Below are 144179 nucleotides of genomic sequence, written 5' to 3' on the forward strand. Positions count from 1 at the left end.
CCTTAAGTCTTCAGCAAAGGGAGTTGTGAGCCAAGCAGTCCCAACCCCCAACCATGCCCCAATTTGGCCTGTTCTAGTGTCTAACACCCACCCTTCAACCACTGTTAAAGACCCGTCCACATTTGTATGCATCCTGTCCTTCCAGGGAGGAAGGCAGAGTTAATAGAGAACAGGACCCAGGAAATCACCACACAGAGTACATTAACATCTATTTGGGAGGGTGTGGACAGAACCAAGGATGAATCAGTAAGGACGTTAAGGAGGAGAACCCGGAGAAGGACTGGTGTAAGGTAGGATGAATCACGCTCAGCTTGTATGCACCAAGGTAAAAAGCGACCCAAGTTTGAGGTGAATAATGTCTATCACTAATCGTTGTGCTATCTCTTGCACACAGCATTCTCAATTTTAATTACTTGAGTGAACAAGGAATGAACAAATGAAACTAGAGTGCTAGTTCTGAAGTCAGGGATACAGGCCCTTGGATGTGTCACTGCGTAAATGACTTCAAAGGTAATCTTATTCTAGAAAGTTATAAACAGCTGGCTCATTAACTCTGTGGCCGGGGAGATCAGCGACTGAATTTCTAGAGAAATGGCCTTATTAAAAAATACATACAAGTTTTTCTCTGTAGAGGTACTCTCGCAACTAAAAAATGTGTATTATAAAGACACAAAAGTAAAATATCTAGAATTGTGTCACCATTATTGTTATTGATTTATACAGGTATCTATAAGCATATGTGTGACTACAATGTTTCTCTCTTATCTTGCCTATGAGTTGTTATAGTACAGAATACTGTGAAAGTAAGGTGAATATTCTGGTAAATACTAAAACCATTGCTTGGCTGTGAAATTATTTTGTGTATGGAATTTAGCTGTTCTCTTGAAATATGCGTTTTGGCTTTCCACACCAATGTCCTTTGGATACGAAGATGTACCATAAGCAGACTGTCATAGCACCATGGTGTCTCAGACACCAGCTAGGGTCAATATCTTATCACATTTTGTTGACCCTTGGACTTCTATAGCTGTTTTGTGCTATGACTTTCTGCATCTTTCTTAAGTGTTGGAAGTCATGGTTCCCTGGACTTCCCTTATTTCCTGGTAGCTCTGCAAGGCTTCCCTACTACCAGAGTCACACACTCTCAAAATAACAGCAGTCAGAACAAGGTCCAAGTTTCACGGGTGCTCTCAGCAAGTCCTTTCAGGGGCACCTCCCTGGGCTCTGTCCAGGCCTGGATCTAGCCAAGATAATCACCATTACCAGGACTCTGACCATCTCATATGCACATTAATCTGTTACACACTGTGTTCCTTTTGCCTGTGTTAATCACATTTGCCCTTCACCTAATTTAGTCCATCATAAATGTGTAAAACATCAGCTCCAAATCGTCATGGAAACGTAGTTTGGTGCAACTGAAAACAACTGGGGGACAATGTGCTTACGAAAGGCTCACATTGGTGAGCGTGCTGATATGTGCTATTAATCTTACTTTTGTTTATCTGTCATTTAAAAAATCCCAAATGCAAATATCATTTATGGAAGAAGTTTTCACAGTGAGTTACATGGTGGCTCTGCTGGTTCTGTCTGGGCTGTGGAGTCTTTGCTGCGGGACCTCCCACAAAAGCTCAGGGAGCCAGACACACAGCAAGCCTATCTAGTGTTCCTTTCACAGTAGTGGCTGACATCGGAGACGTGGTGATGCTCTAGAAAACATCTTCTATAGTCACTTGAAATATTACCAAAGAAGCAACTGTCAGACCCCAAGAGGCTGTAGATGATTTAACAAGTCAAGCTTTAGAACCTGGGAAACAGCTATTCTGTGTTTATAGTTGAGGAGAGACTGTGAGGAAGTTCCCTGTATCATTTTTCCACAGCATAGACGTTAAAGGCAGAGTTATGATGGGGAGATGACCCAAAAATGGAGGAAAGGCTCTCTAGATAACCCAAAGTCTCTCCTCAGAGATTCGCCTGGGGAGTGTGGGGAGGAAGGTCTTCAAGATGTTAGATTTTGTCTGAATAAGAGGATGAGGGAGAAAGGCATGGCCACAGATCTGAACACCAGCCACAGCAAGACTTCAGAAATGGGAACTGTGGTATGAGGTGGCAAAATGGAAGATGGTTTAGAGAGCTTGAGAAACCTGCTGAACTCTGCAAACCTACAGTAGGAAGCAGGATACCATACCATTGTTATAGAGCTAATGAGTTCTTGGATATAGCTATGCGTGTTTGTTTATATTCTTGAAATATATACATATATGTGTATGTATACCCTGTTTTCAGTGGATAATGAGGGCATAATAAATACCAAGAACATACTACAACATCAAACCGAACTGTGTGGGAACTAAAGCACAGAATGAAACAACGCTGGAGTCAATGTAATATCGCCTTACTGCTGTGTTCAAAGGAAAAAACAGTGAATACAAGGGCGGTTGGTCCTGAAGTGGTGGTCTTCAGCTCCAGACAGGGGACCCGCTCAGTCCCGACCAGCAGCCAGCAGAATCACTACGTCTCACCTCAAACTGACAGAAGCATCACTGCCTTCTGTTCCTTCTGTGGGGAAAAGACTGTTTTAGAATGAAAATACAGACCCAAACGCATACGTGAGGGCACTGCAGCGATGCTGTTCACCTGACTGGAAGATGAGTCACTGTAAGCCTGTGATCACTAATAGACCAGAAAGCCTTGAGGGTGAAAGAGATCTTTAGAGGCAGCCAATGCTATTGCCAAACTTATTAATGAAGTTTTCCTCAACTCTTTCTGGGACATACACACACACACACACATACACACACACATCCACTTTGGATCAATACAATGGTATTATCCTATACAATTTTTATATATCTGATTAGGAAATAAAATTTCCATTTTTGTATGCAAAATTATATTGACAAGTTTATGATTCAAAGTATTTTGTATATGGACTGTTTAAAATGGAAATTAAAATGTCATTTTCTCCCTTGCACATCTCCCCAAACAAGGTAGTTTCTTCAGATACTCACCAAAGTATTTTCTTAAAGCAGATATTAGGTCAAGGGAAACCAACACACTAGACAGAGAAGATGTGAATTCTCAGTCCTGAAATTCTCAGGATTCATGGCTTGAGATATACCGTGTATATGGATAAGAGTTTGTAAACAGAATATCAGAGTTTGAAAATAATAGTACTCTATATCTTAGCAGGGAAAGACATTAGAGAAAACAAACTGTGGAAAGACAAACACATTCTTATAATTATGAACTTTATTTTTTATTTACTAAGCCAACACGTTCAGGAAAGAGACTTTACATCTGGTTTCCATAATTCCTTTACAGGCAAATTCTAATATACAGTATGTACTCTAAACCGGATTGTAAAATCAGTGGGGAAAACGACATTGCAGACACTGTTTCCGGTTTTAGTCGTGACTAAGTTCTCGAGGCCAGCATTACTCATCACGGCAATGCACTACCAAGAAGAAAGGGGGTGCCTTTTACTCCACAAAGTGAAGACACAATCTTTAACAAGTTACATAATTATAGAAACCTCATTATCATCTGTCCAAATGTATCCTCTCAAACTGCTGCAGCAAAAAGTTAAAGAAACCTGTGGAAAGACCAACAGAAAATAGAACTCAAGCATCAGAATCAAGAAAACAGCAAGGCCATCATCTCCAAGGGAAACCTTACATATTTATATTACGGCTATACTTCATTTTCAAATGTGTGCATATGCATGCAGAAGTAACTACCCAAGTTAACTCAGCAACATGGAAGCTACAGTGTAGGATGGAGGGTGTGAGAATGGAGCTGCTGTCTTCCTGGCCTTCAGCACAAGCACAGTTGACCCCAAAGTGCATCCTCAGGAAGCTGCTCAGACTACTCTGGTGGCAAACAAGAACACCCGTGTCTGGAACACCATCGGTGGCCCGGAACCTTTCCGAAATGACAGTTATGGGGATGAAGTTGCCTTTGATACACTGAGTAAAATACTAAAAGGGACAATGGACATTCAAAAAAAACTTAGTGCTATCATGGGCAAAGTGGCATGCTGGGATACAGTTCAGTGAAAGGCTCTACAGCTTCCTTCCCACAGCAACATTTACATAGAAATTCATTTCACTAAACAAAGCCACACCCACAGGAGGCAATTTGATATTTCAGGCACAACTATAAGCAATTAAGCTCATTTAAAGTGCGTATCTGTTATTTTCTTTCATACTCAAATTTTTACTTACTAAAATGCTTAGTAAGTTCCCTAACATCTATATAAATACAGTGAACAGTAGTTGATATGCCTGAAAATACAGTACAAATGAAAAATGAGACTCCAAAAGAAAAACAACTGGTAGATGGTCTAAGATTAGAAATCATCTATAATCCTTTGTTGCAAACCTTGGAATCACCTGTACCTATACAAATAAACATCTCAGCCCAAACTTTCTTTGAACAAACTCAGGGCCACATAGCAAAACTCTAGCTCAAAAATCAATCGTCTGAAACGCATCCTGTTGAAAGACAAATGAACAATTCTATATATTTTCTTCCCACACATGTAAAAACTGCCCAACTTCCCCTTGGCACTTGGAACTCGCCCACTCCCACTAGCCTCACCAAAAGAACAAAGTGAGCTACATTTCTGTGAAAGACAGTTGGCGAAGTGCTGGTTACAGATGCACTCAAGAGATCAAGGCAGATGTGAGAGTGTGGCCTCTGTTTACACAGCAGTGCTGTGCCCTCATCTCCACTTCTCAGTATTAATAAGAGCAGACAAGATATTCTTACAGCTTTTACAGAAAACTGCAGGCAAATATTCTATGTTCTTTGCAAATGCATCGTAGATGTCTTCTCTAGATAATGTATTTGAAGCATACATTGTGTTTTAAAAGTATACTGATGAGGGATGGGGATGGAGCTCACTTGACAGAGTGCTTGCCTACCACACGAGGCTCTGGATTTGACCTCCAGTGCCACATAACATCAGGTGTGGTCGTGCACTCTTGTAATCCCAGCACTCTGGAAGTGGAGGCAGGCGATAAAATATCCAAGGTTATCTTTGGCTATACAATGAGTTAGTGCCCAGTGTGGAATATGTGAGGCTCTTGTCTCAACCAAAAACAAAGAAGAAGAAAAAAGTATATAATAATGAGCCTACCTATGTTCTATCAAGACTGAGGCCCAACAACAGTATAGAGGATAAACTGGTGGATGCATATTTCTGCAAATTCATCAGGGAGAAAAAAATTAAAGGGGCCAAAGAATAAAATAAACAAATTACTGGAGTCAACATTTTCATCTAATAGACAATGAAGACATTTCCCTCAAACCAGAGGGTTATAAATAAATTTAAAAACTGAAACTTTCCCCTAAGGATAAGGCCAACTTGCAAAAGCACTTCACAAAAGTCTATACAAACTTCCAATTTAAGAAACAGACACTAGTATGTTCTACTGCAGGAGCTAGAGTATGATTGTAGCCGATACGCAATGATGAGATTAGCTTCTCTTCCCCACAAGGGGAAAGCACATGTGCTCACATACAGCTGCAAAGAGCCCGGCACTCTTTCATGAACAAAGAGGTGCTTTCTGCCCACAGCAGTGATGACTCCATAGCATCCGGCCTACGTCAGGGTGTCCTGAGCTTCAGTTCTACTCTGACTAAAGTGCTGTGGTGTGAGACTATGCTCATCCACTCCCAAACCCAAGAAAGGTTGGCATCTCAGAATGGCAAACTGACTAGATCGAGGGATCACAACACACGAGGTGAAGACTGCCCCTAGATGACTGAAGCTTTCTACTAACCAACTGGATACCACGGTTCTCTTTGTAACCTAGTGACATTTAAAAAAGAAGCCTAGCAGCTTAACTGTTTTGGCTACAATTACTTTTGATACATTTTTTTGGTCAGCTAATCAGATACTGATCCTGTAAGGTTATTTGTCTGAAAAATCTTAATTTGAATTAAATGACCAGCCTAAAGACGACATGACTTGGACAAACGTAAGGTAAATTTACTCAACTGCTTGAGAAATGGTCAGCAGCATGGGTGGGTTTCCGTAGCCCCCACAGCTACCTTCTGCAGCAATCCTTCAGGAAGAACAGCTTCCTAGCTACAGTTTCATCCTCCCCCACCAAAAAATCTACTTTTCAAGAAACCTTCATTCAAAATAGAAAAGGGAAACTCAGGAAACCCAGAAAAGCAACTTATCATGATATTCTTAAATTTATATATATATTTTCTCAAAGTGTTTTAACTCATTTTTATAGAAAATAAGCTTTAAATTCCTCTTATATCGCATCAAAATTTTGTGCAAATATTTCAAGTCCATTATTCCAGTCTTCAGATATTAGCAAATAGTCAAAAATCAATACATTACAATAAAAACTTAACTTTAAATTTTCCATGTATGTTGTGGAAACTTAAAGTAATATGATGGATCCATAAGTTAATAGGGTTTAAAACTCAATTACCAGCAAAACTCTAGCACCAACAGAGGTTACAACTAATATACCCTTAGGCATCTCAAGCTCTCCAAATTTACCCAGTAGCAATGTAAGCATGTAGTACATGTGTGTATGAAATAAGGTGTTATAACAACATCTATTTGGTTTACATAAAATAATGAAAACTGTCAGCCTGGGAAATATGTCTGAAAAAAGGGAGAAACAGTAGGACTGTATTATTGATCCTAGAAAGCAGAGATAAAACCTATAAGGATTCCCCCAGTAAAAGCCTGGTCTTTATTCATTGTGGAGATTTTGCATAGACCACATAAATATACAGAACACTGGCCAGAACCCTGCTTATGGACAATCATCTTCCATCATCACTATGGATCTTTAGTTCAAATAGTAACCATATTCACAGTAAGAGTAAGCAAAGGGTGAGATTTTAATAACCAGTTATGGGCCACAACAGGACTAAATTAGTAAAGTACATGTGTTGCCTGGTAAATGGAATATTGACTTTTCTGGTGTGCAGAGAGGGGGCTGGATAGTATGACTCAGCCTCTGAGATGGAGAAGTAAACTTGTCTTTACCTGAGACAAGAATGTGCAAATGGTATAAAGTTCAACTAGAATAGAAAATGGAAGAGCCAAACTAGTAGAAGCTTCTGAGTTTTAATTTTAAGATTTGCTGTAATGGAACCTCCAACATAGTAATAAACTGCACATAAAGCTATCACAGAGCAGACCGTTTTCGAAAGACAAATTGGCAGGTGATGGCTATGCACTTAATGTATCTTTGGTTTAGGAAGACGAGAATATCGATTAGAGGCCACACAGTCCCCAGAATGCAAACTGCTGTGTAGATTCTGCAGTTCTTTTGATCGTGCTAATGGCCTTGGGATGCTTGTCTTGGCCTGGAAGTTTTGAGGCTCTAGTTGGGAATTGCTGATTTGTTTTTGTTTCAAAGTGCCAGAAGGGGGACGGAGTTTAGATGTTTTCAGATTCAAATTGTTTGTGAGATTGTTTTGATTAGATGTTGGCTGATGCTTTGAATTACATGGTGCGATTACTGGTGACTTCTTAAATGTGGAAGTCCTACGTGGTGATGAATCAGAATCTGGAGGTGCCAAAGAACTCAAGGTGGATGGCTTTAAATGCTTGGACTTGGGCTGAGGAGACTGGTTTCTTCCAACCGTCTTAGTCTGGTCCACTGTACTTGACTGGGAAGGTGTCTGAGGAGGAGTAGGTACAAACTGCATGTCACTAGTTTGATTCTTTGCCAAATGATGTGGCTCTTGAGCATTCACAGTCATGCTCAGGCTCGTTTCAGAAGGTATGTCCTTCACCACATCCACTGTGAACTGTGGGCTTGGCGACAAAGGACGCTCTTCCAAATCATAGCTGTTTTCTTGTTGCAAGCCATGTGTAAAGCTTCCATCTGGATGTACACCATCCTGGCACATGCCCTGGACTCTGTGTTCACTGTGGGCCTCGGTATGTTGTGGCTTTATTAGTTTTCCCTGGGCGTGGTCTGTAGATCTGGGATGGCTGCTGGAAGGCTGTAGTACTTGAGGCTGTTAAAATAAAAAAAAAAATCAATAATTTATATTAGAAATTTACTCAGAATGAATGCAAGTACAAATGCACTTACGCAAATTGACATCTATTATATTTTAATATGGAAAACATGATTTTTTTAAAGTAAAGAATGAATTGCAGGATCCAAGCAAACTCATGATACATATCAAATGAAAAGGCAAACAAGAATGATACAGGCAGCAAACACCGAACAAAATCCAAAATTAAATGGGACAAAAGAAAGTATTTAAATATTTAATGAAGAAAAAAATCCCTGCATCATTAGATTTATCATCTTCAACATTATCTACAAGGGCTACAGAAGAAAATTTCATTAGTGCTTTGGTTTAATGTCTTTAAGTGGCGCTTACATTTAATGGTAAACTTCAAGATATTGTCTGCTTTATTTTATGCACATCATTGTTTTGTATGCATGTGTATATGTACACCAAGTGTCCCTGGTGTCCTTGGAGGCTAGAATGGGGTATCACTTCCCCGGAACTAAAGTTACACATGGTTGTAAGGTGATTGCTGGGAACTGAACCCTGGTCCTGTGCAAGAGCAGTCAGAGCTTTTAACCACTCAATCATTTCTCCAGCTATTATGCATTTTAAAGTTCATTTTTATGCATGTTGCCAAACGCTGTATCTCTTTTACCAAGAGATACACAAGGTTTAGGAAAGACTACTATATTAATTTATGTGAAATTCTAAAGATTTACACAAAAGTGTCCAATACACTTAATCCAGTACATGCACAGCACTAAATTCAACCCTTGGAGGCCCCAGTCACTCAACAATTTTCTCAGGGACAGCTGAGAAAGCATAAACATGCAACCACCTGGAACTGAAGTTCTCAAGTCCTTGCAGCTTTGCATGGCCTCAACAGCTTAATATGATACTATCTATACAAACTCGAAAAAACATGTGACTCCCTTTTTTGGGTTATCCAGTAAAAAAAAGTACAAAGTGACATAGGAGTCAGTTAAAACAAATTAATAACAATCATTTCCTCGCCCATATACCTACTTTCTATTTAATATTTTGGACTAAAATGTCAAAAACTTTGGGTGTGAAATGTGGATTTTTAGCAGATCCTTTTCACTAATAAAAATACTTTTTAACTATGCTAACCTACACAGTATCTCTCACATTTCTGCTGAAAGGACAGACCTAATCGACTGCATCTTTGTGTTCTTTTACCCCTTGACTAGCAGTACAAGTGGCTGCCCAGGGTCAGCAGTGAGAGACTGAAGTGGCATAGCTGGGAGTCACTGGGAACAGGATCACCACTCAGCAGAGATGACTGAGGGCTGACCAGGGCTCTAAAGTGGGCAGGAGGATTTATAAGATATCTTGCCAGTCAACATTCCAGCATGGAGGAAGGAGGAGCTAGCAAGTCCCAACTCCTGAGGAGCTAGCTCTGCACAGCTGATGGCTTTGGGAGAGCACTATCTGTATTCTTTAAGGGGTATCGCCTCTGACAGTTAGCTAAGCTCCAGTGGAAAACCCTACACCAGGGAGAACATGGGCGACAAAAACTGGATGAGGTTATTTTATTTTTAGTCTTTAAAAAGAATACAATGTTGGGAGGGGGTGAAGAGGTAAAAGTAGATCTCGGAGTGCTTAGTGGAATAAATGAGGAGGTGAGAATGATCAAACCACATTGTATGCAAATAAAAAATTCTTTAAAAATAAAAATACTATATTTAAAAGGCAGAACAATAATCAAAACTAAACTGTACAGAAAAATGAATGTTAACATTAACTCTAGCTCTAGAATGTTTAAAAGAATGCTAGCCCAATTGCTGCCTAATGCTAACTATCCAGACTTCAAAGACAGTGGGCATTTTTCAATACATTACCACGGAGAAGGATGAACTGTCCTTAAAATTGAAAGGCACTAAAATATCATTAGTAACTAGTTCAGTAGATTCTACTGAAGGTTTCCCAGTGAGCATGTAAAAGCAATCACAAACATCAAAAATACTGAATGAAAGATCGAGCAGGGCCTTATTAAGGCAGCAGTCTGAAGAAGAGCAGCACTACCGGTCAAGGGCACCGTACTTTTTCTCTCCTTTCACCTACAAACAGAATAGTTTTCCCACATCAGTTTAAAAGATCTTAAAGCAATCTAAGAACTGAAAATATCAGTGACAATTTTAAAAGACAATTATTATTATTATTAATTTTGGTATTTTGAGACAAGGTTTCTCTGTGTATGTAACAGTCCTAGCTGTCTTGGAACTAGCTCTTGTAGACCAGGCTGGCCTCCAACTCACAGAGATCCACCTGCCTCTGTCTCCCAAGTGCTGGCTGTTTCCCGAGTGTTGGGATTAAAGGTATGTTCCATCATTGCCCGGCTAAAGATGACTTTTCTGCAGTATGTCTATGGCCCTAGAAATAAAAAGATGCTACTAGCCTGCAAAAACATTTTTTTCTTATTAAGGCAAAGTAACCAGAGCACCAACCTTCCAGAAAAGGCTCACTGTGACCTGAAGGTGACACAGCCATTTGCCCTGCTAATTATTCACATTCCCCACTTCTCATGGAGAAACACAGAATTGGAAAGACCTGCTGCATGTATTCAACATAACAAACTCCATTCACAAGACTGACAATCGGAAAATGGCAAAGCTGCTAAGAATATACAATGTTCAGTCTTCTAGCTGAGAAAACAAGATTAAATAGCTATACATAGAAAAGTCTAAACTATCATCTGTGGTAATTTGAATGTAATTGGTCTCATAATCTCATAGGGAATTAGGATCTATTAGGAGATATGGCTTTGTTGCAGAGGGTAAGGCCTTGCTGGAGGAAGTATGTCACTATGTGGTGGTGGGGGGGGTTGAGGTTTCTTTTGCTCAAGCTTCCCTCAGTGTGACTTTCAGTTGACTTCCAGTTGCCAGCAAGATGTAGCAATCTCAGCTCCAGCACAGTATCTGCCTACATGCCGTCATGCTCCATGTCATGATAATAGACTGAACCTCTAAACTTCAAATGAGTCACCCCAATTAAATGTTTTCCTTATAAGAGTTGTTGTGGTCATGGTCTCTCTTGACAGCAATAAAACCCTAACTAAGACAGAAATTAAGACCAGGGACCGGGGTATTTCTGTGATAGGCCTGATCGTGGTTTTGTTTAGAATAACATAGACTTTGTGTTAGGAAACCAGTGGAGCGCTTTAAGCACTAATTAATGGGCCATACTAGTAGGAGCATGGAAGACAAAGGTGCTAAGAGTTATTTGAATTGCCAGGGGCTCACTCAAGATGTTTCAAAGGAGAAGAATTTTAGTATGTTGCCTATAGCTCTTTCTTGTGATATTTGGTGAAGAAAGTGGTTGCCTTTTGCCCTTATCCAAAGAGTCTGCCTGAGGCTAAAATGAAGAATTTTGGATTAATTCTCTTGGCAAAAAAAATTCTCAAAACAATCCAGTGCAGACTCTATCATGGGGATATTAGTGGCAACTCTAATGAAGATTTAAAATGAAAAGAAGCAAGTTGAGTAGGGGTAAACTACAAAATGTAAATTTTAAGAAGAAGAAGAGCACTAGAACATGGACTAGGGCTAACTCCTGTGTTCAAGGAGATAAATGATAAATGTATTAAGAAATGGAATCAAGGGAGTGGTAATATCAGGGCTAGATCCCACACAGCTAAGATTCCAATTTGAGAAAAAAGAAACTAAAGTAGAGTGTGGGGTTTGTCCAGTTGATTTTTGTTCTTGCTTTGGTCAAGTATTTCCTTGGTATGCTCACTTTCCTGCATTTTGGAATGGTAATGTATATCCTATGTCATTATATGTGAGAAGTATATGATCTGCTTTTTGATTGATTTTTTTTTTACAGGTGATTAGAGTTAGATTGCATGAATCTCAGAAGAGACTTTGAACTGTGGTCTTTAAAACATGGTTTAGACTGTGACAGATTATGGGGACTTTTGAAGTTGGACTAAATGCATTTTTCCTTATGGCATTATTACAAACTTATGGGAGCCAGGGGGTGGGATGTAGTAGTTTGGATGTAACTGGCCCCACAGTCTCATAGGAGGTGTCACTATTAGGAGGTATGGCTTTGTTGGAGTAGGAATGGCCATGTTAGAGGAAGTGTGTCACTGTGGGGGTGGGTTTTGAGGTTTCCTATGCTCAGGATACCACCCAGTGAGTTGGTCAACTTCCTGTTACCTCTGAGTCAAGATGTAGGACTCTCAGCTTCAGCACCACATCTGCCTGCATGATGCCATGCTCCCTGCCAAGATGATAATGGACTGAACCTCTGAAACTATAAGTGGGCCCCCTCAATGAAAGGTTTTCATTTATAAGAGTTGCTATAGTCATGATGTCTCTTCATAGCAATAAAACACCTAACAAAGACGTCATCTAATTGAAAAATAATCAGTTATTTCTATAAGATAAATAATGTAAATTTTATACTTCATGCAAAATTATTTTTAATAATATAATTTTCCTATTCTAAAATGAATTCCCTATGTTTGAAAACTGTGATTTGGAAAATTCGACTGTTATGAAGAGAAAAAGTCTCTTTTAAGGAGAATAAGAAGTTGCTACACTGTGAGGTCTAAGGCAACAGCAGTGGAGGACAACAGGAGAGGCATCCTTCCATGGTCTAGATTGCCACAAGCAGACAAACTACCCAGTAACTGTTACAAAGCAATTATGTCCATCAAATCACAGGACTAGCAGTGAGAAGACCTGGAAGTGAACACAAAGCTGTCCCTGTGCTTTATGGAGCTTGTAAATAAATTACAAAACCACTTCCAACAACATGGAATCAAAAAGAAAACAAAACCCTGACTGGAGCACAAACATAAATTGTACAAACAATCTGGACTAAAGTTTTAAATCGAGCAGGAGATGCCAGGTAGATAGGAAGGAGGGAACTCTAAGATGTGAGCTGGGACAAGGCCATGGCTAACAAAGAACATGATGTTCTGTCATTTAGATGCCATGAGAATGTGGAGAGAACACTGCTGGCAGAACAGGCAAGGCTGGTGCCTACAGGAACTTGCCAAGCTATGTAATGCTAGATTATGAGAGCTACTGAGGAATGCTAAGCAGGTCAGAGGATACAGAGTGCTTCAGGAGCTCACTCTGATGGAACCAGTGAGAAATTCAATAAGGGGAAGAAACTCTAAGGAAATGTAATAAGCTACCATCAGCCCAAGTGAGCAATCACCAACAGCTCAAATAAAGCTTTAAGTGCAAAATGAACATATTTTGGGGGAAGAAGACAGGACAAATAGATATGAGGAGAGGAAAATTCACAGTATTTCCTGTCATCTGGGCAAGGTATCTGGAAAAGTACCTGCTAGTCCATGTATTTCATGGCCTTAGCAGCTTACACGACTCATAACATACGGTAACAAACATCCAAGAACCATTAGGGGATTCAGGAAGCCTCCTGTAGTCACTAATTAGTGAGGCTTAGTACCTTGGAACTTGTGGAGGGTCTGTTAGGACAGTTCTGAAATGCAGACCGGTGTCCAGTGTTCTAATGGGACTCAGCAACTGCAAGTCTCACATAGGAGTTTTGGATAAATACACGTCACCATACCATTCTACATATTTCCAGGTCACATGGTGAAATGTGAGCAATAGGCACTACTCAGGGACTGCAAAGGCATGATGTTCATCATCAGTGATAACCTCAGATACTTATCTAGACTGCTTACAAGGATAACCCGGACCATGGAGCTCCTCATGCGAGCACACTCACACTTCATTTTCCATTGTAGAATTTGTCACACAGTGGTGATTAAATACACGCTTGCTATAAAAATGAGCAAGTGAATATTAGCTGTGTATACAAGAATGATCCAACTGGACATAAACTAGCAAAGAAGACTGGTTAGATCATTAACAGATAATTAATGATTAAATAAAAATCAACCTCTAAAAGTTAATGAACAAATAATTATAGATAATAGGAAATAAACCTTTTCTTAAAATGTTTGATTTTATTACATATTAACTTCAACAGAAATATCTTTCATAATGACCTATAAGCTTAGCCATCAAGTGCTTTTTCTACTTGAATAGGCATTTCTGGCTCAGGACACTGGGAAAACTATCTCAACAGGTATTTAGCTGTTTCCCTATTCCAGTAGCAACAGTATAACTATGCATGCAAACCTCTTAAGCACCGGACTTTTTGACACACATCACCTATGATAATTAGAAAGTTAAGCATGAAAAGTCCAAGGTATGGCTCTTTCACAACTGGGCCTGGTAGAATAGTCAAGATATCTATCATATGAAAATAAATTAGTTGCTATAGAACATGAGGTTTCTAGGTTCAAATGCATAGTTAAATAACGTTTATCACGGTATGTGTTTTAAATCAACAGCAGGCATATATGGCTGTTACGGCGAAGTGAAGATTCCTTCAATTTCCTCCTGGACAGAGGAACTGGATTTAGAACATAAAAAGTATTAAAACTTTCCAAAGAACTACCAGATGGCTCCATGATAGAGTTAGTCAAACACAGTGTTAGATTACCTAGCATCTATAATCAGACTGATCTAAGTCTGAGTTCTGGATCTAATCCTTACAATCAGTGAGATACTAAGCAAATGATCACAGTGCCCTGAAGTGGAATTTCATAAATAATAGCAAGTCTACTAGGTTTAGCTAGGCTCAGCAACTGCAAGTCTCACATAGAGTTCTGGCACTTACAAATATTGGAAAAATCACAGACAGGGAGGCAGAGGCTCCCTTATGTCGAAGGGCAGAAACCACAATTCTAAGTTTGAACACAGGTGGACTACTTTTCCTGAGACTCTGAGTGGAAGGCTTTAGCCTCTTCTTTTGCTAAATGAGGGCACAGACACTTAATGAAGTAAAGTTCAAATTTCACACACTTCAGCAAGTGGCAAAGGTCCCTTTTTAAACCATCAAAAAATTGAAAATGCAGCACTAAAATGTATTATTGTTGTATTACTTAGGTATTAGTTATAAATTCCTGGGCTTTCAAAATATGCAGTTTAATAGATGATTATCTTAACATTTGATAAGCAAGAAATCCACACATAGTTCCTATGTGGTTCTTAGTTGACTCCCCAACCAGACACCAAGCCCAAGCCTGTTGGTGGAGCAGTCTCTCTGGACAGAGGTGGCTCCACAGTGACCACTAGAGGGAACCCTCTCTCATTCCACCCCAGAGGTCTCTAGAATTATCATGTTGGGTTTCATAAGCATCCTTCCCTTCTAGTCACTAGCAAAAAAGATGGCAGCAAAAATACCAAGTCCTCAGTAAAATGTTTCATAGTCTGTAAAGTAGAAAACAGAAAATATTCAAGTATAAAAATGCTACTGTTTAACACACATGAAATATCTAAAATTATTTTTTACCTACATATAGGCTTACTATTATTATTAAATACACTTTAATACTTCAAAGGAAGATGGAAATGGAGCTACCTGTAACATGCCTGTACAGATCTCATGCATGCACGCTGACATGCATCATGCAAACTGGGAGAAAACAGAAAAGCAAAAAGTGACCATGAGGAAGGTGGTAGGAAAAAATCTGAAATTGTACTGTACCACGCTTTGTCAGAGAAGTAATGGACTAACTTCTCAACTCCTTGCCAAAGGCACAATGGGAGAGCAGAGACAAGAAAGAGACAGGACAAGGGTATCAGAGACCAGACAAAACACCAAGGATTGCCATGACTAGGTGGCAGCCAAAGGTATCTGCTCTGCTTGTGTTTTCCTAGGCATTACTCATTTCTGAACACGGTATATTGCAAATGGTAAAGCATATTTAATAAGTTTATATGCCTTTTATTTGTTAAAGTGGCTTACACCCATAGAAAAGTATGTTTAACACTTCTTACACTCTTACCAAACACTATACTGAAAAGAACTTTGACCCAATTTAATTCTAAAATTCCAAAGACCTAAGGAGATTAGCTCCATATAAATCCCTATGAAGAAAGGAAAAAGAAAATAATTTTTAGTAATTAAAAAAACTTCTAGCACATTATAAAGGCAAATAAATTTAGTATTTGCTAGCTTTATTGTTACAATGGCATTAAAGACCTCTTAAAGGTATAATTGGACCTTAATTTAGAAATATTAAAAATTATACATGAAGTTCCACACATCACTGTAAAGACAAATTCTTTAAATAAGCCCCTCTGTGACTAGCAATCATGGTTCCCAGTGATTTTTTGGAAATCAGGAATACTCTTTTGTCCTTTAGATTTCAAAGCTTAAGGGGACATATGATTTATATGTATGTGTGTGTGTGTGTGTGTGTGTGTGTGTGTGTGTATGTATATATATATATATATATATATATATATATATATATATATATATATACTACAGAAACATGGAATTCATAGATCCTCTGAGCTTACAGCCAATAAACTGCTTTTAAATTATCACCATGCTTAGGAGTGACTGCCCCGAGGCATAGTCAGTGAGACACAGCTGAATCCATGCAACTATCCCCTAATGACAGAATCTGTCCCGACCTAGCAGGAGCAGACAGAGCACTCTGGAAAAAAACTCCTAAACTGCTTAACAATAATACAATTCCACTGGGGCAACCAATAGGATAGGGCATGCGAGTGCAATGCCTCAGCAGCAGCAGCTGGCTTAAGAAACACTCCCACCATCTGCAGAGCAGGCGCCACAAAACGCTTCAGACTGCAAACACTAATTGCTGCACCTGCCACAACTGTAGGTGCTGACAGAAACTAACACGTGTCTAGGCTTCTGGAAAGTCATACTAGACCATGAGTTAGGTGCACATTTCTCATTAACCAAACAATAACTATGCTAGATAGCATCTGAAATTGACTGCAAAATATATGTATGTATAATATTACAGAAAAATGGCTTAATATACAATTGACTTAGTTCAGTTTCTACAAATTATCCTAGTTTCCACGGCAATCAAAATATTTTATTTTTATGAAAAGTCACTCCCAAAGCAAATTGCTCATAAGAACACAACAGATGAAGCAACAATGCATATACAATTGATCGAAGTCACATCTTGGAGTCAGTCAGATTGGGCTATGTAAATCAAACCCAGCAGCATGTCTGGAATAGTAATTGCTCCTAGTGAGTGCAGAGGCTTTAGTAAATGATGTCCTTCCAGAGCGCTGCCTGAGGAAGTGCTGGCATGGGTTATACACAAGGATAAGCTGCACTGCAGTACTTTACAAGAACTAGAAGACAAACATTTCATCAGAAACTGCATCCAAGTGATAGATAATACATTGCCACAAAAAGAGTGGTTTCAAGTTATAGCAACTATGGGAAAAATGTTTACATGATTCAAAAATGTCTAGAACTACAAAAGATCCTTATTTTATGAAAGACTTGAAGGAAACACATAAAATTATTTTAGTTCTTTTAGCTTCTCTATAATGTGTCACTATATTGTATGTCAGAGGAAATTTTAAATTTTAAAGGAAAGGTCATCTCCAATAAACTGCAAGATGTAGGCTCTGCCTGGGCAAATTACTACATCTCTCTGATTTATTGATTTGTTTGTTTTTCAAGACAGAGTTTCTCTGATTTAGTGATTTATATCTTTGACTATAAAATTAGGATAATAGCTCTGGAGATCAAGTGATAATTCAAGAAAAATGCTTACATATTCAATTCTATCTTTATCTTTTTCTTAAATATATGGATATATTTATAAACTATACATAAAATTTTCAAAATATTTTTAGACATACTTTCCAAAGTGCAATGTTTAATTATTAGATAGTAATTCCTGAGTCAAATGACAACGACAACTCAAATAGTGAGCAGGCTGGTGAAAATAAGCAAGTTAACAGCAGGTGAGGTGGGGAAGCCGAATGATCATTATCTGGTTGAACTTAGGAATGGCTCTTGCCCAAGTCTCAGCATCTTCAACAGAAAGCATTCCTGGCAAATGGGTGTAATCTTTAGGGGAAAACACTTAAAATGATAAAGATATTTCTGTAAAAAATGTTTTCTATGATGACATAAAATTTATACAAAGCTGTCCAAGCTCTGTTTTTCTTTTTATTTTTCACATGTGGTGTGTACATATTTGTATATACATGGTTTTGCCTGTGCATATGATGCTCAAGGTTGATGCCAGGAATCATTCCTGGTCATTTTTCCACGTAATTCATTGAGGCAAAGTCACTCAACCAAATCCCAAACTCATTTATATTGCTAGTCTGTTAAGTAGGTTGCTCTGTGGACCCCTGTGTACTCTTTCTGAGGCTGGAATTGAAGGAGGACCAGCAGATCCACCAATATTTACAAGGGTTTCTCAGTATCAGAACTAAGGTCCTCATGCTTAAGTGTCTTAGCTGCTGAATCGTGTTCCCAGCTCCTGTCGCAGGTTTTTAGTCTCCATATTTAAAGTTGGTATATTAACCCTATATTCACTCAGACTTATATGGAAGACATATTTAGGGACTTCCCTATCGCAAGCTGCTAACATTTTTAGAAAAAAAAAATTAAGTCACTAGAGAAAAAAATGATTATACTATCTATGTTCTAAAAGAAAGTACTATTTAAGAATCTTCTGACTAAATATGTGCTTGTATCCAATAAATATACACTGGGCTGGGCTGCAAAATAAATTTATCATCACTTGTCAAAATTATGTTAAGTGTTACCTGAAGGTTACACAATAAAAGGAAAAAACAAAATCTATAAATTCTGTGATTTCAATGTAATTCAGGTAAATATAATTATTATTAGAATATAAATTTAGATATCAAGCAACACATCCAGAAATTGCTAGATGGATAGGACAGATGAAGATGTACTTCATATAGTCTGTTTCCTTTCCTTCCCATCTAAGTTGTTTCATAGAGAAGTCAGAGACACAGAGAATTTCTAAGTTCTTTCACGTGACATAACCAAGAGAAAATTCTGAAGGGGATGTTAGGCATAGCAACAAATGGACGTTGTTCTTAAATATGATTTTGAGGCACCAAGTGTGGCAGTAGACTCCTCTATTTGCAAGAAGCAATTCTTACTGTGCCTCAGGTCACTCATCACTCAATCCACTGTAGGTGGACATGAGAGTAGAAGCAGTGACCACTGCCAGTGAACCAAGTCTCCACTGAAAACAGGAAGGTCTCCATATACCTAAACAGAAACTATTTTCTGCTAGCCTGTAAAAATTTTCCTTGAAATCAGAAGAAAAACAGCACAAAATAAACATCAGTATTCATTTTTATAATAAAAATTTTCACAAAAATATAAATATTTCAAAAGAAAATCGTGTAAAAGTCAAGAACTTGTATACTTACCACCATTTCCTAAAGTTATTTTTAAATTTAGCAAGGTGATTTCTGGCCAGTGCAGCTTTGTGAAATGGCCTGGGTACACTCTACGCTTAGGACAGGCTATCTTTGCACACTAGACTTTCTACTCTTACAATCAAACCAGACCGCCATTACTGACAGCTCAGCCACAACTCCTGACCTTTGCACTGATGATCAACACAGTGCACTCTAGTCAACGCTCGCGTAGGCATCATTTAAGAACTTTTTAAATGAAACATTATAATGAAAGAGAAACTTCTTAACTACCTTCTATTATTTATAATCAACTCTATAAAAATTGAGTGCTGGGAACCACACACTACTTAAATGTATAAACAGGCATTATCTGGTGGAATGCTCATTTAGTATACCAAAAAAAAAAAAAAAAAAAAAAAAAAAAACTATTTTTGTTGTTGTTTTGGCTTTTTAAGACAGGATTTTTCTGTATGGGTTTGGATCTTGTCCTGGAACTCATTTAATTGACCAGGCTGACCTCAAACTCACAGAGATCTGCCAGCTTCTGCTTCCTGAGTGCTGGGATTGTGAGTCACTATGGCCCAGCCACTCCCCCCCCCCCCAAAAAAAAAGCGCTATTCTTACACTCTCTGTAAAATCACTGGATTCATTCCTATGATTTGATGGCCTTACTTCATCACACAAATAAGGGAGGGGTATAAAAATAAGCTTTGTTACCACACTGCATTATCTATCCACAGGGCGACTCTCAAAGACAGTGTATTGTTAAAACACATTTTTCTTCCAGAAGAACCTCTTAAACTCAGTGAGGGTTGTTGAAGGATGTGGAACGACCCTGGAGCTCTGATTCAACAAGACTCCTATGAGCATCTCTAGAGAAAGACACATCTACCCATCCCTGAGTGGCTAGCAGGATTAAGGCATACTACTGATCCCTACTTTTTTCCTAATCTGGAGATGCAGAAAGAGGTTTGACCTAGAAAAATCAAAGATCAGTTTTGATCACAACACTGCAGCACACAATCAGAACCTAACAGCACTGAATCCACGAGGAAGAAGAGAAACTGCCAACAGAAGGCCATGGCCAGAGGAAAGGTTAAGACTCTAAAATTATTTCAGTTAAATTAGCAAGAGGGATAATTCCAGATACATGATTTAAAAATATACTTTTTAAAAAAGCTCCATTTGCAATACAGGATACTTAACCTTACTTCAATTTCATATTGCAGCAGTGGAGAGATGACAAGGGAACAAGTGGTAGGGGAGAAGGAGGAGAAAAAGGGGCCTTCAGTGGGCACAGAGGCAGGTGGGCACATGGTAGGGGAGAAGGAGGAGATAAAGGGGCCTTCAGTGGGCACAGAGGCAGGTGGGCACATGGTAGGGGAGAAGGAGGGATAAAGGGGCCTTCAGTGGGCACAGAGACAGGTGAGCACATGGTATGGGGAGAAGGAGGAGATAAAGGGGCCTTCAGTGGGCACAGAGGCAGGTGGGCACATGGTAGGGGAGAAGGAGGAGATAAAGGGGCCTTCAGTGGGCACAGAGGCAGGTGGGCACATGGTAGGGGAGAAGGAGGAGATAAAGGGGGCCTTTAGTAGGCACAGAGGCAGGTGGGCTGATAAGAGATAAACCGTCAAGCACTGCTAGCTAATGAGGACAAGCCTCAGAATCCATCATTACTAATCATTTTCCTATTATCACTAGCAATTCTGCATGGTTCCCCATATGTTATGGGTTTTAAACAGAAGAAATGGATGCAGCGTCTCTAGAAACAGAGAAGACAGTACCACATTATTCCTCTTCTCTGCTCCATATAAGAGAAACAGCTGCAGAATTACCTATTATAGTCCACAGGCTCTACAGACTATTTTTCATCAAAACAAAAATCACAGAAGGAAAAGAGAGGCACCAACCAAACCCTGTCTTATCTGGAACTCATGTTAATTATTTACAAGACAATTTTTTAAAAAATGAATTTTATATCCTTAGACAAAAATCCCCTTGGGACTTCTGATATTTCACATAAGGAAAATTAATGAAAAAAAATGGTATGAATCACAATTAGAATAAATCCATGGAGGAGGTATAGAACTAACTCTGATGACTATTTTACATTAATAATAACTTTGGGGGGAGGATGTGACTTTTCAAAAAAGATAAAATACAGCCAACTTACCAGGTATACTTAAATACATAATCTAACGCAGTCAACATGTGTGGAAGGTCTAGTGATAACTAAATCATTAAATGTTAGTAAACATGCATATTCCAAGTCATTGCTTCTGTGCTGTGAAGCAGCTAACAAATTATAAAGACATATTAGTGGTTAAAAAATGGGGGGGGCTTGAAAAATTTTTAAAAGATTTTTTAGAAGGCAGTCAAATACAATCAAAGCCTTTGATTAGGAAATATTTAAAGAAGTGTGCAATGGTCTAGTAAGCCTGATCCCTAAACAGTATGCATCTGTCCATCAAATGTGTGAATAATGTGCCCATTTTATAAATAAGTAAAAAACAATTTCATTCACATATTTCATGATCCTGACAAGATCTAATTAAAGACAGATGCATGTCAGTAGGTCTAGGGTCACAGCAGAAGGTTTCAACAGTGTTAAGGTGAAATTAACCTCTGACAGCTTTCAGGGCATAAATGGAGGTTTGTTTGCATGCGTCAAGGAAGTGTTAAGAGAGCAGACCAGAGGGAGTGCTCCCTAGCAGGTGCCTGCAGATAGCTCAGGAGGGAAAAGAAGGTACTTGGGAAGGACAGGTCATGCAGACGGGAAATACCATGAAGGGGAAGCCAGAGCAGGATGGGAGTGAGAGACACAGACTCACTCTGTCTGCGGTGCGGTGGAACAGTCCGTGGCATCCCCTGGAATGAGCCCTGCCAAGGAGAGAAGGAGGGAGCAGAATACCCACCCTGTGCAGAAAGAGATGGGGTAGGGAGGCATAATAAAGAAGGGAACCAGAGAAACCAACGTCACATTTGTTTTCGCTTAAAATAACAAAGCAACAGTGTTAATTAGAATTACATTTCATTTTTAACGTACAGGCAGCTCAAATTATTAACACATCAGAATTCAAAATCTAGTTGTCAAATATTTTTACAGAAAATATCATTCTATTCTTTGTAATTAACACACAAATAAGCCTTTCTGGTATGCAGTAACTCCATCATCATATATCTTTTAAAGTATCAAATTATCTACTATTTATTTTTCAGAACAAGAATTGTAAAAAGGAGGATAAATTAATGTATAAAGGATGTATTGATATGCAGAAAACATTAATTTATGAATCAGGAGATCAAACATTATCAAACAAAAACCTTTATTTATTTTCAAGTCATAGATTTTTAAAAGATCAGAACATAAAATAAAGCTACGGTTAGAAATAATTAGTATATTGTGACAATAAAGTCTTACAAAGTGTGACATGCAAACGATAGGAGATGCATACTCTTTAGTATGGATAACTAATAGCTCCTTTATTTAACTTAATCATGCTTTATCAAAATTGGAAGGCATCTGTATGTCAGATGTTGAACATCACAGAATCAAAAGTACATTTTGCCTCAACTCTCCACTGTAGCCAAACTAAAAGCTATCCACAGATAAAACTACAAAACACAAATGAAATGGTTCTGGTACTAGCAATTTTGGTGCTGTATCTTTGTTTTCTATTTCACCACAATAAATACTGTTTCTTCCAACAAATATTCTAAAAGTTTCAAAAATATCTTCCATTGGCCTGGTATAAACCCAAATTGAATGGCAGACATTTATAAACAGACTGATTAGTAGAGAGCTATAATAGCAGGTATAATTTGTATTGTCCTTGAAAAACAATTCCACTCAGTTACTGATTTTATACCTAAATACAAAATGCAAAACACAATTGTTTTAAAAGAACCGCATACGACATAAACAATCAATTCTTGTGTGAAGACTTTTGCCTGTCTGAAGGTGATGTCTCAAAGGCAGAGGTGGGTCCTGCCAGTATTTATCAATCTAGTTGATACATCTTATATTCACAACTCAATACATAAAAATGATTAACATTATACCATACAAAAACAATTGTGTGACACCTCACAAATGTTACTTGTTCAAATATTGATATGTGTGTGTATCTTCACACACACACCAACCTATGTGAATGAAAAATATAAATACAACAAGAAATAAATAAATAAGACTCCTTGGCAAAGAAATAAACACTTTAATTCTCCTTGATTATCTATCTCCAAATATACACATAAATATCTGAGTTGTAATATGGCAACTTTCAGGGGGCAGGAAGGTGGCAAATCGGAGTGTAAAGTTAGGACAGTCCTGCAGAAATATTAATCAATGCTGCTGCCCAGGCTCCAGATCAGGAAAGCACATGAGACATTTACTCAAAAGACAAATCTATGAAAGACCCTGTTGTTTTAGTTACTTTGATACTATTTCCCAGGCCAAGGAAAAAGAAACGGGTTTCTTGCTAGTAAAACTACACAACTATAAACATTAACTTTTAGAAGTCACATACATTTGATATGTTTTCTGTGATGCAACTTTGGTAGTTTCCTAATTTTAGAAAAATATTAAGGGAAAGCTTGACTCAGTAAGTCGACAGCACAAACACCTACTTCTTAGAGAAGTGACTGCTGAGGGCACCATATTCCTCCTTTTGTTCTGATATGTTATATATGTCTCTACTATATGCAATGATATAAACTGTCATTCGGTATTAGAAATAACTCCAATAGAACATTCTGAAATGTATGCCAGATCTTTTTTTGCCATGACTGTCTCATGTGTAACAGCCAGCTATTAAACCAGGAGAGATAAGTAGAATTAGGTTCAATTGTGAAGAAGTTGTAACATGTACAAGCCTTTCCATGCAACATAACAGTCTGGATTCCCACACTTGGCTGATAGTAAATCAGGTTAGCTGATTATGAGACAGGACACACAGATCCTTTAGACCTTCTCTGTTGTGTGACGGAGATTGGAAGTTAATTTTTTTAATTATTTAAAGTGTTTAAACAAATGCTCGTTGGTAAAAAGAATTATGTCCTGGTAATTTTGGAATTTAATGTGCAAATGACTTTCTATCATTAAATACCTTTAAAACAATATTAGAAGTTTCCAGAAAAATAGAATTCAATCCCTGTCCCATGTTATTTTTTTACCCAAATTATTTTCGCAATTTTTAAATTGAAGATAACCACATCATTTCTCTCCTTCTACTAACTCGTCCCATATGCTCAGTTATTCTCACGTTCATGGTGTCTTTTTCTTTTATTGCTATTAAGTATTAAATAATGCTGCTCTTAAGAAGAGGCTAGTGCATGATCAGTAGAGACTGTCTTTAAAAAGAGCAACACAGTCTGCTAAACGCACAGCCTGGCTTTGCAACTGTAGCCATCCTTTTCCATCAGCCTCCAAGCACGAGGATCAACTGGACTGTACCAACCACAGCTGGCGCTATACCATATAAATGAGCTTTTGGCCGTGTTTGGTGCTGCAACCCTTTAATCTCCAAATTTAGGAAACAGAGGTATGTGGAACTCTATCAAGTCCAAGGTCACCCTGGTCTACATCAAGCAGCAGGGCTAAGTAGTGAAACCATGTCTCAAACAAAAACAAAATAAAATGAACTTTGGTTTCTCTCCCACAGCATTCCTGAGTCATGCCAAGTATCTGAATGAGTTGCTTCTCAGTTTTAGCTTCCTTGTGTGCAGGGAAATGAGAGTACTGGCATCTAAGTATACTGTTCCATCACAGTAAGCAGGAACCTGGCAGGTTGATGCTGTCTTTGTACACACTCAGCGAACAGAGCTTGGCACAGAAGAATAAGCACACAGGCATCTATCTTGTGCTTTCATTTTTCTCTCCTCTCCTTCTTTGCTTATTATTTCTTGTGGGCTCTCTATTTCTGATATCCTACTTGTAGCCATTAGATGCCCAATCCCACTCAGACAAATCTCCAGAGGAAATTCATGTCGGCTTCAAAAATGTTAGCTTTTCCCCATTCTGCTGTCACTGGTAGCCATCTACTGAGGTGTCTGTCTATTACCTACCCATTTCTTTCCACCTCCTAAATAGCTTCAAATAAACCCCAGTCAGTAAGTCTCTCATGTACTATCCTTTCCCAACTTTCACTGCACTCAGATTTCTTCATGTCTGGAAAATGTTCAAATGGAATTCTCACAGAAAGCCCATGTAGATGCTATAATCAAGTGACTGTAGAACACCAAAAGCACTGCAATGTCCCAAGATGTTAGGAGAAAATATGAAAAGACAGATCATAATCTGCAACCTTCTCAAAGGCTTTAATTTTTAAAATTTTACTAATACTAGAATAATTTTAAACTGACCTTTTCATTTTTAAATTTTCTGCCTAAAAAACCTACAGATTGTCAAACAAGGACCATGCTGCACCCCCACATCTGTATCACCTATGCCTGTCTAAGCTAGACTCCTCCTTTAAAAAGAACATCTGGAACAACATATACTTTCTGAATGAAAAGAAAAGCACTATAATTACAGGAACTGTTTCCAACATAACGTCTTTCAAGTGCAATCCATTGAGCACAGGAAAAGATCACAGGGCAAATTTGTTACTAACTTTATACTTAAGTATTATTGAAGTAAATAAACAAGCATTTATTTACTCATTGAGTGAACCTCCATGAAACTACATTATTCACAGATTACATTTTGTGACTCGTACTCACATGAGCTTTCACACTAACTTCACTGCTTTCCTTGGTACACATCTGTGCCACACCCTCCGGTGAACTTTATACCGCCAAGCCCTCTCCCATCTTTGCCTTCACCAGCTGTTCTGTACTTAGAGACATTTCATTCCTTCCACTCTAATCTTCAAAACCTCTCATCCTGCATGGCTCTTCAGTGTGCTTTGGGGTAAGGAGCCAATGACCAGTAGTCAGGAGTCTTAAGTTATAGTACCGTCTAAGCCATTTCTTTACTATAAAAACTTAGTAGGCCATTTAATATTCCTTAATTTTTATTTCCATCTACAAAACAAAGGAATGACGTGGCCAGGTGATAACTGTTAAAAATAATAATGGAGAAAGCTGACGTCTGAGCTTTTGATAGTACTTGGCTAAACACCTGACCTTTACTTCCCCCAAGATCACTGTAAAAAATTAACTCAGGGTTGTACTAAGTAAGTTCTGCACCAGTTCCTTTTATCCAGAGTAAGGAGGCAGGTTAATATCCTGTTTCCAGAACAACGAGGTTAGGGGAGCCAGGGTGCTTATGAAGTTTAAGGACTTCCATAAAGATACAAAACGAAGCTTCTTATACTTAACAGCAAAGCTAATCAAGGATATTTAAAATTACAAACACTTGGGGGCTGGAGAGATGTCTCAGTGGTTAAGAGCACAGGCTGCTCTTCCAGAGGTCCTGAGTTCAATTCCCAGCACCGACATGGTGGCTCGCAATCTGTAATGAGATCTGGCGCCCTCATCTGGCATGTAGGCATACATGGAGACAGAATACTGTATGTATAAAAAAGAAATAAATTTTTAAAAAAATTACAAACACTCTATGGAAAAATTGGAGACCATGGAAAGATCAAATGCCCATGTAGAGGTGCTGGGCATTATACTTTTCTACACCCTTTAACATCAAAGTTGAATTAGGTTATCTTTGCATAAGTATTTCATTTGCTTTCTTTGAGTTCTACCTTTACCGTTCTTCACCAAGCTAAGCTCTTGATTTGCCTAGACTTTCCATATCCTCCAAACTCCAGAGAACTTGCACTGGTTTATATTAATGAGTCAGTAGTTCCCTCAGCTATTTAGGAACGAGTGAGCTTGCATTTATCTGTGCATTTCCTTTTCTCATTCCTCACTTTCCTTCAAGAACCACAGTGAAAGAAGATCTTTAAACAAGCTAATTTCTATCATCATATCATCCCACATACAGAGAAAGCAATTACACATTATATGGAAAGAAACAAAGTAAAAATTTTATAAAATCTAAGTTGAACTGACTATATTAACCTATATATTTTCTATTCATTTGTATTATGGGATTCTGCTGCAATACAGAACACAAAAGGAGTCTCAAGGTGTACCCAGCATTCTCTTATTAATAGGAGCCTATTACCTACTCCATATAATGGGATGACTGATATTCTAAAGTGAGTTTCAGGTACTCAGAGTGAATAATACGGTACTTTTAGCACTAAATATATTTTGATACATAACACTTTCAAACACAAAAAACAATATTTAGATGGTTATTTCCTATTGTTTCAAATAAGTCATACCTTAACTATGTTTTCACAGATTAATATTTCCTAATTTCCTCAACAGTTTATAATTATAATAATAAAACCTATTTGGAAAAGTTTCAGCACAAAAGGGAATATACTACATCACACACCTTTAAAGTGAGACATATTGTACAAGTGGGACCATAGTATTACTACTCCCACAAAAACATGCAATGAGAAAAGAGTAGACACTTAAATAAGATGGGCCACAATATGCAGAATGGAAAAGCTACTACAAGCACATTCACTTGTATAGAGCACAAAGGAGCAGCTTTGGAAAGCACATAACACCCAGGAGACGAGGGACAAGCAGCTCATCTAAAAAAAAAAAAACATAGCTATGGCAGGTTCAAAATTATTAGTGGTTAGGTTAAAAAAAATCAAAGCAACACAACAAAATAGCAAAGAACAAAAGTTAGAACAGGTGACTTACAGGGAGTCTTCTCCAGGGCGTCTGGGTGTATTTATCAGCATATGTACACTTTTCCTCTTTAGATTTCTGGTGACAGTTACACCGGGTGGCCTGAACAAAACCACAAATGTTTAAAATGGTTTTATTCTACACACACAGGCAGTTAGAGGCTGTGTTAAGAAGAACAAGCCGCATCACCAAGCTGCACAGTGCAATGCAGTTCTGGCTCCTTCCACGACAGACATGCCTACATCAAACATCAACGTGTATTCAGTTGTCTTCTCTTTTTCAGGGACTAGATTTGAGATAAAGTCAGAGAACTACAATATTTCTCTTGACAATCTTTTAAACTGTCTAAAAAACTCAGTATTTATATTTTCATGCATATAAAAATATATATCACTTAAATATGGAATATATGCAGCAATTAAAGGCATAAAAAGAATACTTCTGAAAATTATATCTCTTTTCTGATTTATTTTGATCCTGTTGTAAAGTATTGCCCTCCACCCTAACTGCCATGACATTCATCACATCTGACTACTTGCAAGAGAACATTAAGAATTAGGCCTGATGACCTTCTTTCGTAAGATGGGGTAAAGGATTCAATAATTGACCTGAAATTCTAGTCACTTTTTCCTGTGCCCTCCAGCCAGCTATATTTACTTCTGCCCTAATGACTGTGGCCCTGTGATCTTAGGAAGTGCCAGAGTTTATGTTCTGTGGCACAGGAGAACTCCATCTATGCAGTTACAGGATGAGAATTCCTAGTGGCTGAGTGCTTTGGGCTCACCCGCGCTCCTTTTAACAGGCCCTCGCCCATGCTTTGAAAGTAAATGCAAATGGACTTTGGTGGCGCTGCATTTGTTTGGTGATGGTGCTTTATAAGGAAGAGTATGTCTGTTTCTAACTCTCCATCCAGTGCAAGGGTTCCAGCAGCAGGCACTAAAGACTTTCTTAGATGGCTCTATGACAGAACTCTACTGGGCATTAAATACAAAGAGCCCACATACTGTGTCTGTCTGTTCCTCTATGCGATGCTACAAAGCCTCTTTGATGATCTTTACCGTACTGAACACTATCAGTTGAAAAATAAATTCTCTACACAATTCCTATCAACTGCCTTTGACCCTCTTTAACCATACCCGATTTGTCTGCTCCTATCATTTCTGAGTTGAATGCCTGTAATATGACCTTAGTGGTTCAGAGTTCACTAGACTATATCCTTGGCATTCTCAATAAAAGTATATTTTATAAAGCTGAATTTGCTGTTAATGTTGTTTGATTTTGAATAAATATTCCTTTAATTTTTGATTTTATCCAGTATGTTCATTTTAGCCTAGCCTTTTAATTATTACAAACTATCCTATAACTGAATTCAAGGTACTATATAAACAGTTTTCTCATGAACATTTGAAATCATAACAATTCTATGAAAAGTCAGTCAACCCTAACTCTGAGGAATCACTTACTATCATTCACAGAGATGAAGCATTTCCCTAGAATCCCTTTCAGTAAAACACAAGACTCAAGGCCAAGCACTTAGTGTCACTCTACTTACAAAGAGAAAAGTCCCAGGTACTGTTTCTCAAAACATGTCTGAAAGAAAGGCATTTACTTTGCACCAATAAGCAAAAGTAAATAAAATGGAGAATTTTAAATCCTCACAAAAGAGGCCATTGATAATGAACCAACACAGAATCATTCAAGTGAATACTTTATATTTCATTTCAAGGTTCCATCACATCCTTTAAGTGGAACACACGTACTCTAAACACACTACATGAAACTCTGAAAACCAGAACAGAAGCAAGCTCTTCTTCTGCCCAGTCTTAAAAGCAAACACAACTCCCCCATGAAAAGCCTGTTTACAGTCCATGTTGTAATACTTACAAGTCGATGCTCTAATAGTTGGATTTTTTCATCTTTTTTCTTTATTTCCTCTTTAAGTTGTTTTATTTCATTTAATAAATCTTCATTCTGAAATATAAAAAATACTGTTACATAAAATATTCTAATGAGAAGAATAAAGTCAAGAAGTCAAATAATGAATGGATTATTTGTTCATCTAAGAGGAAATCTACTAAAATTCTAGAAAGATTTCATGATCTAATGGCAAATCACATGCAAACAATGGGCAAAATGGAAGTAATAGTCATATTCTCATTTGAATTAGCATTTATGCTGATCTTGGCTACACAGAGATATATGCTGTTATTCATTTGCATTAACATAATAAAAAAGGTCATATAGTAAAGGAAATCACCATGCAAAACTAATTTCAACTAAAATTTCAAGGAACACTTACAAGCAGCCTGTCAGAAAATACCAAGTGCAGGGCAGACAAAGCTAATGTTATAATTAATGTCAGCATAAATTTCAGATTGGCTCACAACTCAGCAACAAATAAATATGCCAGATGAGTACCAGGGAGTGTTCTGCAATGAGCCACTTTTCTGACAAGCACTGACCAAATTAAAGTGAAAGGCACGGACCAAGTTCATTATCCAGACATATTCAATACTATAACGTGGAAGCCCTTGTTGAGTTAAACAATATTCTGATGACATTTCCAAAATGGCAAGTACTGTTAACCTATCCTTAGTGTGTTCTACTACTTAATTATCCACACATATACATATACTGAGGAAGTACTATAAAAATTAGAATGTAGCCAGGCGGTGGCGGCGCAGGCCTTTAATCCCAGCACTCGGGAGGCAGAGGCAGGCGGATCTCTGTGAGTTTGAGACCAGCCTGGTCTACAAGATCTAGTTCCAGGACAGGCTCCAAAAACCACAGAGAAACCCTGTCTCAAAAAACCAAAAAAACCAAAAAAAAAAAAAAATTAGAATGTATATATGTATATTTTCATGAAGGAGTTTTCTAGAACAAAAACAGGTAAATAAATAATCATTATGCATTGTTACTAAGCAAAATATGTCACTTCCTTCAAACACAAACAAATTTAGGGTGGATAAATTAAAATACATAACATACATGTAAGAAATTATACTTTTCAATTTTTTAAATACAATTAATTTAAAAAAGATCACAAATAAACAAAGGTTTTTTGGGATATGACATAAGTCATCCAAACAACAGGGAAAATCACAGGTTAATTAGGAAAGACTATAAAAGCTGGACTTGAAGATAGTTTAGGAAGAAAAACTCATAAATCAAGAAGCAAAATATAGAGAACAGGAAAGATACATAAATATACTATGGACACATTTCTACACTGTAAGAAAATAAAGGCACTAGAATTTGATGTATATATCTCATTATACAAAATCCTAAACCATACATATCACCAACACATGATGAAGAATTTACTATACATCAAGGGCAGTATGAGACCACATTCAAAGCCCAAACAAAAAAGCCTGCCAAATCTCACTAGCACGTTAAGTGGCAACTGTCAGTGAAACAGAAAATACTAAGCACTGTTTTACAGACACTGATGATCAGTAACATATCCAATCTAATGATCCTACTTACTGCACGTACTGGCTTTGTGGGAGCCTAGGCAGTTTAGATGCTCACCTTACTAGACCTGGAAGGAAGTGGGAGGTCCTTGGACTTCCCACAGGTCAGGGAACCCTGACTGCTCTTTGGGCTGATGAGGGAGGGGGACTTGATTGGGGGAGGGGGGGAAATGGGAGGCAGTGGCAGGGAGGAGGCAGAAATCTTAAATAAATAAATAAATAAATAAATAAATAAATAAATCTGTGATACTATTAAGTCAACTTCTCAAAATAAAAAAAAAAAAAAGATTATTCAAAACTGGTGTAACAGACCTAGCAGTCAAGGTACTGTTTGGACATTTACAAGTTAACAATTTGTTTTTCAAATGAAACATGACACACAACTTGATGGGACACTGTGCAACCACTATTTATGTAGATATGACTAGTTTCTACAGTGTTAAAGAAAATATGTCCCAGGTGGTGACACTCAGGTAAGGTACACAGAAGGACAATAGGCACTACTCTATGGACTGACACTTTATATCACAGGTATACTGAGAGGTTCTGTGTGTCAACTGGACACAGCTAGAATCATCAGAGGAAGGAGCCTCAGGCAAGCAAATGCCTCCCTGACACTGTAAGGCATTTTCTCACTGATTGATCAGTGGGGGAGGGCCCAGCCCATTGTGGGTGGTGCCATTTCTGGGCTGCTAGTCCTTGGTTCTGTAAGAAGGTAGGCTGAGCAAGTCTTGGGAAACAAGTCAGTAAGCAGTTCCCCTCCAGGGCCTCTGCATCAGCTCCTGCCTCCAAAATCCTGCCCTGTTTGAGTTCCTGCCCTGACTTCCTTCAGTGATGAACAGCAATGCTGAAGTGTGAGCCAAATAAACCCTTTCTTCCCCAACTTGCTTTTTGGTCATGGTGTTTTCATCACAGCAATAGAAACCCTAAGACAACAGGAAAAAAATATGCTTGTCAGGAAATAGACTCCAAGAAGGTCTCGAAAATGAGTAGAAGGTCTGAAGGTAGAAATATTGTAAACATTGGTTCCCATATAATATTCAAAGTACCACACAATAAAAAAAGTGAGAACAAGCATCGCACACCCAGAGAACTACATACAGTGGTTCTGCCACACACATGCTGTAGTAAAAAATAAGAAGTAATTTTAGCTAAGAAATTAGGCAATGGCCGCCATCAGAGAGGACCACAGCTGGCAAGCATGGCCTTAGCCAGGGGATAATAGATTCGAATTTGAGATGGCTTAGAGAGTTTAGAGGAAAACTTTAACAATGACAAACTAGGCTAGGAACTGTATCCAAGGCATTGTGATACTCCAGATGAGAACAGAAGCCTGAACCAATAAAGAGATCACAGCCTTGAGGAGAGCTGATAATTTACATCAAGTGGAAGATCCCAAATCTGTGTTTTAGCTTAAGTGACATGAAAAATGGTTATGAATCAGAAGAAATGGAGAATACAGGACACAATAAACTTCTGTATCCCAGCTTAAATAATATGTAAGCGATAAATGATTTCCCTAGACACAAAGGCAATAGGGACGTGAATTAATGTCAATTGTTAATGTATCTATCATGTAATACTAAACATATGGACAAATTAGAAATGAGAAACAGGGATAACAGAGCAATGTAAAAAGCTGAAATTAGTTTTGTCTCTTCACAGCAAATTCTTGAGCTGGTGTAGTGGTGCATCCTTGTAATTCACAGGTAAGAGCAGGAAGATCTGGAGTTAAAGGCTAGCATCAGCAACACAACACGCTACACAGCATCCTGGACTATAGAAGGCCTTGTCTCAAAATTAATTCTTTCTACAAAATCTGAGAAAATGTTTAATCTGTGAGAAAAAATGTCAGTCAGAAAGCTGAAGAAAATTTAGATACTCTCTGGGGTCATCTAAATCACTGGTTTTAAACTGCAAACATGAGACGGTTTTCTAAATAAGCCACAATCTTCTGCAGATCTGCTGATGTAGAACACTACCTCATTACCAGTCACGTGCAAAACCACAGCCGGAAGTGACTGAGCGATGACAGGTAGACACCAATGGAAAAGGCAGATTGGCAGTCCAATGTAACTACTGTGCTATATTCTTAGGATTATGATCGCTTCGTATTTCGTCTGGTTCTTGGTGAATTACTCAGACACCTATAAGCAGCCTATGCTTCCGTGTCCAGTATTTCAGCCTAGGCCACCTGAATCATGTGGAAGCAGCATCTGTCACAGAATTCCTAAGAATTTCTCAAAGTTCTTCTTCCTTTATATGACAATGCTGTGTCATACCACAGAGCAGATCACTCAATTGGGTTCTTCCATTGAAGACCAATGAAACAGAATTTCAGCCGATATACAGACCATGTGCAATTAAGTGAGACTCAGCATTATGTTAGGTCACTAATGTTCAGAGATTATCTGTTATTGCAATGACTAGCAAACATGGGCAATTACAGCTTGGAAATGAAATGTAAATGCCTTATCTTGGAAATATTAAATGAATCAAGAATTTCTGTGTATGTTTGAGAAATAGTTGTAAAAATCCACTAAAATCTACAGATCATGAGAATTATAAATATTTCCATTAATTATTAAAATATGCACAGATTCTATAATTAGATTTTCAAACATAGAAAGGATAAACACATTAACTGAATATTTCATCAATTCTATAAATATATGAAGTACCTCCTACCATTCTAATTTTATTGGAAACCTTATTTTGAGAATTATCATTCACTGTTACAAACAACAGTAGCAACACGGGGGCAAATTACTTTCCATCTGATAAGGGATAGTTTAAATTTAAGTATCACAGTGTTGACAGAGGTTTCTGTCATGCCTGGTCCCGCATCTCTTCAGTCCCAAGAAACACATAGAGGCCTATATTAGTTATAACTGGTTGGCCTATTAGCTCAGGCTTCTTATTAACTCATATCCTACATTAATTCAAAATTCTTGTCTGTGTTAGCCATGTGGCTTGATACCTTTTATCAGTGAGGCATTCTCATTGTGCTTCCTCTGTGTCTAGGTAACGCCTGCAGATTGAGCCTTTCCTCTTCCCAGAATGATCTTATTCTGGTTGTTCTGCCTATACTTCCTGCCTGGCTGCTGGTCAATTAGCATTTTATTAAACCATACAAGTGACAAATATTTACAGGGTACAAGACCATTGTCCCACAGCCTCACAGGACTAACATTTTAGTTTCATTCAGTGGCGAAGATTTGGAGAAACCTGATTGTTTTCCCAGAATGCAAAGCTCTAGGTTGACCTGTTTTCTGTAGTAGGGATTAATCTGACTCACAACCTGTAGATGTTAAACAAGTATTTGGCTAATGAGTTCAGACATTTTTGTGGCAGTATCGTACAACATTGCAAGAGCTGGCCTGTTCAAGGGTTCACCACTGTGTAGCACAGGCAGACTTCAAATCAGCCTAGTGATTGATGAGATCTATAGGCATATGCCACTATGACCTGCTAAAAGCTCTAGGTTCTTAATACCTCTATTATTCAAAACTTAAAATGTTATCACTGTATTGTTTTATAGTGAAAACTTGGAAATCTTCAGCATAACTCCCTAGCCATACCTTATATATCTGATCTCCTTCTTCTGGCTCTGGGCTGGATGGCAATGATAGCTCAACATCATGCAATGATCCACTTCCATCATGCTACCAGGAAAGAACAGTAAAAAAATGAAAGATTAATATGAAAATCTCCAGCATTCACTTGAACCACAACTGCCTCTAGCTCAAACACTGACACAGAACAAGAGAAAAAATTTCAGAAGTTCCTCTCACCTCTGCACCGAGGAAACAGCAGAGCACTGAATGGTTAGAGTTAGGAAAGGACTACAGGAAAACATCCTAAAGACATTTAGAATTAACTCAGAAAAAAAAAAACAGGAAATTCAATTCAATCTTCTTTGATTTAGAATATAAACAATTCAGAAATAGTATTTTAAAACTCATCAAAACCTGGCCACAAAAATCATTTGATTAAATACTAGATACATGAGACCATGTATCACATGACTCTTCATAAGACATCTAATAAAAAGGCCAAATGATATACAGTGCTGGAAATCAGGATAGATATAGACAAAGATACTGAGAGGAACATCGAGGGACACGTAAGAGGAAGCTGGAAACCTATGTCTTAATGAGATGGTGCTATATAAACTTACATACTAAGTTCAAGCTTATGATGGGTACACCTTTAGTACTCTACTAACTACAGAATATACTTTGGAGAGAAAAATGTAAAAAACAAATATTTTGTCCGTAAACACCATAATGTAAATTAAGTTCTAGTCTTTACAGAACTGACTTACTAATAAAAAAAAAGTCCATGATTCATAGAGACAATCTCAAGAAAGATAAAGCAGTGCAGAATGAGCCAGAGGTGATGCTGAGGAACTGAGCTTGAGGAGCGCAGCACAACTTTAATAGCATCAAGAATATTACCCTCCTCAGTCACACATGTTCAGAGTTCACATGACCATGAACTTACCTGAACTGAGGCAGAAGTGTCTGTATACAAAAAGGGGAAACTTAGGCTATTTTTTATAGATCATACTTATACAATCAAAATCTATATGATGGGCTGAAGAATGTATATTTTGCAAAGCTTAACAAGCAATACAAATTGCAGTTAAAACTAGCAAGCATTTGCCAGATCCTCAGCACTGGATAAACTACATTTCTACTAGTGATATTATAGACACCAAGACCTGAGAGGCAGTATCCTGTAACAGCAAAAGTTGTCAGAATTTGTGTGTGTGTGTGTGTGTGTGTGTGTGTGTGTGTGTGTGTGTGTGTAAGGGGGGAGAGAGATGCACATGTGCCTACCTCAGGAAGGACATTCATTTCTTTTGAGGCAGTCTTCCATTGACCTGCAATTTATCAATTAGGCTAGGGATAGCCTGCTCACTCTGCCTTCCCAGGGCCACCACACCCTGACATTTTGCATGGGTACTGGGGATCAAGGATCAGAGCTTTGTGTTTTGAAGACAAGTGTTTGACTGACTGAACCAGACTCCTTAGCCCCAGAATATTAAATTTTGAAAATGGTTTTAAAATAAAGAGAAAGGGAAGAAGGTAAGAATGGAGTGATAATTTTACAAGACACATCTCAATATAAATCCATCTCTACTCTAACGACATGACACATCAAGTCAGGGTTAATTCTTACCAAAAAGTATATCTGAGAAAAAAAGGCTCTGAAAATTTAGCCTATTTCCAAATATCTTCCTGCTTACTGTACAAAACTCCAAAGAATAGGAAAAAACACAGCAATACTGTTTTGCAGTGGCTGTGAGTACAGTTGTGGGAAGTATGCAGGAGGGTAAAATCAGTCAATCAATCAATCCCTGGTTTTCTGGGTGAAAGAAAACAGAGAGCTTAGCCAAGATGAAAATAACAGGGATTTATAAAAACAAAAACAAAAAAACAGGAAAACCATTAAATTGCATCTAAATTCCTAGGTATACCCAGAGCACAATTGCTCTTGAACAGTTTAAAAAAGTTTAAAAGATAGCCAAGAAACTAAAAGCAGATCCAACAGGCTCCAACTGCCTCTGCTGAGCACCTAACTAAACTGTGGTTTCAACACAGAGCTTGTAGCCTGAAGCCTACCAAACCTTTCCCTGCTCTAGGAAAGGCACGGTGTGTGTTTCACTGTAAAACTTAAACAAGATGAAAAACTTCAAATGTCAATTTGAAAAATGTCAATTCACACAAACTCCAAAGCCTTAGACAGCACAGAATTTAGAATTAACTAGAAAAGATATTTTTAACAAGATATAAAAATTTTCAAAGGTAAAGTAAATTTACAATTCTCTTTAAGTAAATAGAAGAAAATGTCTTCTTCCACAAATAAATAAGATATATAAGGTAAAAACAACTGAAAAAAAATTTATTTACTTTTAAGGTTCACTATCCATATAAGAAAACACATCAACAGAAATGTTTCAATATAATCAATGAAGAGCACAAAGGAAGAAGCAGATGCCAGCCAGCCACCGAGGAAACAAAACATGTAGAAAATGAGGTTAATATCATGGTCACGTGGCAATACACAGACTAACAGAAATGGGTTAACTTAAGATATAAGAGCTAGATAGAAATACGCTTGAGCCATTGGCCAAAGAGCATTGCAATTAATACAGTTTCTGTGTGATTATTCAGTTCTGGGTGGCCAGGAAATGAAAGAGTAGTCTCTGTTTACATATGAGAAAAAAACATTGACCAGGAAAATGGAATGAACTGTCTGCTCAGGAGTGTGTGTGGTCAATAACTGAAGGTGTCATATTCAGTCACCGACGTCACAGAAGAAACAGGCAAGCATGATACACACAGGGGCTGAGAGCTTGAGAAGTTCTCTCGATTCCAAGAAATGAACACACAAACTAGATCCTGCAAAGACAGGGGTTCACCTCAATAACACAGAGACTCTCAGCAGCTGGAAAGGAAAGCAAACCACTAACCATGCACTGCTCTAAAGAGGAAGCCACAGGTAAGTAAGAGAATGATGCCACAGACCAAAGGTTATGGACTACAACTAAAGCAATGCTAAGGGACAGAGGTGGTGAGGAAAGCTGGCCTAAGCAAACAGGAGTCACACCACTGACCAGAACACAATAAACCAAGGACAACCAAAGAAAAGAAACCAAACAGGAAGAAAGCAGGAAACAGTGAAGCAACAAGCAATCAATAAGATCAATAACAGTTTCTTTGGCCAGGTGTGTGGTGGCAACTGCCTTTAACCCCAGCACGGGAACAGGGAGGCAGCCTCTACCAGGGCTATATAGAGGCCCTGTCTCAAAAACAGAAACAAACAAAAATATATAATAGAATATATATTCTATATAGTTCTTGAGAAACTATGAAAGCATGTGGCACAACTGCCAAAGGTGGACGGGGAATGCAGACCAAGACTAGTGGCAGGAGTGAATATGTAGGGTCACTAAAATCTCAGGTGTTGATAATCAAGAGACAATCACATGCACAGTTCTATGTATACAAATTTGAAAAGTTATATAAAATGGTGAAATTTCGCTAAAACTAGAAAGTTTTTAAACTTATTTGAGATTAAACAAATACCCTGTGTAAGCCTATGACTACCAATGAAAATTAATTTAAATTTTAAAGTTTTTGAAGTTTAAAGTGATCCTATCAGTCCACATCCCTGAAAAGACAAAAATAGTGTAAGATATAATCAATATTCTTCACAACAAAGATGCAAGATTCAGTGTTATTAACATAACACTGAAAATCAGATTCAACCTATCTAAAAAGCAAAATATCATGAGCAAAGGGGACTAATCTATAAACACATGGCTAGTTCAATTACTTAAAAGGAATGTAATCACATAACAAAAGCAAATTCAGCACATGCCCGTTATCCCAGCACATAGGACACTGAAGAAAGGGGTCAGAAGGCAGTCTGTGCTACACAGCAGAACTTTGAGAAGAAAAAGCAATGCTAAGGAGGAAGATAGCTGAGCAGAGATGGAGTGGGGAGACACGTCACCAAATAAAGCAGAGTACAAAGAAGGCAGAAGTTACAAACTGGTGGTGTTATGTAATGACTCCACCTGTAATACTTTTGAATATACATTATAGCCTCAAAAACTTAAGTTCTGCAGTCGACAGCAAACTGTCAAGTTCCTGTTCTAGGCTACAAAGGTACTGACACATCCTTAAGAATTTATTTCATACCAACACTGTCCTTTATTATTAGGGTAGTAAGATTAGAAGTCAATTTAAAAACCAAGGTACCTTATATTCATTTTCCCCCAGACAGTGCCATGAAGCCCTAGCTACATTCAAACCTGCTACATAGCTAAGGATGGCCTTGAATTCCAGGCCTTCCTGACTCACCAGAATGCTGGGATCACAGGCAAAATGCCACCACCAGGGCTTCATGCATGGTAGGCAAGCACTCTACCAACTGAGCTGTCTCTCCAATCCCCAAACTAATATTGTAAAAACTGGGGGAAACTACATTATTTCTACATCTTAAATTTTTAAAAATTTTGCCTTCTATCTTTTAAAGCCTGCCAATTTAGATTTAGAAGATCAAAGGGGAAATAGGTTTCTACTTAGATCAAAGCACAAGAGATTAATGACCATCTACATACTCTCCACCTGAATTAATTAGTAAGATTATTTCTCTTTTAAATAAAGACACAGTGGTAGTCTCTATTCAACCTTGACTAAGACAAAAGTATCTGGGTCAAAATTAGAAAATATTTATGAGACATGTAGAAACATAAGGAAGAAAATTATACATGGATTGAAAACATTTTATTTTTAAAGATGATATAGCAGTAAGAGCACTTGCCACCCAGCTTGACGACCCAAGTTCAATTCCCAGGAACCACACAGTGAAATAAGAAAACAAACTCTTTCAGGTTGTATTTTGCCCTCTGCTCTAACACACACACACACACACAACTACTAAATTAATTAATATAATAACTAATACAAAGAAATAACTTCACACATGATTTTTTTACTTCACATTATACACAATAAGGCAGTAACACACATTTACGCCAGACACTGGAGTGTTCTACACAAGCATAGCGTACCAACTGAACAAAGCACAAGCAGTTTAGTGAACTGACTGCCCAAATATTCTGCATTTTTACCAAGTGAGGCATCAGCAGTTTCTTTAGATTTTGAATTCTAAATGTGCTTATAATGTTAATGTATTCATCAATAAATCATAAAAAAAGATGTGTTTTCAGACTGAGAGTTGAATCCAGGGTCTTGTTCCTGGTAGGCAAGAACTCTCCCACTGAGTTACATCCCCAGTCCACACTGGCTTTTTATTAAAGATGAATACGCCTTCTCATCTAAAAGCATGAAATGGTTACAGTCAGTCAGCCTTCTTCCAGTGTTTTATTTTTTTGAGACAGTGTGAAAGTAAACTTCCAGTGTGATACAGAACTTTAATCACTGGAAAACCTGGTAATGCCATCTTACCCAGGAAGTTCTCCCATGAGTTTGCAAAACCTGGGGTCTTCCTATGAGTTCCAGAGCAGCTGCAATAGACATTGATACTTGAAATAGTCAGCAGAAGATTCTGGGAGAAGATTCTGGGAGCTCTGAGTAGCCTCAGCGGACAAGCATCATCAATGATGTCAACAAAGCCGCTTTGTGTTCAGACAAGCTATAGCCAGCCATGGAGGCATCTCAAGAAGGAAGCAGAGGACGGGGAAAGAGCTTCTTTTTAATTTCAAAAGTTGCTAGACCGTTCGTTTGTAAGTTCAAAGCTATATGAACAAGCAAATCACACTGAATACAGTTCACAACGTCAACTAAGAATTTTGATTACTAATGTCCATAACTGATCTGTGGTATCTAAAAAAATCTAGCAATTCAAGCAACATTTGAGAATGCAAAAAGTAGAGACTTTACAAAGCCTGATTTTTAGTTTTTCAGAAATTAACTGATCTTAACAGATTGTAGAAGTAACACATCTTTTTTTTTTTTTTTTTTTTTTTTTTGGTTTTTCGAGACAGGGTTTCACTGTAGCTAGGTAAAGCATCTTAAACAAAAGAAAAATACCTAACATTTAAAAAATATTAGAGCCGGGCGGTGGTGGCGCACGCCTTTAATCCCAGCACTTGGGAGACAGAGGCAGGCGGATCTCTGTGAGTTCGAGACCAGCCTGGTCTACAAGAGCTAGTTCCAGGACAGGCTCCAAAACCACAGAGAAACCCTGTCTCGAAAAACCAAAAAAAAAAAAAAAAAAAAAAAAAAAAGAAATAAAAAATATTAGAGTGTTGAAATGCATGGAACTCCTCATCATAATATTTTAAGAAAATACTATCCATAAACCTTTGTTTAAATTTAATTTAATATTAAACCTGATTAACGCATCTCTGAATCTGGACATGTCTTTTTCTTTACTACCCTCCCCACCACACACACATACACTTAAAAACATTACTTTTAGCTAGGCATGGTCGTGCATGCTTATAATCCTAACATTCAGGGCTGAGCTAAGATATGAAGTTCACCAGCTTGGAGCACCTAAGCATTGTTTAACACCAGTGCACAAAACACTAAGAAAGGAAGGAAAAGAAAGGGAAGGAAGAAAACATACACACACAATTTTTTTCTAATTTTCTCTATTTGATCTCTTTTGATGTCCGCAAACCCATTAACATTTTCAATTCTGTACTCATTTTCAGGAGCCTCAAATGCAATGCTGCTAAGATAGTGGTTGCTTTAAGTATACGCCTGTTTACCTAACTAATGTGGTGTTTTCTGTGGGGAGTGGGACATGAAACACAGAATGAAGTAAACTTCCTGTCACGTTCAGCTACTCTACATATGCATACAAGATATGTATGCATGCATATATGTATGTATAGATCTGTACACATAGTAATATGACAAGTTCCACTAAATAGTGCTTATTCTTACTGCATGAAATGATCAATAATTTTATATTGGTTTACATGACTAAAAACAGAACCCATTTCAACACTCACAGCTAGGTTTAGCCTATAGTCTTAAGAATAATGCACTGACTTTAACATCGATATTGTCACAGTCTTTGGCATTCAAATAGTACTTGATAGAGTATGGAGAGTGATAAAAATAACAATTAAAATAACCTTAAAGTAAGCAGAGTACCCTCTGGGGACATCTATATAACAATGTAGGCAGTGCAAGCAAACAATTACAATTCTCAACTTTTCATACTATAACAGGCCCTGAGACCTTAGCACAAGGACGGCATGATGGAAGTACCATTCAGGCCTTGAAATCCAGAATATCGACATTAATATGTGCCAAAGGAGAACAGAGACCTAATCCAACAAAGACTATATGGTTCTAAGAAAGATCCTAAATGTCCCATTCCTGCTTTCTGGCTTCTGTAGTTCTACTTCTAATTAACTATTCTTGCTGAGATGTGTCAACCCAGGATGTGGACTTTGTACTTAAACGCTCAACTTGAGAAAGGCTCAGGACTTCACTCAGGTCTGAACACCCAGCATTGTTTCCAGCCAGCTAATGAAGACTCTATTGGCTTGAACTTGTTATCTGAGTAGTCTTCTCTAGTGTATATCTCACCAGAACTACCCACAGCAATCAACATTTTCAATGCAATCACTATCTAAATGCCAGAGACTTCCTTCAGAAAATTAGTAAAATCAACCCTAAAATATACATAGAACCACAAGTGCCTGGATAGCCAAAGTAATTTTGAGCACATGCTTGCTAGTAGGAAATATACTTTAATATTTGGCTCAATGCAGAAAACCTACCTCATGAACTTTAAGAAACTTATCTTAAAAATATATATTTGAAATTCTAGCACTCAAGATTAAGGCAGATGGATCATGAGTTCAAAGCCAGTCTGGTCCTCAAAGTTGGTCCAAAATCACCCTGTATGTGATTTTGTATACACACACACACACACACACACACACACAGACACAGTTTCAGTGAGGGGGAAAAACAAATAATTGGTAACACAAACAGCAATAAAACTTTCAGTTTTAGAAGTAAACCTAATAGTATTAAACTAATCTACAAAAAATTAAGGAACAAAATCAACCTACTAACATATCATGTTCATGGGCATAGAGATATTCTAAGGGATCAATTTTTCCTGAAATATACTTACTGATTCAATGCTACTCCCATCAAAATCTCAAAATGCTTTAATATGATCTAACAAATGAAATAAATACAGAAAAGCAAAACACTAGATTACTTAGTAGGTAGGAAAGACAGCTCAGCATGGAGGACGTGCAGCAAGACAATAAGATGTGGGATTCCCCTCTGTATGCTGTGTTTTATTACCATTGGTTAATGAAGAAAGCTGCTTTGGTCAATGGCTTAACAGAGCAAAGCCAGGCGAGAAATCAGGAACAGAGATAAAGAGAGAAAGTAGGCAGAGTCAAGGAGACACCTATAAATATACCTGAATCACTGGCCGAACAGTATTGTAATTAATGTAGTTTCTGTGTGATTACTCGGGTCTGAACAGTCGGGAAACAAACAAGCAGCCTCTGCCTACAAAGCCTCTGGGTTCAAGAAGGAAGGGAGGGAGGGAGGGAGGAGGGAGGGAGGGAGGGAGGGAGGGAGGGAGGGAGGGAGGGAGGGAGGGAGGGAGGGAGGGAGGGTGGGCAGGCGGGCAGGCAGGTAGGCAGGTAGGCAGGTAGGCAGGCAGAGCACTAGAGAGGAGAGTGGCACTAGTCGCAAAAACCCAAACTGCAAACCTGCCCAATGTCTGCCAACTGTGAAACAAATGAAATACAGCTCTGAGCACGGGTGCAAAACATGAACAATGACTCACAAAGAACAGTGCTAATAAAAGAAGTCAGACAGAAGTGTTACATGAGCTCACTTCATTCCAAGTTCAACACAGGTAAACAGACTGATGTTTTCAGACCAAATAAATGGTCCCACCAGAAGAACAGAGTAATAAGCTGCAGCCAAGCTCATGTCCTGTTAGTGCTCTGCTTCTAGATGGGTGCTGGCTACACAGACACTCCACGTGTGAAACTCAGTAAGATAAGCAATCCAGCATGTGTATTACACTCCAACCAAAAGCTTTTGAGGCAGGCTATAAGAAATTAAAGGTTATAAGGCATCACTGCAATTTTTTCTTATTATAGTCCCTTAGTCTCTAAGTTCGAGGTTTAAAAATACCATAAAGATTCCATAAATCATGTAATAAAACAAAATATCAACCTAAAATAATGCAAAGCTATAGTTAAACAATACACTCTATACAGATAGATACAAATACACACACACACACACACACAGTGACCAAGAGACAAATCTCAAGGTCTCCATTTCTGGCTATCAAGATGACATTACAACTACTATCCTTCCTGTCCCACACAACTGTAAGAGCTGAAGAATGAGATGTACAAAACTCCTATTAAAACTACAAAGTAACCCTCAGCTGTGCAAAACAACAAATAAAAGCAGGTTAAAGGCCAAATACACCAGTTACCAATTTTAAACATTTATACGGGAAGGACTTTGTTCAAACTCATAAACAGGACTTTAACAAAACAGATTCCAAGAGCTGGTCAGTAGGGTGGGAGTGGTGGATGGAACACAGGAGCAGGGAGCTCCCTTCACACCTTCACTCCACACTGTCCCTTAAGAGCTTTCCTAAAACGTGCATCGGGCCTCAGGAACAAAGACAGTGAACACCAAAATCCCTGGCTGGTTCTCACTAATTATTTTCTGAGCCTTCTGCTTAGAGAGCTAATAAGAGAGTTCACTATTTTTCTTAAGAATGTACAACCTTCTTATTCTTGTGGTTTTTTTCCTCTCTTACTGTTCTCTTATGTGTTTCACACTTGGGAAGCAGAGGCAGGCAGATCTCTGTGAGTTCAAGGCCAACTTGGCCTGAATGGGGAGTTTCAGGAGAGTCAAAGCTACACAGAAAGACCCTGCCTGTCTCCCCACACCAAAAGGATATATTAATACTAAAACTTAATAAAATTCTGCATAATAAATAAAATAAAATGTCCGGATGTTACAGACTGACTCCAAAATACCTCCCACAGATTCATATTTGCAATTTCCATTCTCCACCTGTGGCTTATTTTAGCAGAAGGTAGAACTTTTAGGAGTGGGGACTAAGTAGTGGAAGCCAATGACAGAGGTGGGCCTCAGAAGGTTAGCGTATCCCTGGTTCTAGCAATAACCTATCATGAGAGAAACCTCTGGCACACAATCTGCTGCCAAGAACTGAATTGCTCCACTATGCCTTCCCTGTCATGATGCTCTACAATCTGCAAGGAAGCTGTTAAAGTCACAAAAGTAATTGATAAAATTTCTTTTCTTTTCCTAAGCAAAAGCCAGAGGTTCCTTCTATGGAGATGCTATAGGCATCTCAGAAAGAAAACCCTTTGTCTGTAGCTGAGGACGACTGGGAGCCCATCCACCCAACACCTTAAAATGAAGACCAGCATTGTTGAGGACCATTGGAGCCCATCCATCCAACCAACACCTTAAAATGAAGACCAGATAATTAGCATGCCTGACCCATGTACAGAGTCCAAAGCCAACTCTTAATTTCTCACTCTGAAATACTAATAAATAATAATAAGTAATCATAATATATTTAAAGTAAGATTAGAAAAGACAAGAAAAATAAAGAAAAAATGATCCTTTTAAAAAGACATAATAAAAAATACACTCAGAATTATTAATAAAGAAGGCCAGAAAGCTCTTTACTTAGTAAGCTTCTTAAAAAGGCAATGACAAGTTTGTATGAATAAGGAACTGTATATAATAAAATTTGAGAAACTGAAATACTGCAGGCAGCTGAATAAAAACAGAACTGGAATATAAAATTAGATAAATACACCAAAAACATAGCAAATTTCCCCAAAATGGTAATGTCAACAAAATAAAAGATTATAAGATTTTATTTGGAAGTCCAAGTTTCTGATTACTAGTAATTCCAGAAACATAAGAGAAAATAACTACTGTCATAACTTGTTACACTGTATGAATTCCAAAAGAAATCATAAAAAAAACAGTAACTGCTGAGACATGAAATGAAAATCAATTATAACAAATTCACACTGAATATCACCTTGAAACCACAGCACATCGAAATTAAAAGATCTTCAATATCTTGGTGTGGGACAATCGTCTATATTCTGTCAATTATATTTTAAATAAATGCTGATTGGTCAGTAGCCAGGCAGGAAGTATAGGCAGGACAACCAGACAGGAAGTAGAGGTCGGTCAATGAGAACAGGAGTATTCTGGGTAGAAGGAAGCTTTTTCTGCAGTTCTGAGCATGCCACAGAAGAAGCAAGATGTGTCTGCCTCGCTGAATAAGGTACTGAGCCATGTGGCTAAGATACATAAGAAAAATTGGCTAATATAAGTTCTAAGAGTTAATAAGAAGCCTGAGATACTAGGCCAATCAGTTTATAACTAATGTAGACCTCTGTGTGATTTCTTTGAAACCTAACAACTGTGGGAACCAGGCAGAACAAGGACTGGGCAGGACAGAAAACCTCAGTCAACAGAACAGATTTTTTTATTTGAGATAGTGTTTCTCTGTGTAACCCTAGCTATCCTGGAATTTACTCTGTAGACCAGGCTGACCTCAAACTCAGAGATCTGCCTGCCTCTGCCTCCCGAATACAGGGATTGAAGTGTGTGCCACCAACACACAGCCAGATTAAAAGAAGACAAAATACAATGAAAATTGGGGTCAGACTGTAGTATACTCCAGAAGAGCTAAAGCAAGATCTTAGAAAAGCAAAATCTTCTATTTTTCTTTCTTTAACTTTAGCCAAATTTTTCAAAGTTATAAACTATCAATCAAATATGAGTACAGAATAAAAAGATTTTTCTTTATGAAGTAATTAAAAATGTGTCATCATCTTCTGTTAAAAAATAAATTAAGGATATACTCCAGCAAACTGAGGGCATGTATCAAGCAAAAGAATATGTACCATCCAGGAATTAGTAGATACAGCTCCAGACTATGGCAAAATAAAGTCATACATAACAGAGCTACAGAAACTCTGGTCGGTAACTTGTTCATACAACAGACTGACTCAGGTATAAAAGGCACATAAAGATCTATTTCATATTTCTCATCAAGCCTTCACATAGTATGTGAGCTTTACAAACAGTTTATACACTTCATGATGATATTTTAGTAAATTTAAAAGGGGGCAGCAGCAAGCTGGCTCAGGAAGTAAAGATGATCTGAGTTTGAGCCCTGGAACCATGGTAACAAGGACAGAGTCAACTCCTGACAGTGACCCTCTGACCGGCAGAGACATCGTCACACATTCACACCCACAGTCACACGGTTATATACATGTTACTCATACAAATACAATAATAAGCATTTTTGAATTAAAGGAATAATGTAAGAGACAGTTAAATAAAATCTTAGATGCCAGTTTTTAATTTATCTTGCAACTAGATATCTCTAAAGATATCCAAAAAGTATTCTGCAATTTTAACTCCATAATTTTGGTTTCACTACATAAACAACCAGTCCATGTGCTCAATGTGAACACCCTAACATCTGGAGACTCAAGGGAGAGAAAAGAAGTTCTCAGGGCTTCACAGCCTCACATACATTAAGTTCTTCAGTCCCTAGGATACTCATCACCTCTTCTCTCAGTTATCATCTTCACTTCATTATTGATGGAATGGATCATTAGGACCTCGTTTTATCAGCTGATATTTAATAATGCTTTATCACTGAGGAATATACTCTAAAACAATGACTATCTCACAACAGGTATTTAGTGTACTTTAGCTATGTCTTATCCTTTCTACCACATTGTACTGTTGGAACTAAAGCTCATGACCAGAAAACCTTCCTCCCAGACCAGCCAGCAGAGAAACCCTATGGAGCAAAGCCTACCTGTTAGTTACAGTTATTTCTTAACATTTCCACCATCCCATCCTTGCATGCACAGGAGGAGTCCAAGCATCACAGATTCCAAAAGGATGCTCTCTACCCTCTTTTCCCCAGGCTTAGCACACAAAAGCTTCTACAGGTATTGCATAGCCACAATAGTTCAGAAAAACCAGAACCAAGAACTGTGAAACAACATACATTCCTTAGAACTGTTGCTCTCAGAGTCAGCTGTTAGGAGCCAAGCTTTACTTTCAGCTAGCCTTTACTGAGCAGACAGATGGTTTTGTTGGCCACAGGAATTCCAAGACTTGGATCCTGGTCAATATGATGCAAAGGCATCCTGAGAAAAGCAACCCAGACAGCAAACTGAGAAGTCATGCTGTTCTTTTTCAACTAAGGTTTTTAAATTTGGTTTGACTATCAAATGCAAAAAAACTAGATTTAAAACCACATAAAAGCTATCTATAGTTTAAAATTGGTATTCTATTTCTTTTTTATCTGTTAACACTAAATATTCACATAAAGAAGGTATTCTTTTATTTATGTTTTATTGTTTTTTGTTTCACTATACATTTTTCTCCAGTCCCCTTCCTTCCTCTCCTCTCTGCTTTTACCCTTTCCCATGAACCCCACACTCCCACGTTACTCAGGAGATCTCGTCTTTTTCTCTTTCCTGTGTAGAATAGATCCATCACAATCTGAGACTTTCCATCAGTTTATCCTGTGACTTTATTCAAGCCCTATTGCTACTATGGGTCTAGACTTTCTAAAGAAAACAGGTACTCAATGTCTCAAACACAAATCAAATTAATCCTGTTTGCCATTAAGTAGAAATTATATTAGTTACTGAATGGCCAGTATATTTCTGATAACTGTTCAATTAACCACTACAATTCTAATCTTTCAGAAATCTTACAATAGAAGTATTGTCCATGTAAAGCTTTCCTTTCCTCTCTACAAAGAGTTCTATGTTTTTTTTCTCTTTCGCCATATGGTATTGGAGATGAACTCAAAGCATGTACTATTTATAGGTTTTGTTTCTACCCGAAATTGAACATGTTAGAAACACAAGTAACTTTTTTAGAAAGTCAATCTGTTCAAGTTACAAAGGAGGCGCTGGAATAATCATTACACACTCACCTGATGCAACAGACGCTTGAGTTTGAGTAACTGTGTTTTTACAGCTGTGCAGTCCTGGACCATGTGCCGGAGGGTCATCTCATCCAGTATCACTGTGTTGTCTGGCACATCTACAAACATCTTCTGAGCCTGGAAAAAGGGGGTCCCTCCATAGCTTTCAAAATGACCCAAAGGGGATTCTCTATAAGGAGAGCCTCTGGAAGGGTGGGGAAGAAGGAAGGAAAAGATATACAATATAAGAAGAAAGAAAAAGGAAAGGTACAACATTATTGTAGCAATTTTTACAAATCAGTTCCACGATGCCTTTGTACTCATCTCAGTCCCAGGTGAAAAATACAATTCCTTTAGCTGTTAGTAAAACTGTTATCTTCTATGATTACCTAACCCCACTCACTTCATGTATCTCACACACCTGCCTCTGCCTCCCAAGGGCTGGGATTACAGTAGTATAAATAATATCTTATTTGATGCCATGATTATGTATACTTTTCATCCATTTTTAATTTTAAGATTTAAATTATTAATTTTAAGATTTCACACATCAGCAAATTAGTATAATTTACCCACCTATGACTACATTCTAATGAAAAATATCTTACCAGTGAAAAACTAACAAGAATTAAGACAAAAACAGAGAAAAAAACAGCAAATAAGTAGTAGACATGAAAATAGCTGCACTTCTGAGGGAATAAGCAACCCACTTGGAGATTGTCCTAAGGTTGCAAAGTCTTAGGACATACTGACCTATCAGGAACGATGTGCCCACTGGAGCACTGCCTGACAGTTATGGGGTGGCTAACAGCCTTCTAATTGGAATCAAGGCCTGTTCCACAGAGGAGAATTCATGCCTGGTACAATAAATCTGGTCAAAGCCGATGGCTGTGGAGGTCACAGGGCAGAACCTACTACTATTGTTTTGCTAGATGAACATGTAGTCAAACTAACTTCTAAATATCTGTTAACATCAATAAATTACTGCTTCTCTCACCCTTGGTCAGAGAAGCTTCTTACTGTAGTGAGTGGCATCAATGTGAGACTCACAACTGGTCACAGTGCTGGGAGTGATTGTTGAGTGCTCAGCTCTAAATAGGACATACACATCAACCCTGCAGAGGCTCAGAAGTACTGCAGAAGAGGAGGTAGAAAGAATGCAAGAGCTGGAGGATGGAGAAGAGGGCTGTGAAATGATGCTGTCTTCTGGACATGGCATGACCACAGCACTCATGAATTCACAGGAGCTATGGTTACCTGCACAAAACCAAACAAGTCAACATTCCAGTATAGAGTGGGGAGGGGCTTATGAGGCTGCACCCCTAGCTAAGGAGTTATTTGCAACTGACGAATGTGGGGGAAGTAAAGTCATTGTTCTTTAGGGGTTTGGCTGGTGTTAAGTTGCCAGTGTTCTAGTGGATGGCTTCACACTCATGCTCATGCCAACAGCACTAACTGACAGACTCAGAGGTTATTTCAAAAAGAAAGGAAAAAAAAGAGGAGAAAAAAGAAGACGAAGAAGAAAGAACAGGATGAGGAGGAGGAAGAAAAGGAAAAGAAATGAAGTTAGGTGAGGGAGTGTTAGGGGATCCAGGCAGAGCAAGTAGGAGAGGAGTACTGGAGTAGATATGACCAAGATACGTGTCATATATGTATGAAACTGTCAAAGGATAAATTAAAGATATTCTAAAAATTATCCTTGTTAAAAACCAAACTACGGTAAAATATTTTGCCACATGAGAAAAAAAAAAGGACTAAACAGGACAAATACTAAGGGGGACTTATCATGCTCCCTAGAGCATGACAATCAAGTATGATCATCAAGATTACACTGGGCTCACAGAGATGAGGGCCATTCACACATGGAACTCGGGAGTTTCTAGAGTCAAGAAGCATTCATCACTAATGGGACATATGAAAAAGATCTGCCACCTGGCACATGAAAGAGTCTGCCCTTGGATTTGAATTCAAATTCAAGCTGACAACAGTCACTAAAAATACTAAATAAAATATAAGCCCTTGAAAAACAGGGTCATATTTTATTTATTTATTCATTTTTAAATGACTTGCACAGATCTTGAGCTGGAAGTCTCTGCTGCTGTTTACCATCTATGTAACACAGGGCGAGTAACATAGTTTCTGTGCACTTCATTTTTCCTGCCTACAAATTCATGAGGATAGTAACATAGTTACTTATCTAGGCTGGACAATGATTAAATAAAGCAATATGTTGAAGTGTTTACAATATTACATGATATATAGTAAATAATAAATAAAACCAAGTTACGACCACACTATTAATAATTTCCAACTTCCTTTGGAACACAAACATCAAGTGAGCCACAAGAAGTCATCATACCCCTTTCATTTTACATTTACCAACTGTGAAAATATGGACCTCCACAAACTGACTTTATAATTGTGTTTTATTATCAAACCATCTGATTATAGCTCACCAGTGAAACATCTGAAGACTGGAAGGAAACACAGACATAACCATGAAGGCAGGGTGGCAGCAGCAGACATGGAAGGAAGAGAAAGCAGGTATGTGATGGGACACTAAAGGGTATCTGCAGGGCAGGAATATGATGGTAGTCTTTGGGTTTCTAAACTGTGAGGTGATACTATTTACATATAACAGAGAATCCTGGAAACAGAGAGGAGCTAAAACTCACTTTCTAGGAGAAAAGCTCACATTCAGGAGCAAAAGAAGAGGAAGAGAGAGAGAGAGAGAGAGAGAGAGAGAGAGAGAGAGAGAGAGAGAGAGAGAGAGAGAGAGAGAGAGAGAGAGAGAGAGGAGAAAAAAGGAAGTTCTACCAATTAGCAGGTATAATTAATTCTACAGCTATGCACAAGCCAGCCAGCACTCACAGATGTCTAGGAGTAGAATCAGACGATAGCAAAATAGAAAACCAGAGACTCTGACATGACCACAATCTATGCCAGCTGTGTGTCACTCACACAGTCTATGAGCGGTCACAGGGTGGCAGATAATTCAACCAGTAATGATGTGAACGAGGGCAATAATGAGTTACAGAAGCATGGAAAGAGAAATAAATGCCCATTAGCACCAGCACTATTTATTATTTTCTATAAGTCAGCCAATTAAATAGAGAGAGGAAAAGCCTATAGGATTTAGAGAAGCTAGAGAAAAAAAAGCTTTAAATGGTATCTTTGTTTTGGAAATCCACATTGAATTTGAAACATTACTGCCATCCAACCCATCAACCTAAATAAAAAAAAAACAATTACATTACTAAATATTTATTATAAGTTTAAAGTGATCTTCCCAAATTATATGCCATATCAATAATTTAGTTTATTATTATTCCCCACTTTCAAAGTACCTTGACTATGAGGATGTATAACTTTGTACTTCAGTCTGGCTGGTACAGATCTATGTATATGAGTATATATGTGGGTATGAGAGGTTTATTTTTCTTTATTCCCTAAGACACAATTTTGATTTTAAATTTAATCTTGTTATTTTTCTCTCCATTAAAAAATTTAACTTCCATGTATAAGTTAAATAAGCATGTTTTATGGTGACAGTTTTATTCTTTAAATACTAGACCTGAAACAATCCTAATCAACATTCTAGGGTATTACCTTGTGGATGCCACTAAAATGATCTGATGAGTAAGAAAAGAACAGCCAAAACTGGCGCTTTCCTACTCTGGAACTTCCCATCTGAAGCTGTGATAATCACAATCGGATGGAATTGGTGAACAACGAAAACAGGAAAATAAGGAATACAGTCTGGAAATGGATTCATAAATGCAGTCACCCCCTCCTTGAAAAAGTAGCAAAGGCAATTCAATAGGGGATGACGTTTTGAACAAATGAAACCAAGTAACAAGATATCTATGTGCAACAGAAATGACCTTCACAAAAAGTAATACAAAATGAGTAAAAGACCTCAATGTAATATACACAACTATAAAATTCCTATGGTATAGGAAAAACCCTAAAGTATCTTGGGTTTGTGAACGTTTTTAGACACAGTGTGTGTGCATGCATACATACACATATTCCAAGGAAGAATGTTTTTAGACACAGTGTGTGTGCATGCATACAGACACATATTCCAAGGAAGAACGTTTTTAGACACAGTGTGTGCATGCATACAGACACATATTCCAAGGAAGAACGTTTTTAGACACAGTGTGTGTGCATGCATACAGACACATATTCCAAGGAAGAACGTTTTTAGACACAGTGTGTGCATGCATACAGACACATATTCCAAGGAAGAAGTATACTCAGCTTTATTTCTAAAAGTCATCTGCAAATTTTAGAAATAAAAAAACACCACTTAGAAAATTAGAAAAGCCACAGACTGAGTGAGTGTAATTCCTATATATGTATCTGCTACAGGACTAATATATCAAATATACAAAGAACTTAAAATTCAACAATATGAGAATAACTCGATTTAAAAATTGACCAAGATCTGGACACATCAGGAAAGAAAACACATGGATGGAAAGCAAGCATCTGAAAAAATATCATTGGAGAATTGTCAGTTAAAACAGGACACTACTACATAGCAAATGGTTAATGTCCAAAGCACAACACCTAAAGCTGGCTGAGGATGTGGGCCACCAGGAGCTCCCACTCACTTGTGGACAGGAATGCAAAGTGGCAACAAGCCATAGCAACAACAAATCCTGGAGAGGGGAGAGCTGATTCGAGCATTTTGCCTATTTTATGTATTTCTCTTTCAAACTTGTTATGACAAGAAAAGAATGATATTCATTTTATTCTTAATGTGACAGAAAGTGGGAAGGAGATAATGAGTGGTGAAAATAAACTGGATGATGATAATTTCCAAATCTAATGAAATACCAATCTCCATATCTAAGAAGCTCAAGGGGATGCGAAGCTAAAGGAGAGACAATACTAAACACACCATAATCTATCTGTGAGAAGAAATCAATGTGCATGTCCTCTAAATGGAAAGGGAAGTAGCACATGAAATGGAAGAAGTAAGAAATGAGAGTTGATTTCTCATCAGGAAACAAGGGATCAAAATTTGTAAGGGTCAAAAACTTACAAGAAAGTCTATAAACAAAGCATTCTACATCTAGCAAAGCAATCCTTTAAAATGAAGGAGAATTGAAAGGAGAAGACACTCCAAGTCACTCTTCTCTACAAGATACAGTGATGAAGAAGAATTCATAAGTTTGCCTTCAGTAACAAACATATCAAACCAGCAGATCAACAGGGAATCAACAGACTTGGGCAACAATGTACTCTGAGACCTAACAGGCATCTATAGAATATAAATAGAATTAAATTATTAATAAGAATATTGTCACAAAGTAAAACTTAGATCTAATTAAAAGTCAGTAACATTCCTTCACAAACTCTTCCCAAAAATGCTAGTGGAAGGAACACTTTCCAATTCATTCTAAATGGCCCATAACCAAAACCACATTCATCTCATCAAAACTAAACTAGTTTTTAGGAGTAGATACATAAAACTCCATAGCATATAGAAATATAAAAATTGTATACCATAAGTAACTGAATTGTTTGAGAAATAAATGTCTGGTTTGACATCTAAAAGCCATGTGACATACTGTATTAATAGGATGAAAGGAGGGGAAAGGCATCTCAATGGACACTGGAAAATCATTAGATGAAACCCAGCAGGCCACCAGGATAAAATGTTCAACAAAGCATGAATAGAACAGAATGTCTTCAGAGTGATAAAGGAAATATGCTTGAAAAAAATGAAACAAAACAATACCATTCTTGACATCAAAAGATGAATGCTTTTCCCCCAAATCAGAAACAAGACAGCTGTTGGCTCTCACTACCTCAACACCATGCCAAAAACTGTAGCCATAGCAATTGTGCAAGAAAGAAAACTATACAAATAGAAAAAGAAAAAGTAAAATTATCTGTTCTCAGATAACATATAGCATAAATAGAAAATCTTAAGAGCTAAGGAAAAAGTTAAAAGGATCACTTGCAGAACAATGGTGTTATTCATGGCTATATCAAAGGTTACAATAAAGGAGGACAGGAAGCTAAGGGGCCACAATTTTTATAAAGTATACACAGAGGAATAATGAAAAGGAGCTGATTCAGCAAAATGGCCCAAGTCTCAAAAGAGCAACTTGAAAATACTTTATTCAGGAGTGCCAATGAAGAGTGAGAACAAAGACATGCCCACCTCCAAAGAGTAAAATACTAGGACTCTTAGAAAATAAAAATCTTGCCTATAAAAATATGATTATGAAAGAAATAAATTTAGTTAAGTGTTAGATTTGTTATAATTAGGAGGATAACTGATGTGGGAGTGATTTCTTTCAAATCTGTTGCTTTCATTGGTTAATTAATAAAGAAACTGCCTTGGCCCATTTGATAGGCCAACCCTTAGGTAGGTGGAGTAAACAAAACAGAATGCTGGGAGAAAGAAGTAGATTCAGGCAGTCGCCATGATTCTCCCACTCCAGACAGACGCAGGTTAAGATCTTCCCTGGTAAGCCAGCTCGCGGTGCTACACAGAATATTAGAAATGGGTTAGATCAATATGTAAGAGCTAGCCAGGCGCGGTGGCGCACGCCTGTAGTCCCAGCTACTTGGGAGGCTGAGACAGGAGGATCGCTTGAGTCCAGGAGTTCTGGGCTGTAGTGCGCTATGCTGATCGGGTGTCCGCACTAAGTTTGGCATCAATATGGTGACCTCCTGGGAGTGGGGGACCACCAGGTTGCCTAAGGAGGGGTGAACCGGCCCAGGTCAGAAACGGAGCAGGTCAAAACTCCCGTGCTGATCAATATGTAAGAGCTAGCCAATAAGAGGCTGGAACAGATGGGCCAGATAGTGTTTAAAAGAATACAGTTTCCGTGTAATTATTTCGGTTAAAGCTAACCGGGTGGCGGGACCCAGCCCTGCCGCTCCATCAACAGATAACCACAAGCAGGGCAAGGCTGTAAGTCTTTTAAGGTTGAGAGAACTTCATATGGCATAAAGTTTTAGGAAAGGGGAACTCTTGGAGAAAACGGAAATGGAATATTACGCTGGAGTAAAAGAAAAAAGTGATATTATCATGAGAATACCAGAGAACATATAGATCAGCAATTCTGAACAAGTAATGCCCCAACGGGCCTAAGTTATGGCTAAGACATAATGCTATAATGAACTATGATAATAACAATGATTAGGCACGAAAAAAAAAGAGAGCCAGTACTCACGTTAGAGAATACCAAGAGGGACTTCTGTACACTTGATATTAAAAAAGACTTAGAGGTTTGCACTTTCAAACTCTTTAACATTAAGGTGAAAACAGAAAATAGCAGTTCCAAGGCTTGCTGTGGAAAGTTTCTTTCTGTGACATACATCATTGTAAATAGTTTTGGCATGCTGGGAAAATCCAGAACAAACATAGAAGCTTGAAGGTAAACTGAACCAGGCATCTATGAGCCTCAGCATTGTCAGTGTATTCAACCATTCCTTAGAAAACTCTATGCTAAGTCAGATTAACAAAAACACAGTGTGCATCTCTCCCTCACCACCAACTAGAAACTGAGAATTCACAATCACAAGTGCCTCGAAGTTTATAACCTCTGAGGGGGACCTGTGGTCATGTTTTGGGGAAATGTTATGCTATCTTTCAATAACTTCTGCAAAATCACAATTTATAGAAGCAAATAGGCATAACGCAGCCACCGTTTAAACAGTTTAATTTGTTCATTCTTATATTTATCTGAACTGTTGATACGTAGAAAATTAGAGTTTAGGGTTCTGGACTTTTGGGGAGAGGGGATGTCCTTTCTAATTTTTCTGAGATTACACTCAGCCTCAGTTGGATCATTTCTAAGGACAGAGACAATTAACTCCATGTTACCCATTCTATTTCTGATAGGCTGAATAATGTCTCCTTTATGCTGAAATCCGCCTCCCTTTGTAAAAAAAAAAAAAACGCAGATACGATAGTTCTGCTTTCTAGAGTTATAGAACATATCACTCATTCTTCCAAATAAACAAGAAATCCAGTTATGGTAAACTTGAAGGAGGGGTGTCTGAAAATCCCAAACTCTAGCACACAATCCCTGCAACTGCCCTTATGCCAGGCTGAGTGCTCACTCCTCTCCTTCAGACACTACACTATTGCTCCACAGTCTCCAGTCAGTCCTGCAGACTGATTCAAAAGTAACCATTCAGTCTGTGCTTTCCTAGATAAAACATACAAACAGAGAGAGCCACTGCATGCTCATCATATCCCTCTTCCAATCCTTTATTAGGCACACATTGTCACAGCAGTAACACTGCATGCTAAGCACCCACATGTCAGTCTCCACAGTCTGTATACTATGTATGTGACATGCACATTCATGTGACACATGCACAGGAGTCTTTTCTTCACTTCAGTGTAAAGTTGTCTACTTAAACTGTATCAATGAAGAATTCTTCCTCTTTAATACAATAGTCCAAGAACTCATTACCAATCCACAACTTCCACCTCTCATACTATCTTCAGTTTCATACCAGCATAAGACTTTAGGGCACTGGCTACCAATGAGTATTTATTAAGTGAATGAACTAATTTTAAAAATAAGCATTTTTATAGTCTGAATATGACATATCTCTCACAGGCTCAAGTTGTGTTTCCACATGGTACTGATATTCTGGGGGGCTGGACAATGTATACGAGGGGGATCTAGTAGAAATAAACCATTAAGGTTAAGTTTTTGAAGGTTACACCTGCTGGTTTGCAGTGATGTGAGGAACCTCCATCACATGCTCCTAACACCATGAGCTACTTTGCCATGACTACCCTGCCATGATGGATTCAAGTTCTCTGAAACTGGGTCAAAACAAACCTATCCTGTGAGCTGTTTCTGTTAGGATTTGCGGCGACAGTGAAGCAAAAGTAACTGGTACTGAAATGCTTATTACTAACTTTGCTTCATACACCTGCCGTAATTTAACTTGTTAAAAGACATAGCAAGATTAGAGAGAGAAGCATGATCTCTACCTACTGCATGAATTCTTCCCGACTGCACAATCTTATCCTTCTATTTATTTACTCCAACAAAAGATTTTAATTGGATCCCATTTTTTTTATTAATCCACAAAAGGATACTTTATTAGAATAGAATTTGTTCAGCTTAGATAGAAAAACATGACAATGGAGGATTAGGAAAATTACTGTGCCACTCAGGGCCTGTCCAGTGTATGTCCAAAGTACTTTTCTTAGAACTCGCACGACCACTCCCTCTGTATTTGCCTTGTATAAATTTGTGTTGAACAAATCCAGGAGAAACAAATTCTCCATCTTATGCACACTGTATGTCTGGTAACAACAGGTCAAGCTTTGCTCTTTATTTTTTCTACAAGGACCCTTAGCAACAACTTTGTTTCTTATCTTAGGGGGTACAAAAGATCATGTTTTCCTTATATCATTTCTTCATCTCAGTTTTGTTATTTGCATTACAATATGCTCCAGGATAAACATAAACCCCTTGCAGAATGAGATATTAAAACTTTTAAATTAATTAATGTTATTGCTTACCATAAACCAGGTACTGAATAACCAACTTTATTCTGATCCATAAACACACACAGAAAAGTGTTTTTAAGCATGCTCATAAATAGTGCAGAGGGTTAAATAAGCTAAGCTTGCAAAGCTAATCTATAACAGGTGAAGCTCCAACCCCAGGTGTGAATGGCTGTGAGTCCATTTAGACTCCATGATCTGATAAAATTTCAGACTACTTTATCCCTTAAAATGCAAAGTACTTCTAGTGTCAATTCACATCTCTTAACAGTATTTGTGGAATTTTAATTTATAAGCAAAACAAAACCAATAACTTAATAGTTACTTTATACAATATTATTTTTAAAAATAATAAACAAGGTTAATATTCATTAATTCCCAAATGATAATCCTCTTCCCCACAAAGTCATATCACAACTTAAAAGTCCTTAAATAGATGCAAATGCAATTTGTAAATCTGCAATAAAGCTACCGAAAGAAGAATCCAGCTAAGAAAAGATTAGTTATTATAATAATTACATATCATGCATACCCTGAACTGGTTCGGTGCCTCAAAAACCAGGCAAATCGGCTTGGAGAGAGACCTATGAGTCAGGTTAAGCAGAAGACAGAAGTGAAGCTGCAGTTAGAACAGTGCTCACCTGCTCAAGTCACTTTTCCCATGGTGATGATAGTGATCAGGGTGGCTAAGGTGGTAATGCTCCTGCCCACTCCACCTCTGGGGTGCTCTTTTCCAAAATCCGTCCTGTGACTGTCGTACATTTCTGTCTGCTCGGTCAAAGCGGTTCATATTGTCACAGTCCACTAGACAGATTAAAAAGTAACAGACTATAAATACGTGCACACTCTATAAAAAGTTAACTACTTATGGCCTAATTATTAAATGCTGTGAAAAAAATTTTTTTTATTCTAGAAGCACCAGCCATGTAAACTAATCACAAAATAAAGTTTTCCAAAGGAAACTAGTTCTTACAGTGAAAACTGAACTTTATACATTCAAACTGAAGTGAATTATAATATTTCTGGAGCAGCCACTTAAGTGAACAATTAACTGTTAGACTGTTTTAAAACAAGGAAAAGCTTCCCTGAAATGAACATTACACATTTCAAATACAAGCAATCAGGACAGAAAAATGTAGATATAAGAAGAGCATAGTATCCATTCTTAGAAATAAGTGACTCAAGTTTCTCAGCCTCAAGAAGCACAAATTAACCTATCATCATACACAATCATGTTTTTAAATAAAGCTCACAATTTTAAACAGTAAGCTGCTCCAATCTGTCTGCAGCAGAGCTGGTTCAGAAAAACTGAAACGCTGCTGAAAACAAAGCCAGTACTTTGTAACAACAAATATCAGTCCACTCCTGAAATCCAAATACCACAAAACTGAACAAGAATCTCTGAAGCACCCCAGCTTCTCCACTCACCCAAATGCTCTGTTCTCACATCTCGGAGCACTCTCTGAGAAAGTTACTCGGCACAAGGGAGACATTGTGCTGCCGGCTGCCTACTCAGACATAGCTGCACACAGGCGCTGCTGAAACAGGCCTTCCTTCCTGCTCCACTCCCAGCCCTCCCTGTGGGAAGCAAGCCCAGCCTGCCCTGTGACTCCATCTTCGCTCAGTGCTTACATAGCTACTGAGTTAGGACTGTTACTAAAAATACTTCTAAACACTAACCCAAGCCATGGAACAGGACGGGCTTCTCCACTCCAAAAACTCCAAGAAAAAGTTCAAAATTTCTTGTGATAAAAAACTTTACATATCAATATAATCATGGTTTAAAAAAAAAAGACTTATTTTAAGTGGCTGTTATCATGAACCAAAAACTTAGATTTAAAATAGTTAATAGTTTCTTTACAGAGAAGATGGAAAGGCTTCCCATTTACAAAAGGACGATGCAGAAGAAAACAGCAAATGACTTAAGCACACTATTGAAAGGACGCTGAAGCTTTGTTTGCATTCAGGAGGAATCAGTACTAACAAATAGCTTTCTTTCATTGTAGCAACAGCTTTTAAAAGAAGTCTAACATATGAAATTTTACTGCCAATAACTTCCTACTATTTTGTTGTTAAAATTAAGTAGAACTGAAGTTCAGTTATGACTAATACATGGTATGATGACCACTATGCTGAAAACTATCAGTAGGAATTTTAAGTAAATCTTGAAGTTTAAAGCTAATTTCATTTGGTTCCTTTGGCAGCATCATCAACAACTCAGCTGCATTACCCAGGTGCACGGAGCCCCCCAGAGCACCTCCACCTAGCAGCTCAGCTGTTCTACACTCTGCTGCTAAGGGGCATCTACTTTGAAATGTGTTTCCCTAATTTAAGAAGAGAAATTTCCAAGACCAAAGAATGACCTGATATATTCTCATAATAAAAATCAGCACAGTGCAGAGAGTAGGAAGAGGCAAGCAAACCAGATAAGAGAGCTAAATGTTAGAGCAATTACAGAGCACAAGCTGCCACGCGGCTTTGATGAAAAGACTCCAAATCAGGGCTCTTTATTGAAGCCTTAATTCATCCCGAACGGCAGGTTAGCAGGAGAGACAAACATCTGCTACTACCGCAAAAGATTAAAGTTCAAATTTAGACCTAATTTCTACAGATGACCTTGACTCTCCTGGGAGTGCTGCTTCCTCAGGCATCCATCCATCAAGCACATCTTTACAAACTTTGCACTCCAGCTAAGATGGTAATATTAAAATATTAGTGGTGGTTACCTAGGGAAGATTAAAGTGTTCCATGATAGACTAAAAGAAATAAAATAGAAAAGAAAATGGGAAACAACAAAATCTCAAGAGGGAGATCAATAAAAATCTGGTTCCAGGGCCTAAAAAGAGCACCAGATAAGGCTTTACTGGGAAGTCAGTGCTCCTGAATGTGCAAGCTGCAAGGTTGATGATGCATGCTGAAACCTCCGAAAAAAACTACGGGCAATCCTAAAGCTATCTCAACTCAAAACTGTAAAAGTCAGGATGCTGATCCAAAAACACCCTTCGTCCAGACCCGACCTTAACTATGACCTGAAGGTCACTAGTTCAAATGCAAAAAGCAGTGTATTTTAGTTCTAGTACTGTAAAAGACAGACAGCATCAGGGTTCTAACCCACTGGAGAGGGAAAGAATCTAATTAGCTAATAGAGGTATGGGATATGAGGATACCTGTTATGATGGTGTCATTTTGCCTTGTTTGATAAAGGAATAAAACATGATACCCAATGTATCCTTCATTTTTTTCTTTTACATGACAACTTTCAAATCCTGAGAGATAAGGATGACCCAGACAGTAATTTTTATATAAATAACTGCATGAGACATAGGATGACATTATGACTGACAAGGCCCGAGGAGGCTTTACGTTATTAAGGAAGTTTTCAATGTAATTAAATGTTAAAAATATAAGTGAAAAAAGCATAAACTGAATTACTTAACATGGTACTAGCACAGAAAGATAAATTTCTAGAAAAAATCCAAGTAACTGGAAGCAATCAAGAATAAGATGATCCTCATGTATCTCAATACAGAGTGTATCGAAAATATAGCCTTATGTGTTTAAACATAAGATAATTTAGTCAGCAATTCAGGAAACAGAAAAGCATCTTTCAATGTCTAAAGTCTAAGGAGAATGGCTAAAATGACTAACAGTATACAGACAAGGTACTCCCTAGGACAATGCACTAACTTGAGGATTACACTCTGACGTGCCAAATGCCAGGTGTGTGTTTGTGGGCGACGGCTGGCCATTAGAATTTCCTAAACAAGAGGAAGAGGCAACACAGCTGCGTTTCTGGCATACCAGAAATACTGAGAACCACCCTACAACAGAAAGGACCAATAGCAAATATCTAATAGCCTTCCAAAAAAAAAAAAAAAAAAAAAACCTCAGATTGCAAAACTGTTTCCTTATGAAATTCCTTGGTCTACTAATTCAGGTCAAGGTTTTAAAAAAAAAATAGTTTGCAAAATTAATAATCTGTTACTAAGTACAAGTCATACAACTCCCTACTCAAGTCTCAGTGTTCCACAATTCCTTGCCCCCAATTCCACGCCTCTTTGATTTTCCTCTGAAGCACCTCTCCTTTAACCTGTTTCCATTCCTTTTAAATAAAGGCAATATCTGGTAAAGTTAAACACTTTCAGAACAGGGAAAACTATATACGATCTATTCTCAGTTGAAAGAGTATGGCTAAATAATTTAAATGGCATTGGGAAAAGTCCCCATGGAAATCTAGAATAGCACTTAGGAATCATAATCTAGTGCTCACAGATCTGTATCAGCTAGCTCATAATTAAAAGACACTATATGTAAAGAATGTGGCAGTGGTTTATGAGCCTATGATGGGAGGCAGGCATTGTGATTGTGGTGTATGCCTTTAATCCCAGTATTTGGGAAGCAGAGGCAGGCAAATCTTAGTGAGTTCCAAGTCATCCTAGTCTGCATAGCAAGTTACAAGCCAACCAAGGCTACATAGTTAGACCCTATCTCAAACAGTAAATTAAATAAACAAATAAATAAATATCAAACAAATAAAAACCTACAATGGAGTGCAAAAGGCAGACAGTATAGAAAAGGAATTTCTGATTAAGTCTTTCCTATGAACACAAACTAAGTTCTGATTCAGGTCTGCAAGGAAGAGGGAGAAAGGTGACAGCTAAATTCACTGCAGGCATCAGGGTCAGATGAACACAATTAGAAAGCATTCACAAGATTATAAAAAATGTTTCCCCATCTTCCTCACTAGAAGCAATCAAGAATAACATAATCCTCATGTATCTCAATACAAAGTGTATCGAAAATGTGGCCTTACTGAGCTGCCTTACTTTAGCCTCTACATAAGCTTCTCCAAAAACCAAAAGGTATTTTGCAAATGTTTTATTTTTATCTAAAAAAAAGTCACCTTATTGTAATAAACTCCCAAATAAAAAACATTGCAAGCTATATTAAGGTAGCCACTCGAGCAAACACTATCCCAGTGCCGCACTCCACACATCGTATGAAAGCCATGGAACTTCATTTGGGGGCTTTTCACTTTCCTTATTGATTACATTTTTTTATGCTTATCCATCATAAGATAGGAAAAACCTGCAAAAATCTGCAAGCTTTTCCTCCCAGCACTCAGGAGGCAGAAGCGAATGGACAGGCTTCTAAGCTACAGAGAAACCCTGTTTTGAAAAACCCATGATAGATAGATAGATAGATAGATAGATAGATAGATAGATAGATAGATAGATAGATAGATAGATAGATAGATAGGAAGGATTAAAAAATAAAAAAATTAGGAAAAACCTATGGCAGAGTTAAAATTAGAAAAAAAAACACTTGGTTTTATATCATCTTTCATGATCCATGTATCCTTTGACCAGCACTCTGTCCTTCCACGTCTCTAATATTACCCTTGCCCCTTCTTAGTCTCCATTACAAATGTTATATTACAGCACTTACAGCTGTAAATATGCTGTTTTGCTTACTTATCCATCAGTAAGTGATCGAATGTTTTATTAATATGCATAAACTGTAACATTATCCTAAACTTCATTACTGTTATATATCCACACAAGGGTCACCAAAACACTCAGATGTGGATATCCCTAAATTCTAGACTGTAACTGTTCAACGAGAATTAGACTAACACACATTGTTTTCTCCCCTGGATAGTACAGAGAAAAAGACCTGCACATAGGTGCAATTATCAGATAAGCACTTTCCTCATGACAACTTCTTTAACACCATCAAGAAAGGAACTAGAAAGGGAGATCAGTGGGGAAAATTATCACTCTGTAAGAAAGAGGCCCAGAGTTCAGAACCCCTCACATGCCCACACAAAAACAATGGGCTTGGCAATGGGTGCCTATAACCCCAGCACAAGGTGGGTGGAGACTAGAAGATCCTGGTTACAATGACCAGCCAGTCTAAGGCAAAATGGGAAACACCAGATTCACAGAAGAGACTCTGTCTCAAGCAATAAGGAGGAACACACCCATTATTGACCTCGGACTCTGCACTGATAGACACAGACAAGAAAGTACACCCCCACATACATGCATGTACATGCTACCCGATAAACTCTTCTTAATGAGGTCATAGTAACCTGTAACCAGATCAAATCCAAATGGAAGGTCTCACTGGTTTGCCCATCTTCTTGGGCACAAACACCAATAATGCTGGCAGAATAAGTGAAGCCGAAACACCTGAGGGTTCAACAAACCAATACAATCTTTTTCCAAACTAATATAACATCCTCAAACAGAAAAAAAAAAAAAAGCACTAAAACCAACAGTGAACAGCATCTTCAAAGATCCCTATAACCTACCAGCACCTGCACATTCGTATCCCAGCCCAGGAGACCTAAAAAGTCGTTCCTGCCTTCCTGTAATAGGAAACACAAGTACTACTTTATTTTGGTGCATAACAGGCTCACTCTCTGCTTTTTTTTTGGTGTTCTTTTAGTTCAAAATAGCCAATATTGGTTTATTTTCTTCTAGAAAAACACCTGTACTATATGTGCAATGTTAACGGATTCCCACCTACTTCTGAAACTGCAACAAAGACCTCAAAGACCTACAATTTCTCTGAGGTCCCGAGGTTCCACATCTGTCTAGAATGAGGGTTAACTAGGCTGTGCTCAAGAAATGAGTTCTAAGACTGATTTTATCTGTGCTTCATGTATCCACCCAGAAATGGAATAAAATTTCCAAAATGAAGTTGTGATTACCCTGTTAAAGTGACATGCACTACCTATGCTATGACTTATCCCAAGGAGGGAAATTCCTCAGCCTTCATTACAAGCCAAAAAAAAAAAAAAAAAAAAAAAAGCAATCAAGCATGTCACATCCCCTGCACCATTAGGTCTTGTTATTGCATGCTCAGTCATTTTCACTGGAGAGTGTTGAACTTGGTCTCCCAGGTCACTAACTCAGACTTCACAACAGCAACTACGATTTCTGCCACCTACTAAACTGCATACTGTAGTGGGGAATCCTGTTCTATAGCTCTAGAGAGCGGTGGCTCCCTGCACTGCCCTAAGGCTGGCAGTTCAGCTTTCTGTTCATCTGGGTGTTGGCTATAATTTTTCTTCCTCAGGACTGGAATTCCATTCTGGCTGCAGAAGTATCCCAAGTGCCAGAAGCACCACAAGAAAGTCTAACAGTCTCTACTCCTACGGTAACAATGGACAATACAATACCCTCAGCGCTTCATTTCAACAACTTACAAGTCCCTCGTGGCCTCCAGACCTTTCCACTGTGAGTGGTTTCAGCGAGGTAGGTTAGGGCAGAACACTTTTGCCATAGGCAGAACATAATTGAAATGAGCATTCTGATTCTAAGCCATAGATGTGAGTTTCTTCTAGGATTAATCAAAAGAATAACCAGCCCAAAGTAGTGCAGATCTTAAAATACTGAAACCCTCAGTAATTTATAGACTCTCAAAGGCTATGTCATCCAAGGTAATTCAAGATCCATGAATCAGGGAAATAAGCACATGCTCATTCACCTTTTCAGGGAATTAAAAGAAGAAAAAAAAAATAGTCCAATCAATGACCAATTGACTGATGCAGTAGTGAGAAGTAAGCACACTTAGAACAAACACAATCGGCTTCTGGAAAATCCTCCCTCTTTCCTAGCACCATGGATAAAAAGGAATTCAAAAGTTCTCTGTACGTTCTCCCTGGCTCTGGGGAGGCCTGGGACACCACACAAATGTATACTGATGGGGAATCCTCCGATATCTGAAGCCATTCTTTCCAGAACAGCAGGACTCCCAGTCAACCTCACTCTCATGGGTGTCTTTGTCTCTTACTAGTTCCTAATACAGAAACCCTGTAGATGCCATACCACCAGAGACAAGAGTCCTTGTGCATAAAGACTGTCTAAAACCCCACCCACCTTGCTGGTTACAGGGACACACAGAGAGAGAAAGACTGAAATTAGGAGTCAAAAAGTAGTATAGTTCATTCAGAAGGTGATTACTTTCCCAGAATTGACCTTAAATTATTTATCAAATTAATACATTATACTGTTTTACAAAACAAATATGTTTCTCTAAATATATTTCTTTTGAAATTCAAAATGAGGCAAAGTGAGGAAAAACTAAGGTATTCAAATACACACACATACACACACACACACTACGTTTAGATAAAGGTATACAATGTTTCTGAATCAAACTGAACTATATTTAAGGTCCACATAATCAGGTTTTAAACATTTAACTTAAAAGTAAAAAAAAAAAAAAATCTTACACCAACAGAGACTGATTCTAAGCCTCAGGACTCAGCTAAGATTAAGAAACCTTGACCTAACAATTATCAAACTAGTTACAATGCAGACATTCACATGCACGCATCTGGAGACTTATGGATTTTAACTTACCATTGTCAAGAGGCGTGTCCTCCGGCAAATCCACATCCAGCATAAGGTCATCATCCTCAAGGTCACATGACTCAAGATTATTCAGAATATCCTGTGAATAACAGCAGTAAAACATATGACCTCACCCAAGGGATACAAATATAACTATTCGTTTTGAAAGTATCATTATATAATAACTTGGATTTATTCAACAATTATACTATAAGAATAAAATAGTTCTAATTTTTAAAAGTATTTTTAAAACTTCATCTGTACTTATACTTTGAATTTTGGACTCCCCTGCTCAGAAAGGGGAACAGCAAGATGCAGGTGATATAAAGGGGGAAATAGAAAAACAAGGATGGATCTTTAACTCAGGGATAGAAAGGGAAGGTAATACAGAAGCAAGAAGGTGGGGAAATAACAGTAAGCATGTTTGAAAAAGGACATAGAAAGTCACTCTTTTATAATTACCTAAAATTATATATAATACATTATACAGTTTGAACGAAGTTATACCACGTGGAATGACTAATACTCCCCACAAGAACCACAAGAACAAAAGTCCTAGTGCAAACATGAGAAACCTGAATTGTTGGCCAAGAGTCCAAGAGACTCCCAAAACACCACAGTATATTGTTGTTGCCCTTGGTTACCTCCAAAAGTTGGAAGTAAACCCCGACTGCTGAAGACAGCATGCGTCTTGAACATAGAACTCAAAGGACTTGAGCAGGAAGTGACCCGAAAGCCTCTTTCCTGAGGACAAGGTACTCCAGTACAAGGTGCCATGGGATCTGCTACAGGAGGGAAACAAGCTGTGATGTCTATGAACCATAGCAAAGCCCAGCATGGCAAGTTAAGGTACAGCTGTACCCCCCACACACTGTGGTAACCACAAGCCGTGTAATGGAAAGGAAATCCTGGTATTGTGACCAACTATTCATACATAGTGAGATTACAGATTACAGGAGAAAGACTGCTGCCAGCTTCCTAAACCAGTATAATTCTTAATTGCATTCTACACACTTATTCTTTTCTGTTTTGCTGTTTGTGTTTTCAAGACAGGGTTTCTGATGGCTGATGGACAAGAGACAGCTGCTGAGAGACAGGAATATACCAACCAAATATACCAACAAAATATACCAACCAAAATATTTCAAAAATGCCTTAGCTTTAAAACAGATGTCAAAAAATATATTTGTAAAATGGAACTTAAAAGATGCGCTGCTTTGGAGAAGCAGTTTTGCTTTTGTTTCTACAGGAAACGAGAGGCTATGGATTCGCTCCAGGTTAAGATCCTGAAACTTGACAGGTGATATCTACCAACAAAGGTTATCACTGGTCCTCCCAGGACTTGGTCATTATCTCAAAATTTTATCAGGGACCCTAAAGATATTTCATCCACAGAAAGCAATCTGGAGTAAACAACATACACATTCCCAAGAGCTGGGGTGCATAGTATGGATTCTTTGGCTATTTGGTAGGTTTTGGATGTTTGTTATATTTAGGGAAATATAAGAATAGAGAATAAAAATACAAATACAACTATTAATCTCAGATATTTTGCATTGGCATTTATTTTGGTATAATGATACAAATTTAAAGTTAATTTTGTTACATTGTAAATATGCTTCTATTCTTGTTTAAAGGATTTTTGTATATTGATACAAATTCAAGGTTACTGTCTTTATATTGCACATCTGCTTCGATTTTTGCTTAAGATATTACCTATACAGTTTGATAATTATGCAATATGAAGTTTTAGTCCTTAAAATCTATTTGAGATCATAAAAAAATACAGGCTAATAGTCACCCCTATCTATCAACCTGTTAATTAGATTTTCAAGGTAATACAGAGATATATTTCAAACAGACAGGTAATCTCAAATATCTCAAAGACCTACAGAATATGGCAATTAAAATGTTCTAAGAACTTAGACTTTTCTCGACATAAGATGCATTTGCTCCTGGCAGCATCAATTACTTCAAAGAGGAAGATGGGCATTGAAGAAACTCATTACAGAGTTTGCCTTCAATATGAAAAAACTAGTCATTTGGGAAACTGCTCATGCCTGAACTGCTTATAGTATACTGTATAAACAGGACATGCAGGACCCACAGAAAAATGATCACTAAACTTTGTCAAAACAAGGCGGGATGGTCCTTTAGGGTTTCTGCTTCACAGAAGAAACTGCCAGACATTCTGCAGGACACAGAGGGAAATGACTGATATACTGTCAATATAGGCAAAAGAGTCTTTCAAATTTCCTGCTTTGTGGAAAAGTCCATCAGCCTATATGCTGAAGATGGATGTCCCAACGTTACAAAAGAACTCTGGGTGACTGTTCAGGGAGCCAGATATCTCTGTCATTTCTAGAGTTTTGAAAGTTGCTTACAATGCATTTCCTGTTTACTTAGATAATATTATATCCTTCTGGGGTCTTTGATGGAATTGAAGACTAGATAGTTATAATTATAGTTTTCCTTAGTTATGATAAAAGATAAATTAGATATAAAACTTTAGACTAACAAAAATAGAATAGAGTATTTTATTTTTTGATCCAATCTATTTGGTGTTCTGTAAGCTTCTTGTACCTTCATAGGGATATTCTTTTTTATGTTGAGAGAGTTTTCTTCTATGATTTTGTTGAATACATTTTCTGTGCCTTTGAACTGGAGTTCTTATCCCTCTTCTCCTCTATTATTCTCAGGTTTTGTCTTTTCATTGTGTTTCATATTTCCTGGATTTTTTTTCTCATTTTTTTTAATTCTTTTTTAATTAAAATTTCCAACTGCTCCCCGTTTCCCATTTCCCTCCCCCTCCTCCCACATATTGCCCAGAATAAGGAAAGAATATAAGAGCTGCAAAGAAAAAAGGTCAAGTAACATATAAAGGTAAACCTATCAGAATTACACCTGGCTTCTCAATGGAAACCATGAAAACCGGAAGGTCCTGAATAGATGTGCTGCAGACAGTAAAAGACCACAGATTCAAGCCAAGACTACTATATCCAGCAAAGCTTACATTTGCATTGAAAGAGGAAACTAGGTCCTTGGACTTCCCACAGGGCAGGGAACCCTGACTGCTCTTCAGGCTGCTGAGGGAGGGGGACTTGATTGGGGGAGGGGGAGGGAAATGGGAGGCAGAAATCTTAGATAGATAGATAGATAGATAGATAGATAGATAGATAGATAGATGATTTAAACAAAAAAAAGAGAGAGAGAAAAAAGAGAATATTTTAATTTTGCCAAATACAAATAGACTAAATATTGTAACTGTAATTCTTGCTGTATAACCTTTTAGTTATATGTAATTGTACAATGTTAATGTTAAAACCTTCCTTCTTAATTAGACAGAAAACGGGAGATGATGGGGGATGATATTCTGTATGCTATGAATATATGTTGCTTTATTGGTTGATAAATAAAGTTGCTTTGGTCTATGGTAGAGCAGAATATAGCTAGGTAGGAAAGCCAAACTCAATAGAGCAAGAAAGAAGGGCAGAGTTGGGGGAGATGCTAGCAGTTGCCAGAGAAGCAAGATGTGAGGTAACAAGTCACAAACCATGTGGCAAATATAAAATAATAGAAATGTATTGATTTAAATGTAAGCCTGAGCCATCTGTCAAACTTTATAATTAATATATGCCTCTGAGTGTTTAATTGGGAACTGGCGGGTGGGAGAGAAAATTCCAGTTACATGAATCGTCAGTCTAGAAAAATATATATGCAGGCAACACTAAATAGATTCAGAAGGATACATTTCTGTGTTAACTCATGTGGATGCATATATAACAACAATGGTTATAGAAGAAGAAGCCATGAATTAGGGGAACATGATTCCTGGTAAGGAAAACAGGGAAGGGATAATATAATTAACTTTAATTAAAAATTTTAAATCATATATAATTCTCTATAAAAACATCTGACTGTGTTAAGTCTGAGTATGTGTCAAACTAAATGACACTGGGTGTCCCAAGCTAAAAATGACAATTAAGGCCAGAGCAACAAATTAAAGCCAATAAAGCATGGTATTCTAAGTTCAGAGCAGGGCCAAATGAGGTATACCCAAACAACAAAAGCAGTACTACCAACAATTGCTAAAATGGTATCTAGCTTTCCGTATTAACAATGCTGTACATGTCACAAAAATTAAAATGGCCAGCAGTAATGGTATTTGCCACCAAGTCTTAAGGCCTGAATCAATCCCCAAGGCCCATGTTGTGGAAGCAGAGAACCAACTCCCGCTAGCAGTCCTCGGACCTACGTACATGTACTGTGGTATATATGAACAAGCACACACACACACGCACGCGCGCGCGCGCACACACACACACACACACAAACACACATAAATGTGAAAAAGTTTACAACTAAACTATAATTGCTTTATCTGAGTGTTTTTATATAATTTTGTTTTATAATTAAAAAGGTTTTTTTTAAAATACCCTTAAAGACAGGGTATGAGCATGCTATAATGAAAAACTGATAGAATAATTATAATATAACCTCGAAGATTTACTAAAGCCTACAAGAGACTATACAAAGTAAAAGTTATATTAGCAGGGAGAGAAGTATCAACATTTAATGCTTAGCAATGAATTACATAAGCTATTTCTTGAATCTGTTTTGTCTTATACAAAGATGCTCTGTGAAATGAGAGAAGTCTAGGAGGAAATATTGGAGGGGATTAAACATGCACAGATGTCTACATATCTAAAAGAACACATATCTAGGAGAGAATAAATAAACCATTCTATGAAATCGTATGTGCTTATGTTCTTATTCTCTTTGGTATTTCTGTAGCACAAATATATGGTTCTTACTAGATTTATTTAAGAGTAAAACTCCATATTAAATAAAAGTTTTCCTCTCAGTGACATGTAAACCCTGGCCTTGCATATGACTACAAAGCATATCACCGATAGTTTCACAAATAAAATGCTAATACATATGAAGAACACAGGGAAACAAGAATAAATGATTGTCATGAACTGAGAAGTCATGATTTGAATCAAAGAAATGTTATTGTGACTACAATACATAAAATAGACATCAATGAGGGCTGAGAAAACAGTGCTGTGACCACTATAGATTCCATAGGACATATGCTGGCCTGCCAGTACTGGTGAGAACAAAGCAGTCCTGGTACACACTGGGGAGCGCAAACATAATATCTAAGTTACATGAGAAGCTAAGTCATGGTGACTTTGGAGTTAAAAACTGATGCCTACAAACTAACAGAAAGTGAAGAACCAGCGGGGTGGTGGTGACACATGCCTTTAATCACATCACCTGGGAGGAAGAGGCAGGTAGATCTCCTGTCTACAGCCAGCGGTACACAGAGAAATCCTGTGTCAGAATAGAGAGGGAGGGAGGGAGGAAGGAGGGAGGGAGGGGGGGAGGAGGAGAAGGAGGAGGAGGAGGAGGAGGAGGAGGAGGAGGAGGAGGAGGAGGAGAAAAAGACAAAGGTGAAGAACCATTTTGATGAAACTAGAAAATAAAAGACTGACCCCCCCCAAAAAAAAGATCAGATAGAGTAGGAAAATAAAGAATTAATAAACAGTTTTAGAACTCAGTAATTTTGATTTACCTATTCCACCTTTGAGAAGACATGTCTCTAGCCGACAAATGAATATAGAGGCCTATTAGGCAAGAAGGATTACAGCACAGGAGTCATCAACAAATTAATGAAAGCTGGAAGATGTTGAATAATGACTGTCTCAGAATTACCCTTTTTACTGTAACAGTCCACGGGAAAAAAGCCAAAAAAAAAAAAGATGAAAAAAATAAGGATGTGGATTCCTTCCATTATCTGCACAGGGTAAGAAGAACTACATTTCTACAGAAAGAGAGGCCGTGTGTGTGGAGAAGGGTCATGGCTGCTGCAGTCTCTCTCCCTGCACTTGGACTCAGCATCTACCTGCTCCTACTTTTGTTTATTATCTCCACTTTTTGGTTATGTGCACATCTGTGTGCTAAGAGTCTGTGATATATGAGTGTTTGAAGTCTTTCTCCTCTGAACTCATTGTGCACATCTGTCAGAGTAGACTGACTTTGTATGTGTCCTTGTATTTTCTGATGCTGTATGCCATCGTGTCCTAATGAACTGTGTGATCGCTCTCTTGGCTGACAATGCCCTGACTGCCAGGGCTATAAATTAAGGTAGTGTAATTCTTGAAACTTCGTTAACCCTTTGCAAACTATGTAGTTTGTTTTCCCTTATGTATGTACTGACTCTGTCTCTATTCACAAAGGTTTTGGCTGGTATTACTCTAAATGCCACATCACTTAAGTGTAGAATAATGTCACCACAACATGACATCTCAGACCCCACAAACACCACATGACTCCACTTTCTTATTTAACTCTCTTTTCATTTCTTTGTTCAACCCTGCTCTTCAGATACCCTGCGAACATTCCATTAGATGTACACTTAGTTATCTTTTGAGATACTGTTTTTGTTACTTCTAGTTCCTAACTAGCTATCAAGTTATAGAGACTTTTGTTTTGCTTCTTTTGTTTTAGAGACAGGGTCTCACTTTATAGAGCTGACCTGGTGTTGTCCTCCTGAGAAGTGTGGGTGCAGTGGTATATTATTTGCATTTTGACAAATAAATCTTGCCTGAAGACCAGAGGCAAAGCTAAAGCTACTAGAGGTCAGTCAATGGTGAGACACACCTTTAATCCCAGGATTTGGGAGACAAAGGCAGAAGGATCTCTGGGAGTTCAAGACCACCCTGGGCTACACAAGATCATTGCAGAAATAAATCCAGGTGGCAGTGATCTACACCTTTAACCCCAGTACTAGGGAGTCATATGCCCTTAATCCCAGCACCAGGGGAATATAAAATAAGAGGAGAAAGAGGTTTAGTCTGCTTAGCTTGTGGTCATCCAGCCTTAGTAGAGGTAAGACTTTGCTAGTGGCTTCGCTGCCTTGCTATTTGGGTTTTCAGGTTGAACCCCAATTTCAGTCTCTGGGTTTTTATTATTCATGCCACATGTGGGAATTGCAAGGAAAAGGAAAAATAAAAAATGTATATGTTCACCTTGTCCTTAGAAAAATTACAAATATTAGTATTCAAAGATTCCATGAGATAGATATGCTCTATAAACTATGATGTCACTTGAAAATAAAAATTTCAGTTGTTCTTTGTACCTTATTGTATTGGCAGAACTTTTGTTCAACAGGCATATGCTGCACAAACTATTACTACCAATGCAGACTACATATTAATACAACAGAGGTCTCCTAAGATTATACTGTCTGATGAACTGTAGCCATCTTAGTTTATTTAAGTACACTCTATGATATTCACCAAAAAAAAAAAAAAAACCTAACAAGATGTTCTCACGACATCTCCCCATCAGTAAGCAACAAATAAGTCTATGTTTAGTAAGAGTGGTGGACGCTCCATTCACTCATTGCCAAATTAGCATATTCTCAATATAACACGTGCTTTCAAACTGCTTTTGAGACCCACAAGGTAAATAAAAGCATAATGAAAGCCTGACGTTTCTACCCCCATTTTACATTTGTCTCCCTTATTTTAAAGCAGACTGTTCCTTGGCTCTACACAGGCATGACAGTCACTCAAGGATAGAAATGACCCCAAGGTGGGTCTTCTCCACCTATCTCATAAGCCTCATGGGAAGGGCCAGCCATAACCTGGAGGTCAAGCTAGAGCTGACCAATCCAAGCCTTGTCTATGGGAGCCCAGTGATGATAGGAGCAATACCTGTACCTCTTTAAACTGATATGTGCTTTGGCTCTTTGCTTTTCTTCTTCAAAGAACTGGAAGAGCATCACTCTTCCTTGAAGCCTCTCTTTGTTGTCACCCCTTCTTACAGAGTTATGGGAAGTCCCAGAGCAAGACCAGAGGAAGGTGGCATTTATAGGAGAAGCAAAGAGCTCAGAATTGTGTACAGCTCCTTCACTGTTGCTCTCTGTTTGGGCCTCTTGTGAATATTTCATCTGGTCTCCTTCCATTTGTTTGTAATCAGAAGTAGGTTCAGTACCAGAATGAGTTTACTACTATTAGTTTTGCTTTATGCATTTAAAGTTCTGGTTTAACCTTTACACTGTCCTGTGTTCTTGTGAATTGATCTTTACCAAGATCTAATTATTCATCTTTTTCTGTGAGTGTGCATGTGTGTGTGTGTGTGTGTGTATACACACAGGATGAGTATAGAGGTCGGAGGACAGTTTGTGGGAGTCCATTCTCTCCTTCCAGAATGTGGGTTCTGAAGAACTGAATTCTGCTTGTCAGGCTGGTGGCAAACATCTTTACTGCCCCGGGGCCATTTAACTGCTTCTTTTTTAGTGCAATTGTGACTATTAAAATTATAAATTGAATCTTGTACTTTAATTAAAATATGTAACCTTGAATTAGCAGTGTTCAGATTAGTGCTATGATACTTTTTATGAATAATAAGAGATCACAGCAAATAAAATTACCTAACCTTCCTCTTGACACTCAAAAGTCAATGACGTAGCAGGAGAAAAAATAAAATCTGGATGTAAAAACAAATATGTAGAGGGGTTAAGAGTAGGTTACAGGACAGTCGAGTCTGAGAACACTCGAGGCAAAGACTCAAAAACCCAGAATGTCAGCCTTCTCCCAGCATGTGACAGTGAGCAACAACACACTGTGCTAACAGCTAAAATTCCTAGAACTCAAATTCAAGCAGAACTGAAGTAGAAACTGAAAACAAAAACAAAAGGTGACTATGCCTTATTGGTTGGCCATTATTAACCCTTACACACATATATGCAATATCAAGTGATAGCCACACCAAAATTTATACTTTGTAAAACGACCAGCATAATGCTACAAAAGAAAAATTAGCACCTATTCAAGGAAAATTCAAACCCCTAAAAAGAAAACAAAGATGATGAAATAACTGAACTGGCAGAAAGACTTTAAAGTACTTTCGTTAAAAATTTTCCAAGACCAAGAAGGAGAATCAAATAAACATAAGGAATTTAAATATGACCCAGAGAAATAACGATATGAAATCAATTCAAAACACAGACAAGAGGAGCTGCAGAGATAGCTCAGCATTTCAGGGCACTTGCTGGTTTTCCAGAGGCCTGGATTCAATTCCCAGCACCTACAGGGTAGTTCTCAACCATCTCTAACTCTAGTTACAGGAAACACAAAATCCTCTTCTGACCTCCAAGGACACCAGGCAAACACATGATATTCAGACATACATACAGGCAAAATACCCATACACATAAAATAAAAACATATAAAGTTATCAAAGTAAACAAAAGAATCAGCATCTTCTAGGCTTTCTACTATTCCAAGCAGAGAAAAGCAGAGTGGACTTGTTTAGATCCTTTAATGCTTCAGAACCATCAAGGAATGTTGGCTGTACACCCACCCGCCCACTGGTGTAACCAACAGAGCAGCATAAAGGCCTTTGTTTGGGAGACTAAAGAAACAGTTCATTCAAAAAAATACTTGTAAACAACTGATTCCCAGCAAACACATAAAAAGCCAGGCATGGTGGTACACACTTGCAATCCCAGCACATTGGAGATGGAAACAGGAGGATCCCTGGAGCTCAATGGCCAGCTAGTCCAGCTGAGCACCAGGTTCAGAAAGAAATCCTATCCCCCACTCTCCAAATGCAGTGAAGAGCAAGTGAAGGGGGAGGAGGAAAGAAAAACAAGAAAACACGTACACAAGCATATCACACACACACACGCACACCACACACACTACACAAGACCTTAGTTTCAAATCTATCCGTGTCTGATATATTCAGACCATTGCTTAACAAACAGCAGTCTCTACAAACATTAGACTCTTGACACTCTTTCTCCCCACCCCTACATGTTTTTACTAACATTTTTAGTTAAATTTTGACATCTTCAAGATTCAAGGAGAACTGAGACAGAATGTGGTAAGATCTAAGTATTTTGCTTGATTTTACAGAAGTACACTTATGGCAGAAGTAATTCCATACAAAGTGGACCCTTCATCAGCACTTACCGAGTGAAACCCTGTTAAGAGTCATATTCAATAGATGAATATCCCAGTTTGGCATGACATGAATAGGAAATACAACCACTTTATTGGGGGTCTTCCCACTCAGAGCAGAAAGACAGCTTCTTTTCATGTAAACAAACTCTCCAATAGCTTTTATCTAGCCCATCAGTCACTGTCTAGCAGCTTTCTCCAGTCCAGAACTACCTCAGGAATAACCAGCTATGCTTCTGAATCCTATACAGACACCTATGCCTGCTCAGTAGCAAGGTCTGCCATCTGGGTCCTATATGAACCTTAATATCTCTTCTACCACAAAATAGTTAAAACTTCTAAATTAGTCACTTTCCCATTTTAATAATGATATTTCCGGACACTCATGATACAGAGCTGAAAACTAAGACAGTACCTTTCCAAAACACCTGGCTCCAGGAGTTTCTTAGTTTACCCTCCCACCAACTGCATACCTCCTAGTACTGTCACTGTGACAGTACTGTCCAGTGCTCAGGAGTAATCTTTCCCACTGGGGTGGGGTGGGGGGTGGTCATGGAACTAAATGGCCAACATCATTGCAGTGAGTCCCAGAGCTCTCCATGGTTTTCATTACAGAAGATGATACCTCAAGGACTGTATACTTCATTTCTTACTAGTCTGCCTTTCATGTTCTACCCAGAAGAGCAGTCTCTACAGGAATAAGATCTCAATCCTTTTACCTTTAGTAACAGAGCACAATGATGCTATAATTTCACAGCACAGTGACCAGAAAGTCATCCAAGAATCAAAGGGACCTATCTCATCCGCCACCTTTCAGCCTCTCTTCATAAAACACATGTTTCGGTGAATCAGGGTTGATACTCAGAGTCTACTTTTTCCTAATACCTACTACAATGATTTTTGGCACCATCTATAGTTAGAAAAATGTTGAGGCACAGACTTCCACAGAAACCGTACTTGAGATACTAACTGCAAGGTGAAGGTTTCTAAAGGTCTTACTGGGATTTGACAATTTGATAGAATTCAAAGAATTCAGGAAAATGATATATTTATGATTAGAATTATGGTCAAAAAATGAGCACACACACACACACCATAAGAAAGAGCCACATAAGGCAAGGTCTGGGATGGTCATGAATTCAAAGCATCCTTGTCTTCTCCTAATGAAGCCAGTACATGTCATCTCCATGGCACACTGATACAAAACAACACACACACAGGGCACTGTTAACAAAGGTGCCACCCACGACCCAGTGTCCAGGGGCTTTTATTGGAACTGTCTTACAAAGTCAAGGCTGATTAAATTACTGTCCACATGAATGAACCCTACCTCCAGCACTTTCTCTTTATCTCCCAGAGGCCAGCCTAATAAAGGATTCAAAGCAACTCTCCTAGCAGTGTTTGCTAATTCTGGCAGAGCAGACCTCTAGGACTAAGCTGCCTAATTAGCATAAACTCCCAGAGACCACAATGAATTATAAAGCTGGAAATTCCAAAAATGCAGAGATTCCCACACAGAAAAAGAGATGCAAACTGAGGTTCCAAAGCTATCCATGACTCTAAGACTCTGATTCTTCTAAGTTGATCCAATAAACTGTCATCCAAATAAACAGTACAGTCAGTTAAAATATTCAGTGGCTAAGAAACATCTGAAAAAAAAAAAAGTTAATGGATTACAGCAAGTTTAGACGTGAGCTGTATAACCCAGAGTGGATACAATCATTTTGTGGAGCATGTGAAATTTGTATAGAAGCATGTTCTTTGGCCTTTTCCAAGAGCCATAAAAGTATTAAAAGTAATCTCTATAGGATTTTAAGATGTAACTTTCAAAAATAGCCATAGGATATTTTTATAAAATCTTAAAAGGAGGATCTTTATATGAAAACCTATTAGTGTGACCTGCCAATCATCAATGGTGTAGAGCAAATCATTTACCTGTATTTCATTTAGTGGAAAAATAACTTCTGTAGGCTTTTTACTGATGTAAGAGATTATTTCTATGAGCCAATGCCTTAGCAGCCACATTATTTAATAAGTTAATAGCCTGCTCTGTTTCAGGTGTTACTTTTTTTATTCATCTATTTATTTCACATCCCAGCTGCAGCCTCCCCATCTCATCTTCCCCCTCATTCTCCAATCCCCTCCTCTTCCATCTCCATCCAGGAAGGGCAGATATCCCATGAGTATCAATAAGACATGGCATATCAAGTTGCAGTACAACCAAGCATGTCCCCATGTATTAAGGTTGGGCAAGGTGAACAATAAGGTTCCAGAAGCCAGTAAGAGAGTAGGAGACAGGTCCTGTTGCCACTGTTAGGAGTCCCACAAGAAGACCAAGCTACAAAACTGTAACATGTATGCAGAGTGTCCAGGTGAGTCCCATGCATGCTCCTAGCAACAGTGGATACGTAGCCTGAACCGGTCATCTCCTATGATCAGACTGATGGCTGACCCAACTGTCAGCAGAATGGCTTCAACCAGAACTGATGGAGGCAAATACAGAGACCCACAGCCAAACATTAGGCAGAGTTCCTTGCTTTAAAAGTAATAATAGCAAAAAGTAAATCTAATCTTATTGAAACATGACAGTAAAGTTAAACCCCTGGCACTCTATCTCTAGAAAACACTAGTGGAAAAACCTGCTTAGGAGAAAAGTCAGGGAGAGCTGTGGCTGTTTGGGTAAAAGACAGCACCTACAAACTTCTTAGTCCTAGTGAACCCTCTCATTATCACACCTTCTTTTTAAACTAAGGAAGCAACAGCAAATCGCCAAGCATTTTGGATTAGAATGGATTTTTTTGTATGATGATAGATTCTTATGGTCATAAAGGTACACTTAGGTGAACAAAAATTAAATTAGAGATGTATGACTAAAACTGTAAACTGCTAATCTTATAAAACTAATAACTTTTAATAAGCTGCTAAAAGACATTCAAGACATGCAAATTAATGGTCAATCACCCTATAAATAATCAAATCTTTAATATGCTTAAAACTAAGTTTGTAGTCATACATATATGATTCACTTAAAAAGACAGGCTTTGCTCTTCTATATATGTTTTCAAGGCTAAGCCTAAAACAAGTAACTAAAAACAAATTTTGTTTAAAATAAGACATACTTAATAGATGGTTGCCTGGTCAAATTATGCATCTATCCAATTACACACTAGTAACATCAGCAAAATAAGGAGGTTTATATTGTCTTTAGTGATAAAACTTCATTTTTCAATTAATATTTTTGTACAACATAACAAAAATTTAAAAATAACAACTTAAATATACTTGGGATGGATTGAAAGGGAAAATAAGAAAAACTGAAAACATGAAGTTTTTAGAATATATTTTCTGGGCAGACTAGAAAGATGGCTCAATGGTTAAGAGCACTGGCTACTCTTCTAGAGGACAGGGGTTCGATTCCCAGCACCCATTTGCCATCTCACAACTGTCTTAATTCCAGTTCCAGGGGATCCAACACCCTCACACAGACAAATGTGTCCATAACAGAAAGAAAAAGTATTTTTAAAAGAGTATTTTTCCTAGATAATATGGTGAAAAAATGCAAACATAATTATATGTTTCTTAAATCCCCTTGGAGGCCAAAAGGAGTTTAACCAAATAGACATCCAGAACGAATTAGTTTATTTTGAAGTTTTCCACCTACAATTACTTTGGATAAGGCCTACGAGTCTGTTACACCCAACTGTCTTCAGAATGTAGTAAGAACTGAAGTCTTTGAGTAAGTTCCTTTTCCATGGAACTGTTATGCTTTGACATTGCTCACACTTTTATCTCACATACAGTATCAGCTGAATAGATGCTTTCAGGCTTGGCATGGAAAAATCCAACTGTTTTCTACTTCCGACTTTCTTTGATTATTTCTTAGGTAAGTTCAAATCCGTAAAACGTAATGAGTATTGCTAACTAAATGAATTTTATATGTTTTTTTTAGTTTTATGCTATCCCTTGTTCTGAAAAAGATCAGACTCTGGCAAAGGAGAAAGTTAAAGGAGTCTCATGAGAGCCTATCCTCTATTAAAGGCAAATTTCATACATTATTCCAGGTTTCTCACACATAATTAATAGTGGATGAACATCAGCTTGATATCAGAAAGTATGGCTGTCTATGCCCTGGACATTCTCTGCTGTCAGGTATGTAAAGATCTGTGCTCAAAGTACAATATAGGAATGCACAATATCTCTCCCTAACTAGTCAGCTATATAGAACACAGCCCCAGGCATGGCATGGCATAAGGCCCTGGAAACTTCACTAAAACAACATAGTATCTTCTCTGGAACTTAACTTTGTCAAATAGTTCTGTTGTGGAATATTTAAGATATGTTACATTTGTTTATGCTATGGAATATTTGTTTAATGATGCAAAGATATGTTGCATTTGTTTAACTCTGTGAAGCTATGCTGTGTTGCCTGCCTAAAACACCTGATTGGTTTAATAAATAGCTAAATGGTCAATAGCTACGCAGGAGAGAGAAGCATGCAGGCTGCCAGACAGAGAGGATAAATAAGACAAGAAATCTAGACTTGAAGAAAGAAGAGCTAGAAGTGAGAAAAGGAATAGAGAATGCCATCAAGGGCCAGCCACCCAGCCACAAAATCATCCACAGAGAATGAAGGGAAGAAAGACATATAGAATAAAAAAATAAATAAAAGGTAAGGTAAAAATGCCAGAGGCAAAACATAGAAGAGAAATGGTTTAAGTTAGAAAAGCTGGCTAGAAAAGCTGGTTATAAAGCTAAGGCCAAGCATTCATGTGTTTATTTGGGAGATGAGTGGCAGAGCCCCAAAGAGTAAAAAAACAAAACAGGAGACACTCCCCCCTCAAAAAAAAAAACCACAACTACATAACTCTTTATACATTTCCTTTCTAGGATTCTCTTACAGTTAAATATTAATAATGGTGCTGTTAATGCTAGTAAATGATCTGTAAAAATTTGTTACAGGGTGAAAAAACCATTCTATTGTGTTTCCTCAAATTCTACAGTCAAATTTGTTTGTTTCTCCTGTTTTAGAACAAATATTATTGTCATTGACTGTCTATTCCTTTCATGCTTTAGATATTATTTCCCATCTTTCTGTGGTGCTTCCCAGCAGGCTGAAAGGGAAACAGAACTGCACAAAAGCACAGTAGCACCCTTAAAGTTAAAGGGAGGAGAAAATCACTGGGGAATGATTAGTGGGACTTCTTGTAGGGAGTTTAGGAAGGCCTAGTGGATGTGTAAGGAGCAGAGTGAATGTCCTGAGTGAATGTGTGCCATGCCAAGGACCCCAATACCTTAAAGGGTGCATAAGAACTGCCAATCTTCCTCTGGCCCACGTGTGGATGTTCCCAATGTAGACAGAAACTATCAACCACAGCTTCTGCTTCTGGGATTGACTGCAGTCTGAGACTGCTCCCCTACAAAGACCTTCTACAATTAATTAAAATCACTTCCTTGTTCAGGCACTTACTATAAACCCATCTCCTTATGCAGCTGTAAACAGTAAACCCACCTCATCAATTCAGATGAATAAAATAAAGGCACTAAATTTGCAGGTTGCTGATGCTCCTGCTGCCCTTGAAGCATTTCCACCAGAGTGAGCACAGTACAGCTGGTCCCAGTGTTCCTGTGTGCCTGTCTTTTCTTCATTCCCTTCTTGTCCCGGTCACGTCAATTCCTGAAGCCATGCAGCAGCACATGGCAACTAACTGTAGCTGTCAATCATATAGTAGGTTGTGGCCTCAGCAATAAGCCGGAGCCAAGTTGTACTTCACTGCACTTTAAGCCTTTCAAAAATTTACTTTAATTTCTACAGGTTTGCGATACTTTCACAGTGGATGATAGATTTTAGTTAACACATGCTTAATAAGCTGAAATATTAATGCATTAGTAGCATAGCTGTGATGTATATAGTGGCTGTCATAGTGGTATTAACGACTAGCACTTTGATATGCAAAGACAGAAGATGATATAAGTATCTATCTAAATTACAAAAAGAAATGTGCTCTAAGATGGCTGCTATAGCAATTTATAATTGCAAAGTATTAGAAATAATCCCGATAATCATTCTTACTAGAATGACTGAATAAATATGTATCAACAAAAAATGTAGCACGAGTTACCATGAAAAACTGAAAATTTATCCCTGAAATGATACTAAATACTTTAAGCAAATCAAGACATAAAGAAAGCCTAAAGTTAAATACAGACAGTAGCTAATGAACCTTAACATTATGTCAAATTGCTAACTACCAAGGATAGGTTGAGAACTTAAAAAAAAAAATGAAAAGTAGAATTTAACCTATAAACTGTTAAGAATAAAGCTGAAAAGAAAGGTGTGATCCATACATGCATGCATATAGTTAAATTTATAGCACACACTACGATCCTAGTATGTATACATGTTATGGTATAGGTTTCTTAGCTGAGAAGAGTTAAAAAGAAAAAAAAATGAAAGACTACAATGGACTCTGTGCTAAAGGGTAGAGTTGAAGGCACCACTATGAACACTAAATAACAGATATTACACACAATTCCCACCTACTTTTAGAATGATACTTAAAAATCAATGACATGCAAAAAGCCCATCTAGTCATTAGTTTGGGTTCCTAAATCTATTTCTAGAAGTGGATATTTTACAAAACAAACCTAAAGCCTTCTGGTGCCAAAACAAGTAATGTTCAGAAGTAAGGAGGCATTCAGAAACATACAGAAGCTGGCATGAAGGAACTATTAGCAAAATCAATCTGAATAACAATACTGCTGACATACAGAGTAACACCTATCCGTCCATAGTGACATGGATCACCTTAACCAGACAAGAAATAGAGATAGCTCTACTTTTTATTATTCCAATTAAAAAGCATCAACAGACCTAACACTGGAAAAGATGAATGTCTGCACATTCTCAAAGTAGCTGTACAAAATAAAGAGAAACAAATTTGCATTTGAAAAGTTTGGTGGGTATTATTTCAATCATCTGAACAAAGTATTATCAACAGAAGTATCAAATCAGGGAACAGCCAGAGGGATGAAGATGAGTTTGAAATTCCCATTTACCTATTTTAAGACTGTCTCAACTTTCTGAAAGCCGTCCCTCACCTTCCCATCTACACTGGCATGATGACATTTCTAGTTACTGGCAGCTTGCTATTATGACACGTGATGCCTTAGAAACTCACTTGCTAAAGATGTTACGTCACAATATGCATGGAAAATACTAAACAGCAATAAACAGTAGCTGCAGTTTAGAAGTTTCTATTTACTTTTTAATTGAATGGCAATCCTTATGGGGCCTTTCATGGTATTCACTTCAATAAAGATTAAACTGAGTCCTTAGAACCTAAAACCGAAATGAGCAATGAGGAAAAATAAAGTACCAACCATATTCAAAAGAAGAAGCAGGAAGTAGAAGGGAAAGTGACCAGACTGACTGAAGTAAATGAGAGGAGGTTGTAGAAAATGAAAACCAGAGGGCAGATTCCATATTACAAGGAGTGGGAAGCCGACAGAGAGGCAACAAGTCTAACCAGCAACTCCGGGTGATCTGGCAGAACTAAGAGAATCAGAAATAATACTTGCAACTTCTAAATCTGAGAGGTGATGTTTCCATCTGTACGATCAATCCAGCGTGAAATTCCTCACTTCCTAAATATCTTAGTGTTAGCACACGGGTCATCACAATGCTGTAGTGCTCCTGTTTAATAACCTTGGCATCACAGCAAAGAGAGTCCCACACAATAAAACAAACAAGCTACAACTCATTAAAAGAAGCCAGACACAAAATAATATGTGCCCAGCTCCATTTATATACAGTTTAAGAACAGTATCATTAATCTACAGTGACAGAAGAACTATTCCAGCATCCTTTCCTCTCTTTCTCGTGGTAAGAAGTAACTTTTCTCTGGAATAAGAGGATCAATAAAAGGAACAGAAAAGAATTTTTTGAGGTGACAGAATATTCCCCATAACCATCTGGACAAGGCCACAAAAAGTCCATGGGCTGTTTGTGCTTTACTGAATGTAAATTATACACAAGTACTACTAAGCATGTAAACCAACAGCCAAATTCCAGCTAGTTACTGTTTCCAAAGTGCTGGTCTGAAAGTTCTCTGTTTATCCTTGACAACATAAGAACTTGCACCAAGTGTCCTTAGCACTCTTTTACTTCAAATACAAAGTCTTGCTCTAAAAGCAGGATCAGCTGAAGGAAACAGGAGCTGACTGGGGATGCAGCCCAGTGCTGCAGTACTGACACAGCATGCACAGACCCTGGGCTAAATTCACAACAGGGCAGTGGGCACTCTCCTCTAACCTGCATCAGTAGTGACAACCTGCGTACAATCTAGAGACACTTCACTTATATTCACTGGGACTGGAGTTAACATTGTTGTAAGGTCCAAGAACAGAGAGAACACGCTAAAGCTCATTTGGAGTTAAGTTACAAGAATTAACAGGAATTATTTTAGCAAAGAAAAGGAAAATGGAAAATCAGAAAGAGGAAGACAATGTAAGTAAAAATAGTAAGATGTCAGAGTGAAGTACACCAAAAACGCAAAAGCAAACTCTTTGGTTAAAAGAAAAAGACAAAATTCTTCTTAAATAATTTGCTAAGGATCAAGAAAGTTTACTGTAAAAGGAAGGGAAATAAACAAATAAACTGGCAAAGTATACTGATAACTGAACAAAAAGAGGGAAAACAAAATGCATCGGCCGAAACAGAGCATCTCAACGAAGACCAAACAATTAAGAGATGTATCATAAAGGCAAGAAAGTTGAAAATGGTCAAAGCAAAAACTATGAACTTCCATCAAAAACAGTGAAGCTACTATCAAAGAACTTAACATGCTTTGCCGATACATCCATCCTTTCTCAGACTGTCTTCCCCTTGAATCAATAAAGAAAAATATTAAAATTGGGCAAGGCGATGTAGACTTTTAAGTCCAGCACTTATGAGGCAGAGGCAAGCAGATCCCTGTGAATCTGAAGTCAGCCTGGTCTATACATAGAGTTCTGGGACAGACATGCCTCATAGTGAAACCCAGACTCAAAACGAAGCAGAGAGAAAAATCAGAAGCCACCATCTTGTTCTACAGTACAGTAAAGACTTGCTGCTTCCAATCGTTATTCTCAAGTGCAGTAAAGAAGACAAGCACTCGCGGATTTTAACACCAAAGTCATCCATGTACATTCTAAACTCTGCAAAGAGGGCCTTCTGTCAGTTATAAAAATGAACCTTAAAAACAGCCTAAGTGACCTACGACTGCCTTCTAAAGGACAAAATGTTGATAAGAACCTCAATCATACATTTAAAAGCTCTATTAATAAAGAACATAGTGAAGTCTTAAACTGTAACTTTGACCTAAACAGAGAAAGATACTCTGTAAATTATATATACAAACAAAGGCTTCCTTATGTATGTAAAACTTAAAAATCTCTTGGGAAATATCTGTTTTCTTCATGTCACAGGCTTATATGAATATAGAAAGTCATGCTGCCTAAAAAGACAATTAGAATGCTGTACATCTACAAACCAATTTGATTGTATGAGGATTTCTATTTTATGACCTAAATAATTACATTGAGCCATTTTAAATACACCAATTACATTTTATTCATGTGTCATTATCCATGTGACTTGTAATGTCTTATAAAAGAGTCATGCATTATTACCAACAGCTCTTCTAGTTCCCTCTTTCCAGAAACAGAGATTATATTTCCTATTCCCTGAGTATTTATGTGGGACCGTAGACAAGCTCTGATGATCAGGTTATGAGTGAAAGCACCCAGTGCCACTTGCAGGCCAAATTAAATACTGCAAGACTATGACTGAAGATACTGCCTTCTTCTATTACAGGAAGAAGGGGCTTCAAAGACAAGGTCAAGCTCAAGGCCAAAGCAGCTTAGGTCACTAAACACGACTGTCCCAGAGACTGTCCAGACCTACAACAGACTTTGCAGAAACAAAGGCCAAAACCTTCCCTTATATTAAACCACACTGAGTTGGTGGTAGAATGGTAGCCCATCAACACAACCTAACACAGGGTTTGCCAACAGCTAATTCCTGGTCACAGAGCAACATCTCCACCCTCTCTGTGAAATGCTGCTGTTAAGCACCATCCCTCACCTCCCTTCACGAGTGGCACTTCTCAATACAGCAACTAAAAAATGTCTACAGGCCATGCATGCCCTTCACCTCCTTGAAAGCCATCTTCTTAGGTTAACCTGACCAATGCAGTAAGCAACAAATGCCTGGATGTATTTAGTGTGTGTGTGTACACTAAAAAAATGTAACATACACTTGATGTTTTAGTTACACATTTTAGAAGCCATTAGCAGACAGGTACAAATTCCTATTCTCAAAGAAGAAAGCTGATTTCTAGGTTTAAAGTATTTATCAGTGTCATGTGTCCCTGTATAACAGAATACGAATAAAACTCCAAAAGGGCGCACAAATCCATACATACTATGCTGTTCATTTCAGAGGACTCATAGCTGCCAACAGGATGGACACTCCCAATGGGTTCCAGGCCCTCTTCGTCCCACATGTACGTTCCATCAGAGCTGTCAGATGGAGAGAGTTCAAATGAAGATCCAGCTCTGTAATCCGTATCTGGTGAAACCAAGTTATTCCCAGAGGTGTGCTTTGCACATTCACTCCTGTCTTCAAATGATTTTAAAAGAAAGAAAAAAATAGGAATTTACAAAACGATCATTTCTCATTTCTAAAATATAAGCTCTAATAATCCAATGTATCATAACAGCATTTTGTTCAAAAACCCAAACTGTAGCTTGCTTCTAAATTCCAAATAAATGTAACAAAAAAGGAGGCAGAGTTTTAAAAATAAGCTGCTAAACATTCTGTAGCAAACATAAAACTCACTCTGCAACATTTCTTACATCCTCATTCCTTTAATATTTCCCACAATATTTATTTTATTTTGGTTTGGTTTGGTTTTGGTTTTTCGAGATAGGGTTTCTCTGTAGCTTTGGGGCCTGTCCTGGAACTAGCTCTTGTAGACCACAGTGGTCTTGAACTCACAGAGATCCACCTGCCTCTGCCTCCCAAGTGCTGAAATTAAAGGTGTGCACCGCCACAGCCTGGCAAAATACTGAATTTTGATCACTGTTCAGGAAATCCTCTCCCTCTCTGTAAACTATTTAGCCTTACAGATGCATTCTTAACAGGAAAAAGAGTGATCTAGTCATCTTCTGTTTTAGAAGAGCTGCGGTTTAGTGCATAACTATAGTCAGTCCCTTGACTAGGCATGCTTTTGTACACTCCCTTCAGTGTTCATGTCTCAGGATAGTCGAACAAATAACCTTCATCCCACACTTAGTACCAACATAGCCAAGTCTAAGAAGAAATGCTTAATAGGTACTCTCTCTCCTCAGTAATGAAAGTAAACAATGATTCACTGAAGTTAAGGACTGCTAACCAAAAATGATCCCTAGGATAGAAAAGTATTCAACAGAACACAGTCTGTCCTCTGACTGGTATCTGCTATGGCTTTGCTCTTAGCGGAGTGCAATGATGGCTATAGTGAATGGTCCTGTTTAACAGGGCAGGGAAGACCATCAGGAAAGCACAGCCCATACCACATAGGAATCAGCCTGAAGAAAACAGCCCCCAAAAGAACAAAGTTTGGAGAGTTTGGACTGATTCTATCCTAGACAAGGTAAAAACAGGATCAAAACAAGCCACAAGGCTGATATCCTGCTCCATTTTATCTAGACTAGTCTTCTCAGTGAAATAGCATCTTGGAAACTATCAGAAGACAACCCCAAATGTGAGCTGTGCTATGATCGCTAAGAGAAAGTACATGAATTAAGGATATTCATACTTACCAGAGACACTTATATCAATCCATTCATCAGTTTTACTGAAGGTCTGTTCATTTTCCTTAGGAGAATCCAATCTATCCTTTGATGGTCCATTCTCATGCTTTTCTTCTTTGAGTGTGATCTCCTCTGGAGTTATCCTAGTTCTGTTGGAGTCCTCTAGGTCTATAAAGTCATCACTGAAATCCTCACTTATATCATTCTTATCAGAAGATGACAACGATGACAAGGAAATATCATCCACGTCATCACTCAGGTACTGCATTTTAGAATCATGCTTCACGGTCTGATCATTGTCTGTTCGATAGCTTTCATTTTCAACAAGTTCATGGTCCTTGTCAGTAGAGCCATCCTTTGCCAAAACTATAGCTTCTTCCTCAACACACATGTCAGCAGGTGAATTTTTATTACTATCAACTGTCACAGTCCCAGAAAATTGAGGTCGGCTAGATTTCAGTAGAGAGGGATGAACCATCCTATAACCCAACGTGGAAGATACACCTGGGCCATTGGATAAAGCCAATTTCTTTGCGCCAGCAGCATAAGGCCTATTAAAGCCAAACCCCAAGTGTTCATTCCCATTGAGTACTTCTGACTGCCGAGAATTTCTCATCAGCATACCTGACCGGAGAGGCACTCGAACGGGTAGCTGTTGGTTCTGATAAGGCTTTGTCAGGTCTACAGCTCTGTTGAAGGAATGTGATCTGGTTATAGACGAAGGCGGAAGGAATGAATTCTGAATGGAATGTGAAAAACTTTGTGACCTTACCATTTTTTCACAAGTAATAGATTTAGAATTGTCTGGGGACTGTGCCAAACTTTCTCCAGAACTGCTCCTGGTGGTACAGGAGTTCACTCTTGGCTTCTGCATGTTACCAGGTGACCGGTTCCTATAAAATGTATTTAAATGTGACTTGGCATTGACTGAAGAATATGAAGTCCTTCCTAGAAATGTGCCTTTGGTGAATTTACCCAAATTAGATGGTCCAGAAAACGATTTTGGACTTAACTCCTCTGTAGATGACAAAAACATGGTAGATGGTCTTGCTAATTTGGACGTCAACACAGAAGCACTTCTCAAACCTCCTTTTACCCCATCCCCATCAAGCGTCCCTGGAGCAGATGCATGTTGCTCAGGGTCAATTAGTTTATCGTGTGCGCTTTGAATACTATTAAGTTCTGCTGTAGTTTGTGAACCAAGTTGGTATTTATTTGCTTGTCTCCAATTAAATGAGTGAGACAATGAACAATCAGAGCCATTATTTTTGATGTAACTTTTGACACTACTGCTCTTGGAAGCCCCTAATAAAGCCACAGTGGCCCCATTTGACACTGGCTGCAGAGTACTTCTCACAGATTTCGTTCCATATTTTGGCAGCTTGGAACCCAAAAACGTCTTGATTTGTGTTTTTTCTTCCATGAGCTATAAGATGCATTTGTTCTTAAAACTTGACAGAATCTGTGGGGAGAAAGAAAGGAAATGTCGCTAAATAAGTATAATTACACAGATATATAAATATGTATTTATTAATTATATGCAGAAAATTATCCATGATTCCTATATAAAGTAAGCAAAATGTAAAAAATAAATTTAATCTTGAAATTTTTAATAAATATAGTACATCAAGACTGAAAAGAATAAAGTGTTTTGTCGACCTGTTCCTAGTAGTGGCTACTTTGAGACATCAGTGTACTAAAAAGACTGAATTCAAATTAGATTCTGCAGTAGAGTCAAGATCAAGCAGCCATGTTTGCCCTACATATCACAAGAAACAGTTACAACACCCATGACAGACAACTGCTTTTTCTCATTTTTGATAATGGGCTTTATCACAAAATATGCTTCCATACTCACACTTTTAGAACTGCTGTAAGGAAATTGGTAATGAGAGTGCAGCACATGTAATGGTCATTTTCCAATTGCTAAATAACACATAATAAAGACTCCATCATGTAGTGTCAGGGAAGAGACTAGAGTACCTCTTGTCTGCAGAAGCAGACTGAGGAGACAATGCTAGCCTTTTACTGCTCCATCCTTATTTTCCTGTCTAAAATAAGCACGATACATGTTGTTTTCCAGCAGCTTCTAAAGAGGTGCTCAAAACCAGACACATAAAGTGCTTCAGGGTCTACCAACTGAGAAGGGGAAATATTAGACTCTCAATGTAATGTTTCCTGCAATAATATTATGGAGTTTTAAATGTACAAATATTTGCAGAACAAACGATCTGTAGTCTTAGAATGAAATTATTTTGGTGCCTCATGTCAATTTCCTAAACCTGCGTATCTGTGTGAACCCTGCTGTTTTCACTGGTAGTAGATCTTCTGTCCGAATGCTCCAGAAACTTTCTCCTACATTTCCTTATAGCTCTGAAATAAAAAAGCATTGTGATTCTGCCTCGGTTCAAGAGTCATGCTGCCTTTGATGTACTTTACCTGGTATATCTTTAGAATGCAATCACTAACAATTTTAAAAAGCTCATGTTGGCTACATCTCTAATGATATAATCTGTGAATAATAAATACTGTTCTGAGCTTTAATGGGGAACTAAGAATGGCTGGCACAGAGCTTGGAAATGTCTGAGATACCCTGAGTTGATTTCTATATTTTTTAAGTTATATATATTACCGAATTGGCATGACACATTTGAAAAAATTTTCAAAACTATATAAGCTCTTTTTGAAAGACTAGTAAATAAAAACTTCTTGGTTGAGAAGAAGTCTGCAGCTGGATAAGAACTAGGAAGTAGGAGCAAATATCCCTGGCATGTACATAAGTACCATGTTTATCACTTTATCACTAATTACTAAGTTAATTACAGGATGACAGTTTTTTCCCATCTTGTGGTGTAGGAGGTCCTTCTGTGTATGTGTTGCTTTCATTGGTTAATCAATAAAGAAACTGCTTGGCCTGATAGGGCAGAACTTAAGTAGGGGGAGAAGACAGAACTGAATTCTGGGAGGAAGAAAGCAGAGTGAGAGAACCGCCATGGAGACGCCATGTCAGACATGCTAAATCTTTCCTGGTAAGCCACGACCTAGTGGTGAACACAGACTAGTAGAAATGGGTTAAATCAAGATGTGAGAGTTAGCCAATAAGAGGCTAGAGATAATGAGCCAAGCAGTAACTTAATGAATACAGTTTTTGTGTGATTATTTTTAGTGTAAGATAGCTGGGCAGCCAGGACGAAAAGTAGTCCCTCCCTCCATCAACAATCTTGCATAGCTAATTCAAGTCTAAAAAATTAAATAATATTCATAAACCACCAAAGATGATTTGAATTAACTTCTGATTTCAGGGTCAGTACAGACTGCCTTCAATGACAAAGGAATGAACTATACTGGGAGGCATACCTTCAGTGCAGGACAAGCGTGAAGGAAGGAGAAGCCTGAAGACTACAGAGCCAGGGTGTTAGGTTTTTCAGGAGAACAATCAAGCCTGCCCCTTTGCAAACTCTTTCCATATCCATTACATTATCCTCTTAGAAGCCACCCATGTACCTTCTTTATTTAGTACTGCAAGTAGCTTTTCAGGTTACAAATTGCCTGAATTTTAGGGATTTAATAAGCAAAATTATGCTACTTAGTCTAGGGGCCATTAACTGAACAAAGTTAACAACTAAGCAGGCATAAGCAGTCATGTCTGAAACTCGTTTTCACATTCAGATTCTACACCATAATTTTAAGTGATTTGCTGGTTTGTTTTTTTAATTTGTATTATTCAGTTGCTTTCCCTCACATCCTTTTTGCCCAGTTTTTTCTGGCTGTCCTATGCAACATAAGCTGATTCAAATGCTTGATTATGATGACTGAGTAAGAAAGGAAGCCTTCAAAGATTTAAAAGTGTACATTTCATTTTAGGCTCTTCATGGTTTTAAAAAGAATACAAAGCCCAAGTATTATTACATCAGCTTGAACTTTTCTTCCTACTACAATATAGTTTTTAGTCAAATGGAACCAAGTTAGGTTCTGGGAATTTGTGATTTAGGAACATGCACCATCTTAGTCAATGTAAAGTCAAAGTGTGTTACTTGCTGTATTTTGAATTGAGAGGGCAGCAAGAATACTGGCATAGGAAGTGGAATCAGAAGTTTTCCTGCCCAGTCAATGGGCATATGACCTCCCAGGTGTTACCAGGGTTCAGGTGTGCCAACTATGGAGCATGCAAATTTCATTAATATGTTATAGGCTAGGAAAGAATCAGGAGCCACTGAGGGAATAATATTCAAGCCTATTATCTTTGCATTACCTGAAAAAGGTGGTATGCAGGCATGACAAATAAATGCTGACTTTATATACACTGGTGCTTGCCAAATCTCAACATGCAACAGTTTAATATTGTCGTCTATATCAGGCTTGCTAGAACGAAGTTCCCTAAACTTAATTAAATAAGCAGTTAAGAGCAAGGCCAGTTAAGAGCAGAGCCACAAAAAAATCAAGTATAGAAAAGAATAGTAACACGAGTGACTTTAACATGGATGGTAACTAGAATATGAATTCACTAGTGTCACACACACTCTGTAGATTCAACTTAATATATGTTACCCCACTAAGTTTGTTTTATATATATTTTAGATAAATACCTAAATAAGAAACATTGTGTAAACTGGGCAGTGGTGGTGCAGGCCTTTAATCCCAGCACTTGGGAGGCAGGTGGTTCTCTGAGTTTGAGGCCAGCCTGGTCTACAGAGTGAGTTCCAGGACAGTCAGCCCAAGGAAAAGATAGTGCTGTCTCCTTGTCTTTGCTTCTCCCTGACCAAGTGTGTCCATCCCAGCTTCTTAGCCTTCCAAACTAGACCTATGAGCGAGACTCTCCAAGAGCTTCCGAGCCTTCTGCAATGGACTGAAGCTGCTAAACCGTTCAGCTCTGTGGACTGAGCAGTTCCACACTTCCAAGCCTATCCAGCAAAAAAGCAATCATTGTTGAACTATGTAATTCTTATCATGGAATGCAACCTAATAAATACCTTTACAATGTATATACATTCAATTCATCCCATTTACCCAGAGAACCCTGCCAAATTTAGACAGAATACTTTACTTTCACAGAAAAATAAATTTTAGTAGCTCTGACAGGCTCCAACACAGTAAAAGAACACCTAGAGTGAAATCAATCCTGATATCCTGTTATGAATGAAAAGAAATACATAGAATCACATATGAAATGTTCTTGCCTCTAACAATCTGAAGCTACACAGGTCTCTAGACAAGTCACCTGCCAGTTTACAGGAAAGGTTAGGAACAGAAAAACTCTAAGCAACACAGGACATAACTAATTAAATCTAGACTGTGAAAATCTTCTATAGGAGACTCAAGTTTTTCCTTAACAGATGAAGAGGGATTGCTACAAGCTCAGAAGAAACAAATTAAGCAAATGGAATGTGCAGAACTCAAAGTGATCCCTAATTTAAACAAATTCCCGGTAAAAGATTTTTTTTTACACCATTCAGGAAAATTAAGACTGAGTTGGATCACACAAAAAGTAGGGAAAGAAAAGATTACTTTGCAGCCTAGTGACCACATGAGGGAACACTCAACTTCCCTTCAACAGTCTCTGCATGCCCATCATAGCACACACACTACCAAGCCAGAGGTAGCGGCTAAAGATAAGCATAGTTTATGTAAGCATATATAACTACTTACACTGGTGCTCAACAAAAGCTGCAAAAAATGGTGACCAGGTTAATCTGAGGTCACTCTCTGAATTCTCACTGGAAGTTTATACAATACATAATTTTTAACCTAATGCTATGGAAATTAGGAGTAATATGTCTTATTTTGTAGTTAAATAATCCCCAAATCCCCAAAAGCAAAGGAAGCAAGAAACTAAAGAAGCAAGAGCATTCTCTATGAATTCTACACATCTAAATTCTAACCCCTACAGGGAATAAAACATAGGCTGAAATTAAAATACATACCTAAAAATGTACATTGAACAACATTCTCTTTCCTGGCAGAATTACTAAAAACTTTCCAAAACACTAGTACAATGTTCCTCACATCACCACACATTTATTTTGCTATTTACTAGGCATCTTTGGTATGTCATTATTATACACAGTACACACATTAATGTCATATTCATAGAGAGAATGATATAGCAAAGAGTAGACATTATAGCACACACAATATAAATAATGTTATAAAAAAGAGATGTGGGGATATACACTGAAAACTAGATCCAGTGGAAGGATTATAGTATAGATAGTCATTAGCCCAAGTTTACTTCATCAACTCTTATGTATGATTTATTAGAGTGTTAAGATTCACCCAAATGTCTTTGCACGTATAATATGCTCATGCCCATATAATGCCATGATCCTTGGTGGCAGCACTTCTCACTTAGATCTGTATGGACTCAGAAGCAGCACAGACTTCGGACACCAACATGGATCCTGGACAGTCATGTGGCCTTTGGTGGCAACATGAGTCATGGACAATGACGAAGATATTGGTTGCATAAGGACCAAACATGGTCTTTGGCAGCAGCCCAAGCCCAGAAGTCATTGTAGCCCTAGCTGGCACCACAAATCACCCAGATTGGCATGATCCCACTGGGGGCATAGTCTTCAGACACTAACATGGTCACAGGTGGCAGCTCAGACTCCAGGCGTCCACATGGTCCTCAGAAGTATCAGGAGCCAGACATCAACAGAGACCCCCAGTGCTGTGTCAGGACCACGGCCCACAACATGGCCCTTGGCAGCAGCCCATGCCCAGCAATCACCACACACCTGGGTACAAGCAGGCCATCCATGTCAGCCCCTTCCTCACTGACCTCACCCCCTAAGATCTGCCTCTCTCCCCAGCACATAGATTGCCTCTTTCTCTCTTTCAACTCCCAACCCTGTACTCTCTCACCATAATGGTACCCAAACACTGGTTGATTTTTGTCTTCCCAAGCCAAAAGGCATGTCGTGGGGCTGTGGCTGACCTCCTCACGTGCCCCCAAACCTTAAAGGTAACTCTAACTGATTATACAGTAGAGGAGCTAAGTAACCTGTCCAAGTTAATATAGGAACTGATGGGGCAACAGAACCCAAGCCAGTGGCTCTCTCCATGAGCTAGAGCGGCAACTGAAACAGCTGTTTATACTTCTCCATGTTAACCAATCTTCTAAGAATCTCTTATTAATGTATACAAAATCTTCAAAACTACTGTATGAAATTAATATCTTTACTCTTAAAATGAAGATACTAAACACAGAAAGGCTAAGTAATTTCTATTAAATTAAAGGGCTGGAGAAGTGGCTTAGCAGTTGCGAGAATGTACTATTCTTCCAGAGGACTTGAGTTCAGTTTCCAGCATCTATGACAGATGACTTAAAACTGCCTATAACTCCACCTCCAAATCTGATGCCCTTTTCCAGCCTCTGCTTTCATGCTTGCAAACCCATACACAGACACATAATTAAACATTAAATAATTTTAAAATCAAATGATACATATATTGGAGGTGTATTAGAAAATATCACAGTGAGGAAACAGAAGTACCTTTGGACAATGAATTATAACATGGACAGAAATCATATTTCTTTTTATAGACAAGGTTTTACCGTGTAGTACTGGCTGGCCTTGATTTTACAAAGACTCTCTGCTCCACCCCCAAATCTGTATTATAAAACAACTTTTCTTCATGCAAACACACCTAAATATAGTGCCATGAAACATAAAAAAGCAGATGTCAACTATCACAAAGAGAACAAGAATTTGTCCCAATATAGTATACATAAAATACTTTTAGCCACCTCAAGAAATGAGATGGCAGCCGGGCGGTGGTGGCACACACCTTTAATCCCAGCACTGGGGAGGCAGAGGCAGGCGGATCTCTGTGAGTTCGAGACCAGCCTGGTCTACAAGAGCTAGTTCCAGGACAGGCTCTAAAACCACAGGGAAACCCTGTCTCGAAAAACCAAAAAAAAAAAAAAAAGAAAAGAAAAGAAAAAAGAAATGAGATGGCTAAGAAGTCAATAGTAGAAAATGAAAAACAACTTTCTAAATAGAAGCATGATATAAGGACACAACTTACACATGAACCATAACCAGCTGGTGTAAGAAAGTTCTGAAGCACACACTGGGGAAGAAAAACAAGTCAGCTTGACCCTCAGAAAGAAGTATGCAGCAAACAAAATATGGTGGCACCTGTGATCCCCAGAGATCTGGCCAGGGCAACCAGTTACATATGGACTTCTCCTTGGGTACTGAAAGTGATGAGACCAAGCAAATTATGCAGACCACAGTCACTGTCCTTGAAGAACAAGAGAGCTGGAAAGTTGGCTCAGAGCTAAGAGCACTTGCTGCTCTTCCCAGTACCCAAGTCAGCTGATTTTCCATCATTCCCACGTGAGGACACAGAGTGTGATCCCTGAGAAAGAGAGCTCTCACTGAACAGCTGATATGCAGGAAAATGATCATGGATTTTTCAAGCCCTATAACTATGAACAATAAATTTCCACTCATATAATTACTTGTCTAAAATATTTTGTTATAGCAACCCTATAACAAATTGGCAACTGTATCAACAGAATTTATTTTAAATAAACGTTTTTCATTTTGTGTTTTACATAAGGAAAATCAGCACAGACTCTAAGACAGTTACAGTTTCAGCAGCTTTACTAATGCTCAGTTGTTTCTTAAAAATAATTTTAATATCTGAAGCAGTCTTTTCTGAGTCCCTGCAACAAGAACTGCCTATAACATACAAAAGGGAATCACACACAGTAAAGCAAGCGTTTCAGTTACACATCTAGGTCTGTGCACACACCATGGGAAATCCTCCTGAGTCGCAGAGACAGTGTGGGAAGCCTGCACTATGAAGTCCAGGAGTCGTCCACACGGGCCCCACAGCCAAGCAGAGCACTTCCTGGGGGTGTGGAAAGTGACAAAAATGGCAGGCCGGGCTCTGTTCTACTGCAGACATCAATCCACAGAGCTGACTAGACACACTGTTCAAAGAACAACTAATTTCTATTCCACCAAAATTCTCCTTCAAAGTGTGCCCCTTTAAACATACTGAGAACTGTAAAACCTAAACACGTATGATATAAAACATTTTATATAAATTTCTAAATAACTGTTTCCTTTTAAGTATTCCTTAAAACATAGACCCAACAACCTACAAACTTTTCCAAAATCCAACTAACTAGATGACACTGCCACCTAATGGCCAATACAAAGAAATGACCGGCCGGCTGGCTTGTTCCACTTCGTATTTCTCAATCAACCTTTCGGATTTAGCTTCTCTAACCTCAAAAGGTTACACACCTAAATCACCATTACACCTGAGTTCACTCTCATGAATAATTTCATTCCACACAGTATTTTTTCCAGCATCACCCACAGACAATGTAAATGTTCTATGACTGTTCTATCCGATCCATACATCTGTCATGTCAATGAGACAGGTTCTACCAATGTAGGTCAGGCCTTGAAACCTACCTCAGCCTCCAAAGTGCTGGGATTCATTGTGTAACACCATGTCAAACAACTCTCCAATTTTAAAGTATTTTAATGTGCAATGTTACAAATCAGACAAATTATATGTAAGCTACTGTTGGTAATCAAATAAAAGTCTCCAGAAACTCAACAGCTTTTCTATCCCTACACCCAGGTTCCAGGATGATTTCAATGCTTTAACTTCATCTTGAGGGTGATGTGGAACTACGATGATGAACAGCGCTAACCACCTCTAATGAATCAGGACATTATGTCAATACCATTCAGGAACATGCAACAGTTGTATACGGAGTTTCTCTTGGTAATTAACCGACAGTAAACAGCTTCTCTTCAAGGTATTACTCAAGAATTAGCTTAAAATATTCCACACTGCCGGGCGGTGGTGGCGCACGCCTTTAATCCCAGCACTCGGGAGGCAGAGGCAGGCGGATCTCTGTGAGTTCGAGACCAGCCTGGTCTACAAGAGCTAGTTCCAGGACAGGCTCCAAAACCACAGAGAAACCCTGTCTCGAAAAACCAAAAACAAAAAACAAAAAAAAAAAAAAAAATATTCCACACTGAAGCTCACATTTCTGTCTCCTATCAGTCTCACAATCTTCTTACAGTTAATTAATCCTGACCTCACATTAGGGCACTAGAAACCAAGTTGTTATTTGCAAGCTCCTAGTATCTTTTCCATCCCACTACAGAGATAGCCTGCTGGGACTGGAGAGATGACTTAGAGCGCTCACTCCTTCAACAGTGGAACCAGGTCCATCTTCCCAGAATCCCCATCAGGCAGCTCACAACCTCCCTTAACTCCAGATTCAGGGCATCCAACACCCTCTGGTTTCTAAGAACACCTTCCACATGCACAGTGCACATAAACTCACACAGACACACACATAAATACATGAAATTAAAAATAACCTTTTTAATCCTGTTAAGATTGTTCCCAGCAATTCTCCCAATCGGAAATCAGATCCCATGCTTTTTTCTAATAATCTTAGCAAATAATATCCCTATTCCTGAAACAAAATTTCTCAGAAAAATAAATTATAACAGTGTATATATAGAGATGTTGAAAAGTAACCTTTTGTAGATAGAGAACACCTAGCCTTTGGCTCAAGTACTATTCTAGGGAGTCAACACAAAAATACTTTAGCTTTTGGTATTCTGCTATAACTAACACATTTCCTGAACACAAATTATACAGAAAACCAGAGACTAAGCAGATTTACTCTGAAAGGACATTTTACAGTAGTCTATTCAGAGACAGTCCAAGGAAATGGAGAAGAAACAGAACCATCAAAACTGAACAACTAATGACAAACGAGAGATCAGAGAACAAAGTCAGGGAGCTACTGAGTTGCCTGCATCAAACTTACCCAAGAAAGTAAATGACCACAGAATTAAAGGCCAATAAAGCAAATGAAAAGGGGGAAAGAGAACTGAGTGATGCCTCTGAAGGCAAGGGAAGAGAGGGTGCCATGAACTAGAAGGTTCACTGCAGATATGAGAAAGTAAAGGTAAGATAGTGGGCGGGAGAAAAGATGACTCAAATAATGGCAAAGGGGGGAGAATATAGCACACATTTAGAAGACAATGTAAAAAGCTTTGCTGGCTGGAAGGTTTACAGAGCAGAGCAGAGTCCAGGTAGTTTTGTTTGGGGACTTTATACTGTGAACAGAAGGAAGGGGGCAGATAACTTTTTTCCCCAAGAAAAACTGAAGATAAGGTATTTCCTAAACTGAATGACAAGATAATTAAGACCAAAGCTATTAAGAGGACTTAAAATTGTGTAAAACTAACAACAAAGACCTAAAAGTGGCAGGTGACAACAAAAGTAAAACCTAAGAAATATATGTGAAAGATACTCACTCCCCCAAGATGCCTGAGACATTATTGTGTAATGAGAAATACATAGCTGGTCTGAGCCCTGGGGTTCCTGGCTGACACAGCTCTTAAAGCCCCAGAATCTCCAGTGATGAGTACTTCCTCTGTGTGCTAATGGAAAGACAGTGTCCTTATATGACTTCAGGACTGGAGCTGAGTCACCAAAATGATGATCAGAAAGTTGAACTTTCAGCTTTTCCCTAAGTTTCCAGAGAGGGGCTAAAGGTCAAGCTGATCACCAAAGGCCAACAATATAATCAATTGTGCCCACATTATGACACCTCCATAAGAAAACAAGGGACACAGTTCACCAAGCTTCTGAAGTGCTGGACATGAAGAGCTGCCTAAGAGAGGTATGCCCAGAAAGAACATAAAGGCCACGAGCATCATCCACGTGCCTGCTCTAGCCATCTAACTATTCATCCAATCTTCTGTAATGGCTTTTATAACAACAATGAGCAAATAAAAAATTAAATAAACTCCAGGAGGAGTCAGGGAAAACCAGTTTATATAACCTGTCAGTCATAAGCAGAGGCCACAAAAGGCTGCCTGTCATGGGCATCTGAAGTAGGTCTTAGAAGGCTAAACCTTCACCTGGTGGGATCAGATACTGCCTGTAGGCAGACACTGTCAGACTTCAGGTAACTGCAGGAGACCTACACGCTGTCAAAGGTTGCGTTGAGTGGTGTATGGGAACCACACTTTGGTTGTTTCCTATCTCCCCACGGTCCCCTAGACGTCCCACTGTGATGCTTTACTATGGGTCACACATGGTACCACAATCATCTGCAGATGCAATCTTCTCTTATTCTGCCTCTCATTACTAGTACTAACAAGGCAAGACCACAGCAAGCTTCCAAAAATCTCTGGCAAATTCTAAATGAACACAGTAACTCTGTTAGAGGAGATTGCAGAGAAATCTAAGTGACCTATGAGATGGTGACAAGCACTAATGAAGCTGTTAGGAGGTAGATCATGTTTAAGGAAGGTTTTAAGACAGCCTGAATTTCACAGTGGAAGATGACTAAGGACAATCAATATCCTTAGAAACATGAAGGGGCAAGAGAATAAATATGAATGAGAACAGTCAAAGGAAAATCTCAAACACAAATATATCTGACATACATTATAAAATTCTCAGTAAATCTTACTATTTGCTGACAAGAATATTTAAATACAGAATTAGTTCCCTAAGGTTATTATGTATAACTCTGTCTTTAAGAATGTTATTTTAGCCAGAGATGGTTTAGCATGTACCAGCACTTTCTGTGCAAACCTGAACACCTGAATTCCATCCCTAGAACCCAGAGCCAAAGGAAAGAATCAGTATCAGAAGCCCTACATACACTCTGGCACATACTTGCCCACACTCCTCTCTCTCTCTCTCTCTCTCTCTCTCTCTCTCTCTCTCTCTCTCTCTCTTTTACACACACACACACACACACACACACAGAGTTATTTATATTGCTTATTTCAGTGTAGCACATACAAACTAAACTATATAAATGTCCAGCTAAATGTGTCATTTAAACTGGGTCAATATTGATATTTTACTTAGTCATAAGACTAATAAAACTCCACCGGGTATACTGGAGCAAACAGAGACCAGTCAGGAAAGCAAACTTTCCTGCAAAGACACCAGATGGTGTAATAAAGGTTAACATTGACTACATTGTGAGACCCTATCTCAAACAACAACAAAAAAAGGAAGCAATTTAATGAGTTATTAAGATGCTGAAGGAATGCTTAGAAAATGAGGAAGGACTAGCATTTGCAAAAGTCCATGGTCCATGTCCAGTGTCTCATTGTCCTGGAACCAGAACAGACAATAAGCAAAGGAGCTCACAGAAGATTTTCTGTATTTACCTTATAATCCTAAAATGAAAAGCATTAAATTCTCAAGAAAATGGTCCATTATCCCTAAAACATGTGTGGGCACAGAATGAATAAGAGGCATAAAAGAAGGCAAAGTAACTTCTGTAGACAAGGAGTCACAGAAGACTCAATAAATAGGACCTGATTAGATTCAGAAACCCTGAAGTCAAGAAAATAGGTCAGTGCTAAGGAGGAAGTGTGGAACCTGGCCCTGTGGAGAATACTAGGAAGCAACTGCAAAGCTGCTCCAGCAGAATGATGACCCCTTAAACAAAAAGAAACCACAGGAGGCTGCAAAGTGTTGAAACCCTGGACAGTTTGAGTTCATCATCCCAGGGATCATCTCAATAATCACAGGTGGTTATATATGTGTCAGGCATACTAGGAAAAAAGAGGTGGTGAAAAAAGTCATCCCGTTTTCCTCCAAAAAGTAGAGCATTTATTTATACATCAATTAAATTTTGTTGTTTTAATTTTTAATTTTACTTCTATTTTAAGAGATACCTCAGAGTAAAACCACCACATCAGATTACCAAATCTTTAGAATCTACAACAGAACAATGAGCAAAACGGCTGAAAAATAAAGTCAGTGAATATGAGGCTACCAAGCTCATTCACTATAATTATTAAAATATGATCACCTATGTATAGAAACTAAATTTTGAACTGATGAGAATCAACCCTCAATTAGAAAATAATGAAAGGGGTGGATTTGTCCATCCATCTCTCAGCTAAGTAGCGACTGTATTTATTTTGGGGGAAAAACAACAAGGACATATGCATTGACCTATGTTACAGTTTAGATATAAAATGTCCCTCACACTGGTAGACTCGTGTATTTGACTGCTTGGTCCCTACCAGTGGTGCTATTTTGAAAGGTTGCAGGTCTTTTGGAGATGATATCTAACTGAAGAAATGGCATGAGATACAGCCCAGCTGAGCTTCTAGCCCGAATTCATTTCCTAACTGGCACAATATGCCCTGCAGCCTCACACTTGGTGGGCATGCCTTTCCCACCACCATGATGAACTGTAACTTATTTTTTTATTTGCCTCTATGTATGTCTGTGAGGGTGTCGGATCTTCATGTTAGAGACCAGTTGTTAGCTGCCATGAGAATGCTGGGAATTGAACCCAAGTCCTCTCTCTGGAAGAACAGTCAGTGCTCTTAACCGCTGAGCCGTATCTCCAGCCCTCAACTGTACCTTTTCAAGCCATGAACCAAACTTAGTCCCTCTCTTAAGTGTTCTGTCAGGTAGTCTGTTACAGCGATGATAAAAGTCATGCAGGTTCGTTTCTCAGCCCTTCGGCTAAGACCAGGTGTGGTAATGATGGAGCTAGAGTGCTTAAATTAACTTCATAAGTGCCTCAAAGAAATGGCTCCTGTATTTTTCCTCTACTGGATCACTCCATTAGCTGAATATAACTTAAGTGCACATACAAATATATTATAAAATATCTACATTTTTAAAAATGAACCATTGCTTGATTCTAGATGTTTCCACTGCTACTTTTTCAAGTTCACTGATTAACAAATTCCTTTAAAAAAAACTATCTACTCTGCCATCTCAGATTCCTCTCTGCCAACTGGCTCCTCATCAACAAAAATCAAGTCTCATCTCCACCAGTTCTCCATAAACCCAACAGTTAAACCTAACAATAATCAATGAGGCATCAATCTGACACAGTTGATCACTCCCTTTTGTGGAATATTATTTTAAGATGTGTTACATTTGTCTACGCTATGGAACATTTGTTTAAATGATGCAAAGATGTGTCACATTCTTTGATGTTGCATTTGTTTAACTCTGTGAAGCTGTGATTCTTTGCCTGTCTAAAACACCTGAATGGTCTGCTAAAGAGCTGAACAGTCAATAGCAAGGGAGGAGAAAGCACAAGAGTGGCTGGCACACAGAGAGAATAAACAGAAGGAGAAAAAGAAGGAGCAAGAGAACAGGGGGAGGAGGACACCAAAGGCAGCACCCAGCTACATAGCAAACCACGGAGTAAGAATGGTATACAGAACAGACACAGATAAAAGTCCAGAGGCAAAATATAGATGGGATAATTTAAGAAAAGCTGGCTAGAAACAAACCAAACTAAGGCTGGGCCTTTATAAATAATAGTAACACTCCATGTATGATTTATCTGGGAGCTAGGTGGTGGGTCCCCAAAAGAGTAAAAGAGTCAAAGAGTGAAAAAACAAACAACTATACCTTCCTCCCTTATAAAACTTCTTACTTGAATTCATGGAATACCATTTACTCTTTTTTTTTCCTTTTCTTTCTTGAGACAGCATATCTCTGCAAAGCCCTGGCTGTTCTGAAACCACTTACTTTCTGCCTTCACGTGTGTGTGTATGTGTATGTGTGTTTGTGTGTACATGTGTGCCTATATGTGTCTGTCTATTTCTCAGCACTCTAAGACCTTAAGGAATATCTCTGGACTTCCCCAGCCACACTCATTCCCTAACCTATATTAATCAGTTCTCAGGGCATTAAATGTTATCTGCCAATCACAGAAAACTTGTATCTCTAGCCCAGACCTTTGCCCAGATACCTGCAGAGCCCCCATTGCTAACTTAGCATATCCAAAATTAAACTCATCAATTTTTCCCCTAAAACCTGCTTCTTATGCAGTCTTACTTATCAATGTCAACTCTATTCCACTTTTTCATGCCAGATCCAATCCATCAACAAATCATTGTCTCCGTATTCAAAATGAATGCAGAATATAATACTTCTCCCAACTCCTGTCTAAAATCAATGCCATCACCCAAAGGGATTATTGTTGCAGCTGGCTAAATGATCTCACTCATCCCTAATGCTGACATTCTCTACTTAGCAGCAGAGAGAACCACTTAAAACAAGCAAAACCAAGGATGTAACTCTGCAGTTTGCAATTAGGAGAGCCAAAATTTAATCTCCAGAAAAATAAATAAAGTTGAAACTCTTCAGTGGCTTTGAACTTTCAGAGTCTACACAACCATAAATGGTCCAACTCCCCCTACCCAACACACTTCTCAGATACTGTAATAGGAAGCTGTTTATTTGTTCCCGCTGCTCAGCCCCAAAATAATCACAAAGAGACAATATTATTTGCAATACTGTTTGGCCAATAGCTTAAGTGTAATTTTGGATAACTCTTATATCCTAAATTAACCCATCTCTATTAATCTGTGTATTGCCACGTGGCTGTGGCTTACCAGGTAAATTTCTGTCCCCAGTGTCCATCTCTGGCAGGGCGACAAGGCTTTTCCTGACTCCACCTTCTTTTTCCTAGCATTTAGTTTAGTTTTTCCCCGCCTACCTCTATATGCCCCGCCAGGCCCAAGACAGATTCTTCATTAACCAATCGCATTCACAACATACAGAGGAAAATCCCACATCAAGACATACTTTCTGCCAGTCATTCCCTTTGATGCCTCAACTAAAATACCCGTCACTCTGAAAACAGACCAAGTATACAGAATAGGATCTCTGCACCCTATTCCATGTTTATCCTCTCCTCTAAGGAATGGGAAGGTAGCCCAGTCAATAAAGCACTTACTGTATAAGCATGAGGCCTTAAAATCAGATCCACAGCACCGTCATAAAAAGCTAGGCATAGTAACATCTATCTGTAATGCTAGTGCTGGGCAGGTGGAGACTGGAAGCTCCCTAGAACACAGTGGCCAGCTAGTCTTGCTAAACCAATGAGTTCCAGGTTCAATGAGAGACCCTCCCTCAAAAATCAAGGTGGAGATCAAGTGAGGAAGATACTCACCACCCACCTCTGGCCTCCACACACAAATGCACACAACATGCACACACATGCAAATAAGCACATGTCATACCACACTAAAAAATTAAATTTAAAAATATTAATTATAAAAAAGTTTTCTCTTCTAGAGTTTGCACAGACCACACTTATCCTTTAAAATGTCTGCCCAAGAATCAGTTCTGATTAGAGCTTGCCTAACCACCTTGTGAAAAATAGCACTATCCCCCACCTCATTCCACTCATTCTGCCTTACCTCTCCCAAGAGCACTGCAGCAGCTGAGATACTACAAATATACATACTTTTCTTTTGTATTGTCTCACTTGTATGTATGCCCCAAAAGACATATGAATTGTTTAGTTCACTGTATTATGCCAAGCAAGTGCTCATCCATCAATGGTAATGACTGATTCCATTCAGACTTGATCTGTTTTTAAAGTCAGGATTTCAAAAATGAACTATGTAGAAGTTCTAAAGTCCTGGACAAACACTGACTGCAAGACAGGACACACACACAAGTACACAACTCTAGCTAAGGACAAAAATAATGCTAAACACACTATGATGAAGCAGAAAATAGGGAGGGCAAAGAAAAAATGCTTTTCTCCGTTTCTCCATCCCTTGAAAAGAAATACCACCTGACTGTTTCCTGTAAACTGGCCACCAACTCTGTCCAAAATAATATCAACCCCATTCTACACACTTAAGAGCTGTTATGAAGAGTTCCTGCTTTTATAAGCTGTGGTCGTCTGAGAAAACTGGAACTTTCAAACCTAACATTGGCTGCCAAGACATAATGGTCTGAGAAAGGTCTCAAATTTCCACAAAGCACTCAGGCTGCAACCAAATATCATTAATATGATGACAAGAACTAGTCAAAGAACCTTTGATGGCTGCCTCTCTGTCGTCCCTAGTGTATACTACCAGTTCACTCATCAGATCATGATATCTTAGTGTGGGGAGGTGGCTGGGCGGGAAAGCAGGCAACCCAAAGCCATAGGATTAGAAATTGTTCTTCCTTTTGCATTTTAAATGGTGAAGAATGATTGGAATAAAATATTTGGCAACACAAAAGGCTACCATAAGCACATCTGGACTTTTCAATGCTTAACATGAAAACAGGGAACTATGGACCACACCATGCTTCTGCTTCACCAAGCAAAAAGTAGAGGCAAATAGATCTCTGAGTTCCAGGCCAGCCAGGGCTACATAGGAAGACCCCAGCTTATTAAATTTAAAAAAAAAAAGAAGAAGAAGAAGTTAGGAACTAACCAAGTAAAGTTAAAACAATCTGCCATGCATAAATTTATTTAAATGTTCATATAGAGAAAACAGAGATTCTTGATTATTTGCAATAATTGGTGCCATTTTTAAGGCCAATAGTTTTTAAAAAAGAAATGATCCACTAATATTCAAATTAAGTTGCTAATCAACAAAGAAAAATAGGGGTGGGGGGATTCTCATGGATGTAGTCTTTAAGACTCCTCTAGCTCCTCATAGCTCCAGGTGTCAATTTAAGCAACCAGAAATCTCTAAAACCAAAGATTCACTCTGAGACATAAAGCAACTAACTCACCAGACAAGAGCTAAGCTTGAAGACTATACATAACATTTTCTGATTGGTCAATTCACCAAAAAGAAAGGAGCATTCTGATTGGCTGATCTCTTAATAGGCTGAGTCACACCCCAGCATCAGCACCCTGGCAATCAGAAGTTAGAAACAAAAAGAGACAGGAAGCCACAGAATGATGAGAAAATATGGGGGTGGGAGAGCTGTCAGCAGCAACAAAACTGTCACATGAGGGCACATCAACCAGAACTGACTATAGCCTGGGATGGCATTCCAAAGGCAGAGCGTGCCAGTATGTCCTTGGGCTCCCTCACTTGCACTTCCCTCAATTCTGCTATGGCTGTGATATTCCAGGGCTTGCTTTCTTGGTCACTCCTTTCAACTGGATGATCTGTCATTTCCTAGAAGATGATCTGTTATTTCTTCACCCAGTGTCACATTAAGCAGTCTTCACTCATACTTGCTACTCAGCCCTTACCACTGACAAGTACACAATCAGATAGGAATTAGATGTGTCACAGGATTAGGTACAATTTATCACAGAGCAATGGAAAAAGAACACAACAAAACATTATGAGGACACTCCAGCTCAGCTCTTTCCAATCACCACTCTACATTCCCACCTCTTATAGAGGGTTACTCAGTCTTTTCTCTCTCAAAAAATACCTGCGATCTCCACTTCTACCTCAAAGTTCAGACTTTATTTCACATATGATCTAGTTCAATAACCTTCTATAAGAAACACAGCTTAATATATTTCTATGCTGCTACATCAGCCAATTCTCTAAGAGATATTATAGGGTATTTTTAAGACCAACAAATCCTCCAACCGTATTCAAATTAAGCTACTAGTCAACACAAAAAGGTAATTGAAAGAAAAACTTCACCTGTCAGGAACTATTGGTTTGGTTTTTAAAATTTATCTTTCAAATGCCCAGAAGAGAAAGTCCAATCTTTAGCATAGCAATAAGATAATACACATTTGGAACAGTGTCTTCTAAAGACAGACCAGACCCTGTACACTGCTTCCTAAAGCTACTACCTACACTATCTTCAGCAGATTCCTTTATGTGTCATCCATAAAACGATGCTACCAAGAACCTACCTTCTATGTGGCCAGTGAGTAGAAGTAAGAAACACTGCCGTGCCAGGTATTAGTGTAGTTTATCTGGTAACTATTGTTCTGGGCTCTCTTACCTGTGTAGGTTAAATCACTAACCCCCCCACCACCACCAAAAACAGAGCAGATAACAAGGCTTTGATTCGTAGCTTTTAAAACGATTAACAGTTCAAGTCAGAAATGACCTTCTGGTCAACCTTGAATAAACAAAAATTTAAACAAATACACTACATTCATGAACGCTTTGGTCTGCTTAAAATTTATCACAATTTTAATATATTATAGATTTGTTACTTTAAGCAATCAATAAATTTATATTTGTACTTTGATAAATATAAAAAATTGTAATTCACATAAGCAAAAGTCCATTAAGATACTCAAGAATATTTAAAAAGTAATTGGGATATAAGTCTAAAGAGTTGAGAAGCATCCTATTAAATGTTAATAAATATTTGTTCCCATGGTTCATCTTTCAAAAATAAGCACCAAGCAGAAATATGGCTCATGCCTATAATCCCAGCATATGAAGGGACCTGAAATAGGACGATGGCTCTGGAAGTTAAATAAGCATCATGCTTCAGATGATGGGGACCATCATACTCAGCCCTCACAATTCAAAGACAAATTACCAAGGTCATTTATAGCCAATGGGTCTAATAAAATTCTAAAAAGCTACCAAGTCTTCAGTACTTAAAAATAAGACAGGTACGTTGGTACATGCCTATAATTCATGGAAGGCAGGGTAAGAAGGATCAGGAAATCAAGGTCAGCCTAGGTTTCATGAAACTGTTTTAATAAATAAATATTTAAAAAAATAACAAAAGATAGTATTTCACTGTTAATGCTAACACGAAAATTTCCATGAATTTGTGGGCAAGGACAACCTATTCATGGAGAGAAAAAAATAAATTAAAATAAAACTTGCATGTGCCTTTAAATGTTAAACAGAAAGAGTACCCTTACCTTCATCTTTTAAAAAGATAAACTCAAAACAAAAGGTCATGAAAGTATTGACAAAATTAGTCAACTGAATTCTGCTGGAAAAAGTACAAATCTTTCTAAAGTAAATCTAGCAAGAGCTTTTGAAACTGACAAAACCATCATACCCTCTGATGCTGTAATTCCTCCCATGGGCCTTTAGTCTATGGAAAGAAAAAGATGATAAATACATGGCAATATCGTAACTGCAGACTTCCGAACACGACTAGGAGTGGCATTCTAGTAACATCACCAAGGACCTTAAATATACAAACTGTACTACTTACAAAATGAAAAGCAACTTAATGTCCACTTAAAAATAAGTAACTATCCTCTATAATATTGTATAATAATCCAAGGGTATAAAAACTAGCAAAAAGAAAAGCCATCAAATATGAAAGTACAGATTAAAGATTACCAATCAATCAATGGTATAAAATTACATGGAACTAACAAGAAACAATGAATGGTTTCTTTTGATTTTATTTCTTTGACCACTTATAAAACTAAAAGCCTTTTGGAACTACTGATCAAGCCCACTACACTAAGCATATAGTTAAAAACTGACATTTTTGAAACATAAATCTACAATAATCATTTTTTGTTCCTAAAAAACTATCAGAGGAGTAATCAGAGCAGCTCTTCTCACAACACACAAGCTACACATGTAATTTTAGCCATGCTACTTCCCGTCTGTCACCTAATTCCATCAAGACCTCTCTTCTCCATCAGAAGAAACTGTGCAGGATCTCCATATGGTAACCAGAGGATCCCAACACTGAAGTGAAAGCTGCAGCCCAGTTTCTCCCATTTTCCCAAATGAGGTATCATGTTTCTCAGTCACTCAAGGGCTTTAGGTCCCTAGGAGTGGCAGCTAAGGACTCAGAGGAGGAGGAAAGCACAAGCAGACTTCTCCGCAACGCAGTGAGAAACACTCAAACATAAAGTCAGGAGCTTGAATAGAGACAGGGTCAAGCTACTTGAACTTTCAGGCTTTAATTGTGCAAAACGAAAATGTTTTAGCACTCAACCAAAAAACCCGCAAAATCTTTCAACTTTAATATCTCCTATACAACCACCTCTCTCATACCTCATCATGTGATGGGAAAACCTCTGCTAAGATTTAGAGGCTAGGCACCGATGGCTTATTTCTGTTATCCTAACACTCAGAAAGCTGAGACAGGAGCTGCAGAGATCTCAGGTCAGCCTGAGCTCAGCAATCAATTGAGTTCTGGGCTACCCTAGGTTACAATGAGACTCTTTAAAAGGGGGAGAAGGGAACAAGATGGTTTGGTGGGTTAAGGTGCTGCTTGCCAGCCTGACAAAGCTCTCTCCCTAGCATCCACATGCTGGTAAAGCCACTACCACAACTGACCTCCACACACTCTGGCACAGGAACATGAGTATGTGTGAATGTGAACGAACACACACGCACGCCCACACAATAAATGTAATTTTTTAAAATTGGATTTAGAATTAGGATAAAGGGAGTAAAAGTGAACTACTGTGATGAACAAAAGACTTGGTTTGTAGTCCCAGCTCGTCCCTTTCTACCCATATGACTGGGCAAATCACTGCACCTCAAAATGAAGTTCTAGACTAACCCTTACTGGGCATGACCTTCTCATTCCTCCGTCTTAAAGTAGGTTGACTTTTTTCCACCATAATTAGGGTGTCATGCCTATCCAATATCAATTTTTACTTCATCCTTAAACAAATAAAAGTAGTAATGCTGGCACCAGAGAGATGGGTCAGCAGTTCGAAGCACTGGCTCCTCTTCCAGAGGATCCTGGTTCACTTCCCAGCAACCACATGGCAGCTCAGTCTGTAATTCCAGTCACAGGAGTTCTGAATCCCCTACACAGACACTCATGCAGGTACAACACCAAAACACATAAAACTAAAAAAATAAGCAAGACATTTTCAAAAGTAATAATGGTATTCTTTTTTAAGTTTTCTAGTACTGAGAGAAAGGCTAAAAATATTTTGCTTATCGTGACTCGGCATTCAAGCCTGGACCCCTTTCCCCAAAATGCATTTAGTAAATAGGTTTTAGTAGTATGTGCTATACCAGCAAACCTGAAACCCAGAAGCCTGGGGCAAACATATTTAAGCAAATCATTAACTCCCAATTGACAACATTAAGTGTGCAATGGATTGGTGCAACTGGATCAGGGAAAACAAGAGCCGGGATACTTGTACAAATTCAAACTCAAAAAGAGAAAAAAAAAAGTCTTTCTCAAAATCTTTCTCATAAAGTTGTAAGGGCAAAATGTTTACTAGGAAGACAGTTCTGGACAGAGGGGACAGGGAGAGCTATGATCTCCTGTAAGCAGTCTCATGGAGAGGACACGTATATTTGTACATCAAATGAAAATGTAGACAAGCACCAAAAATTGGGAAAGACTGGATTTTACCAACACAGACTATGATGTCACTCAAGGACTTCTAAGCATGGCATTACAGTTCTCTTCTTCCCCAGCACAGAAAAAGCAATGAGGCAACAAGCGAGAAAATTCTACCTGAGGAAAGGTAGAATGAAAAAGTTCCTGCTGTCAGGATGGCTTCGAGCTTTCTTCTTATGGCATATTAAAGGAGCAGCACAAATTACAGGTTAAGGGTTGGAAGTATTTTTAACCTGGAGAGTGAGGTCAATGTTGTTCAGAACAAGAACAAAACACAACCATAAAAACAATGCGCTTTAACAAATTAAGAGAGACAAACATCAATAAAATCTGGAAAGAAGACTGACTTCATCCATGCAAATCACTCATCAATGTTTACATCCTTACCAATTATAGATTACACATTATAAGACAAATTTTGTACTTATCTTTCACATTAAATGTGATTTAAGTTTTTTAGTCTAAATGACGATACATTAATCAAACACCTAAATACATACATCCATTAATACCTAATGTTCTCGACCAAAAAAAAATGATTTCAGATAACTATCCTAAAAAAAATGTAAATGCTCGCTCATGCTCGCTTTCTCTCGTCTGTGATACCGGATCTATGTGTAGCCTTGGCTAGGCTCGAGCTTGTTATGTAGACCAGGTTAGCCGGGAACTCACAGAAATACACCTGCCTCTGCTTCCTGAATGCTGGGATTAAAGGCGTGCACCACTATGCCTGCCTTCCCTCTCTTAAGTGAAAACAGGACATTCCAACCTGGGACGGCAAAGAGTCTGTGCACCAGTAGTTTCTACTGCTAAGGCCTACTCTAAGATCAGAAAGCCTAATTGGCTAGGTAGCAGCAATGATGAATTTGCAATTATTGAAATCTAATGCCAGGCTTTATCACCAACGACTCCTCAAACAAATTACCCCTTCCTTTATTTTGTCAAAAAAAAGGGGGGGGGCTACATTTAAAACTGCATAAAAATAGATTTGAAAAAAAAAGGAGAGGAGGGGAAAAAGCATCTGAACCTATAGCTATATAATATCTATATACCAAATGTAATAAACCAAAGTTCTTTCTCAAGATGTGTTTTAGGGCGTGTCTTTGTTTTGACTCACTGATTTAAAATAAATAAATAAATAAATTCCACTCAGCCCGGGCTGTCAGGTACTTTCCCTTACCAACGCGAGCATCCTGGGTATGAAATCCTAGGGCTTCTCAGCCTCGCCCTGATTTCCCGGTGCAGGAAGGCTACAGCCCCGCTGTCCCCGCGGCCCCTTCCCGTCACAGCACCGCCGGGTAGGGGCGCCCGGCCTGCCCTGCACCGCAGGCGGCTCGGCGGAGGGGGCCGGGGCTCCGAGGGTCGTCCCGGGTCGCTGACGGCCAAGGACGCCCGGCCCTCTACCCGCCCGCGCCGCGCCCCCGAGCCGGGCACCCTCGGGCGCCCCCCGCGACCCCGGCCCTGACCCCCGGCTCTCACCGTGCGGAGGTCGCGCTGCCTCCCCGGCCGCGGCCCGGATGCGAGTCGCCCAGCGACCTGCCGGCCCGAGGATGGAAGAGGGGCCAGGGGCAGTCCCGTCACCTCCCCGTTCGCCCAGCCGCCCGCCCCGCGGCAGCCAGCATCGCCTCCACGGCCTGAGGGAGCGCCGGACTTCACGGACGCCGCGCCCCCTCCCTTGGCCGGCGCCCGCCTGGACTCCGCCCTCCGGCGCCCGCGCACCACGCGTGCGTGGCTCCGCCCCTCAGGTAGTCCGTGCGCAGGCGCGAGTCCAACTGGGCTAGGACACGCCTCCTGGCCCGCCCCGCCCTCGGGCCGGCCGCTCCCAGGCTCCGCCCCGTTCCACTGACCTTGCTTCTTTGGCCGCTGACTCACGGCTTTCCCGGGGTTAACCTTTCACTCCCGTTTCGTGGCTGACAGCCTCGAGATGGCCCTCTGGATTCAGATTTGCTCCTTGACCACGACCAAACCTGTCAGCTCCCGCTCCGGACTAATAGAGAGTGATCTGAACACTGGAGCAAGCAAGACTTCTCACCCTCCTCTATCTACGTTTTGTTTTGTCCGCAGGCGTGCAGTCTGAATCTGTTTGAGATTAAGATAAGACACAGAGAGCTGAGAACTCAAGCTATCCTGTGACGCTGTGGACCTGAATTCCATTAGCCAGAACCAGGTCCGCCTTTCCTTAGGGGCTTTTGTCTTTCATCTCCCTAGTTCCTCTTGGCTGGATGTCCTTGACAGTCACCACTCTGTGGTAACTGGTGTCTATTAAAATCATTGAAGGTGCTCTTTATCTGGCTCTTGACTATATGTTCTCCTTGCTAGCCCCAACAGCTCAAACGAAATTAATAACACTAAAAGTGAACTCGAAATGTCATCCCACCTACTCCTCCAGACCACTGAAGAAACCACCGTGGTAAGGGAGGAGACGTGTGTGCCGGTCTCCCTTTGACCATCAGACTGTTGAAACATTATACTCCAAAGAATCAGAAATTTGAGGCATCTTGTCCTGGGGAAACGGAAACAACCCTGAAGGCCTGGTGGAGGCGGAAACTGCCTCCCAGGATTTCACACAGTTAACTGACAACCTCTCAGACCGCGTTACAGAATAGACTGGAGTGAGCTGAGGAAATGATAGGTCAGTGATGGGCAAGAAAGGCCTTAACTAGGCAGCCCTGCTCAACTTACAACTAGCTCTTGCTCTCATTTAAACGTAAACCTCTCATCAGTACTCCTGAAGGTAGACTTGGTGGTCAGTGGATCACTTTTGCTTCTTCTTCTTCCCTTCGTGGCTGTATTGAACAAGTCTCCTGTCTCTGGGTTTCATTATTACTTGTCTCTAATTGGTCAGTTGAATAGTGATAGAAAGATTAGCTGTGTGGATGATAATGTGCACATTTAAAATGCTGGGAAATATTAGGTCTTCATGCAATACACTTCTTTTAAGATTAAGTAAATCAATAGGAAAGCAACCGCCAGACCCAGGTTTCATGAGATGAGGTTACTAAATGTGCTTTGGGGTTTATGCTACCATCTAAATTGAGAGATGGGAAAGAAGTGGCTCTCCACAGCCTGTCCCTGGGAACTGGGCAAAAGGCTCCATTTTCATCAGTCTCTATAAAGAATCTGGGAGGGGCAGGGTGATCTTCAGAGCTTTGTTTCTCCAAACAACTCGGCTGTTGTCTTGTGACTCTCTGAACGTTGAGGTAATTCTGTGTTTTCCTCGGCAGTTTGCAGTCGTAGGTCACCACTTCCCTTTCTTTTACAAAGGTAGAAGCCTGGCTGAGTGCTTGGTGCATTCGAATTGTTCCAGGCTTCATCTCATTTTCTGCATTCCTATTTTGTCTTTGTCCCAATTTTCTCACTTCCTTGATTGTCACGTTGCTTCTATTTCTATTAGGCACTTGTTTCAGTGTGGTCCCACGGGACTTTGATTCTCGAGATGACTGTGATGACAGAGAGGTCAGTGTGTTGAAAGAAGATTTTCGTTACTTCCATTTCATGAAAGATGGAATGTGACGTCATGCAGGCGCGTATGGAGAAACATTGGTTTGCTTGGGAGTGAAGGGAAAGTCCAGCCCAAAGCCTTTATTGGGCTTTATGTGAGAAAGGAAGAGAGAGAAATAAGAACAGCTTGGGAATGGCTTGTGCAGATAATGACGGAGAACTCTAACCCACAGACACCTCTCCAGTTGTGTGATAACTGACCATGAGTTATTTAGATCAAGGAGACTATGGGCTTGGTTTGTGAAAGTTAGACAAAGGGATGACTGTAATTGTAAACTTGTGATTGGCTGGAGGCTCTCATAAGATTTTTTTCATGTTCATGAAAGCTAGGTTGTCTGTTAGCATGCTAAACAGACCACTCTAAGAAAACATATTTAAACACCATTTTATAAGTATGTATAGGAAAAGATTTTTAAAAAAAATCTGACATCTGAGGAACTAAAGGCTATACATGGTTGAGGTTAAGGATAAGAAGGCAGACCAAGATGGGCATTTGGTTCACAAGTTTTAGCGTGCCTCAGAATCCAAGTAACACAGAATGCTGGCCACCAGCCCTAGAATTTCAAATTCAGTATGCCTGGGGTGGGGCACAGGAATTTTCTGTCAAATTATGAGAGAACTACAGTGCTGCTCTAGGGGTCAGACCTGGAGAGCCGCATGACTAGAATGCCTCTCCAACAGTCAGTCCTACTGGCGGGACACACACTCCAGTTCCCAAAGGGTTGATAAGACACAAAGGTCTAAGGGTCGAAGTGTAACATGCCATGTGCAAAAATATTACAACTGTGGCAACCTTTGACCAGAAAGAACAGCTGAGAGAGCCAGGGTCTGATCAGAGCCCAGGAGCTGGGAAGAAGGACTGAGGGCAAAAACTCAAAGGCAGATGGCACAAACTGAATGACAGGAATGTGCATGCTTTGACCCACCTTCCGTGTGTGTGTGTGTGTGTGTGTGTGTGTGTGTGTGTGTGTGTGTGTGTGTTTTCCCCAGTGTACTGAGTAGGGTCAGAGCAGAGATGGCAAACCAGGTGATCCTGCAGGGCTGTAGCATGGAACTGCTTGGGGGTTTTGTTTACTTTGTTTTTTCAATTTTTTATTTATTTTTTAAAACAATCTTTTTCTCATTTTACATAACAATCCCAGTTCCCTCTTCCTACCCTCCCCCCCACACATCCTACCCACCTGATCCCCATCCACTCCTCAGAGAGGGTAAAGAACTCCTGGTTAACAACTGACATGAACAAGGATGCTTGGGCCAACTGGGCAGGGAAAATCACTTGCCACCAAGTCTGGTAACCTGAGTTTCCTCTCAAAAATGACATAGTGAAAGGAGAGAAATGACTCCTCTAAAGTGTTTTCTGGTTTCCATGGGCATGTACCATGGCATATGTGTGCCAGTAGGAAGGAAGGAAAACATGTTTACAAATTAATAAGGGGAGGCACAGACTTTTTATTTCTGCTCTCCACCAAGTAGAGATCCATCAAGAAGATAGCAAGCTCCCTGTGTGATGACACATGCATTTAATCCTAGCACTGAAGAGGCAAAGGCAGGTAGAGCAATGTGAATTTGAAGCCAGCCTGATCTATATAGCAAATTCCAGAACATCCTGGGCTACCTAGAGAGACCCTGTCTCAAAAACAAAAAGACAAACCTCAAAAGAAGGTGATTATCTGCACCAATGTAGATGCTCACCAGATACCAGGGTACTCAGCTCCTTGCACACCTGGCCATTCGTGTGTTAATTTGGTAAAACTATAAATTTTACAAATAAAGACAAAACCTCACTAATTAGTGGTTAAGTAAGTTTTTCTACTGGTTTTCCAGTGGTCCTTGGGCATGAGTACCCCTTAAGACATATAAACACATTCTCTGCAAATGCCATCAGCTGATGCCTCCAATTTTGTGATTCATCATTATAGGAAACAACTTGATATCTCTGTTTTGTTCATTATGTCTGCAGAGAAATTACTAAGATGTTGATCTGGGAGGTGCCATGTGCATGCTTCTTGTTCCTTTGCTTTTGTAGAGGCAAATTATTTAATTTTTTCTTCTGCAGAAATTTGTTAAGACTTTTTGTCTACTGTCTTTCCTTTGGACTGCCAACCAGAGGGGGACTTATCTAATTAGATCCTAAAGCTTGCCAAATTCTTTGAGTGCTTAGTCATAAGCTCCTCTTTGGGGAGTGGGTAGCTCATGAGGATGTGGACTCACAAAGTCTGGGTTCCAAGCAGTCCTCCCAAGAGGCAGGATGTGGCAGCACTGTCTCCTCTAGGGCTGCTCCATCTGCTCTAGTGAGCTACTAGTGATCCCCCTCCTAGATATCTACCAAAACTCCCCATGGAGCTGTCTTGATATTCAGATCTAGTCCAGGCTACATGGCACAGATGGGACCTCTTAAGGATGGGCCAGGATCCAGGGCCGCTCTCATCCTGTCTCCTCCCAGACAGTTCTTGGCATTCCAGTCCTAAACCTGACTGACACTGGGCTGCAAATGGTCAGTTTGTTTCTCCTCTCTCCTAAGGCTTACAGTCCATTCAGGAAAAGTTCCTCTTAGAGGATTTACAGCTATGAACACAGAGGAAATGTCTTCAGAGTTAAGGAAGGCTTCCCAATGCTATGAAACAAGGTGGCCAACCTCTCCTAGAAGGGAAGAGGAAATGCCTTCACTCCTCCCTGTGAGTCACTTACTGTTCCTAAGAAGGGACAGAAGGCCACTTGCTAAAACCACACAGACTTCAGTAAGGCTTTACATTTTAAGCCTACGATAAAACATGGTATTCCATGTGACTCTGATAGCAGATGCAAATGTGTGTCAACACAGAAACTGGGTATGGTGACATATGCCTATAATCTTAGCATTCAGAAGACAGAGGCAGGAATGAGGGTTGTGAGTTCAAGACCAGTCTGGAGCAGGACCTGAGAGAGAGAGAGAGAGAGAGAGAGAGAGAGAGAGAGAGAGAGAGAGAGAACTTCTTTGTATCAAAACTAAGTTTGTTGATTGGGAGTGGGGGCAACCCTCAGGCTAAGCTCCCAGTCCTCTGTGTCACTTGCCATTGAAGCTTTGGGTAAGTTGCTTTATTGCTCTATGTCCCAGCTTTAATAACTTCAGATAAGGAATAGATGAAGTTGCTCTGTGATTTCAATAAGCAAACATACATAAGCCCGCGGAACAACGGCTGGCACGTAGAAAGTTCAAAGTGCGAAGTAACATGCTCCCGTTGATATAAAAGATGTAAAACAGAGAGCATTTCATTTACACTCCTAGTCAGATAGGCATCTTAATTTGCCAGGGCTTCCACAAACAAGCACCCCAGGCAGAATGATTTAAACAGAGATGAACATTCTTGCGGTTCTGGAGGCTGGAAACCTGACATTAAGATGTCTGCAAGACATCTGGCGAGGTGTCTCAGCAGATAAAGACCCTTTTCACACAAGCCTAGTCACCTAGATTCGATCCCTTGGAACCCATGTAAAGGTAGAGGGAGGGATCTCAGTCCTTGAAACTGTCCTCTGACCTCCACATGCATAATATCTTTAATATATTAGCAAGGTTGGAATAATTCTGAAGCATCTCTTCTTAGCCTGTAGATGCCACCTGGTCTTTCCTTTGTGTCTGTGTTCTAATCTCTTTGTATAAGGACACAACTTGTGTGGGGTTAGGGCCTGTGCTGAAGACCTTATTTTAATTTTGTTATCTCTTTAAAGCCTCCATCTCCAAATAACATCACATTCTGAGCAGCTAAAGGTTAAAATAACAACACAATTTTAGGATGCAACTCATAGGATGTGCCCATAGTGGCACAAAAATAGAATTTCCCTAATTTGATATAGTCAGCCTTTATTTTCCTCTTGAGTTTCTACTGCTGTTTGTGTTTGTCTCTACTTGCTGGTTTGTTTTAGGAAACATTATGAAAATATCAATCAGTTTCTAAACTTGGTTTTTAGGTAACCTTCTGAATAATATCTTTAAAGAAGTCTGGAAGTATTATTATTTTTATTAAAAGGCTCAGTGTCCATGGTTGCCCCACTTCCTGCTTCTGACTATAGGATGGGATCTGGCTCTATAAGACAATGGCTGTAGTTTTCTGAGTATTGTAGAGGAGAGGAGGAATTAGCGTAATCAAGAACTGTCTTCTTCCTTTTCTGATGGCTGAATCCTTGCCTATCCTTCCAGGTGGAAAACTCCGTCAAGGTGACAGGAAACACCAATCTATTGACTCGTCAGCTCTCCCTGGACGACTCAGCATCTCCTCTGTTCTTAAAAACAAAGAGGACTCCTCTGAACCCTGGCATCATACTCAGTCTTGCCCTAAGCAGTTGACTCAAGGGTGCGCCAAGTAACAAAGAAATGATGGATAATCCTTGGGTAACTAAGAAGCACTCAGAGCGCATAGTTAGGGGACCAGCCACCAACCAGAGAGACTCCTCGAAATAGGTCAGAGGCTATCATAACCCTGGAGTAGCTTGTTTAGCATGCCCATGTCAGGGATTGGTGCCTGCTACCACATACATGAGAAACAAAAGTGGCTACAACCTAAAACCATAAGAACTACATCCACCTTTAAGCTAAGTCAACAAACACATGCAAACATTGACTAAGGCTGGTGCTAGGGACAATGAGCCATCTAGACACTGACCCGTGAGCCACCTTCCTCACTTCATCCCAGCTGGATTCATTGCCTATTCTATTAAGTCAGTTTGTCTAGAATCCTCCTCAGCTTTAGTGCTTTTCTTTCAATAAGTTTCAATCCTCTGAAACACACCCTGATGCTTGACTATAAATTCTCACTTTTCTTTGTTGCTACCTACCCCTGTTTCCACAGTCCAGAATAAAGTCTGCCTTACCAATTTCTCTATTGTGGGAGCACATACTCATCCCAGACCCCTGACCAGCAGCCAATTCTTTTGAAAGAGATTGAAAAGGGATGTAGATGTGTGTGGCTGCCCAGGTAAAGAGGGACACAGAGTCTATCCCTTATACCATGGGTCCAGCAGGCATGGGGCTGAAGTTCTATCGGCATGTAAATACCCAAGCTGTTGCCCAGAACCCAGCCTCCTATAAGATCATTTCAAGCTCCCTTGCTTCTTCTGCACAACTCCAAGCCCCAAAGGGTTGAAGTGTCATGCTCAGTGATATATCGGTAAGTCGGAAAGCCCCGTCCCAAGATTCAGTGCCAAATTTAAATCATCAACATGAATAACGTTATTAGGACTTTAAAAGCATAATTCAAACAGCTGGCCAGAATTAATTTCTCCCCTACGGAAAAATAAGAAGCACAAATCTAAGGTTGGAATGGGGCATTAGGTTCCCTTGAAACCTCCAGCATGTCCACAGTGTAGCCCTTTACAATGTCCTTGTCCTTGGCAAACTGTATTGTGACTTCTCTGAGGTTTTCTCAGTTAGGCCAAACTCTTAGACTTCCCTGATTATTTTCCCATTGTCCAGTGTAGGCAGGAATCCTGCTAGCAACTGGTGGAGACGAATGCAGACCCACAGTTAGGCAGTAGGCAGAGTTGGGAAAACCCTACAGAAAGACTGTAGGAACCAGAGGAGTCAAGAACACAAGAAAACCCACAGAATCAACTGACTTGGGGTTTTAGGGGCTCATAGGGACAGAACTGACAACCAGGGAGCCTGGATGGGACTGACCTAGGCCCTCTGCATTTATATTACAGTTGTCTAGCTTGATCCTCTCGTGGAACTTATAACATTGGGAACAGGGACTGTCTAAGACTCTTTTACTGGCTTTTGGGACCCTATTCCTAATACTGAGTAAGCTAGCCCAACTTAATACATTGGGAAGTACTTAGTCTTACTGTAGCTTGATATGCCATGCTTTGTTGATACTCATGGGAGGCCTGCTCTTTCCTAAACAGAAACAGAGGAGCAGATTGGAGGGTGGTAACAGAGGGATGTTGGGGAAGGACTGGGAGGAGAGGAAAAAGAGGAAACTGTGGCTGGAATGTAAAATAAATAAATTTATCAAAAAAGAATCCTGCTAGGTTGGTTTGGCTAGACTCCTCCATCCACCACATCATGTCCCCTTCTATCCAAGCAGGTTCCTCACCAGCACCATCTTCTAGGTGATGTCTGAGCTCCAGGCCTGCCTTGAGCAAGAATCCTGTTAGGTCAGTTTACCTGGAATCTCCCTTGCCTTTGATGTTTTCGCCTGGTAATTTTCTAGCCTCTGAGCTCCACCCTTGGCCCTTGGTAACAAATACCCGCTGGTTCGTGTTTTCTATACTGTCACGTTGGTCCTACATAGAGTCTGTCTTGCTGTTTAACATGTTGCATTTGACAACTTTTTCTTTCACAGTTTCACCTCTGGGAGCCAGTCAACATCTGTGTCCCAGGAAGGTAATGAAAAAAGACAAAAGATACCCTAGAAGTTTCTTCAGGAACGCTCCCAAATATGGTCGAAGGACATTTCCTTTTGTATGTCTTCTGCCAAACTTTAATCCATAAACAGAAACTGGTGAATGTGTTCTTTCATCTCTTCAGCCCTATGCGTAGAGACAAAACCCATCACCATAGAAGAAATGGACACTGGATATTGGGGACAGTTTCTGCCTTGGCGAGTTCAGTGCAGTTCAATGCTCAATTCCCTTCCTTTTTACCTTCTTTGAGCTAAGCCAGGGAACTTGAGAGACTTTGCTTAACACAGGATCTACTGTAAACAGACATTTCCTGTCCCAACCATCTATTCCCAAATACCTAGCAGCCACTTCCCAAATACCTGGCAGCTGCTTCCAAAATAATTGACCGAGAGGCTTAATATAAATTACAAATGTTTGGCCAATAGCTCAGTCTTTTTACTAACTAGCTCTTACATTTTAATTTAACCCATATTCCTTATTTCCCCTCTGCCATATGGCAATACCTTTATTAGCATGGCATGTTCATTTCCTACTTCCTCTGCATCTGGCTGGCATCTCCTGACTCCACCCTTCTCCTTCCCATCATCCTCAGTTTATATTGTCCCACCTATACTTCCTGCCTGGGTACTGGCCAATCAGTGTCTTATTAAACCAATTCAAGTGACAAATCTTTGCAGTGTACAAGAGGATTAATCTACAGCATTAATGATGTAATTAAATTATAATCTCATGAAGAAAAGAGAAGAAAACTTACTGACCTAGCCAAGCATATGTGACCATTAAAAATAGAGTAGACTGGAGGGTAAATGCTTCTATACCTGCTGTGGGATAATCTTTTGGTGCACTGTGAAGATCTGTCACTCATATTGGTTTACTAAAAAACTGAATAACCAATAGCTGGGCAGGATTTGGGGGGGGGCAGAAACAGTGCTGGGAAGAAGAAAGGGAGACTCCATGAGACACAGAAGAAGCAGAACATGCAGGGGGAGCAGTAACTTCTGTAGTGGGAGCTGCGGGCTGTGTTCCTGCCGCCCCAGCTCCTGGTCACCTGGCTAGCTTATGCCCCAAAATAACAACACACAAACTGTATTCTTTTAAACACTGCTTGGCCCATTATATCTAGCCTCTTCTCAGCTAACTCTCGCACCTGGACTAGCCCATTTCTAATAATGTGTGTAGCACCCCAAGGTGTGCTTACCGGGAAGATTCTAGCCTACGTCCATCCTGGGTCAGAGCTTCATCGCATCTGCCCTGGGGAAGAGCAGCATCACATCTGCCCCAGAGAGCAGAGCTAAGGCATATGAGCTCTGTAGTAGGAGCTGTGGGCCTGCTTTTTGTCCCGCCCAGCTCCCACATGGTTAGCTTTATACCCGAAATAACAACACACAAACTGTATTCATTTAAACACTGCCTGGCCCATTATATCTAGCCTCTTCTAGGCTAATTCTCATGTATTAATTTAGCCCATTTCTAATAATCTGTGTAGCACCGCTAGGTGTGCTTACTGGGAAAGATTCAGTGTGTCTGACCTGCAGGTCTGGCTCTGAGAGGAGCTGCCCTGCATCTGAGCTCACTTCCTCTTCCTCCCAGCATTCTGTTCTGTTTACTCCGCCTATCTAAATTTTGCCCTATCAGATGGGCCAAGGCAGTTTCTTTATTGACCAATGAAATCCCACATCAAACAACCACGAGCCACATGGCAGGACATAGATTAATAGAAATGGGTTGTTATAAGAACTAGCTGGAAATAAACCTAAGCTATTGTCTGAGCTTTCATAATTAATAACAAGTCTTCATATTATGATTTGGGAGATGGCAGTCAGTACAGCAAAATCCTCCCACAATCTATGAAAAATGTATGCAAAATTTCTATCCTTCCTCTTGATTCCTCTTCAATAGAAATACACAAGAAGCAATGTGTGTGTGTGTGTGTGTGTGTATCTGTTTGTCTGTCTGACTGTCTGTGCCTATGCCTGTGTCTTGAATCAGCCATCAACCCTAACTCTTTAGGAAGTGACATTGTAATAATCTGCTAAGAGATTCAGTGCTTGGGGCTCCTACACATGCTCAAGAGGTGGAAAAATAAAACTACTGTGTAGCCCTGGGCCCTGACTGCTTCTGGTGTAAAATGACCCCTTATTTGTACAAAAGGAAAAGCACACATAGAAACCAGGAAGCATTGCTGATTTGATATTGCTGAGCCTTGCTCTAATAGTGCAAATGCCATTTGTTTGATATGGCTGAGAAAGTTTTGTGATTCTGGGCTCAGTGCCAGGCATCAGCATGTCATTGCTGAAGGTCCACAGATGCCCTTCCAGAAAGAGCCATTTCCCCATTTAGCTCAGCTGTTTGGTGGCAAGAATGAGTGTTCTATGGGCAGTGCTGTCTCATTCTTCTTTACGAGCAGGAAGATCAGACAAAGCCTGGGTATGGTGCAAGCCTCTGAAGGTGGGATGGTTAGCAAGTTGTTCCTCCATTGGAATCTTTTTATTTTAAGTTCATTGGAATCTTTAGTATAAGAAGCCAAGAGCAGGTTTTGCTGGGGTAGTGTCCCAGAGAGTGGCCCAAGTCATTTCCAAGAATCAAAGACGAAGAAATATCAACCCATTAACAAGAACAAATGTTTATCTGTGTATTCAAGTAAAGCTCACTCTAAGTCTAGATATCAAAGGCAAAAGCCAAATACAGAATAAGTAGTATATAGGTACAGTGTGCTGCAATGAAGAAATATAGATGGGTATGAATATTTATAAATTCAAAGGTGAGGCCATCTCTAGGGAGACACTTGAGAAACTGATAATCACATTTGCCTTTTCACAGGGAGATTCTGTTACTATTAGATATGAAATTAAACTTGACTTTCATCATAGGTATATCCTTATGGAACAATACATCTCAATGAAAAATATGAATCAATAAAAGTTAGAAAATAATGATTATAATAAAACACAACTGAAATCAGACTTCCTAGTTACATGTACAACCTCAGCACTCCCCGGGGGTAGATCGAGGAAGATCAGAAGTTCAAGGTCTGTTCATGGATGACAGAAGACCTTGTCTACAAAAGAAGAAAGGAAGAGAGGGAGGGAGGAAGGAAAGGAGGGAGGGAGGAAGGGAAGGAGGAAAGAAATAAGGAAGGAAGGAAGGAAGGAAGGAAGGAAGGAAGGAAGGAAGGAAGGAAGGAAGGAAGGGGAAAGGGAGGAGAAGGAAGGGAAGAGAGCACGATTGAGAAGTAAAGTACCGGAATCTTAAAATTGGTGGCAGGAAGAAAGCAGGATGGAGAAAAGCAGCAGAAGATAAGATCGAAAGCCACAGCCATGAAATGCAGAAGAACTGGAATCCAGGACAGCAGTGTGAAATTTGAAATCTCAGAGAATGGGTGGATTGGTGAACATCAGAAAGGGGAAACCACTCTCTCAGACTGAGTATTCACAGAGAAGAGCTATGGGGCAAGACTCAAGTCAGCACATTAGCAGCAAAATTTCACAACTCACTGAGAAGGGTCCAAAAATGTCGTGCTGTAAAGCATGAACGTTCATGTCTATGGGAGGTCAATGAGATGAAAGAGTCCAGACAAGTCTTTATAGAAAAAAAAAAGAAGTTCCCTTGGCTATATTTAATGTTACCTGTGACAACGTTTCTGTGTTTAATTAAACCTGAGAAAGGCTCCTCAGTTTTATAGAGAATCTTGCTAAGGCTAAGTTTAGTGAAAATTTCCCACCCTTGGTATCTGTGCACTCTCCACATCCAGCCACGTTTTTCTTCTGACTGCCAGTCTCTTAGCATGATACATGCTGTTACCATGCAGGAATAATGTTGAGTTAGTGGACAAGAAAGTGGAGAGGAGGAAACATTTGTGCACTGTTGGCGAGAATGTAAATTGGAGCAGCCGTTATGAAAGTAGCATAGATGGAGCTGGAGAAATGTCACAGCGCTTAAGACAACTGGCTACTCTTTTAAATCTGGACTGTTATGGTGGTTTGAATATAATTGGCTTCCATGAGCTCATAGCACTATTAGGAGGTGTGGCCTTTGTGGAGTAGGCGTGGCACTGTAGGATGAAGTGTGTCTCTGTTCACGCCCTGTTGCCTTTGGATCAAGATGTAGAACTCTCAATTCCTTCTCCAGCACCATATCTGCTGCCTGCATGCTGCATGTCCCACCATGATGATAATGGAATAAACCTCTGAAACTGTAAGCCAGCCCCAATTAAGTGCTTTCCTTTATAAGAGTTGCCATGGTCACAGTATCTTTTCCCAGCAATAGAAACCCTAAGATAAATGTATATGAGACATATTTGTCAATAAACTGTTTGTTAATCTGTCTTTTATTTCAAAGGGCCCAGCTGAAACCTAGAAGGATAGAGGATTATTTTTCAGGACTGGATGGATGTTCAGTGGTTAAGATCACTGGTAGCTCTTCCAAGAGACTCAAATTTTGTTTTCAGCAGACACATTCACAACCATCTATAACTACAGGGGAACTGGTGCCCTTTCTCGGCCTCTATGGGCACTAGGCACACATTTGGTGCACAGACAAAACATTCATACATATAGAATAAAAGTAAAACTTTAAAAAACATATTATCCCATTTCCTATATAATGAAAATAGCAAAATTATTGAGCCTGAAACCAGGAAAGAGTAGAATTAAAAAATAAGTACAGACAAACTTAATGAATGAATGAATGAAATGAAAAACCACAATTACTATATGTTTCAGGGATCATTTGTAAAATATTACACTAGGTTTTGTTAACCACAATTTTTTATTTTTTAACAATTTTTAAAAATATTCCCTAAATTATTTTCTTCAGCAGACACCCCACTATTAGAGCCCCATCAAAGTAGCCAGATGTCCACTGAAGAAGGGAAGCATTAAGGATGAAGTAATAGGACAGGAGAGCTGGCTCGGCAGTTAAGAGCACAGGCAGCTCTTTCAGAGGACCGGAGCTTAGTTTCCAGCACCCACATAAAGGCCTACAAGCATCTGAAACTCCAGTTTCTGGGTACCACTGCTATGTCTCCCTAATAAGAGCAGCTGTAGGGTTCTTTCCTTAGCCGTTTGGTGTGTGTTTCACACTTTTGAACACACATATAGCTGTGGATGATCTAGAGGATAGTTCTGCTTACGTTATATACTATTAATGAACAGAAATATTAAAGGATATTTTTCATAACTTGGACTGACATAGAAGTCTCGGCTACAAAGACAGTCTTTTACACATTTAGCCAAGACCTCAGGAGATTCAAAGCAGGCCGGTTGCCCCTGGAGACACATACATATGGTCATTTCCCCAGGTGTTGTTTACTGACTCAAAGCCAGAGTTCAAAGCAACTTTACTCTGCACGTACTCCTTACTGCTCAAGGTCTAGCTAACTAATTGTTATTGTTAAGTCTTGATTTCCAGTGCCATTTTCTGTCTGGGTATTCTCACCAACTTAGAGCTATGTGCATGGGTCATTGAGACACTTCTAGCCTGAGAGAAACTATGTGACTTGTGTTCTGAGTTTGGTCCAGAGTTTGGCCGTGAGAGGAGGGGACAGCAGAGAGGAGAGACAGCAGAGTGTGGTAGAGAGACAGCAGAGAAGAAGAACTAGGCAGAGAGCAGCAGGAGAACTGGACAGAGAAGAAATGAACTGGACAGAGCTGTAAATAGCAGAGACTGTGTAGGGCTGATTAGGAAGCTATAACAAACTGTATGGCAATGTGGAGACAGAGCTTCTTAGAGAGGATTTAAGATGAAGGAAAAGAGAAGCTATCAGAAAACATCTGTGTTTCTTTACTCTTCCCCTCAGATGAAAAGGTCTAATTATTAGATCAGTAAGAATTTTTCCTAAGCTATCACTGCTTTTACGGATTTTCTCACACGCCCTGGTGTTGACTGGGGGCTGGCCCCCCAAGTCAGCAATAGTTGATGTTTAGTGTTAAAACAGGAAAGGACAATGGAGAAAAAATACTCCTTCACATCAAAAGTCTGAAGAATGGGAACTTGTGCTTTCTTACTTGGGGTTTTGGAAGGTCTGTGCTTACAGCTTGCAGAACGGAATGACTTGGGGACAGGCAGGAAGGCTATGGAAGCACTCTGCTTACACACTGTAGTTACTCTGTGGACCTCAGGACCCTAGAAGCTTTCAGAAGCTCCAGTGATGCCTACAGTAGCCAAGAACCAGCGAGCCAGTCATATCATCACCCGGTGAGGACAAAGTGAGCCCATGGCCAAGCTGCAGCAGGCACTCAAGTGTGGCCTTTGGACCTCCTCACCTACAATTTGTGGGAAGTACAAACTCAGCTCCACTCTATCTGTGGGCGTGGCCAGCAGTCTGTTCTGACAGAGGCCTTGAGTTCATGCTTGCTGAAGTCAGAAGAGCACTGGTGCAGGCACCCTGATGAGGAGGCTGACTGAGGAGGAATAGACAACAGCCAGAGCTGGCAGTTCCCAGGAGATGCCAGGGGTGTTCTCTGTCTCATGCAAGCCAGATGTGACAGGTTCCACAGCTGGGACCTGTCTAAGGACCTACACTTCTGCACACATGTGCTCTCTCCCAGCCAGAGCCCAGCTTCAAAACTAGGAGACAGAATATGTCTCTCAAATAAGAGACTTAGTCAGAAGAGGTTTGAACTTCCAAATAGCAGACCTAAACTTTTATCATTGCCCCATTACAGGACAGAGACCTGCCTGTGACCATTGCAGAGGGATCTGAAAGCTGTGGTTTTGGACCTGAATGAAAAGCATAGTTCTTAGTCCTACCTCACACAAAATTCAGAGGAAAAAGACATTCAGTTTCTGTTTGTTGTTGGAGACGAGGTATCACTTGTAGCCCAGGCTGTCCTTGAATACATGAGGATCCTCCCACCTCAGCCTTCCGAACACAGGAGTAAAATACTGTGCTTTTTTTGTTTTTAATTTAAAGATACATCTTTATTTTAATTATGTGTGTGCATGTGTGTCTACATGTGGGTATGTCTATGTGAGTTAGAGGCTGTGGGACCCCCTGGAGCTGGAGTTACCAGCAGCTGTGAGCGACCTGACATGGATGCTGCGAACCGAACGTGGGTCCTCTGAAAGTAATAAGAAACTCTTAACTGCTAAGCCATCTCTCTATTGTTGAAATGTTGGGTTTTTATTCATTCATTTCAGTACTGGGGCTTGAATCCAGGATTTGTGCGTGCTAGGGAAATATTCTATTATTGCTGAACTAAAACCCCAGCCCTCAAAAATACTTTGTGGGCCAGCAAGATGGCTTAATGAGTGTGGGCGTCTGCTGCCAAGCCTGATGATTGAGTTCAGTCATTTCACATGCTAGAGAGAAAGAGAGAGAAGTGACTCCTTTAGGTTACACTGTACCTCCACATGCCTGCTGAGACACACACACACACACACACACACACACACACACACACATGCAAACAAATAAAATGTAGTAAAAATCCTGCTTGTAATAACATTGGGTGCTAACAAAGAATGACATAAGCATTAAAAGGAATAGTAAATAGCCATTAAAATCTCAATTATTTTCCCCCGAAAATATCCTTACTTGATAAGAAGAAAATTAGAGCAGTATCACAAAATTCATTTTTGTAGAGTTCTATTTTTATGCTTATGTTTGTATGTATGGGTGTGTTTGCATGTATGGGAAAAATTTTAAATGCATATACCAGATACATTATATTGATCTTTGGATGAAAAATTAACACTATTTATCTTTTATTTCCTATGCATTATTACTATCTAATGAAAATGAATTATCTACATGTGGTGGTTTGAGTAAGAATGACCCCAATAGACTCATATATTTGAATGTTACATATGTCTGAAGTAGTACCATTCCATCAGACAGTGGCACTACTTAGAAGGTCTGGTCTTGTTGGAGTGTGTGTAGCCTCATTAGAGGAAGTGTGTCACTGGAGGTGGGATTTAAGGTTTCAAAAGCCCAAGCCAGCCTCATGGCTCTCTCTTCCTGCTGTCTGAGGATCTGGATGAAGAACACTCAGCTACTACTCCAGCACTATGTCTTCCGGCATGCTGCCATGTTCCCTGCTGTGATGATAATGGACTAAACCTCTGAGCCTACAAACCAGGCCCAATTAAATGCTTTATTTCATAAGAGCTGCTGTGTCCATGGTATCCTTTCATAGCAACAGAACAGTGACTAAGACACCACTATAGCAATTCAGTGGAAGTTTTGGTGCTGAAAACTTAACCCACTGCTGGACACATGCTCTGTCACTGAGATATATACTTGTGGTGTGTAATTAAATCCTGGGAAATTATGCACAATATTACCCAGTTTATGAAAGTGAATTTTTGGAAAAGGAAACCCTATATTTAAAGGAAGGATGGGTAATTTAAAAAAAAAAGTAGTAGCTAGGATTTAATGAGTGCTTACTAAGTGGAAGGCCTTGTTTTACGCACTTTTCATGTATTCATTTCTTTAAGTCTTGCTAATGCCCTGTGGAGTATGTACTTTGATTGTCTCATTTTCAGAGATAGAAACTGCAGTTGTGCCCCTCAGTGTCCAAGGTGGAAAGTGGCAGGGCCAGGACTCCTGCCCAGAGAAGAGGACTGGCACTTCACTCTGAACCTACACAGTATTCTGCATGTAGATTTGCCACTGATATCACAGTCACATGGGACCAGATGTCATGAAGATCAAATTTTCAAGATTTATATTGTATAGAAAATATCCATAGGATACTGTTAACTAGAAAGGCCATAAACCGTATACACAGATGTGCAGCTCTGTGCTCTGTGTCTTTCCTCTAACATGTGGCAGTAAAGAAAGGTTAGGGTTTTAATGTTAAAAAATGTAGTGTGTATGTGCATCCACAGAAGGATGTCAGGTGGCCTGAAACTGGATTGGTGGCCAGCAAAATCTGCTGATCCTCCTGTTTCTCCCCCCACCCTACTGCCAATAATACTGGGATTGTAGATGTGTGATTAGGACTGTACTTGACTTTACAAAGGTTCTGGGGATTTGAACTCAGTTCTCCATGTTTGTATAACAAATTCACTCATTGCTGAGCTTTCTCTCAAGCTGCTGGGACGATTCTGATCAGAGTCTCAGAAAAGGTCTTCATCGTTAGAGATCTTCCATGGCCAGGACTTCCTAGATCAATAACCAGGATCTGAGTTGCTTCTCACCCTCAATGCAACACACAAACAGTGAGCCCCTACCCTTCAACCTCCTGTAACCCCAGGACACCATCTCTCAACAATAGCCATACAGCAAGGCCAACTTCCATGTTGTAGATGACTATTCTTCATTGATTATAAAAATTTTAGTGATGATTCCATACAAACACAATAAGAGAACTAGGGGTACATATAGTGATGATAAAACAGACCACGTGCCAGCTCTGAGCACATCTCATCTCATCCAAGCCACCACTCGTAATTCGTGAACTTTATATATTAACACTTTGCGGTCACTGTGGTGCTGTGGGATAGCCCCTCTGGACAACAGAATATGCTTTATTACCATTGGTTAATAAAGAAACTGCTTTAGTCTATGGTAGGGCAGAATATAGCTAGGTAGGAAATCCAAACAGAGACATACAGAGAAAGAAGGTATGGTAGGGGAGATGCCAGCAACCACCAGAGGAGTAAGATGATAGGTCATTCCTGGTAAGCCATGGGACACATGATGATACACGGATAATTAGAAATGGGTTAATTTATATAGAGAGCTAGCAAGTAAGAAGCCTGAGCCATCCGTCAAACAATTATAATTAATATTAAACCTCCTAATGATTATTTTATAAGCAGCTGCAGTGACCGGCAGATGGGAGAAAAACCAGTCCAGCAGGACCAGGCAGGACAGAGAAAAGTCTCCAACTGCACTGTGGTGTAGACATGGTTTGTTTCTACCAAAGCAGGCATTGAAATTGAACTGCCAGTGGAATAGTGTGGTGAAATGTTGGGACCTTCAAAAACTTATTAAGTCACAGGGCAAAGGTCAGTAAATGGGGATGGGTTCTTGTACTCACTGGGCTAGGTCGGTTGTTTCAAGAAGGACTCACTGGAGAGTGAGGGCACTCTCATAATTTGTCTCTTCATAGATACCTGCTTGCCCTTCCTCCCTCCTCTAGGAGCTGAATCATACTGCCTTCTCCAGGTGCAGCTGCCTGATTTGGCACTTTTCAGCCAACAGGAACAAGAACCAAAATAAACTATTTTCCTCCATAAATTGTCCCCTCTTAGGTATTTTGCTATAGCAACAGAAAATGGACTAACTTCCTGTGGCTGGTCTAGTTCTTACATCACCCTTCTTTCCCTTTTCCCATTATAGCTCCATTACTGTTGTTCAGAACAATCAATAGAGGCTATCTTATTATGTCTACATCAACAATGTTCTTTGTAGAACTCGCAGTATGTTGTGACTCCCATCCCTTTCTTCTACAGCTCTTGTCTCTCCTAGAGTGAATCCTAATGTCTTCTTTTTTTCTTTTCTTTCATTAAACAAAGCCCACAAAAGCAAGATCTTTATAGTATCTAACTTGGGATTAACCACTTTTTCTCCTAGGAGATAAAATCCCTTCCAGTGACATCTATCTTCCTATTCTGACCTGGCTCTGCTACGTTAATGTCATCCAGGGGCTTTGATTAAGTCAAAGAAGGAATGTTTATGTTATAGAAGACTATCCCACCCCCCAACCCCAGTGACAAAGACTACAGTGCAACATGCATCTGGAAGGGCTTTGATGATTAGATGGATTTTAGCAATGGGTCAGACTCCCTGTGTGTGTGTGTGTCCATCCCCATGCATGTGTGTACATGCATATGAAGGCCAGAGTTCAGCCTCAAGTGTTGTTCTTCAGTTGATGGCTACACTCCCTTGGTGTTTGAAGCAGAGTCTCTTGTTTGTTAGCTAGCAAGCTGTAAGGGTTTCCACTCACAGCACAGGGATTACAAGTGCACGCCCACCACACTTGACACTTTTGACATTGACTTGGCCATTCAAACTCAAGTCCCATGCTTCCACGGCCATCATTTTACTGACAGAGCTACCTCCCAGCCCCTGTGTAAGATTTTCTGTGCAATATCTCCATTTATGTGAGCCTCGATTCTGCTTCCTTGGTTAGATACATCAACGCCTACATCTCCCAAGGACACATATTAACACTAATTGTCAGAGATGGAGCCCCAAGCCTCAGTAAACAGGTTGCTCTTTCCTCGATGACCACATAATCAGTCCACACCTCCCTTTTTCCTGGAGTCAGTTTCTGTAGTACCAGACTGTGTGTTGTCTTTGGTTTGTTTCCGCTGGCTCTGAATAAAGCAGCCACTTTGTGCTTCCGTGGAGGCTCCCTTGGTTACCCTGGAGGGGCTACAAAGCCACCTTTAGAAAAGGGCTTCATTTCATTCTTAGCCAAGAGCTTTTGTTCCCATAAGTTCTTTGGAAGAAAAGGATAAGGGGACTAATTCTTCCTATTGAAAGGATGTAAGGATGTGATATATCTCCAAAGCTACAAGTATCAGAGAAGAAAGGAGATCAGAACAAAATATATCAGTATGTTAGTAGTTTTATTTCTGGATATGAATGTAAAAATGATAATTTTATTAGTTTTCATTCTTCTCTTTATATTATTATTGTTTGAAATCTTGTCTCTTATGGGATAGTGTTTAAAATACGTTTTGAATACTTAAACATGTGGGATGAAAAAGGCCATCTTGAAGTGGAATTGCATATCTCTGAACACATCTGGCCATGGGGATAGGATAACAGAGGGGATAGGATAACAGAGGTCCTTTTGCAAGAATAGGTACCCTAGGATTGTCACAGCTGCATTCTCAACTCCTACCCTCACATCTGTATGTGACAAGCACGGGGAACATGTCCTTGAATGTATTTGGTAGTGAATGAATGAGTGGGCAGCAATTCCTGAGAGCTGGCTCTGAGCCAATCAGGAACTTGGTCATGGGGAGGAGCCCACATCGGGCATCTTTCAGCTTTGTCTCTCAGCACAACATGCAACGTTTGAGTCCTGGGAGAACAGGATGTTGGAAGGAAAAACGGAAAGAACTGTCGATCTAACAACAAACAGCTTCACCTTAAGACTGCACGGGGAAAACGTACCGAAGAAAGCAGGGAAACATCCATTCCTCTGCTTCTTTGTGGATCAGCCACACTCTTTGGCAAGGGTGCTTGTGCAGGAAACAGAAGCCAAAGCCATGCCCTGGCTTGGCCAAGCCTCAGCACAGCGGCACTTCACTTAATTCTCGCTCCATGGGCTAAGGTTCCCAAGTCATCTCGGCACAAGATGCTCTCTTAAAAATAAATGGACCAGTGGGAAGGGTGGACTGTTGGCCATTTCTCGCTGTGTCTATGACCCCTGTCAAGTCCGAAGCTTGTCCCTGAGGTTCAGAAGTGTGCTGGGAGATGGAAGTCCCCGCCCTAGTCGTCCTTTAGTGTCAGGTCCAAGAACCACTCAGAGTTAATGCTGCAGTGTCTGGAGTGGCATTACCAAGAAATTTTGCCAAGTTTCAGCTTCTCTGGAAATGTCTGATTCTTCGCTGTTTGCATGCAGACTTGGCAGCCACTGAATGTCTGAATACAGCTTCTTCATGTGTGATCTGTTCTATTCCATTTTCACCTCTATCTTATAAATTTAGTGCTGGGGAGGGGACTGTGAGGAACCTGATCAAAGGAGGCCAGGTAGGCATATCTTAATTTTTTTTTAAAGAATGTATTCTTTTCTCTGATCCCATGAGAGTTAATTTTATGTGCCAACATGGCCAAAATGTGTTAGCCAATTGTATGGTCAAACACTAGTCTACATGTTTCTGTGAAGCTATTTTGTAGATGTGGTTAACATTTCTTAAAATAGAGCACAGGATCTTCCAGGAGGTGAACCAGATCCGGAGCCAATCACTTGAAGACCTTAAGAGCTACCACTGAGGATTTTCAGAGAAGAATGCATTCTGTTTCAAAACTTTAACAGAAATTCAGTCTCGGGACTGGGAAGATGATAAATGGTAAAACTCTTGCCTTGCAGGCATTAGGATTCATAGCACATATAAATGCCAGGTGGGCTTGGGAACCTACCCATAACTGCAAGGGTAGATATGGGTACTCAATGTCCGAGTCCTGAGAGACATTTGGTGAACTCTGGGTTTGGTTGAGAGCCCCTGCCTCAATAAATGCAGAGGGAAGCAATTGAGGAAGATCCTTGGCATCAGTCAGCCTCAGGCCTCCATATACATTTAAAGATACATGATGCAGGCCATACACATAGATACATGAAGAAAGAAAAGAAGAAAGAAAAAGACATTGAGAATGAGTTTCTGGACTGCTAGCTTGCCCTGGAGGTTTTCAGAATCTTGTCTGACTTATCAAAATGTGTGCACATTGACCTGTAAAGTGTGATCCTAATTAGTCTTATCAATAAAAAACAGGAGTCAGATATCAAAGTAAATGCTGAAAGATCAGAGAAGCAAAGGAGCAGCCAGTCACCTCTTACCTCTAGGAATACTCAGATCAGATGGCTTGCCAAGATCCTGTCTCCACCTACCTTATATTCCTGTCTCCACCTACTTAGTGATGGGATTAAAGACATGAGCCTCCTATGTTCTGGGATCAAAGGCATGAGATCTCAAGTGCTGGGACCAAAAGTGTGAGCCTTCCCTGGCTAGCTCTGTTTCGCTTATAGACTGCTTCAATCTTTTTTTTTTTTTTTTTTTTTTTTGGTTTTTCGAGACAGGGTTTCTCTGTGGTTTTGGAGTCTGTCCTGGAACTAGCTCTTGTAGACCAGGCAGGTCTCGAACTCACAGAGATCCGCCTGCCTCTGCCTCCCGAGTGCTGGGATTAAAGGCGTGCGCCACCACCGCCCGGCCCAGACTGCTTCAATCTTATGTAGCTCAGGGTGGTCTTGAACTCCTGATCTTTTTGATTCCTTCTCCAAAGTGCTGGGATTAAAGGTGTGTGTCACCACTGCCTGGTGTCTATGGCTAACTTGTGTGTAGCTCCACCCTCAGATCTCCAGGCAAGATTTATTTGTTGGAACACAAATAAAATATCAAACAACAGACCTATCCTATATATGTCAGGCTTGCTAGTACCCCCACTCTTTCCAACTACACCACAAATACATACACACACACACCACCTACATATACACCATATACATATATACTATACACATACACAGCACATATATACATACTATACCCACTCTATAGTTACATACATACATACAATACACCACACATATACATAGTACACACACTGTACACATACACCTATACACTGCACATATGCACACACCACACGTACTATGCATACACATCTCTTTCTCTCCTCTCTCTCTCTTTCTCTCTCTCTCTCTCTCTCTCTCTCTCTCTCTCTCTCTCTCTCTCTCACACACACACACACACACACACACACACACACACACATCCTATTGCCCCTCTGGAGAACTCTGACTGGTCACTAACAGTGACCAACTTTTCCTTCTAGATCAAGCATCAGCCTGACTCTTAGAAGGCCATCCTCTCAATGAGGCCTCTTGCGAACCTGCTAAGCTCAACTCTATAAAGCTCTGTCGATCTGGATTCTTGACACCCTTCCCACTGTGTGCTCAGGTTCTCTGCCTGCCTCTAAGCAGTTCTTCTTAGTAGCTGCTGTTTCGCCTTTCTTACAGTGGCTGTGCTTTGAACTGGTAGTGGCCTAGCCACTAAGGCCATAGCCTGGGGGAAATACTGTTCCCCCAGACTATGGCTCTGTTGCTGCCACTAAATGCAACTTTAACTAACTAAATCTCAATCAGTCTAATAAAGCTTGAACATCGAAGACAAGGGGAAACGCCTGCGAGTTCAGAGAGTTAGAATAACAAACTGACTTTCTCTCTTTGTTGCTGCTCCCAAATCTACTCCCTCCCACACCCCCCAACTGAAAAAAACAAACAAAAACCATGAAGCTCCTCCCTGCTACTTCCTGTCAATTAGTTGTTAACCCCACCTCTCTGAGCCAAGGTTAATTTTATTTAATTAACACAAATGCAACATATCTTTACATAGTTAACAAATGTAGCACTAACAAATGTAACACATCTTTACATCCTTAAGGAAGGCAGTAGAAACAAATGTAACACATCGTTACATTGTTAACAAAGGCAACAGAAACAATGTAACACACTTTCACATAAAGTTAATAGTCTGCAGCACAAACAAATGTAACATATGTTTGCCTAGTTACAATAAATATTCCACGACAGCAGCTCTGTCCAGTGGCTCTAGGTCCCCACTTCTCTCTCCCTGCCTTAGCCTATCTGTGATGCTGCCACAGACTACCATCACTTGGGATGCTTATAAACATCTCGGTGGCTTGAAAATGTCTCCGAGAAGTCCAAGAACAAGGTACCAGTGTCCAAAAAGGATCACATTTCTGGTTCATGGACAGCCTTGTCTAGGAGTATGGAAGTAGGGAAAGGAGCTCACAGGCCTCTTCAGTCTCCCAGATAGAAACTGTGATCTTATGAAAGAGGACTCTGTCATGTGACCTACTCACTTACAACAATCTCAGCTCTTAATATTACATTTTAAATGTTAGATTTCACTATGTGAAGGGGGGAGGAGAAGCATTCATATTTCAGTGAATATACAATATTCATATTGTATCCTTTCCTACTACAGTCACCTAGAACAAAATCTGTCTTGTGATTCATTTTATTTATTTTGAGGAAAGGTCTCACATATCCCAAGCTGGCCTCAAGTTCCTGTGTAGTTGAAGATGACCTTGAATTTATAAACTTCCTGTTTCCTCCTTCTCGGTGCTGAGATCACAGATGTGTGCCATCATGTCTGGTTTATATTGTGCTAAGAATTGAAGCCAGGGATGCCTGCAGGCTAGGCAATCACTCTGGCAACTGAGTTACACCCCACAGTTTCCGGTTCTGCCATATTTAATAGGAGTCCAATGAAGCATTCATTATCTTTAACCATACAGACCCTAAATTTTAAGACAACATTTATAAATATTTAATAAGTATGTGGCCACTGGATCCCATGTTTCTACGGTAATTAGAAACACTGAACTGAAAACCAGAACACAGGTTTGCCTCGGTTATGGAAGGAAAGGGGCTGCATTTGTGTTCCAGTAGAAGTAAGGTCCTGAAGGGAAGTAGGTATCACTAATGGAGGAAATATTTCTATATTTCTTTGGCCTGAATAGGGAGGCCAAACAACAGACAGCTATCTGAGGTGGGGCCCAGGAAAGGAAGTGCAGTTTCATCTTTGCAACCTTATTTTCAAGTAGCGTGACCTTGGCAAGTTCATTTTCAAGATCCTCCCCCCCCACCCCCCCGGCCCCTGCCTGACCAAATAATGGGGTAGACTTGCAAAGCCAGATTAAGTCATTAGGGGGCCAGAGCTTCTCTTGAAGAAGCAGCTGCTCTCTGCAGGAAGTGACAAGTGCCCATCTGGGTGAGGGAGTCACAGTGACAACTGACACACCAGACAGACTGTGCCATCCTCTCAGCTGTCATCACAGAACACCAGAGCAGTTACCTCTCACTCCTGAGCAAAATAAGATTCTGGTGTGGGGGAGGTCTCCATCCTCAGAAAAGAGCAGCAAGGACAAGAGTTAGCAATCAGGGTAAGGGACAGGGAAGACTGGGAAGAGAGGAAGAGCTTCAGGACTTGGTCAGCTCCTGGCAAGCAGCCTAACTGTGATGTATCTGGGAACCTGAGACTAAGATGTCTCCTGTACTGGTTAAGAAGGGAGCAAGGCAGGGGTGGAGCTTTTGTTGAGGGGACAGTCCCAAAGACTCAGTAGCAAGGGCCAATCTACCCTGTCTTTCCTGCTCTCCTTCAGAGAAGACATAAGCACAGGAAGCAGTGACCCTCTTTTACAGGGGAGAGGTGTGTGGACTCAAATCCACAGCCTGCTACGTAGGTGCTCTCCCACTGGACTATTTCCACCAGCTTCTTTGTTTTAATGTGGAAAAGCTGAGCCTTTTCCTTCCACGACCTGCATCAGCGTACACTAATAATAGTGGTGGCAATAAATGAAGCTGTTTGTTGAGCAGCCTCCCAGCTTAGCCACATGACTTACGTAATTGCACAAACCAACCCTGTCATTCACATTTGAAAGACGGGAACACTGAGGCATACAGAGTTATGTGCCCCCAATTACTCAGACAGGAAATTTAATTTGGGTGCAGACAGTCTGTGTTGGCACTTAACTGCCATGCTATTATCTTAGCATAAGTATTTATTCCAAAGTATGGTTATCACAGACCTGACCACATCTGAGGTACAACCTAGGCTTAGAGCGAGTGGCCCCTCCTATTCACCAGGGACCATCACACACAGAAAATCTCCAAATTACTTCCAAGCTTTGGTGCTCTTCAGCCCCAAGCATTGACAGTGCAGGACTTTTCCTTTCTGGTTTTGAGTAGAACTTAGTATAAACACACTTTCCAGCATCAGAAGAGCCCCTCCCCCGGAAAGCTGAAGGGAGGATCACAGAGGGATCAGTGTCCTCCAGCTTCTAAGCTAACAGCAGCCTTTATCGCCTACCCCAAATGCTTTTTAGTTTTTAGATAAGTTGAGCAGCTACAGTAGTGCTCAAACTGCAATGAGCTGGGTATCTTTGGGCAGAGATCTGGGACAAGATTCTTTCCCAACATGAGATGAGCTGGGTGACCCCACCTAGGAGAATGAATTCTGTATATGTCAAGTCACCCCCAGCAGGGAAAACTCCATATAGGGTTTTAAGAAGCAAAAAAAAATTTATAAAGTTGTTAGCCCAGAGATTGTTACAGGTGATTGGAGACTAGTCCAGAAGTTTTCAAAATTTTGGCCTCGTATCTAGAAATTTGGAAAAAAAAAAGAATCACACAGATTTGCAAATGACAAAATTTATGGCAAAGCGGTAATACAGATTACAGAAGGACACACTGTACAGTATGACAGTGGGTGTCATGGGGGAGAGTACTCGGGGCTTCAGACTGTAGCTGGGGGTCTCTTTCATGAGTTTTAAAGAAAGAATTGGCTGGTTTCTGAGGGGCTTTGTTTGTTTGTTTGTTTGTTGTTTGTTTTTCAAGAAAAGTACAGAAAAACTGAGGAGCCTAGTTTGGGTAGTTCTGTAGTTAGATTTATAGATTAAATATTATGTTAGTATTTAACAATATTTTAGTATTTCTTTCTGCTCATGTTCCTTCCCTTAGTGAGTCTGGTTTATATATTGGCATAAGATGACAAATAGGGGTGTCTTACTTGAAGACACAGTTTTGCTTTATTGTGCATATATCCCAAACTAGCTCAGGCTTGATCAGCCTCTCCTTTTCTTATTTGAGATATATTTGTATAGAATCTGCCTACATGATTGCTGTTAGAAGCTGGGGCAGTTATCCTATTGTTCAGAGATGGGGTTACCTGAATGCTGATGCAGGTGGAAGTCTGTGTTTGCTTAGGTTCACGATTTGAAGAAGAATGTTTATGCACTGTACTCTTGGATAAGTAGCTGGGTCGCCAAGTACATTAGAAGAGGGTAATGTGCATAAGTTGAGCCCCGAGTTGTTAGGCTATCCCCTGTGTTTGCCTGCCTCAGAATGAGCATAGAGTATACATTCTTCTAATGCGTATTCTCGCCTTCTTCATTGTTAAAAAGGAACATGGCTGTTGTGACAGCCTCATCAAGCCAGAAAACCTGTAATGATTCTGGATTTTGTAATTTTTTCCCCCACAGACTCATTGTTTCTATGCGGTCGTTGCTTGAACTGAGCAACATTCCCTATGCTGCCATAGGAGTTGAGTCCTTATGCATGGTGGGCAGAGTCAGACCCCATTTAGGAAGAATTCAGCACTAAGCAGAGGGACAGCGCCTCGCTTTGCTGCGGGCCTCACTTCTGGCCACCGTGCTGAAGGACATTTAGTGGCTGGCATTCCTTCCCAGCTCATTTTTGTGCCCACCACTTGGAGTCTGTGACTCACGGGTCCGGGAAGAAGCCTGGGCCCATTTTATGACCCATCTACACACTTAAGTTTCACGGCTTTTCATCAGAATCATTTGCCCAGTTCAGTGAGATACAGAAGGAGTTTGGATATTAGAAATGGTTCCATCCATTTTGAATTCAGCATTCACCAGCTCCTTTAACCAGGTGTTCAAGAAAGTAGTAATTAAAAGACTTCTGGTAACATCTACTGTCTCTGTCTCAATATACTAAGTGATAATGTGTAAGTTTGAACTCTGGCCTAATGCAGAATAACTTGCCTTAGGTATTGTTATTTTCTTTTTATTCTTTTAAAACTACTGATGAGCAGATAATGACATTGCTACATTATATATGAAGAATCTAACATTAATAACTAATATAGAGTGAGACTCTAACCCAGAAAATAGCAGGGAGAAATTAGATCTTTGGCCATATTGTAAAAAAAGGTGTTGTTTTTAAAAATGCTACTTCTCTTATGCATGTGTTTATTTGTATTTTTGTGTATATGCCAGTGAATGTGTCAGTATGGATGTGTACATGTGTGTGTGTGTGTAAGTGTATGTGTGTGTGTGCGCATGCGTGTAGGAATTAGAGACAATCTTGAGTGTCATTTATGCTATCCAATTTTTTAAATTTTAAGATAGGTTTGATCAATAAAATACTCAGGGTCAGAAACTGGGGTTCTACCTGAAGATCCAAAAAGCAAAACAGCCAGCCACTGCCTCTTACCTCGACCTCAGTCTGAAATGGCAATCTTGCCTCCTGGAATCTCAGAAGGAGACTACGTGTCTGAGAACTGTTTCCTCCTCTTTTATAATCCTCTCTAGAGCTGGGATTAAATGCATGCACCACTGTCATTAAAAGGCATGTACCACACTGTTTTTATGGCAACAAGTGTGGCTGCTGGGATTAAAGGTGCAAGTCATTATGGCTTCTGCATGTTATTGTGGTTACTGGAATTACAGGTGTGTCTTTATGGCTACTGAGATTAAAGGTGCAGGTTACCATAACCTGGTCTGTAAGGCTGATCAGTGGGACTGTTTTAGTCTTAGATCTTCAGGAGGACTATTAAAATACAACTGAAATGTCACTACAAGCTCCCTCACTGACTGGGTGCTTACCAAGTAAGCTAGACCAAATGGCCAGTGAGTCTTAGGACTGTTTGTCTCTGCCTTCTTAGTGATGGGATTTCAAGTGCATTCCACCATACCAGGCTTTAAAAAAAAAGCAATGGTTTTGGGAATTGAACTCATGTCTTTGTACTTACAAGGTAAGCACTTTACTTTGTAAACTATATTTCCGGCTCCTTTGCAATATTTATTTTTTAACATAACTTTTAATGGATTCTTTGGGAATTCACACTTTGAACTCTAATTCTGCTCATCTCCCCGTGCCCTAATATCCTCCCCCGACCCCTGCAGCACCCCCACCAAAAGAAAGCTTAAAAACAAAGTAAACCAAAATAAGCAAACAAATAAACAAAAATAAGAACAAAACAAACCAAAACCAACCAAACGAAACCCTCTTCCTTTCTCCTTCTCTCCTGCCTCTCCAACACCTCTTCATTCATCCTGCTGACATTGGAAGCAGTGTGTCACATAGTATATACCCTTTCTGTCCAATCAGATAAAGTTCATTGTAATGAGTCACTGACCTGGTTCAAGATCTCTGGTTTCTGGTACACCACCATCACTGCATCCACACCAGAACTCCTCTGGGATGCAGTTCAGGGATCCACGGCTACCACCCCGAGTCACGGAGATCCTGCCAATGTTGTTCCATTGGGCCACTTCCTTCATGAGCTCCTACAGATCCTAGATGGGGTGGATGTGAAGGTGGGCCAACCCAAGGCCCAGCTGTGGGCATGGGTAGTAACTGAGCTGATCATTCTGGGCCACTGGGGCCACCCGCCTCAGGCGAGGGGACAGAGTTAGCTCCTCTATGCCTATGCCATCAAGGTCAGTTCTCCCTCACCTGCGGTGAGAGGTGGGCCCATCTTTTCTGAATACAGGGTCCAGCTCTCCCATGAGAGTCTTGAGGGTCAGAGTCAGCTGTCTTTCTGCAGTGTTTAGCAAAAGGCAGGGACAGTTTTCCCTGGGCAGTGAAGGTTGGGGCCGACTCAAGATGGACCTCTGATTTCACCATGCATGGTTCCTATGACTCCTTGAGGTGACATAGGCCACACTACAGACATCAACGCAGATCCCAGCTGCAGAGGGACCATGGACCCAGACATGGCCCTCAGGAGCAGTCTGGCCCCGGATGACATCCTGGCAGTGGAAGCACTGCCACTCAGGTTGGGATAGCTTGGGAGGTGGCATGGTTTCCAGACACCACCAAAGCCTCAGGTTGTGGCCCCAACCTTGGGGTTCTGCATGACCTTTGGTAGCAATACTGGACTTGGACTTCAGCACAGACTCCAACCGCGATAGGATCATGGACGCAGACATGGTCCTCAGCAACAGCTGGGTCTGGATGTCACCGCTTCCTCAGATGGCAGTGCATGCCACTCAGATCAGCACGACTCCAGCACATTACACTATTTCTTAACATGTTCCTAGTCACATGAGCAGAGGTACATAGTGTGACTGTATGATCCATCTGTTTCTTCTGAGATAAAACTAACAGTACTCAGGAGATGACTCTCATGGGTTGGAAAGAGTTGATCTTGGCTCTTCTCAACTTTGTGCTCAGTGACATCATTCCTGTAGCATGAGATTTGTTAAGGAGGGACTATTTATACCATGTGATAGGTAAATATGACAAATCAATGCTAACTATGTCTAGAGATATGGCTGACTGGACTATCACTGGCCAAGTCTATGAGTAAAATATGAGCAATGTCAAGGATGATCGCCTACTCCTGTGACTTCTCACAGTATGACTTTCTAACTACATATGTGCTATATATAACACAAAAAGCAAATGAAAATTGACATTATCATTGTATTAATTATGTATTGTTGCATAGCTTATGATCTTGAAATGTAGTGACCTAAAATAACAAATACTATATCTTGTAGATTATTGGGCCATAATTTGGAATAAAACTTAACTAAGACATTCTGACTTGACTATCTTATGAGGTTGGGCATCATGGTACAAATATCTAATCCAAACTCATGGCAGGCAGAGAGAAAGAGAGAAAAAATTATTAATTTAAAGGCCAACTTAGTAGGGTAAATATCAAGGTTCTGACTAAAAGGAACGGATACAAACAAACAAAAATGTGTTTATGAAACTAGAGGCAAGACAGTGGCTGGGATTCCAGTTATCTGAGGTGTTAGTCCAAGCAAATTTCTGTTAGCTTCGGATACACCAGATTCTAACCATTTGGACTTTACCAAAGGGCTATCCCAGTGATCTTTCACCACAATCAGTGATCCAAGGGAGCAAGGTAAAAGCTGCATTGTCTTCCAGACTTAGCTTCAAAAGTCAAATTCTGCTGTTTGCGCAATATCCTTTTGCTTCCACATCACCCTGTCCAGTGAAGGAGAAGACTACACCTGGTCATGGATCCCAGGAGATGGGGATCCCTGGGGAGATTGTGAAGGCTGGCACCATGAATGCATCAAGATATTGTGATTTGTTCATCCCCTGGGTGTGTTAGCAAATATTATA

The 144179-nt window shown here is 39.5% G+C and overlaps 1 protein-coding gene across 5 annotated transcripts; it reads right to left on the reverse strand.

Annotated features, from left to right (window-relative positions):
* Positions 1–3246: 3246 nt before the first annotated feature.
* Ccser2 (coiled-coil serine rich protein 2) lies at positions 3247–113430 on the reverse strand. Of its 5 annotated transcripts, XM_057769257.1 has the most exons (12): positions 113221–113430; positions 88711–90163; positions 87330–87526; positions 66896–66986; positions 59162–59324; positions 49019–49214; positions 35062–35145; positions 29889–29975; positions 28017–28106; positions 22121–22205; positions 15577–15616; positions 7810–8007 (listed from the first exon to the last, which is right to left on the reverse strand). In XM_057769257.1, the coding sequence occupies exons 2-12, from the start codon at positions 90122–90124 to the stop codon at positions 7944–7946; spliced, it is 2511 nt and encodes an 836-aa protein (XP_057625240.1). In that variant the 5' UTR covers positions 90125–90163; positions 113221–113430; the 3' UTR covers positions 7810–7943. The 5 variants fall into 5 exon arrangements, with proteins under 5 accessions (XP_057625238.1, XP_057625242.1, XP_057625241.1 ...); XM_057769258.1 differs by lacking the exon at positions 15577–15616 and having other exon boundaries at positions 7769–8007; XM_057769256.1 differs by lacking the exon at positions 15577–15616 and having other exon boundaries at positions 7769–8007; positions 22073–22205.
* Positions 113431–144179: the final 30749 nt, after the last annotated feature.

Source organism: Chionomys nivalis, chromosome 5 (genome assembly GCF_950005125.1).
Source record: "Chionomys nivalis chromosome 5, mChiNiv1.1, whole genome shotgun sequence".
Lineage (NCBI taxonomy): Eukaryota > Metazoa > Chordata > Mammalia > Rodentia > Cricetidae > Chionomys > Chionomys nivalis.

Excerpts from the sequence above, each read along its gene's own strand:
- Ccser2 (XM_057769255.1), bottom strand. The coding sequence starts at position 90,124 with ATGGAAGAAAAAACACAAATCAAGACGTTTTTGGGTTCCAAGCTGCCA. Across the intron at positions 59,325-66,895 it reads GGACACGCCTCTTGACAATG|TGGACTGTGACAATATGAAC; the intron begins GTAAGTTAAAAT and ends TAATCTGTCTAG. Across the intron at positions 35,146-49,018 it reads TCAAGCGTCTGTTGCATCAG|CATGATGGAAGTGGATCATT; the intron begins GTGAGTGTGTAA and ends CTTTCCTGGTAG.